A 135,691-nucleotide genomic window follows, 5' to 3' on the forward strand; every position below is an offset into this window, starting at 1 on the left:
AGCTCCTGACTGTGTGGTTTTGCAACTCGTTCCCTAATGGCCCAGCTCACCAGGGTTTTCCATGGCAGACTCCAGTCTCCAGAAGTCATCACCAGAGCCAGCAGCACGGGGGTGTGCGGGGAGCTGAAGCAGGGAGGGGATGAAACAGGAGGGCAGCTTGGAGGAGGCGGCCAGGGTGTGACATGTGTGAGACAGGAGGCTGGGAGGCAGATACAGGAGAGGGATTGGCCTCTGGAGGGCCAGGAGGGCCTGGGCAGGTGAGGTCCTGCCTCTCTAGGGGCGTGAGAACCAAGCCACTGGCCTCAGGATTTCCAGCAGATTCTCAGTGTGGTTTGGGGCTGGGAAACGAGGCCAACGTGGAGAACGGCCAGGGGGGATGCGGGGGAAGAAGGCAGGACAGGGAGAAAGAGTCATCTCAGAGCAATGGCTCCCCTCCTGGGCAGACAAACCTCCTATGGTGATGTGTGAACGTGTGTGCAGATGTGCGTGTGAGTGTGTGGGTGAGGGTGTGTGCTGGGAAGGTGTCAGGGGATGTACTTGTGCCTGTGGCTATATGTGTGGGGACGTAACTGTGGGGGTGACGGTGACTGCACTCATGTTTGGGGTCCATGTGCAGGGGCAGGATGGGGCTAGGATGACACCATCCTCCACCCTCTTCATCTTTTCATCCCCAAGCAGCTGGCACCCCTTCTCCAGCCCCTGAGGGTCCTGGCCACCCCCACACGACTGGCTTCTGAATCTGGATGACCCGTCAGCTGAGAGCTCGTGACCCACTACCTGGTAGCAGGAGACACTCCAGGAGCCTCGCCAAGGACGTCCTCAGGAGGCAGTGGGAGTGAGACTCTCAGGTTATGGGTCATGGTCCCAACCCCCATGCAGCACACACCCCTTTCCTCCCAGATGGCCCAAGCGGAGCCTAAAACTGGCAGGAGCCTGCCTGCGGAGACAGACTCGCCCAAGGCAAAGAGACGGGTCCCGTGGCAGGGCAACGGTGGGCACAGATGGGGGCACAGGTGAGGTCAGGCCATGGTTAGGGAGGAGGGTGCCATCCTTTGTCACCTGGGGAGTGGGGCACTGCAGCCCAGGTCTTCAGTGGCCTTTGAAGTGGGTCAGGTGGGATCTGAAGGTCGCCTGCTCCCCCGACCCCAATGCCACTGTTTTCTTGGTTATTTTCTGTTGTCCCCACCCAGAGGCTCAGGGGATGGAAGATGCCCTGTGAAGCCTCCACCCCTTGTCCTCTCTGTACTTTCCTTCCCTTTCTTCCCAGCTCTCTCCCCCTTTCCCCCAGACCTCGGGTTTCTTTCTGGCCTGAGGGCTGGCTGCATGTTCCCTTACCTCGGCGTCAGGATCATTGCAGGGTGTCAGCGCCAGAAGGAACCCAAGTCCCACACCTGGAAGTGTGGCTGAATGTGAGGGTGCCTCTGTGCCTGTCACTCCTGCCCCTTCCCTCCCAAACATTCCCTGAGCGCTGCTGTTCACCAGGCGCCAGCCCCTGTCCGAGCAACCAGGGCTCAGAGAAGGGTCCTCAGGGGGCCCCCCTGCTGCTTGGGGAACTGACAGTCGGCAGGGAGGGACAGACTAGGGGAGCGCCCAGCTAGGGGAAGGTGACCTTGACCTGAGTCGTGTGCATGGGGAACTGGCCAGCCAGGGTGTGTGTATGTGTGTTGTGGGGGAGAGGCCAGAACGTGCTGATAAAGAGGGGACTGGGCCCCAGCTCTCCCGCGTGGTTTGGCCAGAGGAGCTCCGGTGGAAATCGTGCAGATTTTGGGTTAGACCCAGGTGGGTTGAGTCTTGGCTCCGATGCTTTCTAGCCCTGTCACCTTGGGGAAGCGCATGAACGGCTCTGAGCCTCAGTTTCCTCGTGTATGAAAGGGGGTAATGGATTCTGTCCCCAGGGGGCAATGGGAAAACGACAGTCTCCCTTCTCCCAGCTCTTCCATGGGAAGAACTTTCCCACCCTAATGGTCTAGCAGCTGCCTCTGACTTTTGTATTGTGCACCCTTCTCAGTAAAACCGTGGGGCACAGAGTCCCAACGTACGTCCCATGCAGGTCTTCCTCACGGTCAGGATCAGCGTGGCTCCTGAGTTTGCGCGGCAAGAATCAAAGCCGGGGTTTACCACTGAGGCCACTATTAAAGGTGCTTGCTCCCTGCACTGGGCGCGGTGAAGGACATAAGGGTTTCCCAGGTCTAGTCAGTTCCTGAGTCAGATTCGAGGCACATGTTTGTTTATTTATTTACAAATGACACACATGTGCTGCTATATTAAATACATACTGGTAGAAGTTTAAAAATAACGAGAGTAAAAATAAAAGTGGAGAGAAAGCTAGCATTTCCTTTCTGCACCCACTGGGTCATTTTGTTTCCTTTGGGGTGCCCGCCCCCCTCAGAAGGTTCCTGGGCTGCATGGGGTGCTGAGGGGGAAGAGTGCACCCAGCGGTCATTCCAGAGGACTGAGGGAACCCAGGCCTAGAAGCCACTGTCATTGGCGCACTGCACCGTGTGTCTGTCCCGTCCCCCTGAGCCGGGCCTGGGGCTCCCAGGAGGAGACAGGCCATCGGTCAGAGGGAGTCCGTGAGGTCTGTCTGTCTGTCTCTTATTATTCACAGCAGGCTACACAGAAAGAAACCACTTCCTTAAAATCTGATAAGAACTTCCGTGAAACACTGTGTTTGGTGCCTTTTCCCCCAGTGGTAAACTAGACGTAACATAAAATTTACTATTTTAACCATGGTTAGCGAGCGTACGGTTGATGCCACTAAGGATATTCTCATTTCACAGCCATCACTGCCACCCATCTCCAGAGCTTTTCCGTCTTCCCGAACCGAAACTGTCCCGTTACAGGCTCGCTCTCCGTTCTCTTCTCGCCCGTCCATTCTGTCGCCGTGGATTTGACTCCTTGAGGCGCCTGTGAGTGGAGTCGTCCACTGTCTTCCTTTTGCGACTGGTTCTTTCACTGAGCGTGTCTCCAGGATCGCCTGGAGCGTGTGTCGGAGTCCCTTCCTCAAGACTGGCTGACACTCCTCTGTAGGACGCACATTTTGCTTTTCCGGTCACCGTCCATGTCACTTGGGTGTTTCTGCCTCTGGGCTGCTGTGAACGCTGGTGGGCAGACGCCTGCCTGAGTCCCTGCTCTGTTCCTGCTGACTTTTAGAGAGAATTATTTGACAAGTTTTCCGATAGTTTTGGGCCCAGCGAGCAGAGTTTTGTAAACTACAGCACAGCATGAGGACTGTCGTCGGTGAATGTGGGAGCACAGGACAGCACCATGGGGGGCAGGAAGGCAGGGGAAGGGCAGGTGGGGGAGGCCAGCACCTGGTGCTGAGCCCAGACTCCCCAGGCAGACTCGGTGGGAGGCACCTGCCGAGGTTGGAAGGAAGTGGGGTGTCTGAGAAGGGGATGGGACCTGGCTGGAGAGCAGGGTGCGGAGAGGGGCCGGGAGAGTGGGGTGGGGACCGGCAGGGAGAGTGTGGTTGATCCTGCTGCGGAATCTAGGGGAGGGGGAAGCCACTGGTGCCACCTTGAACCAGAGGAGGCTGGGTGGAGATGAGGCTTCCACCCCCCGCAGGTTTCTCCCTCTTTCTTGGTGTCTCCAAGGGGCCTGATGTCCTTTCTGGCCCCACCTTGAGAGGCCATTCTCCAGGCCACTTGGCCCCTTTGAACATTCGACATTTCAAGACTTAATTCAATCACCTTTCCCAAGAAGCGGTCCATACTCAATCCCGTCACCCAGACACACAGGCTCGCGCGCATACGTGCTCACATGTTCACCTACTCATATGCATTCACACATGCGCGCATGTACGCACGCATGCATCCACACACACACATGCACACACGCATGCATTCACACACTCACACGTGCACTTGCACACAACCACAACACACGCTCATACACTCGTATACAACTCAATCTACTCATGCATGCACATACAACGCCTAATCACTCATATACACACACATGCACACAATCACACACACGCACAGTCTCCCCTCCCCCATTTTCTCCCATCTCTCTCATTTCCAGACTTTGCTGGGAGACCAGAACTAACATTTACTAAACCTATGGGGTGACAGCTAATGGGTTTGGATCTTTCATGCCTTCTCCTGTCTTTCTGAGTAGATATTATCAGCCCATTGTACAGATGTACAAATTGAGCCTGGGGAGCTGATGGTCTCATAGGAGCTGGTGGGGCCAGGACCTAAACACAGGGTGTCGGGGCCCTAACTCTGCACCCTCCTTTTGGCACCTTTCATGGCCAGGTCAGTGTTGCTTCTACGTCAGAAACTCGCTTCTTCAAGTTGGCAGGACCCCTGGGTCAGGATCACACTTGCTCCGTCTCTGTCTCTTACATCAGTTGGAACTCTGAAGATGCTCAATGAATTCTCTTAAATCAATGACTCTGAATTCCAATGTCAACGGGGTGATCTCAGAAGCCTTGGTTGTGTCCTTGTGCTGTTCCTTCTGCCTGGAATGTCCCCCCAACCCACTCTGAGACTCACCCTTCAGGAGCCCCTCGGACAGCCTGTCCTCTGTGTTTGCGACCCTCTGTTTGGACCTCACCTCTCTGTGCGCACTTTCATGATCATTGTTTGTTTCCTCATTTGTCTTCCTTGGGATGAGGCACTCCTTGGGAACAGGGCTGTCTCTCATTCACCTTTGGGAGCCCAGAGGTGCTCCTGGACCCACAGAGCAGGCTCCTGGCAAATGCGAAAGGAAACAGCATGGAGAACCCTGACTCTTCTCCACACGTGATTTGGTTCAATTTCCCGACTAGGGGGCTGTCCCGCCTGCTCCCCCCCCACATGCTGGCCTTCAGGTGCACCAGGTTGGGGAGCAGGTGAGGCTTGGTGCCTTTGTCCCTCCTCCTGGGCTCTGACACCCTGAGTGGGCAGCTAATGAGCAGAGCCACCCAGCTTCCTTCTGTCACATTTGTGCCCAGGGCAGCTGGTTTGGTTGACCTTGGGAACCAGGGTCCCTTCTCTTCCAGCATGGACAAGGCAGTGGGCACAGAAGAAAGAGTCCAGGAGACCGAGACCAGCCCTTTCTCTGCTGCCAGCCAGCACCCAGTCTGCCCTAGTCACGCCACCTCTCTGGGCCTCAGTTTCTCTCTCTGTTACCCCGAGTCATTGGTCTCCCTGACCCCAGAGCCCTCCCCAGCAGTGCCCTTCTGTGACTGGGAGGTTCTGAGAGCAGAGGCGGGAAGACGAGATGGCCCCTTTCCCCACCGCCTCTCCCTGTCCCCCAGGGTCACCCCAAAGCCACCCCCTCCCCGGCTCCCTGGAACTTCCCTGCAGCTGCAGGCCTGGGGAGACAATTGGGTGTTTTAGAGAAATACATTTTTGGGCTAATTGGCCATGCTAAGTGTTTCTCCTACCCTTAAAGGCAAGGAACAAAGAGGCCTTTCTGCACCCGGGCAGGCTGCTGGGGAGGGGACCGCAGCTGTACCGGCCGACGACCCTCCTCCCTCTCTCATCCCTGCTGTCGCCCCACCACACCACCCACCGCCCCCCAGGAGAGATGGCCTGGACTTTCCCAGCCTCCCCCAGCCCCCTGCCCACTGCTGCCTCAGAGGCCCCCCTGGCCTTGCCCCGCCCCAGCCCCCACCCTCCCACCAGCTGCCCCAGGCACAGGGAAAGTGTGCGTGGGTGGGAGGGTGGCTGGGGAGGGGGCAGGCAGGGAGAGAAAGCAGCTTTCCACGTGGTGGTGGCCTGGCTGGGTGTGTGTCAGGCAGAGTTCCTGTGGGCCGGGCAGTGTGGTCACGGGTGCGGGATGGTGTCAGTCACCGGGCGAATCACCAGTGTCCAGGGTGGAGGAAGCAGTCACCCCATCCATTCATTCACTCCTTCAACTAGCCTGTACCGAGTTCCCACCGCGTGCCGGCCTCGGGGAGCTCCTATCCTGGTGGGACGAGAGGCACCGAGGATTACAGTAAAGCACCCCCCGTTCAAATACTTCTTAGAGTTGGGGACCCATGGACACCTATGAGGGGGGCTTCGTGAGCAAAGGTGCAGAGGCAGGAGAAGCAGGCGCGTGGTCCTGCGTGAGGATGGGGACTCGTGCGTAATGAGGGCGACAGGGTGGGGATGCCGAGAGCAGCGTCCCTCGCTGGTAGCGATGGCCCCTGGCCACAGTTCGCCACCTGCACCGCCGCTGAGGCCTACCTTCCTTCTGCCTGGGCCGCTCTCCTCTTACTCTTTGCTGTCCTGAGGCCACACCTCCCCTCTTTGGGGGCCTTTCCTAGCTCCCCACCCTCCTCCATCAGGGCTTGGTCCCTCACTGCCCCTCGCCTGTCTCCCCTGGCACACCCAGAGACAGATGCTTGTGCGCATGGACACACGACACACGGAGGGTCCCAGTCTGTACCCTCCCCCCACCTCCAGGAGCCCATTGAGGGCAGGGACCCTGGTGTCTGTCCAGCACCCAGCACAGGGTGAGTGCACAGCCCTCCGCGCCCAGGAAGAGATGAAGGGGAGCTGGGCACCCTTCTCTTACTTACAGCAGCACTGGCTAGTGTCTGCCGAGCACTGCCGCCTGCCAGGCGCTGCGGGCACCTGCTAACTCGCTCAGGGCGCAGAGCCCTGTAAGGGGCGCTGTTACCTGCCGCTGTTCTGGTGGGGAGGCTGAGATACGGAGAGGTTAGGATTTCGCTAAAGATCATCCAGCTTCCAGGGGAGGAGGCCCCAGGGTCAGGCTCTAAACCACTGTGTCTGCATCGGCCCAGAGTCCCCTGCCCCCTGGAGCCTTCTGGGGTGGACAGGCCCCCACTGGATTCCTCTTCTGTCCTTCAGTTTGCTCTGTTCCTTCCACCCCTGGGCCCCGACTCTCCTCTGTGCCCATGTGAGAGGCGATGAGCCACTGAGGTTAAGGCGCAGGAGGTCACCCCATGAGAGCCACGAGGACTCGGGGACTGAGACAGAGGCGCAGGGCCAAGGTGGGGGCCACAGTGGCTTCTTTCCTGCACGACGCTGCCTTAGGGTGGAGGACAGCCTTTGGTCCCCAGATTTCAGGACCCACACGGGCTTCAGAGCCCCTTCTCACCATCCCGCATGGTCCCCTGCGGTCAGCATACCCAAAGGCGTGACTGACACCTCCCTGTGCTCCGAGTGTCAGCGCAAGGTGGCTGATGTGGGGTTTCAGGGCCCTCCGTGTGCCACGTGTGGCGTCCTGTGCATGTGTGCCTGGGAGATGGGAGAGAAGGCAGAGACTGAGGGAGGACAGTGGCCCCACAGTCACCTGCATCCTCTGTGTGTAACTGGCAGGAAGGAGCAGCGCTACCCCTGTGCCCCTCGCACAGACACACCCTTTGAGGGCTGGGATGAGACAGGCAGAGACCTGGATGTGGCTGTTTGCCCTGGGGGCCTGTGGGGGAGCCCCTGCTCTGATGGGCAGGCAGCTCTGGGCCTGTCTGAACCGGCACTGGCCAACGGCCCTGCAAGCCCCGGTGGCTCCATCACAGCCCCTTGATGGGCACTAATGGGTGGTGACTGTGTGTCTGGCTTGTGGGCAGGGGCAGGGGTGGATGGGCAAGGCCTCTGCCCTTTCAGAGGAACCTATAATCTGAGAGAAAAGGGTACCCGGAAAAATGGAGTTTGGGGATCTGAGCACTAGCGGTATGCTCGGCTGTGTGTGTGTGTGTGGTTTGGGGGGTGGGGTTGGTGGTGAAGGCAGCTGAGGAAGGGGTGCCACCCACTGGAAGGCTGGGAGGTTAGAGAAGGGGTCTTGAAGGTAGAGATTGATGGGGGAGAGGGAGGGGTATATATTCACAGAATCCTAGAATGTGAGAGGTTGAGGGTCTTGGGAGACTACCTAGTTCAAGTCTAGTTTATACAGAAGGGGAAACTGAGGCCTAGAGAGAGAGGATGACTTGCCCAAGACAGTGATGGAGTCAAATCAAGTCAATTCAACCAGCAGTTCCTTAGCCTGTGGGGCACCAGGCTGGGGACTCAGCCTTAAATAAGGGGCTTCCTTGCCCCATTGGCCATGGTCTTGTGCGGCAATGGACACACAGACAGACAGACACTACCCTACCATGCGTATGACCATCAATGCATGTACAAGGCAGCGGGGTAAGGGGGTTATGGAAAACTATTAACTGGGCAAGGCCTGTTGTCAGACGTAGCATCTGGATTGGGCTTTGAAGGATGAAGAGGAGTTCAAAGGCTGAACAGGGAATGAAGGGATTGGTTTCCAAGTAACCTGGGAGGTTTGAGTTGGTACCTGTTTTTGCCATCCCTGGGGGCAGCCACCAGTCTGCCCTCCATTAATACTCAATGGAGAGTAAGCAGGCTGGGGATGGCAGGACGAGTTTCGGATCTTTCTGTCCTGAGTCGGGGGATAGATTCAGGGTTTCCCAGGTCCCTAGCCTTGGCCAAGACCCCAGCTCAGTCCTGGTTGCAGGGCCTTGATTCACCCCTTTCCATTCAGTCAAAGAACATTTATTGGGCACCAATTATGAATCAACCTTGCAGGGTGGGGAGGATTTCAAGAGGTGGAGATGAGGGAAGGGCATTCAGGGGAAAGGAACAGCATGAGCAAAGGTGTGACTGCTGGAAAGCAAGGGCCTATTCAATAGGTATCATCTATTTTTGTGCGGCTGGAGGGCCGGCACGAAGGGAGTAGTTCAAGGTGCAGTTGGAAAGATGGCTGAGGCTGGGGCTGGACAGCCCCAGGGAAAAGTTTGGGCTTTAATCCGCAGTAAGCAGGAGAAATGCTAATGGATTTTGAGCAAGAGCAACTTCCCCAAGAGTCCAGGACTGGAACCCAGAAGCCTCCGAGGGAGCCGGGAGATGGGACAGTGGTGTGCTGGCAGATGCTTAACAACCAGCTCTGTTGGGGGAGGGGGAGGCCATAGAGAGATGGATTGCCAATTTTTACAATGTAAAAACTCCTACCAGGGCCAATTCCAAGCTTCCAAGGTGACTTCAACAGGCTTGGAAAATTCCAGAGAATTTAACAATTGGCTTTGCGAGCTGGTCTGAGCTGACTCCAGGACTGTGGGTTACAAGTTGTAGTTCCCAGTGCTCAACCCTCCTTCTCTCCTGGTTCACTCTCAAGGTAACCTAAAAATGGGAGCCCAAGGATGGAGAAGTACCCTGGAGGGCCCACTCTGTGGTTTGTCCAAGCTCGTAGGTTCTGCCATGGTCCGAGACCCCAGGCCCTGTGGGTTTGAGCCTTGGCCTAGCTGCTCATGGTCTGGGTGACTCAGGCCAACCCCTCACTCCTCTGGGCTAATTCCCCTTGCGGGATCACATCTGGGATGAGAAGATGACACAGTGGAGAAGACAGGGGCGGGGACAGGGTTGGCTGGGAAGGCCTGGGGGAGCCTGTGCAACAGTTCCCTGGGGATAGAGGACAGGCCCCCACTCTTCCCCCACACCCAGCTCATTGGCCTGAAAATCCATCAGCTCACCAATAGGGAGTGGAGCAGGCAGGGGTCCTGTGAAGTGAGGGGCTTGGGGATGGGGGGTGCAGGGGGGGCAGGGAAAGCCACATGAGAGGCCCTGGGCTACAGACCACCAGCACCTCAAACCCTGCCAATGGTGGATTTCTGGGCCTTGCCACATGTTGGTCCCTCTGCCTGGTGCCGCCCCCTCCCTCCCTGTCACTTGAAAAACTCCTAGCCACTCATCAGGCCTCGTCTCCAGCACACGTCTTCCAAGAAGTGGGGTTAAGAGCATGAGTTTGGGCTCATCAGAGCTGCAAGGCCCTGGACAATCCGCTTGGTCTTTCTCAACCTCATCTGTAAAATGGGGACAATGGTTGCGAGGGTTACATGCGATGCACGTGGCACAGACAGCCCCACTTCTGATAAGTGGGATATTACTTTCCCTCAGTTATTCCTCCTGTCTCCTGCAGATAGGCGTGGCCCTCTGAGTCCTCACCAGGCCTTGTGAGAACCCCTTGATCAGACTGTAATTATCGCCAATGTCTGTCTCTGCCACAGGACAGTGCACCCCTGAGGGTGGGGATTGCGTCTGATTTGCCTCTGGGGCCCCAGTGCCCAGCCCAACACAGGCCTCACACCGTGTTTTAGGTGAGGGACTGACTTTGGCCTGGACCCCAATCTCAGCCCTGACACTGACCCATGTGGCATCCCGGCCAAGTGGCCGCTCCTCATGGAGCCTCTGTTTCCTCACGTGTGACCTGGATGATCTCTGAGCTTCCTTGTAGCTGAAAATGCTGTGAGTCTATGTCCCAAACTCAAGTCACCATCCTGTCCCCAGAGCAGCCCCCATTGGCCTCTCTGCCCCATCAATGGTCCCACTGTTCCCTCTCGGCCCAGGCGTGAAACCTCGGAGTCATTTTGACTCATCCGCCCCTTAATCTCCCCGTGGCTAATCATCCTCGGCCCAGACAGTTTTTCCTTTAGAACGTTGCTCACATCCGCTGTCCCCTCCCTGGGATTCTAGTCCCCTCTGTCTGCAGTCTGGATCTTTGTCCCCTATCTAACTGGCTGTGACCCCTCCCCTCCATCCCGCCATCTCTCCAGCAGCGCTACTGAAATCCACGGTGGTGTTCCTCCTGGGAACGCACAGCTGCTACCTGGCAGGGACTTGGCTGCCCTTGACCTTGTTATCGAGGAGCCGAGCTGCTGCCTCAGGCTGAGTGGGCCCAGGAGAGACGGGGTGTCGGGCTTGAGGGAGGAAGGGGCCTTGAGTGGAGTATGGGGAGCACCACCATAAACTTTGACCCTGCCCATGTCGCTGCGGGCCATCTCCCAAGCTCACGCGTGCTCGCGTTCCCTCCTGATCCACGCACGCGCCTCTGCTCGAGCACACCAGTGGAGCCCTGCTTTTCATGAGACCCCGGCTGAGCACGTGCCGGGGCTCCGGGCTGATCACGACCCGGGCGCTGCTCTCGCGCTTGCTGGGAACACTGCAGTGGGCGGTGGCGCACGCCTGTCACATCCATGTTGCAGAACGTGCGTGGTGGCGGGCGCTGTTCATCCTCCCGAACCAGGAAGAGACAAAGCAGCCTGTCTGCGAGCTGGCAGAGGGGCCGGGAGGTGTTTGGGGTGGCTGGTGCTGGGAAGGCTGGGGAGAGGCGGCTGCCGGTCAGAGGCGAGCAATCTTAGGGATCCCTTATTGCCATCTGTAATTCATGTCCCCGGAATAGACCCGACGGCCCCAACCTGGGAGGCAAGTCCTCTGTAAAAAGCACAGTGACCGTCTGTGAGCCCAGCACTGCCAGTGGACCCAGTGTCTTTACCAGCCCTGTGAGGTGGAAATGGGCAGGGCCTGTAGCTCCCATTTTACAGATGAGGAAGCTGAGACCCACAGAGGGGAAAAGTGAGCTCTTGTATTTGGCAGAGCCAGGCCTGGAATTCCCCTGGCCCCGGACCCCAGCGTCTAGAGGTTGCAGGGGAGGGGAGGGAGGGGATCAAGCTCTGGCTCCCCAAGTCTCCTTGGGGAGGCACTGGCTCTGTGGGGCCGGATGGGGTGACAGGCCTGGTTGCTGGGAGCCTGGGACCCACGATCATGCCCACTGGAAAGGTCCTTGGGGGTTGCCAAGGCCAACCATGCTGGACTGGCACGCCTCTGTGGCTGAGCCCCTCCTGGGTACACTAGGGTGGGGGTCTGCCCTGAGGGAGCGGGAGAGGCTGGGTGGCGGATTTGTGTTTCCACTTGATTTCCTCAGTTGTTTTCCAAGAGCTGGGGCAGGATCTTGGGGGTGGGGCGGAGGCGGGGAGGCCACCGGAAGGCGCTGTGGCCTGGCTGCCCGCCCTCCATGTGACTCCCCTGCCTGACAACAGTGTCTCGTGGAAGGGCCTCGAGGCTTCCGTCCTACGCTCACCCAGCGGGTGTGTGACGTGGACCAGGGCACAGGGCCCACACTGGGTGACTGCCCACGTGACCCGCACTGTCCTCAGTGCACTTTCCACTGGGGCCCAACACCTGTGACTGCCGCCTGACCTCCACTTTCAGCACGATCCCGGGGGGCAGCACCAGGGTTCCCTGAAACCCTGGGACCTCAGTTCTCTCAATTCCCCGCCGACCCCTCTAGCTGTCCCTTCTCAGCTCCGTGGCCAGTTCCCTTCCCTCTCCTCCATTTCGGGCCTGCTGCCTTTCCACCCACAGGCCATCCGTCCCCCGACTTCCCCAGGCCTGTCCCCACTGGTTATCTTTCCTGCCTTCTAGGGCACTGGGCCTCAGGCCTGGCCTCTGTCCTTTCACTCACCTCCATTCCCAGGCTCGTTTGTGCCTTCTCAGACCAGGAGTGCATCAGTCACTCCCGGTTTCCAAATCTGCTCAGACCCTCCCGGCTGTGTGGTGGCAGGAGAGTCCCAGCCTTCTCTGGGCTACAGCTTCCCCCTCTGAGAAGAGAAGAGGGGGTGACAGTAATGGAATCAGCGACATCCCAACGCTGGATCTAAGGAGACGCGTCTGGCACGGGGCGGGGTGGGGTGGGGGAGGTAATGGAAGAGCTCGAAGCAGCCAGGCCTCTCTCTGAGTTAGGATCTCAGCTCTGGCACCAGCTGTGCGACTGGACGATGCTGGCACTTCTCTGAGCCTCAGTTTCTCCTCTATAAATAATAATAGTGCCTCCTCTTGGGACAGAATGAGCTACTCCTGGGGAAAGGACTCTCAGCCAGTCTGGGGTTCAGAGAAGGCTTTCTAGAGGGGTCGTTGGCATAGCTCAGACAGAATCAGCCAGCAAAGACACTGGGGGACTGCTCCAGGGGGAGGGCAGGGCCTGGGCAGAGGCTGGACGTGGAAACCAGGAGCTTTAAGCCTGAGGCTGGGGCGGAGGAGGTGGGACTTGGGGCTCTGGCCCAGGAGGAGCTGGGGCTTTCCAGGATCCCACTCCAGTCTCCCCTGCCACCTCCCCAGCCAGGGGCTGACGTCACCTTTCCTCCTCTCCAAGCTGGTTCCCTCCTCTGTGCCTTTCCTTGTGTTGGTTCTTCTGCCTACAAGCCCTCCTGCACCCGTTGGCCTCTGCCAACCCTACCCATCCCCCATAGTACATACCCTACAACTGTTTCCTCCAGGAAGCCTTCCCTGCCCAGGCCATGCCATCTCTCTCCCCACTTCCCCCCACCTCTCTCCTCTCTCTCCTGCTCTCGTTTTCTCTCCTCCTTTGCAGCGCTGTCTGTTGCACAAACCCGCTGTGTTGGATCATGTTATAAACGGCGCACAGGCCTGGAACCCAGCAGGAGCCCAGTAACTGCACACTAACCATTGCCAGCAGCAGCCCCCCTGCAGGCTGCACACCCACCCCAGTGCCCGCACACCTTTCCCCTTGCCTGGTCCTCACCACCATCCTGTGGAGCTAGAAGGGATGGGGCCCATTTGACAGATGCGGCTGCAGAGGCCCGAGAGGCCAGGGGCTGCCCAAGGGCCCACAGCAAGTCAGTGGGGAGCAGACAGGAACACAGGGGCCTCTGTCTCACTTGCCCCAAGGTGCTTGCCCAGGACTGGGGCCTAGTAGGGGCGCGTTTCCTTTCTGTTCAGTTGGAATCCCTAAGTCTGTCCTGCTTGTGTCCCTCTGGGCCACACGGCCTCCCTCTCCTGCCCACCGGCCAGTAGGCCACCTGAAGCTCCCCTGGTTCCGTCACTACCTCTGTAGCACCTGTCCTGCCCCAGCCCACTGCTCCAGGCCCTTGGCGGGGCTGAGCTGAGGCCCCAGGGACATTGGGAGCACAGAGAGGGCACAGGGCAGCCTTGGCAGGAGGGTGGGAGACACTGCCCTGTCCCTCTGGTGATCGTGAGCCACCACTCACCGCTCTGAGCCTCTGTTTCTGCTCCAAAAAGTGAGTTGCCTTCTTTTTACACACCCACCAAACCGAGGTGCGGGCAGAGCTGAGGCTCTGGGGGCCACGGGCCTGCCAGAGGTGGAGGCCGGCCGCTGAGCCCCGCTTTTCTGGACAACTTGCAATGTCACAGCACGGTGGGGCTGGGGCGGGGGCAGGGATGTCCTGAGAGCCCTTTGTGAATCTTTAAAAACTGCTGAAGAAGGGGCTTCATCCTTCAGCCAGGCGTCCACAGCAGGGCTTGCCTCCAGTGGTCCCGCCTCATGTGCTGGGAACCCACGGTCATGTACCCCCCAGTGGCGACCTTATTCTCCTAGGAACCTGCCTGTCCTAAAGGAACAGGGCCCCATTCCAAGCACACAGTAGAGGTGCAGTCAACGCTATTCAAAGAAGGGCTGGACTGTATTGGAAGGGGGGCAGCCTGGGGGTGTGGCCTCGAGGGATGGGCATGTGTAGTGTTTGGAGGGCCAGGGTGGAGGTCCCGTAGGTCCCCAGCTCTCACCCTTGACCTCCTCCAGTTCATTCCCACACAGAGCCAGAGTCCTTATTGAAATGGGACTCACACCACACCATCCCCTGCTCCAAACTCCTACAGGCCCCACACCCCTGGGCTCCTCTGGCATTCCCAGTGACCTGACCCCCTTCCCTTTGCTCCCCCCAGCCCCCCACCCCCCTCTGCTGAAGCCACTCTGGCTTCCTGGCTGTTGCCAGGCACATTCCCTCTCAGGGCCTTTGCACGTGCTGCTCCCACTGTCTGGAACATTCTTGCGGCAGATAGTCTTTCTCTCTTCATTCAGACCTTTGTCAAATGTCAGGCCCTCCTGGGGGGCCTTTCCTGACTGCTGTCTCTAATGTAACACCCCCCTGCCCGTCATTCTCTCCTATTGCCCTGCTTTGTCATCGCGGAGCTTGTGGCCACCCGCCGTTAGCTTGTGCATTTGCTTGTCCATCTCCCTGATGAGAACACCCGCTCCCTGAGCAGGAGTCCACTGCTGCAGCCCCAGCGGCGGGGCAGGGCCGGGCTCCTGGCCACCAACCCGAATCTGTGGCAGGAAGGAAGGAGGGAGGAAGGGAGAGAGCGGCAGGGCCTCTTTCGCACGCTGAGCGCAACCTGCTGGGTTCGGGCGCGGAGCGCCCCCGCCCGTGGCCCTGCGTGAGGTGACCGAACGGCCGGCCTCGGTCCAGCGGAGCCAGGCTGGCCCCAGGGGGAGGGCACGAAGGGACTGTGCCTGAGGTGCCCAGAGCGCCGTGGCTTTAGTATCATTCGCCTTATTGTCAGATGTGGTCTCCAGGAGCCTGAGAATCAGGGCTGCTGGGCAGAAGGGGGGGGGGGGGGGAAGCTGCGGGGGTGGGAATGAAAGAGATTTAATATCGCTTCAGGAAAATCTTTCTAACAGACAAAACTGTACAAAGACGGAAGGGCCTTCCTCAGGAGGAAATGCACTTCCTGTCGGCAAAAGGAGGCAAGTGCGGGCTGGGTGGCCTGTCACCGGGACCCAAGGCCCCGAGGCCAGAGATGGAGGGGCCCAGGGAGGCCGCCCTGAGGCCGGGTGGGCCAGGCCCCCGAGCCTGGAGCAAGCGGGGCTCACGCGTCTGACCAGGCCCAGGTGGGAGAAGCCACGGCTCCCGGCCCAGGTCCACAGGCTGCTGGGACTTGGCCATTCGGCCGCGTTGGGCCTCCGGTCCCATCCACGAAGACCCGCCTGGGACACAGGAAGTCACCCGGCTCCACACCCAGCTCGGGGCCAGGCCCCGGGTCGCCCTCGCTCCTTCCCCGGCTCCCCGGGGCCTGGGCCCCGCGCCCGCCCGCGCCCATGGGGTTAAATCTCTCCTCTCTCTGCTCCAAGTTGTTTTCCAAGCCAGGCGGAGAATGGCTCTCTTGTTACCAACATGGCTCCTGGGCATTGGGTAATGCGCTCTCTTCCCCGCGCTCCACAAAGGGCCCTTTTGTTCCCCTCCCTGCCCCTCGCTCCGCTCTTCCCGGTCCCCCACCCACCCGGCTCCCTCCCCCCGCGCCTCCTGCCCGCTGCACCCCTGGGCTGCGAGGAGTGACCGTGGCCTGGCCGTGGCGCCTTCCTCTCGCAGGCGCCTGGGAGCCAAGGGGCCTTGTGGCCGTGGTGGCCATCTTGAGGGCGACTGTCCGCAGCTCCGGCCTCGGCGGGGACATGGTGGGGTGGCTGGGGCTCAACACGACGCCATGTGTCGCACCTCCTGTCCTCGGGGAGGGGCCCTCCCTGCCTCCAGCCCCCACCCAGGCCACCTCCCTGCACTGAGGCCAGACAGACACCTTGCCACCCGCCGTGTCCCTAGGTCTGCACGGCAGGCTCGGCTCGGGGTCCGGCTGCTCCCCTGGCTCGGCGAGCGGGGCTGCACCTCACCGAACCCTGTGCTTCTCCCCCAAACCTCCCCAAGAGACAAGCCCTCGGAATACGCTCAGACCACTGGGAAAGGCCGAGATGGGCCTGAGTCTCCAGCAGAAGCCCCAAACCAAATTTATTGGAAGTTTTTGAAAATGAAACAGAATGGCCCTGTCTGGTGTGGCTCAGGTAGCCGGGCATCGTCCAGGGCACCGAAAGGTCTCGGGTTCCTTCCCAGGTCAGGCCACATACCCAGCTTGCAGACTAGATCCCGGGGGTGGGGGGGAGGTGGGGGTGGTGGTGCAGGAGGCAGTTGATCAACGTTTTGCTCTCTCATTGATGTTTCTCTCTCTTCCTCTCCCTTCCTCTCGCTCTAAAAATCAATACAAATATTTGGCGGGAAAAGGAAAGAAAAGAAAATGAAACAGAATGTGTCTGAGATGGGAGTAGTAGGAAGCCAGCGAGATATTGACATGTCTGCTCACTGGGAAGACAGTCTCTGTCCACTGTCCCCTCACAACAGACCTGCAAGGACTGCCAATGACGACGCCGTTTTTCAGATGAGGAAACTGAGGCACAGAGAGGATACACAGCCGGGACTTGGGGCTTACCCAACTGACTCTGGCCCTGGCCATTTCTTTCCAGGGCCCCAGGCCTGCGTGCTGGAGCAGAGGGGAGCCGGTGGGTGGAGGGAGAAGCAGTGTGGGCTGAGAGGGCGGGGAGAGGGCTGCGGAGGGCCTAGCGCGAGCTGATAAGGTTCATATACTGGATCCTGCTGACAGTGAGGTGTCACTGGCTTTCAGAGGGTCAGATCTGTGTTCTCGAATGATCATATGGGTGGGCTCTATGCCAGTCTGGTTTATTACTGTTTCCCCAGCACCCAGCTCAGTGCCTGGCACACAAGTAGGGAATTAATAAATGTTTTCAACCAATGCGAACAGTGTATCCTGCAGCAGTGGTGAACTCCAGCTATGGGGCCTCCGGCCTCAGTTTCCTTCCTTGTAAAACAAGGGTCACAGCACCTGCTTTGTGGGAGTGTCGTGATGTCGAAGGGACGTACATGGGGGGCTTCACTCGGGATCTAGCACGAGGTCACACTCCATCACGGGTACCTATATGGAAGCCTGGGGGAGAATTGGGGGGACACAGTCCAGGCTGATGAGGGTGGGTGGAGGAGTCCCAGCCGCCGGAGATGGTGTCAAATAATAATGACAGCAGGAGTCACATTGCATTTACTCTGTGCCAGACACTATCCTAAGGCCTTGTGTTAAGGTATTTGAATCCTCCCAGCAAACCCCATGAGGGCCCACCATTGCCATCCCCATTCTATAGACGGGGAAACTCAGGCAGGAGAAGCTAAGCCTGGAATAGGTCCATCCATAGAGACGGAGAGGAGATTAGTGGTTGCCTAGGATGGGGGTGGGGTGGGGCGGGGTGGGGGAGATGGAGGGGTGATGGCTGAAGGGTTCAGGGTTTCTCTTGTGTGGTGATAAAGATGTTCTAAAATGACTGTGGTGATAGTTGTACAACTCTGTGAATACACTAAAAAACATTGAATTGTGAGCTTTACATGTGCGAACTGTACGGTGTGTGAATCACATCTCGATGAAGCTGTTACTGGAGGGAGGGCAGGGCCTGGCCCCCTGGAGCTCTGACTTGCTCCTTGGGTGGGAAGGGGGCCTGGGGTGTAGGAGGCCTGGGGTGCAGGAGGCCCGGGGTGCAGGAGGCCTGGGCGCGGACAGAGGCAGTTTGTGCCACAGGGGGGCTGCTGCCTGGTGAGACCTGGACGTTCCTTGGGGTTTGTCCGTTCAGGTCCAGGGAAATAGTTGTTAAAACTTAATTTGTGAAGGGGGTCAATCTTATGTTAAGTATTCTCATTGCTAAACAAACACAAACCAGAGTTGCTACGTTGGCCTGTTGCTGACATTTGCAGCCGACTTTCGAGGGAGGACACGGGCCAGTACATGACCACAGGACACCTCTGGGCACCGCGCGGTGGCATCTTATCAAAGGACCCCTGGGCCTCTCCTGTCCTGGGACAGGACAGGACACAGCCACTAAAAAGGGTGCTTAGGATGCACTTCAATGGCATAGGAAATGTTTTTGGTATAATCTTAAGTGAAAAACGAGGACATAAAGTGCTATATGCACATGTATAACTTTAATAAAAAGCAAAAACTACCCACCGTGAGCCCCACGTCATCTAAAAGTCATGGAGAAAAAGAAGGAAACACAGAAATGCTAACCTTAGTTATATCTGGGCGGTGGCACTTTGGGAGATTTTTAAATTTGTAGAGCTTTGTATTGTGTGGTATTTCCAAATTTCTGCAGGAAAGACTTTCACGTTGCGAAGTTATTGGAAATGAAGGCATGGGGAGGGTCGTGTTTTTAAGCAAGTCCCACTTCTCCGGAAAACCTTCTCATGTGGACATTTAGGATCTCCATGTGCTTTTATGTAGTTTCAGCTTGAGGTAAGGAGCTTGCATCAGGGATGCATTTGGCTACAAATAACCGAAAATCCAACTAGAGGGCATCCCTTTTCCCTGTAGCAGGAAGTCCCCGTCAGGCCACTCAGGGCCGTGTGGCCGCTGCTCCTGTCGGAAGTCACCTCCTGTTATTCACCCTGAAACCATCTCTCTCAAGCACTGTCCCCTGCGTCATTTTCAACATTCTGGGACTCAGAACAGCATATGCACACCCTGCCCTGCCCCAGCCAGGTGACAGGAAAATGGCAGAGAGCCCCAGGTGGGGCTGTCCCTGTGCACCCAGCCCCGCCTTCCAGGCTCCACTTGGGGGCTGGGACCCGCAGCCCAGCACAGGGCCTGCTCGTGGGGAAGTGACCTGCCCAGGGATCACTAAAAATGAATGCCTGGATGGATGGAGGCAGGATTAGAACCTGGCTCTCAGCTCTTTTCTTGGCCCGAGACAAACTGTGAAGGTGAAACGTCTCACATGGCGTATGAGACCCTGGAAAGCCCGGCCCTGCCAACCTGCGTGGCCTCGCTTCCCACCCTGAACTGCTGCGGCTCACACATACCACGCCGGTTTTACTCTGCGCCTTTGCTTATGCTGTTCTCTCTTCCAGGAATGCCTTTCCTTGCTTTGGTCTAACTGCTCACTTTTTTAGGATAAGCCCCAGCATCACCTCCCTCTGGAAGCCCCCCTAGCCTGCTGGAGGTCTAGGGGCCCCTCTTCTGACACCCCCAGTACTCAGGGCTTACTGAATGTACTGCGCTTAGTTATACTTTTCTGTTCACAGCCCATGAACATCTCGAGGGAGGACGGCATCTGATTCCCTTCAGCATGGAACTGGCCTCAGTGAGGACACATTTGAGCAGGAAGCACAGGACCTGGCTGTCCCCGGCTCCTACTTCTGAGGAAAGCCATGCCCAAGCCATACCCTGTTTCCCGTCCAAAATACAGGTGAGTTGGGCTTAACCAGGTGGCCTCTGAGGACCTCGTGGTCCACAGAGGGGCAGGGCTGGCGTGGGGCAGCCTGAGCTGGCTGCCTAGCTCTGCAAGCACCTTCACTGTGGCACCTGGGGGGGAGAATGGGGGGGCTGGAGCAGAGGAGGTAGGGGCTGGGCCTCAGCAGCCTGGGCCTCAGCAGGCCAGACCCCACCAGAGGCTGGTCTGGCGTCCCCACAGCAGGGAGGGTGGCCCCAGCAGCCATCAAAGGCCAGCGGGGCCCCCACCCTCAGATGATGACTGGGAGGGGGAGGGGCTCTCCCCGGGGCAGCGAATGCTCTGCCTCTGCCACTGACAAGCTGGGCCATCCGTCAGCCCTGAGCACAATGGGGTCATTAACCCCTGCCCCTGCCCCTTTTTAGCCACTTCCTTTGGAGGGCTACCCCCGCCTCCAGAAGGAGGAGGGAGGGAAGATTTCTATTAAGTCTCCCTCTTCAATGAGGGGCCCAGAAGCCATGTCACAGCTCTGCGGGCCCTTCCAAAGCTCAGGGTCCCGGTTCTCTGGCTCCCATCCTCTGCAGCTGCCTCGGGGCCTGGTGGTGCCTCCCAGCCTCTGCCACCCACAGGAGCACCCCTGGAGCCAGAGCAGTGTGAATGGGAGGGTGAGAGAAGGACCCTGAGAGAGGGACCCTGAGAGAGAGGCATTCAAGGACAGTCCTTTCCATTCACACAGTATATTCAAAGGGACACCATTTGTGAAATTCGATGCAAGAACCCCAAATAAAATATTAATGAAACAGACCCAGCAATGACTAAAAAGGATACAGACATCATGACAAAATTGGGTTTATCCTAGGGATGTATTTTTACATTTGAAAATCTGGTAATGCCATTTGTCAGGTTAATAAGTTAAGGGAGAAAAGTCATATGATCATCTTGGCACTGGCAATAAATTTCAACATCTATTTATGATAAAAATGTTTGAGCAAGCTTGGAATAGAAAGAAACTTCCTTAAACTGATAAAGATTATCTGCAAAAACCAGTACAAACATAGTTCTTAAAGGGGCAACGGGAACACTCCTTAAAATCGGGGACAAGAGGAGTTTACTCTCGTCCATGCGTCTCTCTGACATTGTACCTGGGGCCCAAGCTGGGCCAGTAAGACATGAAAAATGACAACAAGGCCTAAGGATTGGAAAAGAAGGAGCGAAACTGGCATGATTTGCAGATGATACGATTGTCTACATAGAAAACCCCAAATCTACAGACAAATGATTGGAACTATGAAAAATTTAACAGAGTTAGATATAGGATATTCCCATATCAAATCAATATCAAAAACTAATTGCAGCTACATGTCAATGAACATTGAAAATACTATACGAAAGAAGTCAGACACAAAAGACCACATACATGCGATTCCATTCAGAGGAAATACCTAGAACGGGCAAATCCCTAGAGATGGAAAGTGAATTAACAATTGCCAGGGGCTGTTGGGAGGTGTGATGAGAATGTTTTGGAATTAGTTGTGGTGATGGTTGTACAACCTTGTGAATGTGCTAAAAGCCACTGACTTGTATACACTTTAACATGAAGAATTTTATGGTGTGTAAATTATATCTCAATAAAAATTGCATTTATATGCCCTGGTTGGGTGGCTCAGTTGGTTGGAGTGTCGTCCTGTACACCACAAAGATTGCAGGTTTGATCCCTGGTCAGGGCAAGTGGGGAGGCAACTGATTAATGTTTCTCTCTCACATTGATGTTTCTCTCTCTACCCCCTCTAAAAAAAAAAACCCAACCCAAACCAAACCAAACAAACAAACAAAACCCCCATATATCCTCGGGTGAAGATTTTTTAAAAATCGCATTTATAAACATCAGAGCAACAAAGTATAATTTTTAAAAATCCTCCTTTACAATAATAACAAAAATTAAATCTAACAAAATAGTTACAGAGAAAAGCATAAACGTTCCTGAGGTACAGACACTCTGGAAAATAGTTTGGCAGTTTCTTAGAAAATGAAACCTCCACTTACCCTATGACCCAGCAACCACACTTCTGGGCATTTAGTACAGAAGAAACAATTCGTATTCACAGGAAACACATGGTTGTGCGTGGCAGCTTGATTTTGCAGTAGTTAAAAACTGGAAACGACCTAGATACCCTTCAGTGAGTGACTGGTTAAAAAATTAGCGCATCCAGACCACCGAAGACGACTCAGCAATGAAAGGGATCCAACTGCTGGTCCACGCAGCAACCTGGACAGAGCTCGAGGAGATTATGTGAATGAAAAGGCCTGTCTCCAAAGGTTACACGTTGTGTGGTTTGTCAGTGTTCCCAAAATGACAAAAGTCTAGAGATGGAGCCTGGCCGGCGTGGCTCAGCCCTGAGCATGGACCTATGAAGCAGGAGATGGCGGTTCCATTCCCGGTCAGGGCACAGGCCCGGGCTGCGGGCTCGATCCCCAGCAGGGGGCGCCCAGGAGGCCGCCGATCAAAGACTCTCATCATTGATGTTTCTCTCTCTCTCCCTCTCCCTTCCTCTCTCTGAAATCAATAAAATATATTTTTGAAAAAGAAAAGGAAAAAAGTCTAGAGATGGAGGAGGTTGGTTGGCGGAGGGTTGCGGAGGAGAGAGGGAAAGGAGACGGGTGTTGCCATCAGCACGTAGCACCAGGGGTGTTCGTGGCGGGGGCAGTTCTGTGTCTTGATTGTGGGGAATCCACACGGGTAATGACATTGCATGGAACACACACACACACACACACACACGCACGAATGAATGCATGTAAGACCAGTGACGCCTGAACCAGGCCTGCGGACGTGCCAATGTCAACTTCCTGCTTTTGGTAAAGCGCTATGGTGACGGGAGATGTCACCACTCAAGGGTCTATTGTTGCAGCTTCCTGTCAACCTATAATTATTTGAAAACAAAAAGACAAGATACATTATTGGAAGACATTAAAGAAGACCCCGAAGACTTGCTTGGAAATAACGGGCCGTGGGACGGGAGGAGGGGCGGCGACAGGCAGGGCTGCGGCTGAACGTGGAGCGCGTGGGGTCACTGGTAAGACTTGGTGTTGGGTTGAAAGGGCCAATTACCCTCTCCTCTCCAATTTTGCACATACGAAAATTTCCTTAATAAATCGTAAAAGAGGCAATAAATGCAGAGGGACATCCGTTAACGTGCACAGGGAGATTCAATCTCATAAGGATGTCAGTTCTCCCCAAATGAATGTTTAGATGCAACTCGGTCCCGATCAACCCCCCACCCCCACAGGCCTTTGGTGGCGCTTGTCAAGAAGATTCTAAAAGCAGTAAGAAAGGGCAAAGCTGAGTTAGCTGAGCTCCCGAGGAAACCAGGGAGGGGCACCGCCCCCCGAACCTCAGGGCTGGTCACAAGGCTCTAGTCAGCAGGCCGCTGCCGGAGCTGCGGGTCCCCGACGGGCAGCCAGCCGCTGGGGCCAAGCGGAGAGCCTGGCGGATGGGTGCTGAAGGTGGGGGAGGCCGATCAGAGGAAAACGCGGGCGGACACGGTCACTTGTGCATCACATGTCATTTCCCTAGGGCTGGCGAGGCTCCACTCCACGCCGCGTGGTCAGGGGGTGCCCCATGTCTGCCAGCTCTGGTCCTAGGCTCTCTCCAATGCGGGGGCCCGCCAGCCTTCCCAGCCCCATGTCTGATGCCTAATTTCTGGGGGTACCCCGGCATCTGCATGGGCTCCGCTTGAGTTGGAGAACCCCTGAGGCAGACAAAGAGAAAGCGGGAGGGAATGAGAGCAGAAAAGGGAGAGGAAGGAGAGAGCAGTCGGTCACTCCCCAGCCGGCGTGGGGAACTGCCAGGCGAACAATCAGGCACTGTCCCTGCGCGCCACCCCCAGGCTCCCACCGCTTTCATCACTGACCTAACCCGGGGGGCAGAGCACCAGGCGAGGGGGAGGGGAGGTCAGGGGTCAGCCCATACATGCCAAGCGAGCCAGGAATAGAGCTGCTCTAGGGGTAGTGGGGGGACTCGGGGCCCCACGAAAGCCCGCATCCCACCTCTGGCCAGAGGCGGCCCAGAGGCAGCTGAGAAGAGAGGGGAGAGCTGCCCTGTACTCCAAGGGCAATGGGTCCACGGCTCCATCAAAGCTGGGGTGGCTTCTGGAAGGAGGCCAATGCCTCTGAGCAACACCAGTACACCCCCCCTCGGCCCCTGCTGTCCTACTTGTGGGAGAACCTTTTTTGTCCCTAGGGAATCTGGCCCCACAGACCCAGCGTCCCCAGGGCTGGCTCACCCAGCCAGGGCTCCCTCCTGCCTCCCCAGTCCAGCTTCCCAGTCACACAACCCTTATCCCTACTCCCCCACCCTGCTTCAGACTCAGGGAGGAGACAATGCCCCCCCTAACCTGCCTGGTGGCTTCAGCCAACACCCGGATCTGCCTGCCTGGCCCTCCTCTGCCAGTCTCCTGGGCTCCCAGTGCCAGGCGGAGCCTTGGGTCCTGACTCTGGAATGGGGGTTGCCCTGACCTCTACTGCCTGGTGTCTGGGCTCCTGCTCTCAGTGACAGTCACTCATTCATTCATAGGAATGCATTGCCTGTCCCTGTACGCCGGGTGCCAAGTAGTATGGCCCCGACAGGACCCTGCCCTCAGGACTTGCAGTTCGAAGGGGAGACAGACAAGAAGCAGATCCCAAACTGTGCTGGGAGCCGGGGGATGATCGGGTGTTGAGACAGAGACCGGCCGAGCTGGGCCAGAGCTGGGTGCCCAGGGAGGGCTTCCCTGAGGAGGCAACATGTGAGTAGAAGGGAGGAAAAGTGAGGGAGGGAGCAGACCTGGGGGAAGGACACTGTGGGCAGAGGAAGCTGCCAGAGGAAAGGCCCGGCGGTGGAAACAACCCAGCATGTTCCAGGAACGGCAGGAGTCCGAGGCCTGGGACAGAATGTGCACAGGGAGGAAGGGTGGGCCGGGTGCTGGAGGAGCAGCCAGGCCCGGGTCTCTGGGTAAGGACCCTGGGTTTATTCTGTGTGTGTCATGGTCTGACTTACATTGAAACCAACATTCCGTCTCTTACAATAGCCATGTTCCCAGTAGGCCAGGGCTCACAGAGGTCAAATGACATTTCCACTGAGTCCAACCCACCGGGAGCTTCCACGAGTCCACAATCTCACCCCTTCCCACGGGGCTCCCCTTTAGACCCGGGGCTTCACCTGATGCTCTGAAGTGGGAGGTGTCATCTATGTCCATCACCTGCCTCCCCAGTCATGCCAGGGCCAGAGCTTGTTTTTCCTGTTCTCTGATGTGTCCTCGTGGCCTGGGCCTAGTAGGTGCTTGACACTATTTATGGAATGAATGAATGAATGAATGAATGAATGCATGAATGACCAGCTCTGCCTCTAAGGGCTGTGGTGAGCTTCACAGGAGACAATGAATGGAAGCACCTAGCTTAGGGGCCTGGCACATAGCAAATGCCCAGTAAGTGTTGGCTGCTGGTATTTACTGCCATTATCTGTTTGATTTTAAAACTTATGCTCTAGCTATCTGTGCCAAATTCCACCCACCAACCCCTGGTTTCTTGACCTTTACAGAGGCTGCGAAACCAGGGGTGAGTCAGGCCTTGAGTTGGGGCCACGGCTGCACTGAAGGGCAGGCGGGTCAGCGCAGAACTGCACGCGTATATCCAGCCTCGTCCATCGCCTACAGACTATAAAGACTCCTGGTCTCCAGCGAGCCTTGAGCTGGGCGGGGTGGCAATGACAGGGGTGGGAAGGTGGGGTGGTGGGGACAGGACCACAGCTCTTGCGCAGCTCTGGTGCCCCAGGGGTGTTCCTCCCAATGGCCACTGGGTGGCAGCACGTCCCCAGGAATGTGGGTTGAGGGGCAAGCTTTTCCCATTGAATCTGAGGTCCAGGAACTGATGGAGGAATCATGGAGGAACCCAGGCCCAGAGAGGGGTTGGGACTTGCTCAGGGTCACACAGCTTTCAGTGGCAGGGCCGGGCCAGGTGAGTGGTCACCTGCCTGCCTGGATAGACTCAGGAGCAGAGCAGGGGAAGAGGGGGAAGAGCGAGCTTGGAGAGTGAGGGTCTGAGGACCAGGCCTGGCTCAGCCTCCCAAAAGTGGGTGGATGTTCTCACCCCAATTTCAATGTCTAGAATCCTACCCATTTTGAAGAAGGTGCTCAAACCTCCCCTCTGAGGCCCTTGTTCACCCCTCTCACCTGTGACTCCGGTAAAGGTGGCAATTCTCCCCATGCTCCCACTAGGACTTGGATGGTGACCTCATCACCCCTCTCACTGCTCCCACTATCTGTCTTCACCCCCTCCCCCGCCACAGTGATTTCCTGAGGACAGGGACTTGTACCCCCCTCTGCCTGTACTACCTGTGCCCTCTCCCTGTGTCACCCTGCCCCTCTTCATGGCCTGGGTACCACCAGCACCTCCTTCAGAACTCAGCTGAAATGCCACTTCCTCCAGGAAGCCTTCCCGGCCTTTGGCTCCTGCGGATGGTGAGGCCTCTGGGGCAGGGCTTGTTGGTGGACCGAAGGGACCCACCCGAGTGTGCACAGACACTGTGCGTCCTGTGCCTCTGACGCAGTGTCCATCATAGTCCACACTGAAGCTGCCCATGAAGCTTTGTGAAAATACAGCCTTCAAGATCCCCTTTCCCCTCAGACTCTATCCAATAGGTCTGCGACAGAGCCCAGGACTCTGCGCAGAGGACACTTCCCTGGTGAGTCTGATGCAGGGGCCTGAGCATCTGGAGGCCCTTTAAGTGTGCCATTGGCCCCGCCCTCTGAAGCAGTTGGGCAAAAAGATTATAATCAGGAGTGACAATAAAAACCTCTGACATCTGTGCCAAGTGAGTTGCTCACGAAGCACTTTCACACCCACTTCCTTTAACCTTCATCTTCATAACTTGTATCTTGGGAGGGATCACCACCCCCATTTTACAGATACCCAAGGCTCAGGAGCAAAGGGCAATTTGCTCAAATCCCCCAACTACAAACTAGCAGGGCTGGGATCTGGTCTGGGGTCATCCTGGGGTGGCAGAGCTGCAGGCCTGTGCTAAAGCTCCTAGGTTTAGAAATTGCTGTTTGCTGAAAACTGGAATTCCCAAACTTAGGACCTATACTTGGTTTGGTTTCCCAGGGATCTGGTGATCCCTGTGGAGGAAGCTCAGGCTGCTGCTACTGTCCAGGTTCAGGCCTCATCATCTCGGTCCCTCTCTGCCCATCCAAGTTGTCTCCTCCAGGACGCAGAGTACGTTCCATTCCATATAAAGCCACAGCTATTTCTATGTACTTCCTCCTCAGCCAGATATTCTGCCAAGTTCTGTGGGTGATACAAAGAACAAGACCTGCCGCCAGGGGCTTCCTGTCCAGTTGAAGAGACAAGAAATGCTTACTTTGGTGATGAAACAAGTTACTTGACTTTATTTCCCCTCAAATAAATTCATGGTCCCAACCTCACCCTCTTAATTGGCTGGAACAGGTTCCATGCTATGTGGGCTGACCCAGGAGACCCTCTCCACTGACAAATATAAAGAGGGTCATAATATTTTCAGTCTAACAGTCATTAAAAAGCAATCTAATTTTCTTTTTCTTGTTTGTCACAGTGACACCTGTTGACGGATTCCTAAGGTCCTATGGAAGGGATTATAAAGCCAGTACAGAAGAAGAGGGGAGACAGGGTCATGGTGAACTTTAAAATCCTGTGAAAGTGACTGGAACGGCAGAGCAGTGGGTATGTGGGAAGGCCGTTGCTACTGTGGCATTCTGCACATCTGCTGTGACTCAGATTAGCCCCCTAAGGAGGGGTGGGGCTCCCATCAAGCCGCAGATGTTCACATAATCATCTCTCGGGATCTCTCCTGCCGCCTGAACCCCTGAGGGCAGCTAGGGAAGGAAGCTGGGCAGGCCTGGGCCCACGCGTCCTGGGTGAGGTGGGTGCCAGGGCTGTGGCTCTGGGAGCACCAGCTCCTCCGGGGAACAGTGGCTGGTGGGGAGACGATTGAGACTCCTTGGCTGGGAAACACTAACAGCATTTCCTGCCCCTCAGTGGGACTCCAGGGGAGCTGTTCCTCAGGACTAACAAAGGAGATGGGGTGCGAGGCCTCTTTCACCAAATACCACAGAAAGCATCTGCTTCGGTGCTCAGTTTGCATGTGGGGAAAGGCGGCACCTAACGGGAAGGGAACTTGTCCAATTTGTCCATAGCAGACCCACTGAATACAGGTGTGCGGGTGTTAAAAGGGCACCGGGAGCGGCGGCAGTCTCAAAGTCAGGATCTGAATCTTATACCAGATCTTGGATGGCGGCTCTGGACCCAAATCCCCTCCGCTCGCTGGCACCTAGTTTCCTGGTTCGCAAAACCGGGGTTAGGCTGCCTCGCACACTGTCATTGTCGTGGAGGAGTCACACGCCCTGCGACGGGGTGCTGAAAACTGAAGGGGTCTGCAGGTCACTGGACTTCGCGGGAAGTCCCCACCCCAGGATGCTTCTGTTGCCACGGCAACCGGCCGGCCGGCGTTGCGCCGGCGTCGCGCTGAGGAAGCTGGGAAGAACCCTGCCCTCACCAAGATGGCGGCGGCCACAGGGCAGGGGGCGGGGCTGAGCGCCGCCGGCCGGCCCTGTCCTCGTCTCTGTTTCCGCTTTCTCCCGCCTCAGTCAATACTGTTCTCACTCCGGGCTCTGCGAGCCCCGGGAGCCGGGGAGGGAAGGGTTGCCTGCCGGGATTGGGGCAAATACCCGAGGGGGAGGCATGACTTCCGCGTCCCGCCGGAAGTGACGCGACAGTCGCGGCGGCCGACAGGTGGAACGGCAGGTGGGTTCAGGTGCCAGCCTGGCCCGGGCCCGACTGTGGACCGACGCTTCCGGTGAGCGACAGAGGCAGGTCCCCAGGGCCTGGAGACCCGTGGGGCGGGCTCTGGGGTGTGAGCGCCCGCCCTGGCCTGGAGACCTCCCCTGTACCTCGTAAGAATCCCCTCCCCACCCCCGGGACCCGCCGCCGTCCCGAGGCGAGGGGAGGCCGGGATCGCCAGGGTTGGGGTTGGCGTCTAGGCACCGGTTCCCTGAGCCCTACGCTCCTTTCTCTCCCAGACCCAGTTCTCTGTTACCCTGCCGAGCTGGCCAGTAAACCGGCCCACCTCAGCCCTCAGAACCATGTTTGCAGACTTGGATTATGAAATCGAAGAGGATAAGCTGTGAGTATTTTGTTCCCCCAAGTACCGAAAGTGCAGGCGCGCCAGGTCCCCCAGGTCCCCCAGATCCCCCAGATCCCCTCACTTCCCAGTTCCACCGACCCTTGCTTCTCAGCGATGGGTAAGACCTTGTACTGTAGCAGAATGGCCTCTTCCCTTCCCGGAGCTCAGCTCCTGTAGGGGGCGGCGGGCTCATTAGCAGGTCGTTACAGGTCATTACAGTTCAGGGCCACATGGGCCCTGATGGAGACTGACCTGGCTGCAGGGAGAGCAGAGCGGGTGGAGCAGGGGTGTTCAGGGAAGGCTTCACAGAGGAGATGGCAACTGAGCCAGGTTTGGAAGGATGAGTAGGAATATCATAAATGCACTGCCCACCCCAATGTAGACAATTAGTGGGACAGGTTTTCAAATATTAAGTTCATCTCCTTATTAGACTCTGTCCTCCCTCAGATCAAGGACTGGTGCAGTGCCTTTTTGTGTCCTCAGCACTTTGCAAGGTGTTCCACGTCAGTAGTTGTTAGCAAATATTTGTTGATTGAATAAATGAGAATATTTACAAGCACAAATAAACATTAATAAGTGCCAATTTATAGTGAAAACTGAGAGGTAATTGAATAGAGCAATTGAGAGACGGGTGATGGATAGTTTAACAGAAGTCTTCCCAGAGGAGGCGACCACCATGTTCCATATGTACCTGAGAAGGTGACAGGTCCAGCTCAAACCTCAGAGGCAGAATGAAGCAAAGGGAAGGGGAACCTATTTTTATGCAGTGCTTGCTGTGGGCTGGGTTGGTGTTAAATGCTTTCTGTGCACTTTCTTACAAGAACTTTGGTAATGTAGCCATTTTATTCATACTAGTTTATGGATGAGGAAACTGAGAGGCAGAGAAGCAGGAAAGTGACCCAAGTCCATAGCTGATTCATGGCAGTGCTGGGAGGTGATTCCCGCATCCACATGACTCTAAGAGCTGTGCACATTCCAGCACAAAAGGCTGTCCCTTTGGCCAGATGTGAAAGAAAAGGCTATGCAGCATTTGGAGCCTCTTGGGTTTTAGAAGGTCTGTCCCCTCCCTGTCCCTTCTAGTCATCTTTCCTCCGGGAGACTCAGCCTCATGTGTTTCTCTTTCTAGCGGAATCCCTACTGTGCCTGGGAAGGTCACCCTGCAGAAGGATGCTCAGAACCTGATTGGGATCAGCATTGGAGGAGGGGCCCAGTACTGTCCCTGCCTCTATATTGTCCAGGTACTGGATGCTTTGGAGGTGGGGGTGGGGTCCTGGAGGGGGCGGGCCACCTCCCTACTTTGGCATGACAAAGGCAGTTTCTCTGCTCTGCAGAGCTGGCTCCTCCCATCCTTGAGGCCTGAGGTGCCTCTCGGGAGGCCCACCTGGTTTTCTTCTGTTTGGTTCTCTTCCTTCTCAGCACTTCCTGCCTTCCCTCTGTCATCAGGGGTTGCTCTTCAGCTCTGTATCTAGCTGCTTTCCAACAGGACCCTGTACTGGGAGGGCAGGGTCCCAGGTTGCTTTTCACCAGTCAGCACCTAGTATAACCTGGCATAGAGAGGACCCTCCATAAAAATGTAATTAATGAGTCAATAAGATCATCAGTCTTTGGTGCTAGCACAAGTGAAGTGTAGTGGACAGACTAAAAGGCTATGAAATAACTGGCCTGAGTTCAAAAATGCAAGCTTCCCTATTTATTAGCAAGTTAGTTAACCTCCCTGGGCCTCAGTTTCCTCACCTGGGAAGTAAGGATATAAATATGTAAAGATGAGCATCTTTGGGGTATTGTGAAGATTAAATAAAATGGCATAACACAATGCCTGGTATGCAATAAGTACTCACTACGTAGTAGCTGCTGCTATTTTTACTTTTTTAAAAAAACATGTTTTTATTGATTTTAGAGAGAGAGGAGAAGGGAGAGGGAAAGAGAGAGAAACATCGATGTGAGAGAGAAACATTGATCAGGGACTGAATCCGCAGCCTGGGCATGTGCCCTGACCAGGAATCGGATCTGCGACCTTTTGGCGCCCAGGATGATGCTCAACCAACTGAGCCGCACTGGCCAGGGCGTAGCTGCTGCTATTCTTACGGCAGTGGCTCCCTCTGCCAGTGGTAATGAGCAGTCCTTGTAGAGGAGGCTGCCTGGTAATATTCTGTCAGCAGGAACTCAGGAGTGGGGCCAGGCAGTAAGCCTGCCACCTCGGGCATAAACTTGATCAGGATTCCACCCTGTTCTAACCTGTTCTGACAGCTAAGTAGCCGTTGGTGGCAGTTGGGAAAGTATAGTCTCTGAGGATCTTGCAAAGGAGTCACTTCTAGGCCTTGAAGATGGAGATTCCTGGGACCTAGTCTTGCCCACTCAGGGTGTTGCCTTCACAAGGGATTTGGCCTCTTCTGGGCCAGGAGGTATTAGGGATGCGCCCCCCGGGCCTGGCCCCCTTGCCATGTGCCTGCTTAGCCTCTTTCTTCCTACACCACTCTGCTTCCTTTCACCCTGTCTTCACAACATAGTTATTTTGTAATTTTTGGCCAAATCAGTGTCAGTCAGCTCGGAGCAGCATTGTTAGAAAAACCTAAAGAAATGACTTTGGAGGAGCAAACGCTCAGGTGGCTGTGTAAGGTTTGGTGTATTTGATATTAGAAAGACAGGTCTCATCAGTTTGAATTTATCTTTTGCCCCCCCCGCCCCAAGAATGTAGAGTCTTGCACTTCTGTCTGGTCAGACACCTGTACCCTGCCCTTCTCTAGCACCACTAGAGGCGGGAGGATAGAAGCCGGGATGGAGCTGGAGACTGGTTGGGGTAAAGGGAATGACTGCCTCCTGCCAGGTCTTCTCAGTTCTCTCCTTTCTCCCTGCCTTCCTTACGTGTCCCCAGGTATTTGACAACACGCCGGCAGCCCTGGATGGCACTGTGGCAGCTGGCGATGAGATCACCGGTGTCAATGGCAGGTCAATCAAAGGGAAGACCAAGGTGGAGGTAGCAAAGATGATTCAGGAAGTAAAGGTAGGGTTGCTGCAGGAGTGGGGCCCCGGCAGGCCTGGAAGGGAGATCGGCCCTGTCACTTCTCCCCTCCTCACAGCATCGGGGTCTGGCTCACATTCCGGCCTCCCTTGGGCTGTTAACTCGTTCAATTAATACTAACTCTGCTCTAGGGCTTGGACTGGGCCTTGGGAAGAGAGTGAGCACCAAGAGCTGAAGGTCCCTGTCCTCGAGCTCCCAGGGGAGCTGTGAGACTCAGAACCAAGCTTCAGGGTGAGCCAGCGTGTCCCCACTCAGGGCTGGAGCTGAAGCTAGAAGTCCAGGGTGAACTTACCTGGGCCACACACCCAGTAGGTGTCAGCAGAGCCATGGTGGGCCCAGGAGGGGCAGAGGGAAAGAGGAGTCTCCCTTGTTCTTCCTATAGGAGCTTTCATTCCAGTGGGTCCTCCTGGGCTCACAGACCCCAGGGGCCCTTCTTGGCTCTGGGGCAACTCACTGTCCAGCTGCTGGTCTTCTGTTCCTCAGACCACAGTCCTGTTGCTTGTCCCGCTCCACCTCCATCCTCCCGCCCCTCCCGCCAGCTGCTCCCGGCCAGCGCCCCTCTCGAAGCAAGGGTGCAGCCCTTTTGCCACTGCCCAGAGATTTGCAGCTGGTGACTCTTGGGAAACCAACAGAGTGAAGGCATTGCAAAGCCATGGGATGGTTTCAAAGTCTTGAAAGTCAAGTGTTCCACCTGTAAATTGAACTCCCTCGGCCCCTCCATCCCGACCTCTCCTCACCCCTCTCCATCATCCATGTCTTAAGGACCTGGTACCAGGGTCCCTTCCAGTCCCTCTTTCTTGCCTTAGTCCAGGGCCAGCTCCTTTCCCCCTTTATTCTGTTCTCTCCCACCACTCTCATTTCTCCTGCCTTTAGGACAAGAGTCCCATCCTGTCCTTTCTTACTCCAGCCCTTTTAGCCAAGGGATAGATGGGGGCTGGGGCTGGGACTCAGGGCTCTGTTGTACAAAAGGAAGTGATGAGGCTCACTCAGAGCCCAGGCGGCTTTGCCTGGTCTGGATTTTACTGGCCTGGGCATTACCTGTTGGGCCAAGGAGCTCATCATGGAAAGTGGTGAGCAGTGTTTCATTCTGGTTCAGAACACAGGTGTTGTGTGCCCTTCTGGGTCCTTCCCTTACCCCCTCACCATTGCTCCTCACCAGGACCCTCCTTGTCCTGCCCCTCAAGCCAGCCCCTTGCATTTCCCGTGGGGACAGGAGCTCGTGTGTGTGCATGGCCTTGACATTAGCACAGGGATCTCCCAGCTCTTATGTGGGTGCCCATAAGGATGAAGGAGTTTGCTTGTGGTCACTCTGCTGGAACAGCACCCAGTGCTGACCCCCTCTGCAGTGCTTCTTCCCTTACCTCAGCGGCCATCTGTGGTGGCCCCTGCACACTGGGCTGCACTCTGAGGGAGCCTGTCGCACCCACCTTTGATTCTGACCACAGTAGGTCAGTGTGGTTTCCCTTTACTCAATTTTGAAATCCCGTGTTGTATTTCGAATGGATTCCATCCCAAGTTGAAGGATCTTAGGGATTGCAAGGACGAGAGTGACTGTGGTGGCCTCATGTGGTCAGGGAAGGCTTCTTGGGAGAAGTTGGCACCTCTCTTCCAGTCACTAGAACTGGACTGTGTAACTCCCTCATTTATGTCAGCCTCCCCCGCTGGCCTGGGCCCTGGGGCTACGGCCCCTGCACCCTGGCATAGCAGCACCAGGCACGGAGAGAGTGCTCTGACACTTTGGTTGAGTGAATGGGGGGACCAAGAGGGTGGGGAGGATTTGGAGCACAGGAGAAGAAATTCTATGCAGGAGAAATGACATAGAAAAGTTTGGAGTGTGGCGTCAGGGAGGACATGGCACCTGATGTGGCTGGAGCACAGGACATCAGAGACTCTCAGGCTGTGAGCTCTGTGACATCAGGGACCATGCCTGTCCCGTCCCTGCTGATTCTCCAGGGCCTCGCACAGAGAGGGAGGGACCTGGGAGTAGACTAGTCACAGAGCAGGGTCTGTCACAGCCCCGGGCCTGGCAGGGCTGAATTCAAGATTCTCTCATGACCACAGATTGCGGGCACACAGGCCTCCCTGGAGAAGGGGCTTGCAACCCAGGAGACTCCTTCTCAACTCTGCCTGTCTTGCTCTTCCAGGGGGAGGTGACCATCCACTACAACAAGCTGCAGGCGGACCCCAAGCAGGGCATGTCCCTGGACATCGGTAAGCTGGGCCAGGGCAGTGCCGTCCAGCGACCCCATAGGCCCCCAGCCCCTGGTCTTCGTCTTAATGACAATGTGCCAATAGTTACGTGGTCATGCTCGCTAAGTCTCCTGACCAAGCCAATCCACAGGGCTGAGGAGGCCACTTCCTCTGGGACCTTTATAGGCCAACCCCCCAGCTTACCACAGCCCAGGTACTCACCCCACCCCAGGCCTGGTACCTCAGGCCCACCTGCACCCCACTTAACCTGAGCCTCTTCTCCCACCCAGCTTCTCCCAGGAAGGCTCAGGTCTGAACCAAGTCTCAGACTGGCTCCTCTGACTAGCATGCCCCAGGGCAAGGTGCCTTCTGCTGTAGGGGCTGGGCCTGTAGAAACTTCAAGACTCAAGAGCGAGACAGAGTAGAGGTCCTCTGGGCCAGCCACTCCATTACAGACAGACCTAAGACCCCTGGAGGGCTCTGTGTCCCCTGGGTGAATGCACAGCCAGGTCTCTAGGCTCCAGTCCGGTGCCTTTTCCTGTACCCCAGGGCCAGAGCTACCTCCTGGGTTTTAAGGAAAGGCTGAGGATATTGAGTCTTTCCTGGATTCTTCTGTTAAAATCCTTTGCTCCCACCCTGGTCACCTCCCAAGGACAGTGTGCAACCATGTGTACAATAACAGTCTGGCATCCAAAGTCTGCTGTCACTGATGGTGCCTCTGCTCCCCTTGGGACACCTCAGGCCTGGATGTGGGAGAGGAGGGCAGAGGCATTCCCTGGTTTACCTGCCATTGGTGTCAAGCCTGTGGCATCGGGGCTCAGTGATGGCCAGCAGCCGCTTGGAGTGCCAGGTCCGTGGCAAAGCACTTGACATAGTTACCTCCTCCAGGCTCCCCTGGCTCCCTGAAGTAGAGAGTAAATAGGGCAGGGCCTAGTACCCCCCACTGGGGCCCTCCCCGCTTCATAATCACCCCACACCAGACCCCCACTTTAGCCCCTTTGCCCCAGTGAGTCATGATGAGATGAGGCGGGGGCTTGGAGTCCCTGCCGCAGACTCCACCTCACTGAGCCCTTCTCTTACCTGGTCCAGTGTTGAAGAAGGTAAAGCATCGGCTGGTGGAGAATATGAGTTCAGGCACTGCAGATGCCCTGGGCCTGAGCCGGGCCATCCTGTGCAATGGTGAGTCCCTTCCTCCCACCCAGCCCTAGCCCGGGTCTCAGGCCCAGGCTTCAGGGGGAGGGGCATTGTGGCTGCCTACCGAGCCACTGTGGGTCCCTCTGGCCTGGCCCTGGCCTCTACCCATGGGGCTGATAGTCACCGTCTCTGTATCCCCGGAGGCCTCTCCAGCTCCCAAAGAGCATCCACAGTGGTCAGCTGAGCCATCTTACAGCCAGTGTCCCCCACCTCCAGGCAAGGATTCACAGGCATGGGTCACAGACGAGGAGACAGACCTTGTGGGGAGGTTCCTCCTTCCAGTTCCTCAAGCTTGTGCCTTTGCCACTGCCTCAGCTGCTGTCACATAACCAGGCCTCAGCCGCTGCCCAGTGCCACCATGTGCCTCAACTCACCCACATGCTCCTGCACTGCCCATCTCCACCCTGCCTTTCTCCAGGAGGTGGCGCTGCTGCCCTTTTTTTAGCTGGTCCTGCCTAGGGCTGGAGGTGGCTGCTGGGGGGAGAGGGCCGCATGCGTGCACATTCACACCCACATGCACGTGTGCACACATGCTCTCCGCCAGGGTGGCCGGTGAAGCATTTGGACCTGCTCCTACCGTCCTCAGCCTGAGTTTATAAACAGCAGCAGCTCTGCTGTACGTGGGTAGATATAAATACCTATATAAATTGTGGCCTCAGCCGGGCACGCTGGGCTTCATTGGCTGGGATGTGGGGGTGGGGTCTGAGCCTGTTCCAAATGGTGTTCAGAAGTGGAGGCTGCTATTTTCGGCCTCTCGGTGTCTATAAATCGCTGTTACTGTAGTTACCATGCGTTGAGATGAAATTAGAACTGGTTGTTGTGTTTTTCCCCCCAAACCTTGCAATTTCCCCAGCCTTAAATAGGGTTTCTAAAACTGAAGCTGTCACGATGTCCCATGACCCAGCCAAAAACAACAGCACGCGCTTACGTGGCTTCTTCCCTGCCAGGCTGGCCAGGTGCCAAGGCTCTGGAGAGCTGGGGCCTGGAGGCCAGTGGGTGGCCAAAGCCTCATGAAGACCTCCAAGGTGCCCCCTCCTTCCCCCTGAACCCAGCTGTCCTCCCTTTACAGCCCATTAACGCAGCAACCTTCCCTGTCCAGAGACAGGCCCAGACTCGGCCTCTGCTACTGCTCTCCTCTCTCCACCCAAGTCAACGCAGGAGACTGGGGGGCAGAGCACACCCCAGCTCGGACAGCCCCCAGTTGTGTGCCTTTGGTCAAGTTGCCTTACCTTTCCGTCCTGTTTGTTTGTTTTTTATAAAATGAGGGAAGTATTATTTTAAAAAAGAGGAAAGTAGGCCCTGCCCCAAAGGCTCACCTGGAAGGAGGTGTGGAGGGAAGTGTGGAAGGATCCCTGAGTGGTCCTGGCTCACAGTAGAATCACTCAGGAAGGCCAGCCCTGCCTTGGGGGCAGCTGGGCAAAGAAGCCACCGCTGGGCCCCAGGCCTGCAGTTGCTGCTGGCTCCCAGTGGGGAGGTGGGTGCGCACCTCACCCCCATCGGAGTGGAGGGGGTGGCCCTCACTGCTGCAGGAAGCCCCACTTGGCACCACTGCTCACTACCCTGCCCTAGCTTGTCTGGTAGCTCCCTGCCCAACCCACTAATCTGCAGGGCCTGCCTCAGCCCTGGCAGTCCACTTGCCCCCATTTTCAGGCCCTGAGGTGAGGCAGCTGCCCCCACCACCTTATAGCCCTGTCACTGCCCTCATCGCCTGGCTACTGCCTGGCTCCCCTGCTGGGTTGTAAGCCTTGAGGGCATGACTTGGATCTTAATCACCAGGTCATCCCCAGGCCTGATGTAGTGTCTGCACATAGTAGGTGCTCAGCAAGCATCCGTTAAGCAAATGAAGAGAAGCACCAGGGCCCTGTCTAATGTGAGCTCTTCCCCAAAACCCTTCCGGGATTTATCCCTCTGTGCTGGGAGCCACATGGAGCCCAGTTACACTGATTGTCAGTTTGCCTGTCTTTTCCCTCCCCCTTGTCCCTGAGTGCCTTCCCTCTTGGCTGTGGGCAGGGCTGCCAGAGCGGCCCTGGGGAGCCATCCGCAGGTTCGGCCTTGGGGAGGGTCTGACTGTTTTTCACATGTGACTTTTGGAAATTCCTGTATTATCATCACCCATCTGCCCCTTCGATGTGCCCCAGCCTTCTGGGGTGGGAGCTTGTCTTAGGAGTGTTTGGGGGGCCAGCCCTGCCTCTCATCTGGGCATCCTGAGGTGTTTTGTAAACAGCGGACCCTGAGGTGCCAAATCCTCCATGGACCCCGTTCTGTGCCGATCTTGCTTGTCCTCTGGGGTCCGCCTCTGCCCCCTCAAGCCTGGCTCAGGTGCCCTTCTCTCACCCTTGGCTAGCTGAGACCCACTGACCTCCCCCTCTCATCCCCACAGATGGGCTTGTCAAGAGACTTGAGGAGCTGGAGCGGACTGCTGAGCTCTATAAAGGTGGGCCGCACTCCTCCGCCTGGTAGTCCTTGGTGGGCCAGCACTGGCTCTGCCTGGGGGGGACCATTAGAGGCCTGCTCTAAAGGTGGTGGCAGTAGGGCCGGAGTGCCAGCCTATAAAATTCTAGGACCCTGGCCATTAAGAATTCTTTTAAAGAAGTCATAAGACATATTTTTTCTGATTGTAAAAGTAATACATACCCATAAAAATGCAAATAAGAGCATGTGTAAATGTAGTGAAGGTCCCCAGGACAGCACGTGCTCCAGAAATAAACCCACAGGAGGCCTGTCCACTTCCTGCCCCTGCGGAGTTTTGCTCCTTTGTCTCACGGGGGCTCCTCAGGGTGGGACTGGGGCTGGGCCCAGTGGGCCTGTGGGAAGTCAGTGAACTCGGGAACAGTGCAGGCCTCACTTGGGGTGGAGGTGTGGAGGCCGTGTCCTGGGCCAGTGTGGTCTCTGCCACATGCCTCTTCCCCCTTGTGTGGTTTCTCCTACAGGGATGACAGAGCACACCAAGAACCTCCTACGGGCCTTTTATGAGCTGTCGCAGACACACCGGGGTAAGGGCGCCCCCAGACTTTCTGCGTGACCCCAGGCAAACCCCTGCCCCTCTCTTCGCTCCCTCATATAGCGAGGGTGTGGCTGAGCTGCTCCCGGGGTCCTCATACCAGTGCTCACGCAGACACTACAACATCTGGCCTGAGCCAGCTCTGGGCTGTGCATGTCTAGGTGTGAAAAGGTAGCAACACAGGGCCAGCAGGGAGCATCTTGACCAGTGGTCTTTTGTGGGCACAGTCACTCGTCCGAGCCCATCCCGTTTATCTGCACTGCGGCTTAGTGTATGCGGCCCTACCTCATTTGTGGTCTCATATCCTCCAGGTCCTTCAGCTGGACAGGGCAGCTACAGTTAACCCCATTTTGCAGTTGGGAAAGTGAAGCCCAGGCAGAGGAAATGGTCACACAGCTCCTAAGGTGCAGAGCTGGCCTTAGGACCCAGGTGTCCAACTCCCAGACTGGTGCTCTGCCCCTAGACACCACCACTACCTCCAGGCCCGGCTCAGCCTTCTCCCATGGTCTGGTCACTTGGGGGAATGAGAGCAAGCTCCCTTAGGGTGTAGACCAAGCTTCCTTGGCAGTGTAGACCAGCTCCCTTGGGGGTGTAGACACATCTCTCTTGGGTTGTAGACCCTGTGCAGACTTTGGCCTCCAGCCTGCCATGCCCCCTGCCTGCTTCTCCCCCACAAATCCCTGGCTTCTCCATTAAGGGCCAGGTAAGGGCAGCCTTCAGGGCAAACTTGTCATGCAGCCTTTGGGGACGTGTTCTCCGTGATTGGAGTGCGGGAGCCCCAGCCAGCTGCGAGCGAGGCTTTTGTGAAGTTTGCTGACGCCCACCGCAGCATTGAGAAGTTTGGCATCCGGCTGCTGAAAACCATCAAGCCGGTAGGTCACGCGGAGTGCCTGTGTGTCAGCGTGTGAGGGTAGAGAGGGGACAGTGTGTCATGCAGAGAGGTCCTGTGCTGGAGTGAGAACACCTTGGCCTTGGCGTTGACCTCCAGGTGGTTTGCCGCCCTTTCTCCCCCTGAGTCTCAGATTGCCCTGGGCCTGGCCTCTCTTCTCATCTTTGAAATGGACAAGACCATCAGGGAGCGCCCATTGGCTCTGACATTCTGAGTCCACTAGAAAACAGACTCATCGGTGCCATTCTCTGTCATCCTGGTCTTACCCTTGCCTGTGGGGCCCTAAGCACCTGCCCACTCTCCCTTCCAGATGCTGACGGATCTGAACACGTACCTCAACAAAGCCATCCCAGACACCCGCCTCACCATCAAGAAGTACCTGGATGTGAAGTTCGAGTACCTAGTGAGTAATCTGCAGCCTCTGGGAAGGGGTGGGGCTGGCCTGCTGGGTGGGAGCCTACCTGGTAGGCTCTGCTTCTATCTGCCACATGGAAGCAGAGCAGGGCTGGGACCTGTCACATCTGATCGAGGATGTGGAACCAGGGCCCAGGGAGGTGCTGGGGGATTGGGCAGCAGCTTAGGCCCTGCCCTAACTGTTCAGAGCCTTAGGGAGGCTGGGAGCCTGGGTTGGGCAGAGTGCTCACTCTGGAGCTCTGACCCCTTGGGATTTTTTGGTCACTTTCAATAATGCTTTAGACTAGGTTAGTGGTTATAAAGTGGGTACCCAAGGATGTTAATGAGTTTTATGTTTAAATAATTCTGTGGTCCAGAGGAGTCGAAGGAAAATGCTGCATTAAGTAAGCCAGGGTTCCTCTCTGTAGGAGTCTCTGATAGGCCCATTTGTGGTGTGAGCCTGCCAGGTCTCCCCCAGCTCCTTAACCATGGAACCCTTTTCCCCAGAGCATCCTTTGGGACTTGAGTTTGGTAAATGATGGGCTGCTCAGGCCCTTCCCACCCTCCCAGATGAGTGTCCTCCCCTGTCTGCTGCTACCAGGGGCCACCTCAAGCAAGGGCCAGCCTGCTTGAGGGTCTCCACCCTTGTGCTGCCAGCTTCCCTGGTGTGTCAGACTCCAGTCAGGAGTCTGCGGGGCCCAGGACTGGCACAGCTGTTCCACTGGGTGGTCTAGGGGCAGTGTGGCGTGTGGGGAGCTGGGAGCAGGGTGGGCATCTGGGAGGTGCAGCCTCTCTGACAGCCTGGCCTCTCCTGTCCTAAACAGTCGTATTGCCTGAAGGTGAAGGAGATGGACGATGAAGAATACAGCTGCATTGTGAGTGTCATGGGTGAGGGGGACAGCCCTGGGGTCGGAAAGGCTGAGGGTGTACACCTCCTCCTGCCTGCCTCACAGAGCCCCAGAAGGTCCTGCTGGGGCCCCAGGAGGGTCAGGCCAACCCAGGAGAGGCCTGGGGGCTTGGCCGGGCTCTTGTTCATGGAGATTTGGGGCCATCTATCCCACCCCTGGCCTGCTGGACAGCTTGCTGTGGAATTGCCCCATGCCCACTTCTGGAAAAGCTGCCCCCCTGACTTTGTGAGGCTCCTGCAGGGAAAAATGGACTTTCCTCACTCCTGAGAGGACTTTATTTTTTTAATTTATAATATTTTTAATACCAGGACTCATTTGTGATATAAATGTTCACTTAATGTGGCAAGGGTTTGGTTTGTTTTTTCACAAAACTATAAGTGCTTCTCACAATCCCTGGCATCTCAGAAGTAAGGAACCCTGGTAGCTTTGAAAAGTGCCATGTGGTGCAGGGGTGAGCCTCCCTGACCCCTGACCCATCTGTCCCAGAGCAGACCCCCACCCCACCCAGAGTCCCTGATGTGCTCCTCCCTGCCTCAGGCCCTAGGGGAGCCCTTGTACCGAGTGAGCACAGGCAACTACGAGTACCGCCTGATATTGCGCTGCCGCCAGGAGGCCCGTGCCCGCTTCTCCCAGATGCGCAAGGACGTGCTGGAGAAGATGGAGCTGCTGGATCAGAAGCATGGTGAGGGGCCCGAGGGTCACGCCCTACCTCAGTCAGTCCATGTGCCATCTTTAGTATGGGGGGCCGGATACCATCTCCCCATTTCAGAGCTGGGAGAACTGAGGCCCAGAAGGGAAAAGTGCTTACCTGAGGTCCCAGGACTATGTCATGCCATGCAGTGCTTTGAGTCAGACCCAAGGCAGAGAACCCTGGCGGGAGCACACCCACCTCTCCAGAACCTGGACTGGGTGGGACCGGACTCCCTGGGGTGCAGTCCACAACCCATCCACCCTGGCAGGGCTCCTGTTCCCTCAGCTGGGAGCTGGAGACCTGGGTTTGGTGTAGGACTGGGCAGCCTCTGCTTGGCCCCCTCCCAGGGCTCAAGGGCCCCGGGAGGTGCGCGATGGGAAGCCCTGCACAGGGAGGCGGGCCAGGCGGCTGGAAGGGGCCCCTCCGCAAGGCTGGAAGCCGCGGCCACGGTCCCTCTCCGCCCGCCCGCCCCAGTCCAGGACATCGTGTTCCAGCTGCAGCGCTTCGTGTCCACCATGTCCAAGTACTACAACGACTGCTACGCGGTGCTGCGAGACGCCGACGTCTTCCCCATCGAGGTGGACCTGGCACACACCACGCTGGCCTACGGCCCCGGCCAGGACGAGTTCACGGACGGCGAGGACGACGACGGCGACGGGGACGAGGAGGACGCGGCGCCCAGGGACGCGCGAGGGGCCGCTGGGCCCCCCGACAAGGGTGGAAGCTGGTGTGACTCCTGAGCGCCCCGCCGTGGGGCGCGGATCTGGGGGGCAGGGTGACTGGAAGGACGGCGGCTCGGGAGCGGGGCGGGGCGCCCGCAGCGGAGCGGGCGCGTGAAGCCCGGGGCTCGGGCGCCCGCCTCCCTGCTCCTCCGTCCTAGCTCAGGAGCCTGCTCCCCGGGAAAGGCGTGGCCTCGGACGCTCTGGCCCCTCCCCCTTCCTCCCCCGCCTCCCAGCCAGGAGAGCTGGGTCTCTGGACCTGCCCTAGGAGGGAGGGGGCAGAAAGGAGGAGGGGCTGGCCGCGGCAGAAGTCCAGGACCCATTCCTCGTGGGCACCTCCGCTGAGTGGGGGCCAGGCTGGGGCAGTGCCTCTCGTACACCCGCGCCTCGCCCAGGCTGCCCACCCCGTTCACGCACCTCGGCGGCCTTTATTTATTTTACCCCCTGGCTCAGCACTTCCCGGGGAAGGGCTGGCGCTGGGCCTGTGTCGAATAAACGGACCAGATGGAGCTGGGCTCTGAGTGGCCTCGGACCTGCCTCCTTTCTGCCTCCCTGACCTCGGGTGGGCGGGCGACACGGTCTTGCGGGCCTCTAAACACGCATCAGTGCCTCATCCCCTCAGCCGCTCTGCCGCTAGCGCTGCTGTCCCGGCTCACCGGGGGACGCTGAGGCTCGGGGAAGCCTTTTGCTCAAGATCACACTGTGTTCAGAGACTGGGATTAGAACACGGATCTCTCGGGTCCGAAGGACGACTTCCCCTGCCTCCCAGGCCTTCTGCTTTGGGAGGCCTTTACATCTGCCTTCATCTCGGTCCTTCCGGGCTTCCGGTCATGAACTAAACCTTTATTTGGGGACGGGCAGGACGGACCCTGGGCCAGGAGGACCTGAGACCCCTAAGCAGAAGAGTGTTAACGGTCACTGCAGCTGCACCCTTCTGGTGGCGCTGAGGGAGGAGCCTAGGGGAGAATGCCACCTAGTACCCTGTGTCTGCAGAGTGGTAGACAGGGCGACCATGTGCCCTGCCTCACCTGCATGCTGGTTGGCTCCTGTGGGCCCAGTGTAGTTACTAATAGCGGCCCTGTTCACCCCCAAAGTGCCCTGTTGAACAGTGGGCTCCATGCACGGAAACCTACGTGGATTGTCAGGCGGGATTGGGAGCATGGAGGGAGAGACGGGCTGTCACCGGGGGCCTGCATGGGTCCCTTAGAGCTGTCAGGCCCCACCTCCCCTTTTTTTTAATCCTCACCGAGGGTATTTTTTCCACTGCTTTTCAGAGAGAGTGGAAAGGGGGAGAGAGAAACATCAACATGAGACACATCGATTGGTTGCCTCCCGCACGAGCTCCAACCTGGGCCGGGAACCGAGCCTGCAGCCTAGGTATGTGCCCTTGACTGGAATCAAACCCGGGGCCCTTCAGTCTGAGGTCCGAGGCTCTAACCACTGAGCCAGACTGGCCAGGGCCAGACCCCACCACCTTTGAAGGGGCAGCCAGCATGGAGGCCAAGGGCACAGACAAACTGGCAGCCTGGGTTCCACAGCCTCGCTGACCCTGGACTACTCACTAACTTCCCCGTGCCTCAGTTTCCCTATCTTGAGTATGGCTAGTAACTACCTACCTCATTGGATTGTTAGGATTAGATGAGTTACCATTTGTAAAGGGTTTAGCACAGGGCCGGGCACAGAGTCAGCGCTCTGTTTGTTGTAGCCACTGCTGTAGTGGCTGGCGGGGGGGGGGGGGCAGCCGATGCAGGTAAGTCAGCCAGGCACCTGCAGGGGCTCCCACACCTTCCTGGGGCCCAGCTGGAAAATAAGGGCGGCCAGCAGGGAGGGGTCCCGGGTGGGATGAGCTCTGCTGAGGGGCAGGGCTGGGCAGAGTGGGGTCTGTGGTGGGAAGACTGCTTTCTCCACACTCAGGATTTGGAGGGAGGGAAGCAAACGGTGTCATTTGTGGGAAGAGGCTAAGCACAGAGAGGGACTAGGTTCCCGAGTCTTCCCAGGAGGTTGAGACCTGGAGCTCCCTTGATCCTCTTGCACTGGATCAAGTGCAAGTGGTCAAAAGTCAAAGTGCAAGCGAGGAGATACCCCCAGAACTCCCCACAAGGGGAAGCAAGTTCCAGGGGCAACTCAGAGCCACCTTGGTATCCACAGGGACATGTGTCCAAAGCAAAGGCCTCAGGACACTGGAGTTTGTATCCTAGAAAGAGGACACTCGGAGCACAACTGGGAGAGGGTCTCTCAGGAAGGTGAGGGGACAGACACACCTTGCAGAAGGCAGCAGGGCAGGTGCCAGCCCCACGCTCAGGATACCACAGGATGGAGCCATTTACTGTCAGCCTCCGGGGTGCAAGAGGAGCCCGAGGCTCAGGGCCAGCGTTCAGCCTGTCCTTGACTTGGCGCTCTTTTTCTCAGATGGTTCTGGGTCCCTCCCTGCAAGCAGCCCCCACTCCCCAGCAGCAGGTGCTGGGGCTGATTGGAGCCCAGGGCCAGGCCCACCCAGCTCTGGGGCCTCAGTCTGGAACCCCTTCCCAAGTCTCTGCCACTTCCTCCCCCAGCACCTGCCAGGTCAGAGGGCCCTGGGAGAGCCTCTCACACTCCCTCCTACCGGCCCCCCACCCCCGCCCCAGGTTGAAGCCAGAGCCACAGTGGAGGCGCAGGAACAGAACCTCTTTCAGCTGAGCTTTATGAACTTGAGTTTCATGGTGCTCAGACCCTGGCCAGGCACAGCAGCTTCACTGAGTGGGGACAGGGCCCGGCCATAGTCCATTGGGCAGATGAGGGAGGAAGCTTCCCACCGGGACCCCAGGGGTGACCGCCCCTGAGCAGCCTCCAGAGGCCAGACCCTCTTGGGGCAGCGGGGGCCCTGAGAGGGGCAGCTCTATGTCTGAAGTCACCAGCCACCCCACCTGTGCCTTTGCACTACACAGACTCTGGGTCCAGCCCCGGATCTGACTCTGCCTCCACTTTGGGCTCCAGAGGCCCAGCCCCAGGGCTAGGCACCTCCAGGGCCTCAAGGCTGCCAGGCGGCTGGGTGGGCAGGGGCTCGAAGTCCCCTTCAGCCTCAGGGTCCTCCGTGTCGCTGGCCCCACCCTCGGCGCCTGGGCTGGGCCGGGCGTCCTGAGAGCTGCGCAGGCAACAGTGGGTGGCAACAGCCATGAAGACCCCAGCCAGGACCACCTCAGAGCCTGCCAGGTAGAAGATGATCTCATAGTTCTTCAGCGCGTCCACCAGGTAGCCTGGGGTGAGGAAACGGGGAGGTAAGGACAAGCGGGGGACCCCACCCTTCGCCCCCACCCTGAATCCTCAGATAAAGGACAGTGCCCTCGATTTGGTGGGGCTCTGGGGTCCCAGTCTTTATTCCCATTTACAGATATAAACCCCCACACAAGCTCTGCCATTTGAGACCTTAAAAATGTCCCATCACTTCCCTGGACCTCAGTTTCTGAAGTGACATGGGGCCTTCGGTGAGGGACCACTTTATAGTTCCCAAGTCGCCCCCTCCACCCTCAGGTTCAGACTTCCATGTGTCCTGTGAGTTACGCAGTTGGGGATATCCAGGGTGGGCATGGGGAAGGAAGGGGCTCTGGACTCGGCCCCTCCCCTGGGGGCCTCCAACTCTTGCTCTTTCCACCTAATCTTAGGCCTGCCTCAGCTCTCCCACTGCCTCCACCTCTAGGCTCCCTCTGCCCCTCCAGGAGGCCCCGGGACCCCACACTGAGCTCGTTAGCACAGCGGGGACAAGATGTGTGGGTTGGTCACTCCTATTTCCTTCTCCGTATTTTCCAAGTTTCTATCACAGGCACACTTACCATCATTCTCAGGAAAATCTTTTAATTGCAAATACTTTCCCCTAAAGTGTGGTTCCTCCATGGGCTCCTCCCTCTCTCGGGGGCATTCTTGTGGCTGTCACACCGACTGTGACCCCTTGGTCTGCCCCCTGAGCCCCTCTGAGCAGTATTCCACCAAACTCATCTTCCTGGTCCCTGTCCCACCCATACACAGCCCATGTGCCTTCTCTGCATATTAGATCCACTCCAGGGTCACACAAGAAAAGGAAAGCTGGCTCCCCGATCCTCTGGGGTGGGGTGGGTGGGTGGGTGCTGATTTCGTGGCCTCTGGTCGTGAGCTTAGGGGCCTCTTACACCATGGGCTCCAGCAAAGGTGACCTGTCCCTGCCATTGCTCCACCGTGCAGCTGACCTCAGCTCCCTCCTGCTCACAGGCAGGCTTCCTGCTGTTTCAGGGATCACCCAACAACCCAGGAAGACGCTGATGTCCCCCACCCCACCTTTCCAGTCCCACCTCCTGCCTTGTGTAGGGATACTGTCCCCTAAATATACTCTGTGCCCTCTCTTGGGGGACTGCCCTGCTCTGGGGGGCCGCCTTCATGCCAGCGCCTGCAGGAAGCCCTCCCAGACCACCTTCATCTGGATATTTCCTAAAAGGGGATGGGCATGCCCAGCAGGCATTATGAACAGGGGGAAAACCCAGCACCCCTCCTTCTCCACTTGAGCACGCTGAGCACCCCCACTCTGTTCCTGGCTCCAGGGCTGGTTCCCCAAAGACACTGTCCGCATTCCAGTCACAAGCATCTGTGCTTTGTGCCAGCCCCTGAGATGGCCCAGTGGGCCAGCAGCTATCAGTGTTGGGCTCTTCCTGGCACTTTTCCTGTCTTTTCCATCCCCACCCCGAGCGGGCGGGACAGGTGCAGGAGGGGCTCGTTGGCCCTGTGGAGGGGAGTCCACCCCACCCCCTGCCTCCCCAGGGGTCATCCCTGGAAGCTCCCTTTGACAGCAAAGGGGCTGCGCTGGGCGCGGGGGCCCGGCGGCGCCCTCCCCCGTCCCGCGGGCGCACCGGCGGAGGGCGGTCCGACGAGCACAGCCACCGCCTCGACGAGCAGCACCAGGCCCAGCGCGCTGGGGAAGCGCCGCGCGCCCACGGCCGCCATGAGCACCTCGAACTGCAGCGCCCCCACCATGCCGTAGGAGAGGCCGAACGCCACGCAGAAGGCGACCAGCGCGCCGGGGGAGCGCGCCCGCGCGCCGCTCAGGTCCGCCAGCCCGTTGGCCAGCAGCGCCAGGCTGAAGAGGTCGGCGACGCGCGGGCGCAGCCGCGCCAGGCCGGCGAGGGCGCCGCACGCGGGCCGCGCCACGATGTCCACGAAGCCCACGACGGACAGCAGGAAGGCGGCGTCCGCGTCGGCCACGCCCGCGTCCTTGGCGTAGTTCACCAGCAGGATGGCGGGCACGAAGAGCCCCAGCGCCATCAGGAACTTGGTGGCGGCGTAGACGGCGAAGGCGCGGTCGGCGCACACGGTCACGTCCAGCAGGCGGCGGCGGGCCGGGCGGCGGGCGCGCGCCCCGCTCAGGCCCGGCCCCGCGGGCTCCGCCCCCGCCGCCCCGGGAGCGTCGCCCGCGCGGCCCCCGCGAGGCCGGGGAAGGGGCCCGGGCGGGCGCATGGCGGCGCCGCAGGCGCAGCAGTGCAGCAGGAGGCCGCCCAGCAGCAGGAAGCCGCCGCGCCAGCCGAAGCGCTCGAGCAGCTGCTGGCCGAGCGGCGACAGCGCCGCCAGGAACACGGGGCTGCCCGCCGCCGCCAGCCCGTTGGCCAGAGGCCGCCGCCGGTCGAAGTACAGCCCCAGCATGACGAGCGACGGCTGGAAGTTGAGGGCCAGGCCCAGGCCTGCGGGCGAGGGGGCGCTGTGCCAGGCTCCCGGCCCCCACCCCACAGGGGAGGGGCGCGAGGCCCCCCGGGCGGCCCGATCCCCAGGGCACTGAGCAGAGGGATTTGGAGGACAGCTCCTTGGGGGGAAACTGAGGACAGGGGTTCTTGCAGCAGGGACGCCCAGGCCCCCTGCAGCCCCGCAGGGGAGAGCAGCGGGCGCCCTCACCGGTCAGCACCCCGGCCGTCAGGTACAGCTCCAGGAGGCGCGTGGCGAAGGATGCTAGGACCATGCCCGCCGAGGCCAGCAGCCCACCCACCAGCATCACCGGGCGGCAGCCAAAGCGGGCCACGAGGATGCTGGACACCGGGCCTGCGGGCAGGGCAGAGTCACCACCCGGGCTGGTCCAGTCTCCTCTCTGGGGGCCACTCTCCAGGCTCTTGCACCTCCCAGCCCTGGGAGGCGGCTCAAAGGGGTAAGTTCACCCCTGGCTCAGGGCCCAGAGAGGGCAGTGTCCAGCTAAGGTCACACAGCTTGGCTGGGACAAACTGAGGAGACAGTGTCTGTGGATACTCAGGGGGAGGGACCTGTCCCGGCCCAGAGCCCCCCATCCGCACGCCTTCTGAGAACAAGGAGCCCAAAGCAGAAGGTTGCAGACCCCACTCCCTTTTATCTTCGCAGCCTGGAACCCCGGCCTGGGCTGCCGGGCTCCCGGGCTCCCCCACCCCCACTCTGCTTGGCCAGGATAACTCCAACTCCGCTCCCATCTCTGCAGGTGGTTGGGGTTTGGGGAGCTGGAATCTCACTTAGATCCCAGTTTCCTCACCTTCACCATAGGCAGGTGTTTGGGGCAGGAATGGTGGGGCCCAGGCTGGCGAGGACGGTCACCTGGGTGCCGGCTCCGCTGCCCGTTTCCTGTCCTCTCCTCCCCTCTCCCTGGTGCCAGCGTTTCCTCGGGAAGGAAGGGCTTCCCTGCCTGTCCCCAGAGGCCCCGCGGATGCTCAGGGCATCGGGCATCTCCTGGTCCCTAATCCCACCCCAGCCCCGGGCGGGCCGCTGACCGGTGCCGTAGAGCATGGCGAGCATGATGGAGGACACCCAGGCTGTGTCGCTGTAGCCCGCCCCGAAGTCCCGCATGAGCGCCCGGAAGAAGACGCTCATGGCCTTGGGGAAGCCGTAGGCGAAGCCGGTGACCACGAAGCAGGCTCCCAGCACTGCCCAGCCCCAGCCGCCGTCTGGGGGGTCCTCGCCCCGCCGGGGGCCACCAGCGCCCATGGCCACCGCCTCTGCTGGAGGGAAAGGAGACAGGAGGGGGTAGCAAGGGTCTAACCCAGACAGGGAAGGGGGTGGGGACCCAGCGTGGAGAGACTGAGGCACAGGCCTATCCACGTGAGCCCTGCGCAGGGAATGAAGCCAGGGGGGGAAGAGTGGTGAGAACCTCACCCCATGTTCCCCCTGCTCCAAGGGGCACGTGAGGATGAGGGGAGGGTAAGAGAGTCCTTCCCACCTGAGTCCACCGCAGGGAGCTTCCTCTGGAGGGGACCCCTTGCTCTTCAGGACCTAGTGGTGCAGGAGAGGGGGTGCTGGTGAGCAGGATAGCCTGGCAACCAGTGTGTGACCCCACGTGCGGGTGGGGACCACCAGTGTCCCCAGTGTGCATGTCTGAGGGTCCCTGGACAAAGGAACAAACGTGGGGGAGGGAGGAGACAGGCACCAGCAGCAAGATGGGTGGTTTATTTCTCTCCTTGGCCTTGTGGTATGTTACTAAGTTTTCTCAGTGATCAGGAGTGACTGTTGTCATTAGAATATTATGGGTTGGGGGGACAAGAATGCCTTTATAACAGAACATTAGCCTTGTCTCAGAAGCCAAAGGAGCTGAGCTCCAGTTCATCCCAGCTCAGCCATGGATTTGCTCTGTGACTTGGACAGGTCCCTTCCCCTCACTGAGCCTCAGTTTCCCAACCTGTAAGGTGATTGATCACTCCAGGCCAGCAGGGGATCTTGGGGTGAGGATTGGAGCTCTGGCTCACTGGACAGGTGGGGACCTTTGAGGGGCACCAGGAGAGAGACCTACCGCCCTCTAAACCCCTAACAGCCTCTCCAACCCCTACACATGCAGAAGGGAGCTCAGCCCAGGGGTTCACACAGCAGCTGCGTACGCCCCCAGAATAGGTGAGGGGGGTGGGCCTCAGAGGCAGGATGGACCAGCCTTCAGCTGGGCAGGAGCCTCCCTCCCTCCTGCAGCCCCTCCTCGCCCGGGTCTCCCTCCTGGCATTGGGCAATGCCGAGGGACCTGTGGGTGTCTGGGCCTCTACCCCTTCCCCACCAGGACCAGGTCTGGCTTTTCCTGCCTGTAGTCCTCTCATCATGAGACAAGAGGGTGGTACCTGGCCCTCGCCCCACACTCACCAGAGCCGCCCTGTGGGTTTGGGTGTCCAGCTTCACATCTGAGGCCCGCAGGGAGGGGCAGCCCCATCAGATCCCCCTGGTCTGATGGGGGTGGGGAGGTGCAGCTGACTCCCAGGCTTGACTGCAGATCAGCCACTGGCCTGGCTCTCACCCCAACAGCTCTTCCCCAGGCCTGGGGCTTAGAGTGTTCCCCACCCCCACCCCTCTAAGAGGCTTTTGCCTGGGAGGGGAGAAGCTACAGGGCAAAGACCAACCTTGGGGCCCCAGGCCTGCCCAGGGAGAGCTAGACAGATAAGGAGACCCTTCTGTGTTCTGGAGCCTCAGGTGGACACACAGAGCCCTGTGCTGGGGGTCCTCGTGGAGCTGGGGGCGCAGCCCTGCCCTGTAGACACCCCATCAGGCCCCAATCACCTCAATTCCTTGCCTGCCCTCCACCCCCAGGCCAAATGCCAGGAAGGGCTCTGTTTTCCCTTGGATAAGGCTAATCCAGGAGAGCCTGGGACTGAGGGGGTCAGGGGTGCGAAACAAAGGGTGCTGTGTCCCAGGCCACTGGAGGGTGACCTGCTGATGGTTCGGGACCTTGGCCACTGCCACCCCTTCTCCTCTGAAGAGGCAACTACTTCCTGAGGGCTGCAGATGGGGAGTAGAGGGGAGGGCTTTAGGGTGGTCCTAGAGACTTGCTGAAACGAGGGAGGTGAGGGGCTGGGGTGAGTGAAGCCTCCCAGGTACCTGCCAGTGACCCCATTCTCCAGTGGGAGGTCTCCATCCTGACCCCGCCCAGCCCCCAGGTTAGAGTCCACCAGTCCTGCAAACCCACCCAGCCCCCAGATGAGACCACCAGTCCTGCTGCGTGTCCGCTTGCTTTATTTCTCATTGTTTACAAAAGTTAACCGGGGACATGTGGATTGGGGGAGGGGGTGTGTCAGGGACTCCTCCCCACTAGGGTGAAGGGGGAAAAAGGTTGGGGGCGTGAGATAGGCCCCCAGGGAGAGTCCTGGAGCCCCTGGAGGGGAAGAAACGGTTCTGTCCCCCATTCTGCCTGCTTTATTTGGAAGGTCCCAGACCCCATGCCAGGGCCCTTGGGGCTGCTCAGGCTGGGGGCTTGGTTAGGGGAAGGGCACCCCCCAGTATCAGGGCCCCAGCTTCTCGGATCCACTGCTGCTGCTTCTGCTCCTGCCAGCTCTGGGCAGCCTCTGGGCAGGTGGCGGGGCGACCTCAGACCCCTGGTGGAGGAAGGTGCCTCAGCGGATGAGGGGCGCTGAGCGGTCATTGGTGACAGTGGGACGCAGCTTTACGGTGGCAAAGGGATTTGTGCCCCTGTTGAGGGAGAGGTCAAAGAGGGGGGACCAGGACTCTAGTTGGCTGTGGGTCCAGGGAAGGCAGCTGGACACCTGAGCCAGGTGTCCACCCCTGCCTCCTGTCCCCATCAAGTCATCTCCACTCACCCCCCACCGTGTCTCCTTCCACTGAGCCCAGTCCCCTCTGGCCCAGTCCTGCTCCAGAACTCACCGAGGGAAGAGCTCAGGGGGGTTCTGCTCCCAGGACATGAGTTTCTGCAGTGGGGATGGAGGAAGGGCCAAGTTTGGGGTGGGAAGGGGCAAGCAAGCTCCTGCCGTCCTCCTAGGAGGACTGGACTGGAGGCCCGGGCAGTGCCAGGCCTCTGGAAAATGCAGCCCTGGCCTTCTGAAGCCCAGAGTTCTGTGGGGTTCAGACTCAAGAAACCTCTAGGCTAGAGCACCATCTCCAGGGATAACCCCCCCAGAACAAGACTGGGGTGACCCCATGGGGAGGTGTTCCCTGTGCCCTCTACCCCGCCCCAGCCTGCCCCAGCCCAGGTCTGACCCAGGACCCTGGTTTGGCCTCCTTGGGGAGGCAGGGAGGACAGGCCTATTCCAGTGCTCCCAGCAGGGCACCTGGGGCTCTAGTCCCAGTGATAAATACTCCCCCCACCAGGAGTCAGAAGCCCACCCCACCCCTCCCTGCACAGATGGGCAGATTGAGGCCGGGTGAGAGGGTCCCCTGCCAGACACAGTGGCAAAGCAGAGAGGGTTACCTGGTCTCCAGTCTCCCTGCCCACTGGACGACCCCAGGGTTGAGGACAGCCTGGGGGAGAGGGCTCACCTTGACGTCACTGGCCACCCCCATGCTGCCCATGCTGCTTCGGCGGCTGCCAGGCAAGGGTGTAGGTGCAGGGCTGGGGGCACGGCTCGGGACCCGGCTTGGAGTTCGGGAGCGGGACTGGCCGTCCCAGTACTCTAAGGACGCTGCGGAGTTGCCTGGCCGGTCCAGGAGGTCATCTAGGCTGTGGCTGCCCCGGAGCGGGTAGGACCTGAGTCCAGAGAAAGGAGGGGAGGGAAGGGGGTCAGGGGTCAGGCCCCATCTGCTGGGCCCCTGAGCACCCTCCGGCCTCCTCCCCTGCGCCTGGGTGAGAGGAGGCAGAGGGACAGACACAATGGCCTTCAGTTAGAGAGATGGGGTGCCTTTCTCCAGAGGCTAAAGGGGGCTGGGCCCACTCAGGACTGCAACTCACAGAGGCCCCCCTGATGGATGGGACCACACCCCACTGGAGTCCCCAACCCTGCCCTGACTCTGACCACCCAGGTACCTGGATGGTAGCTCATTCATAGGGCTCATGGGGTTCATGGAGGTCACAGGGTTCAAGGCGTTCATGGGGTTCACAGAGGTCACGGGGTTCAAGGAGTTCATGGGGTTCATAGGCACCTCCTCCAATGGCTTCACATAGGCCTCGGGAAACCAGCCGCTCCTGCAGGGCGGAAGCAGAGGGTCCCTTAAGCAAAAGGCCTAACAACAGCGGTCCAACCCCACTTCTAAGAGGAGCACACAACCACTGGGCACTGCTGGGGCCGGCTTGCTCCAGGGGCTTTGCAGAGAGTGATTCATTTAATCCCTTGAAGGAGGTCTTTCTCGGCATTTAAGGCCACCAGACCAACCTCATGTTCCACCAAAGGCTGGGGCACCTTAAAAGAAGGAACTGGAAGCCAGAGAAGGAAAGCAATGCGTCCAAGGACATAGGATCACCACTTCATTCCCTGCTCACTAATCCCCCACCATGTGAGGGCCCAGAAAGCCAGGCACAGTCCTGCTCCCCAGAGGTTCCTAGCCTGGCAGGGAGATGCACCCGCAAACAGACTGCAAGGGTGATGGCAAAGGGCAGGGGTCCACGGCAACTGCAGGAGTCCAGAGGAAGGGGCGCCCAAGCCCAGGATGCCTGACTCCTAAGCCAGTGCTCTTTCCTTCTCAGCCCAGCTGTTGCCCTCCGGTTCTAGTGACCCTGGGCACCCTGCTTTTGGACTTTGTGAGGCTGGAGGCTCATTACTGCACCTTCAAAGCAGCCGGTGTTGAGGGAGAGGCGCTATGATCGATGTTCCTTAGCTTTTATTTATTTACTTTTTATTTCAAAGAGAGAGGAAGGGAAATCTCAGTCGGAGCTGGAGTCCAGGCGTCCCGGGCCCTCCTCATCACCCACCCCGCACCCTGCGCCTCCAGGCTCCCACTCACGTGGATGACCCCTCCAGCTTGCCATAGAGCCAGCCGTTCTGGGCCTCGGGTACTAGCACCTCCACGACGTCTCCGGCAGAGAAGCGCAGCAGCGTGTGGTTGGCGCCCTCCGAGTGGGAGACGAGGGCGCGGACTCTCCGGGCGCCCCCGCTACCGCCGCCCCCGCCTCCCGCAACGCCGGGGCGCTCGCCGAAGGAGTTGGAGCGCGAGCGCTGGGCGCTGCTGGTGTAGAGCGAGGCTGCGGAAGCGGGGACGCGGCATGTGGGTGGGAAGTTCTCCCTCGCGTCTGCCCTCGTTCCCTCCTGCTGCAGCCGCCCTCCGCCCCTGGTGGGGCGCAGCCAGTGCCCCCCCCCCGCCCCGCCCCGGGCGCTCACAGGCAGACGGCGTCCGCGGCAGGGACCGGCGGTCTGGCTCCAGCTGCGACGCGGACCTTGCCTCGGCGGGCTCGGGGCCGTAGGAGCCGGAGCCGTGCCGGCTGCGGGGGGAGCTGAACTCGCCCAGAGGCCGCTGGGGCTGCGGGGAGACGGGCAGGGCGGGTGGGGCGGGGAGGGGCGGGCCGCGGCGCCCTAGTCCAGCCCCCACCCCCAGTCCCAGTAGTCGGCGTAGGGGTTCACGGGCCTGCGGCCCAGCCACCAGGGGGGCGCCGAGGCCGCGCCGGGGCGGAAAGGCCAGCTGGGCGGCGCCGCGTAGAGTGGGACCCTGGGCGGGAGGAGGCTCCGGGCCGAGGGCCTCCGGCCCCAGGGCCCCACGGAGACTGCCGCGGACGGCGAGGGTGCCAGTAGTGGTGGGGACGCTAACGGTGGCACGTATAGCGGCGGGGGCATTAATGGTGGCGCGAATAGCGGCGGGGGCACTAATGGTGGCGCGAATAGCGGCGGGGGCACTAATGGTGGCGCGAATAGCGGCGGGGGCACTAATGGTGGCGCGAATAGCGGCGGGGGGCGCCCAAGGCCTCACCATGTCCAGGCGGGTGGGCGTCAGGCGGCCCGAGGGGTAGGGCGGCCCCAGCAGCGGGCCCAGCAGGCCTGGGGAGTGGGCACGCGACGGGTTGCGGCTGGCCTCCGACTGCTCCTTCCACAGCAGCACGCGGTTCTGGAGCGTCCCCCGGGCCTAGTGGGGTGAGAACGTAGGGTCACCCAGGTCTGAGCGGCCCTCAGTCCTGGAGACTCAGAAGTGGCACCCTAGACCTGGGACTTGGGCCCCCAAGCTGAGGAAGGAACAGGTTTTCTAGCTGTTAGGAGCTGAAGATCATGGTGGTGTCGCTTTGGACTTGCCCACTGTCCAAGTCAAAGGCCCCTCAGTTCTTGAGGAGCTTCGCCTGCCCCCTCTGTGTAGACTGGGCAGTTCTCCCGCTGCCCCATACAGGAGCAGGGGTACAGCCCAGGCTGGTCACTCAGGTTGCTCCATCCTCCTGGCTACAGTGATGGGCTCAGGGATGGCACTTACCCAAAACCTGTGACCAAAGAATTCAATCCCAGTACTCACCCTGGAATAACCTGGAAAAATATATCCTTTCACCTCATGGGGTTAGCTAACTAAACAGAGTGAAGCCAACACAGGAAACTACAACTAAGCCACAGACAATGGCAAATTTCCAATGACATCTTGTGTGCTGCTGGATCCAGCTACACCTGAAGCCCTTGTACTTCCCAGTAACTAAAGTAGTAAGTACCTTTTCTGTTTAAGCCAGTTTGAGCAGTGCTCTAAAGAGACCTTCCAAATACATTTTTCCCAGTGCATCCCTGTAGTCTACAGGAGCATCCCTTTTCTAGTGTCCCCAATATGTGGGCATCCAACTCTGCTTGAACATTTTCAAGGACACAAACTCAGCAGCTGACCATAACAACCTGGGATGGGAGGGCTTTAAATGTTAGACTTGTGGTGTATATTAATCATGTTTTAAATTTTTGGTATTTTATGATTCTTTGACATCCCTGGGTCTTGCTATTCCTGGAGAGACTGCCCCTCCCAGGGTTTAGATAATTCCTAGGGGTAGTAAACAACTTGCCCCTGAACATGCCTTTTATATGTAGATCTACCAATCCAAACCTATATCCCAACCACTTCCTTTGACTCACACATTAAGCCTCTATTTCCTTTGCCCTAAATCGCCCCAGAGTCAGGTACCAGACAAGTACACACCACCCCTATAGCACGGAGCCCAATGAAATTACTCAAACTTGCCAATTCTAACCTGCTTAAACTTACCTCTCCTGGTTTGCCCATTCCTTCCATGGGAAACATAATGAATGTCTGGGCCATGATTTCCCCTCCTCTTCCTCCCTCTTGACCAAGCCCTGGTGCTTCCCCATGTGGCCCTGCATGGCATGGCACGACCTTTCCTTTTGGAAACTGATATGTAATAAAACTGTTTTCAATGGTTTTAATCTGTCTGTGTTGTCACTCAGTCACCTCTATAAATTAAATCCCAGGTACAGTCAGAACACTGTTCTGCAGTTATAAAGGTTCTTTCCTTTTTTTCTATTCAAACATTCTGTCCCCTAAGGCCAAGCTCAAGACTGTCACCTTTGGAATAATAAAAGCTTCCCTTTGTTGAACATTTACCCTGTGCCAGGCCTAGTGTTAAAGGCTTTGCCTGCATGATCTTATTTGATTCTCACAATAGCCTTGGGAGGTATGTGCCATTATATCTCCATTCGGCAGAAAAAGATGCTGAGGGTCAGAGTAGTTAACAACTGGCTCAAGGTCTCGCATCCAGTCAGCAGTGAAATGGCCTGCACTAGCCCATCTTGGGGAGGCTTCCTCTCACTGCCCCTTCAATGGTTACTCCCTTCTCCCTGGCCCAGCTGCTGAAAACCTCATAGTGATCTCAGGCAGCAAAAAAGGCTCAGAGCCTCGTGTCATAGGAGCAACTAGTCCAGTTGGACATGAGGGACACTCTCTGTTGCCTTGCATAAGTGATCAGCAAAATACTACCCAACAAGGGTCTTTGTGAGCTAGCTTCAGAGGAAGTAAGCAAGTGAGACCATTAGGACCTACATACATATTTTAAAAAGGCTTTTTGTCTAGTTGGAGACTGTTCAGTGAGCGCACCAGCCAGGGTGCTGGGGGCTCTGGGAGTGATGGCCACAGGAGGAGTCCCAGCCTGGCCAGAATTCAACTTCACTGGCTTCCCCCAGCCCTGCCTCCAGGCAGCTTAGCCCCTGGCTGGGAAAGAAGACCCGACAGGCCTTCACAGCCACAGAGGATATCATGGGAGAATTTTAAAAACACTTATGGAAGGAAAAGCCATTCTAATGATGATACAAACCCCATAAACTATAAAAGAAAAGACTGATAAATTTGACTAAATAAAAATAATTTTTAAAAGTATGGCTAAACCTACAATAAGCAAAGTCAAATGATAAACGACAAACTGGGAAAATATTTGCAACTCATTACCAAGAAAAGGCTAATTTCAGTAGCCTATAAAGAGCTCCTACAAATTAATATGAAAAATGGAGGGGAAGGTACTGATGCGTCACGGGAAGGAGAGCAAATGGCTCTGAAACGTGACTAGATGGCAGCCTCACCGATGAGACAAGTATCAGGAGAAACTGCACTGAGCTGCCATGTCACCTTTCTGGTTAAGAAAGACTGGAAAGTTTGCCCACTGCTGTCGAGGAAACGGGGCTCTCATACATTGCTTGCGGATGTGTGAATTAGTACAGCCTATGCCTGTGTCCTTGGACTCAAATTCCATTTCTAGGAATCTATCCTGGAGACGCACTTGCATAGGGAAGCTGAGGGTGAGGCAGAAAGGCATGTGATTGACTAGACTCGGACAAAGCAAGGGCCGACTGTTGCAGACGGTGGGAAGGATGCCTCGCTGTGCCAGGAGTGTAGTTCTTTAAATCTTGTTCTAACCTCGTGCATTCTGCTGTAGTAACAGGTCAGTGCTGATGGTTAACTGGCTTAGGAGTTAGATCTTGTGAACAAGCCCAGCTGGGTCAGACGGCATGCTACCTATTCCCCACGCCTGGGGGAAGCCAGGCTTTCAATCCACGGCCCCTCCTGGGAGGAGGTCACCTGGCAGGACGCAGCCATGGAGGGGTCAGCTTTCCTCTTAAAGTTGGAGGTTAACTGTTAGGACACAGGCAGAAAGGAGTTTCCTTCCAAAGAAGATATATGGCTGGCCAATGAACACGTGGAAAGATGTTCAGCATCACTAGTCACCAGGGAAATGCAAATCAAAACCAGCACTTCCCACTCACTAGGGTGACTATAATTTAAAAAAGAGACAGCCCTGGCTGGTGTGGCTCAGTTGGCTGGGGCGTCGTCTGAAGGGTTGCAGGTTCAATGCCTGGTCAGGGTGCCTGCAGGAGGCAACCAATCTCTGTTTCTCTCTCTCCCTCTCTCTCTCTCTTTTACTTCCTCTCTCAAACAAAAACAAAAACATATCCTCAGGTGAGGATTTAAAAAAATTAAATAGAAGGGCCATACTGCAAAGAAGTAACAGTAAGGGTCTAGAACTAAAAGTCCTGAAGTTTCCTGGCAAAACCAAGAAGTGGGGGTCAGGGAGGATGATGGGAGGAGTGCAAACTTTCCAAAGGCCTCATCTCAGAGTACCAGGGAGGGCAGGAAAACCCTTCTCAAGGTGTCATCTTATGAGGCAGGAGGCAACGGACCAAGCAGTGGTGAGGAGGGTTTGTACTTTTTGGAAAAGCTAATAGGTAAAAATATATGTGATTGTGAGGGTCACAAAGTGAGGTCATCACAAGTAGAGATGAAAAGACCAGTAGAATTTACAAATTAGCAAAGGTGGAAGGGGAATGTATAGTAACTCAACCGAACTGACATAAACAAGAATGGGAGAAAAAGAAGAAATGACAGCAAATACAGTTAAACTGAGTTACCCAAAAAGAATAGAACAGGTATATCAGTTGTCAGGTTAAATGAAATAGACTGAATTCCTCTATTAGAAGACAGATGTCAGACTGGTCAAACAGAAAAAGTGAGCTATATGTTAGAAACAGAAAACACACTTAAAACAAACAGATGAGAGAAGAGAGAAGAGGAAGGGCAATATTAATTCCAGACAAAGGCGAATGAAAAGTATTAGACTGCTTTATGAGAGACACCAAGTACCTAAATGGTACCATTTACCGGGACGTATAATACTCATAAACCCAACAGCACTAAACAACAGGCAAGCTAAACACAGAAAGCAAAACCCGTCAGAAGTACAATGAGAAATGAAACAATCTGGTGCAGCCAATAGAAAAAGCAGGATTTAGGTTACAGGATAAAATTAATAGACAACAATTGAATAAACCTGCGAATCCAGGAATTCGTGGGTGGTAAGTACATGCGAGCAGGAATGAAAAGCACCTGGCTCACGCGCAGATGAAGCAGTGAGTGGACGTGAGGCTAAACCTCATGAATGAATGAAAACCTGACACAGAAGTGAATAAGCAGAGGTAGGCGGAGAGAGCGAATAAAGCGCCTGCGAGGAAGGAAGAAGGAAAGGGAAGGGAGGGAAAGCCCGTGCGCGGCAGCTCACTGAGGGCACGGCCCAGCTCACCCGACCGAAAAACTGCAGGAAGGTGCTGGAGAGCAGCAGGTGCTTCTCGGCCAGGAACCGGTAGCGCCGCTTCTCTTCCAGCTCAGCCGCCCGCTGACTCTCGGACATGAAGGTCTGCATCTGCGCGTGCAGCCGGTTCACGCTCTCCTGGGGAAAACGGGATCCTGGCTGGAGGCAGGGGGTGGGTGCCCCATCCCACCCACCTAGAGAGCCAGCTGTCTGCAGCCTCCCTGTCCTCCCTGACCCAGCCGCCTCCTCCTGGAGGCCTCCCCTGAACACCCAGCCCACCCTAGCTCCCAGGCCTGCCCTCTCGTGGGCAGCTTCATCCTGGGCTCTGGTCCCTATAGGCAGGGCTGGTGTCTGAGCCATCCCTCTGTCCACAGCACCCAGCTCAGGGCCCAGCACAGAGGTGGGGCTCAGGGAGGTTGGTTTAATGAAAGTGCAAATAAGTTGATTAATAACCCCCTACTTGGGGGGAAGATTTTGAAAAGAGATGTGATTTCATAAAGGAGCAGAAGAGGAGACAGGAAGGGAGATGGAGGTCTTGGAGACAGAGGCCATGGCTGGGGAGGAGGGGCTCAGGAGGAGGGCTGGCCTTAGCCAGGGGCAGGATAGCACTGCCGGGCAGGGGGGAGGGGAAGGATGGTGGGTTACACCTTCGCTACCATGTTCAGGTTTGCTCAGTGAGAAGCAGGAGAGGTGCCGGGGTTTCGGAGGGGCCTGGGACACGTGGGGAGGGCCAGGAAGTGATGGGGCAGGGAGCAGTGCTGAGGGTGTCCCTGAGACCAGTGGTTTCCACCCCACCAGGAGCTGGCTGACCTCACCAGAGGCGGGGCAAACCACACTCCTGGGGTTGGTCTGGTGCTGGCTGGGTGAGCTCAGAAGGGTGTCAGAGGGTCCCCCCAGAGACCGGTCATGTCCCCAGCCCTTGCACCTTCATCTCCCGCACATTCTTGTCCCTCTTGCGCTCCATGCGCCACAGCTCGGACATGCACTTCTCCAGGTTGGCAGCTCGGTGGCGGTACTCGATCTCATAGTGCTGGCGGCTGTCCTTGGGTGGGGTGGAGAGAGGAGAGAGACTCCCATGTCAAAAGCTCTAGATGTCCGGCCCATGGGTCAGAGCACTGGACAGGGACAGGCGGCTCGGCTGGGAACGTGTATAACCTGAGGTCCGTCAATGTCCAGTGCTGACCTCAATGTGCCCATCTGTGAAATGGGAAGAGGTGGTCCCGCCTGCGACGGGCAGGGGCCGAGGCGGGGCGGGCAGACTCACTTGGATGAACTGCATGTCCAGCTTGGTGTTCTTCTCCATGTGCTGCAGCAGGTCTCCATGGAGCGTCTGCACCTGTGTGGAGTGCAGGGCGGGGTGAGCAGGGCGGCCCTGCCCCCTCGGGCCTCAGCATCCCTCGCACTGTCCACTCAGGTCCATTGCCCACCACGTGCTAACACAGCAGGCACCTGCCCAATCATCACAGAAATGGGCCTACTAAGAGCGCCTGCTTGGAGGAAGGATTAAACGGTTAATCACGTGAAACACTTAGAGCAGAGCCTCGCTCAAAACCCCCTCGATAAATGCGCCAACGGCCTCTGATTCTTCCTCTTGGTCTTAGTCTGTGCTTTGATGATGCCACTCCCAGGGCCTGGAATCCCACCAGTCTTCAGATCCCTGCCCCGACTCCCCCAGGCAGGATCCAGTGCTCAATCATCCTATTCCTGGAGTGTGTATATGTCTGTTCACCACTCGTTCCTCCAGCCAGAGGACAGCATTTGTGCTGGGCCCTGCTTAGCCCTTTCGTATGAGGAGTGAGCACCATGGGCATGAGCCTAGTCTGACCCATCTCTGTGTCCTTGGCACCGTGGGCAGGGCTGCACCCACAAAAGTGCTCTGAACTGTTGAGGCCTTAGCTGTGGGGGTGGGAGGTTCCCCCACCACCTGTGTGACCAGGAAGCCAGGGAAGGTTACTGGGCTCAGTCTCAGAAGAGCTAGGTCCTAGTTCTGGTTGTGTCTCCAATTTGCTTTGTGATTTTGGACAAGTTGCTGCCCCTCTCTGGGCCTCAGTTTCCCCATCTGTAATAGTAAAGTTTGGGCCAGATGCTAAGGTCCAGCCCTATAAACCCGATGAGCTTTGATTCTGTGAGCCTTGGCGATCACCTGGCACATTCCCCTTGTGTCCCCATCAGCATTCCCTGGGTCACTGCATCGTGGGGGCATCGGACCTTAAATCCTTCCAGCTGCCCTCTTTGCCCTTGAGTTCAGGTTGCACAACGAGCAAAGAGGAGCATCTCTCGCCTCACTGCCATCTCTTACTCTGGGGACCCTCCACCTCTGCTTGGACCCCACCTCCTGCCACAGGGTGCCCATGCTGTGTTGTGGGAGCTCCATCCCTCAGGGTAGGGCATCGCCCAGAAAAGAAATGCTGGCAATTTCCTCCCAGGATGCAGGAAACCCCAGTAAATAGGAAAGTTCTGAATTGTAAGTTTTTCTCCCACAGTTGTTTCTGAAGCCTCGGTAACTGCTGGTCTATAAGGAGCGTGAGTGTGTTTTCCCCAGGACTGGCCACACCCTAAGCGCCTGAGCCGTGGCTGCCAGTGTGCGTGCGTGTGTCGGGGTGGGGCGTGTCAGTGTTGTGAGCTGCGCTGAGTACACACTTCTGCCCCGTGGGGGCCCTTTTCTGCTGGGTCCACTAGGAAGTGCGGCTTCCCAACCTGCACCTGCGAGGCCTCCCAGCGAGGAGGCGCCTCACCTCCTCCCGGCCCTGCCTCCCACCCAAGAGGCAGTTCAAAATCTCTGCTTGAACACAGAACGCGTGCTCCTGAAAATCCCCACATCCTGCTAAATTGCCCAATAGAAACACGGCTTATGGGAGATGCGGGGCTGGGGCAGACCTTCAAAATCCAGACAAATTTGCAACCAGAGCACTACTAAAAAGGGTGACTGGTACCTGGAGAGATGAACTTGAACCACACTGCAGGCCACAGAAAATATTTAAAATGCACAAAATCAACAGAATGGACATGCAGACGCCTTAACTACTGCAGAGATGATGGAGGAGGAAGTGGGGCTGTGACGAAGGTGGGCCTGGGCGGCAGAGGTGACACCCGACCCCTCAGGGAGGCAGGGTGCAGAGATCCTTTCCAAATGTCCTTAAAATACTGACAGCAGACAAGTTGGGGGCTTTCTCCCTCCTCTTAGTCTTGTTTCCTTCATCCCTCTCCTGCCTGGGAACTGCTACTGAACAAGCCACCTTCCACAGTAGGATGTCACTCCTGCTTCCTGTCACATATGAACTGAGTCACACCACGGAAATGTGCATCACAGTGGGACAGAGGGATTGCAGTGCTTCCCATTGCCTCGGCCTGGCTGTGATCTCAGATGGGGAACAGGACGCAGACCTAGGATGCCCCCATCAGAAGGGGCCCAGGCACCACTGGGCTGATGGAAAGTCCTCGGCAAGCTCCTAAAGAAACGGATCTATTAAGAAAATGATACTTGGTGCAGACTTTGACCTCTAGCTGTGGAGGAAGCAGTGTCAATAATTAGCAGGTGGCTTCTGGAACAAGGAAGTCACCTTCCCCAGCGGGCTGAGGGACTCCCCGCAGGTCAGGGCCGGGGCTGCCCTCCCTGCCTCCCGCTCCGCACACTCTGAGCACAGCCTGGAAGTTCCTCGGTGCAGCCTCGCAGGGCGGCCCTGCGGCTGAAAACATGCACTGCACGGGAACAGCGCCTTGAAAAACTGTCTCTGTGGGCTGACCCCAACTCCTCTCCTCTCACCTGTTCTTGTGCCCCCACTCTCAGGCTGTGCCCCACCACGCCCGCAGAGTGCTCCTGTCGAAGACTCGGAGACTCCACGTCGCTAAGCCAGGTCTCAGGACTCATGCGCTCAGCCTGTCATCATCATTGGACACAGTTGACCACTCCCTCCTCCTAAACGCCTTCCCTCTGCCTCAGCCCAGCACCCTCTCCTGGTTTTCTCCCCCCCCCCCCCACCTGTCCTTTGCCGATTCCCCCTCATGTCCCTCTGCTTTTAACGCTGGGCTGGCCCTTCCATTCGAAAGGCTCCACATTCGGTCTTTCCGCCTCGGCTAATGGCAACTCCACCTGTCCAGTCGGCCAGGTTAAAACCATGGAGTCACCTAGACTTTCCTCTTCCTTTTGCAACAGGCATCCAACCCATCAGGAAATCTTACTGGTTCTACATTGAATCTGGTCTCTTCTCAACACCACCACTGCGGGACCTTTCCCGAGAGCGGCACCGCTCCCCTGGGTTACGCAGTAGCCGGCTGACTGGTCTTCCCGCTTCTGCTTTTGCCTTCTACTGCTATTTTATTCTCAATACAGGAGCCAGAGCGATCCTACTAAAATATGTCAAACGATGAGCAAGTGGAAAATGGGGTATTAAAATGCCATTTACAAATGGTTTCAAAAACATCAAATACCTAGAAATAAATCTATCAAAAGACGTGCAAGACTGCTACACTGAAAATGACAAAACATTCCTATGAGAAGTAAATACATAGAGAGGTATACCATGTTCACTGATCAAAAGGCCTGATATTATTAAGATGACTACTATTTATAGATTAATGAAATCCCTATCAAAATCCCAGCAGGCTTTCTTAGAGAAATTGACAAGCTGATTCTCTAACTTATACGGAAACGCAAAGGATCTTGAACAGACTAGGTAATTTTGAAAAAGAACAAGATTCTTAGACTATCTGACTTCAAGACTTACCATAAAGTTACAGTGATTAATACAGCATGGTACTGGTATAAGGATAGACAGAGATACCGATGGATCGGAGCAGAGCAGTGATTTTCAACCTTTTCCACCTCATGGCACATAAACTAATTACTAAAATTCTGCTGCACGCCAAAAATATATTTTTTGCCGATCTGACAAAAAATAGGTATAATATTTATTCATTCACACTAAATGGCTATTGTTGTGTTGGCTGTTGTCATTTTTTATTTATTTTTATTTTTTTATTTTATTTTATTTTTTTAAATATATCTTTATTGATTTCAGAGAGAGGAAGGGAGAGGGAGAGAGAGAGAGATAGGAACATCAATGATGAGAGAGTCATTGATCGGCTGCCTCCTGCACGCCCCTGACTGGGGATCGAGCCCGCAACCCAGGCATGTGCCCTGACTGGGGCTTAAACCCTGACTGCCTGGATCCTAGGTCGATGCTCAACCGCTGAGCCACGCCGGCTGGGCAGCTGTTGTCATTTTTTAAATTTGATCAATGACTCTCTCATCACTGATGTTTCTATCTCTCTCTCTCCCTCTCCCTTCCTCTCTCTGAAATTAATAAAGATATATTTTAAAATAAATAAGTAAATAAATAAATAAATAAATTTGACAACCTAAGGGAAAAGAGGTCAGTGCCCCCAAAATAGCCAGGTGCTGCATGTTTTAACAATTCTTGTGGTGCACCAGTTGAAAATCGCTGGAGTAGAGAGGTCAGAAATAGACCTACACATATAGGACAAATCAATTCTTGACCAAGATACCAAGTCAATTGAATAGGGAAAGGGAAGTCTTTTTAAAATGATTCTGGAACAAGCAAATATCTGTCCCTGACTCCCTCTCACTTCATACACAAAAATACATTTGAGATGGATCACAGAAATAAGTGGAAAGCCCAGAACATAGAGCTTCTACGAGAAAACTTAGGAGACTATCTTTGTGATGGGGGCAGGTGAAGGTTTCTTGGGCAGGACACAAGCACAACCCATTTTTTAAAACTGCCAAATTGGGCTTTATAAAAATTTTAAACTTCTGGTCATCAAAGACACCATTAAGAAAAATGAACAGACAAGCTACAGACTGGGAAAAACATTCACCGGGCATATATCTGACAAAGGACCCACGTCTTGACTGTATTAAAAAAACTCCTAAAAGTTACCAATAATGGCAACCCCCCCAAAAAATCATCAAAGGACTAAACAAACACCTCAGGAGGGAAGATTTGCAAATGTGCAATAAGCCCATTACAAGTCATTAGTCATCAGGACACAGAAAATACAACCCCAGCGAGGTGCGCCACTCCACGCCCACGAGAACGGCTAGCACCCAGGGGGCTGACGGGGACGCAGGCAAGGACGCAGCCACAGCCGCTCGCCGACGCGCCGGCCGGAGTGCGGAACAGCCCGAGCCCTGGAGGGCTCTCGGGCAGTTCCTTATGAAGCTACGCTTATATCAACACTGCCCATAACTTCCACTCCCGGGTATTTACCCAAGAGAAATGAAAGCATGTGTCCCCAGAAAGACTCGTACAAGGATGGTCACAGCAGCCCTATTCCTAACCGCCCTCCAATGACTGTCAACAGGAGAAGAGAAGCGGAAATCGTGTCTCTGTGCAGTGGAGCACGCAGCAACAAACACAGCAAAGCACCCACCCTGCGGGAGCAAGAGTGACGCTCACAGACCTCAGCTGAGCGAACGGAGCAGGACGCGAAGAAACGCGCTGCGCGGCTCACATGCGCCCCCACCCACCCGTCTCGGGTGTGGTCGGGCCCCACCCTTGGACAGGGCAGCATTTTGCCTGCTGGACCCCCAGTGCCTACACCGGTGCTGGGCACGAGGCAGTAAACAGTTGTCCAGTGCATGAGCCAGCGGTGGAGACGGCCTCTGGTGTGTCCTGCCCAGTACGGTTCTGGCCGAGGGCCCTGCCCTGTTGTCACAGCCAAGACACCAGTGCCCAGAGATGGCAGCTCTTTTTACAGAGTGGGCCTGGGTGACACTTGTCCCTGTCCAGCCCAGGGGTGCCACAAGTGACATGGAGAGCCGGCAAACACAAGGACAGGAGGTCCCAGCTGCCAGTGGGAGCCGGGCTCCATAACCCCGCCCAAGCCCCAGGAGGAGGCCCATGCTTATTGCTCCATCCACCTCAGAGTGTTGGGGAGCCGGGCCCAAGGGGTGCTTTGATCGTGTGTAGGAAGACACACAGTTTCCACTGGTAAACCTGTTCCCCATTTCACCGCAGTAACCAAACTGATGAGTATTTAATGGTGTCCCCCAAAGAGCACCCTGAGGGTTAGGGTTTCCCCCACACACGCCTGAGAACCATGGACTGTCATAATTAGTGGAAATTTCCTTCAGAGCCTTCCGAGGGCCCTCAACACTTCCCCCTCTCCCCTTTGCCCCAGCTCCGATCTCTGCCTCACATCTGCCCAATGGATGCCACACTCATGCCCATGCTCGGCCACTGCAACCTCCCGGGATACCCTCCCTTCTCTCCCTCTGGCCAAGCCCCATGTCAGGGGCTCTTCAAAGCTCATTCTTTCCTCCCAGTCAGAGAAGCTCTGCTCAGTGCCAGTCCCCATGCCAGGCCCTGGAGCTATAGAGAAGACCATGTCCCAGCAGAGCCCCAGTCTTCGCAGGGACAGAGGCAGGGCAGTAAATTTCCCTTCTATACATCACAGCTCAGATCCACGAAGGGCCCGGGGCCAGGGCGAGGGGTGTGTGCGTGCTCATCCCACTGAATCCTCATAAGAACCCTACATGGGTTACTGTGATTGTCTCCATTTCCCAGACAGGTAAACTGAGGCACAGAGAGGTTACGTAGCTCACCCAAGGTCACAAAGCCAGTAACTGGTGAAGCGGGGCTTTAAACGCAGCTGCTCTGGCTGCAGAGTTCACTTTCTTAAGTGCCATGTGCTAAAAGCAGATGGGAGTATCTGTTGGAGTCCAGAGGGCAGAGGGACTGAACTGCCCAGAAGTCAGGGGGAATTCATGGAGGAGGGGCCAACTGCTGGATGGCAGGGGTGGGGGCTTCTGGCTGAGAAGACAGCACGGCAGCAGCCCAGCAGGGGAAGGCTAGGCTGTGGGGGGTGCACTTCAGGGTGGCTGGGCTGTGACTGGGGGTGCCACCAGGGTGCTGCCAGGCCAGCAGGGCCTGCACACCCTCCCTGAGAAGCCCAGGTTCAGTTCTGTGGGCGGCAGGGTGTGGGAGGGTTTTTCTCATGGGTGGGACAAGGTCAAACCACTCACTGCCTGCTCCCCGGAGAGCAAAGGGCAGGACTGGAGTGTGGGGGGGGGCACCCCGGCAACTGCCCTCTCTCTCCTGGCTCCCCCACTCACGCTGTAATCTTGGGAGAGTGGCTACATCTCTGAGACTCAGTTTTCTCCTCTGCAAAGTAGACACAGAAATGGCACCTGCCTCCCAGGTGGCTGGACGCTCAAACAAGACATTGCAGGTCAGTGCGCCCGCCAGAGCCTGGTCTGGCTGGTGTGACGCTAGGGCCGCAGGAAGTCCTCCCTGAGAAGGGATGTAGGAGGCTGAACCCCCCGGCCAATACTCACCACCACCTCCAGGTCAGAGTTCAGGTGTCGCTGGGTGTCTGACATCTGCACTAAGATCTCACCTAGGGGCCCAAAGAACAATGGTTTCCGTGAGGGGACCCTCCCCCCCCAACTTCTGCCCACCAGAAGCTTCCATAGGGGCCTGCCTGAGGCTGGATTTCAGGACCAAAGTCCTGGATTTCCCACGTGGCTCTGGGACTGGGCAGCACCTGCCCAGCCCTGTAACAGCCCTGCAGGGAGTGGTGGGGAGGGGCTCGGGCTCCAGAAGGAGAGTCTGGGCTCTGGGCCCTGGGCTGCAAGACCTTTGTTGTTGGGAGACTTCCTGGAAGGGCAAGACTATAAAAGGAGGCCCCTCTGGGATGGGGAATGAGGGGCAAGGCAGGCACTGGGCCTGAGTGGAGGCACCGGAAGCAGGCAGAGTGCCTGGAGCCTGAACAGCAGGAGGAGGCAGAGGCGGCTAGAAGGAGTGCCCCCCAGGCCCCAAAGAAGTGTGTGTGGAAGGAGGAGCGCCTTACCCAGAATCTGGGAGGTGGAGCTCTGCAGGGCCTGTTCCCCGATCTTCTGGATGGCGCTGAAGTACACCTCGGCCGCCTCCGACAGGGCTGTGTGGAAGGAGTGGGTCAGCTCAGCCCCCTCCTCCAGCCACCCCCACCTTCTGGAGACCCCTCCTTCCATCAGAGAGAGCATGTGCAGGGGACAATGTGGGATCTTGCATAGCTGCCTGAGAGGGAGGGGGTGTCCTGAGGGCATGTGTGATGTGGCACAGGCCAGAGGTAAGGGGGTATCATGGGGTGGGTTGTCCCTATGGGCAGGGCCTGGTGCTGTTCAGGACCTTGGTGTGGCCTGTCGGGTAGGGTATCTGCGTGTGTCCGTAAGGAGTGGCAGGCACAGGCATAGGGGCATGGGGTGGGGCGGTGAGGGGTGGGCTCAGGTCGCTGGAGTTGAGGAAACACACTTTGATTCTGAAGAACTAAAAGGCAGGGAAGGGTTGGGTGGCACTTGGTTCCAGGTGTGTCCCTGGCCTATCCATCCTATAGGTGACTTGTAACCATCTGTTGACAGCCCTGGTGGAGGGGTGTTGCTGAAAAACGGTGCATGGCTGCCTGGTGTGGGGTGCGGAGAACCTGGGCAGGGTGCAGGTGTCTGTGGCATGAACGGGGGCAGCGTGGCTGGCACTCACCATGGAAGGCCCGCAGGTAGTTGTTTCCCAGGTACACCAGGTTCTCCAGGGCCGGGTTAAACTGCTCCAGGATGCTCTGGACCCCAAGGGAGAGGAAGAAGGAATGATGGGCAGAGGCATCACTGGGCCTCAGAAGCGGGGCACCTCTGGCCCCAATGAGAATCCCCCAAAATCTGGGGGTGCCACCTAGAAACCTGGGGTCACCTAGAATCCTGCATGGGCCTCAGAGGACATTTCTTGTGGCACTGTTCAAGGTCAGGGACCCCTCGGCCAGCTCCTGCTCGCACACCTACCCTGGTGGGACCTTCCTCCCAAGATAATGCACCTGGAGGGTCCTCCTCTTCCTCCCACTGGGTTGAAGCCAGCCGGTCTGTCATAGTCCCCAGCTGGCACAGTTCAACCCAGGCCTGAGTCCAGGCCTTGTTGGACTGGACAAAGAGACTGCCCACAGTTACCTCAGAGACAAGGGCAGATCTTGCCCCCCCTCAAAGAAGAGCCCTCTGGGAGCAAGGCCACCCCAAGCCATGGCCAGTGGGAGAGCACTCTAGGAGCAAGGCCAGGAGATGACTCTGGGCTTGGACTTGGACTTGGGTCTTGGTTCAAATCCCTGCAGCCCCTCTGCTTTCCCTGGTGACCTTGAACAAGCTGTTTAACCTCTCCGGCCTCAGTTTTCTCATCTATCAAATGGTGTGATTATTTTTTACCCCACAGGTGGGACGTGGTGAGCCTTACATGTGAAAGGGTCCTGCACACACAGGAGGTGCTCAATCAATGTCTTTGGAGACTGCAGCAACCCCTCTGCAGTGAAGTAGGAAGTTTGAGCGAGGGGCTCAGGAATGAGAGTGAGACAGAGAGAAACTCCCCACTCCCAGGCTCAGTGGCTCTTTGGGCCGTTGCTCCCAGCTGCAGCGGCGCTGGGCCCTGTCCTGCCTTGCCCGGTGTTTGGGAGCTGGAGGCTGCTGCTGAGAGTACCGTCTCAGCAGGCCTGTCGCTCACGGGGTGGCTGTGGACAAATCTCTCCCTGGGAGCCTCCAGTTGGGGCTGGGGTGACTGACTTCCCCCAGAGACCCTCACCCCCATGCCCACAGCTCAGCCCGGCCTGGCCCCACACCGTCCTTGCCAGAACATGCCGCAGCCTTGCTCACCCCCTCCTCCAGAGCTGCCCAACCTTTGCGCCCTAGGACGTGTGCTCGGGCCTGGGCCTGGCTGCACGCGCGCGCTCACCTTGTAGATGGCCATGGTGGACCTGTAGAACTGGTCCATCTCGGGGGCCATGGGGCGGCTACACCCAGGTGCTGAGCAGAGGCTGGTGTGCTTGCGGGGTTGGGGGCACTGGGGTCGGTGGTGCCCACTGCTCAGCGGGTGGTGAAGGAGACTGAAGAGTAGGACCTGCAGATGGAGGGCCCGCCAAGGAGGAGGTGGCAGCTTAATTATTCACCAGCCGGGGATGTCAGAATGCGATCTGGGGCGTAACCAGACCCGGCGGGGACGGCATCCTGTGACGCGGGCGGGTTCGTGTGACCTGCCCTTCAATTATTTACCCGAGCCGCGGCCGGTGGGCACGCGTGGATGAGCCACTCTCCTAGGTCACCTCCACCTCGAGGATAAGGCTTCACCAGGCCAGCCGGGGTCCCTGGCTTTGGGTGGGCCCCAGCCTTCCATCTGCCTACACTGGGCACTTCCCACCCGACTGGGCTTGCACTGCTCACTGCCTGCCTCCAGGACCCTCCCTGACGACTCCCTGGAGGCGGAACACACCCGGGGGTCGGGGGTCAGGGGTCATCACTTTTGTCAGGGTTTCTGTTCCACCCTGAGCCTGTCACACCTGCACCTCGAGGGCCCAGGCCCCATACGCGCTGCTGGCCGTACAGCTCCTCCCCATGCTGGAAAGGGGACAGCACCAATTCTGATGTCACACAGACCTACCTGGGGGTAAACCTTGGCCCTGTTCACTCTCCGTGTCCAGCCCGAGCCCCCTGCCCTCTCTGGATCTCATTCCCTCCCCCGGAAAATGGATCTCTCCCCGGCCTCCCACCATGGGGCAGACGGACTAGCTGCCACCTCTGAACCCCTCACCAGCCTCATTTGGGGAGGCCTGGAGGAAAGAAGAGGTGCCCCCGCCCCAGGGAGCTGGGAGACAGAGCAGCCGTGTGAATGGGCGCAGGATGAATGGCTAGGCTGAAGGCCAAGCCTGGGGGGAGCTGATGGGGGACAGGGTGCACTCACACCACAGTGCACACAACGCAGGGCAACTGGAATTGAACCGTTTATTTCACAGTTTGGGGCAGCCCCACCCACTCATAAATCACTTTCTGTCGGTAGAAGTCAGAGGACAGATCGTTGGGAGCTGGGACAGCCTCAGGGTGCAGCAGTTCTGAGGGGTGCAGGTGGCTGGGCGTGTATCGAGGTACAAAGTTGAATGGAACAGCCTACTCTTGAGCGTGGGCTTCCCTTGCCAACCGGGTGGGTGACGGCCAGTTTCTGTAGCTTCTCTAGCCCCACGCCCAGGGGAGAGGGCAGAGGGCAGACGGGGCAGCTGCACCCCCAGGGGACTTGACGGAGCCTGGGGTTGGGGCACAGCTGGGTGCCCTTAGTGTGTGAACCAACAGGGTGAGGGGCCTGAGAGTCAGTCGTCCTTAGGATCAGGGAGAGGGCCACAGTGAGGCTCTAGGCTTTCTAAGCCTGGGTGACAAAAAGTGCCAGAAGGCAGGGACAGGGGGAGAGAGGCCTTCAGGACCAGGCTCAGGTTAGAAGCCCAACACCCTCTGAAGCCCACTCTGTGGAAAGATCAGCCTTGGCCCAGCTCTGCTCGGTCGTACAATGCTTGGGCCTCAGCTGCCTCCCCAGCAGGGTTGGGGGTTGGGGTGGGTAGTGATAGCTGAGGGCCTGGGGGCCCTACTGTGACAGCAGCAGCTGGACGAGCTTCTGGAACTGCTCCCGGTGCTCGTAAATGTAGACCTCAGTCTCCCAGAGGGCATTGACCAGCACTGTGTCGCTGACTTCATCCAGCATGATGTCTGTCCCCAGCTGGGGGTTCAATCTGCCCAAGGCAAGGAGGAGGGGTCACCCTACAACTCTTGGCCTGGGTGGGGGACAAGAGCTAGGACTTGGGAAAGGGAAAGTCCCTGCCAAGAACTGGGTTAGGGAAGGTCGCCAGGTCTGGCCAGGCCAGGGAATGGGGCTGGGGGCCGAGGCCAGGGCCGGCCGAGCCCTCACCTGAAGTACTGGATGCCGACCATCTCACACCAGGCCCGGGCCCGGTCCACGGCTCGCCCATCTGGATCCGTGCACTGGTGAGAAGTAGCCTCTGTGAGCACCCAGCACAACCACACTCACAGTCCCTGCCCAGGAACCCCAGGTTCCAGTCTGGCCTAGCCACCTGTCAGCAGGGTGACTCTGGGCAAGTCCCTCCCCGGGGCTGCAGTGACTGCCCCAGCTGTGCAATCAGAGGGGCGCAGTCTGTGGTTTTCACAGGTGGCTCAGCAGCACCCATTCAGGGTCAGTGAGGGTGATGGGGGCGGGCAGGGCTGAGTGGACAGGCCTCCGCGTCCTGCCCCGGTAGCTTATGTCCATCTGATATTCTGGGCTTCCACACAGGGCTGTTTGAAGGGAGGGATCCACAGCTAAAAGATACTTGAAAACCCCCTGTAGGTGGTCCCTGAGGGTCCCCGCCAGCACTGAGACTCTGAATCAGGGACACTCCTTCGCCTGAACCGGTTGAGGAGGGTCAACAGAGCCTCCCTGACACCCAGGGTACCACAGAAAAGGGTGGGGGCATCATCCTGGGGCTGAGGCCCCGAAGGAAGTGGGCCTGGGGTGGGGCCCATACTCACACAGTCCACCACCATTTTGCCCAGCTCCTTGGCCCCAAAAACAGTCTTAGCCAGTTCCCAGGGGTTGCTGGGGCGGAAGACGTCCACACAGGTCACAGGTACCTGTGGGGACTTCCCTGTCCCCAGAGAGACGACGACGGAGAGTTTCTTCACCTTGCTGCCCTGACCCTGTTGGGGACAGGATGGGGGTAATCAGAGGAGACCTTCCCCCCATGGACATTTGGCAGGGGTGTGAGAGGTGGGGGGGCCCTGAGGGAGCGTGAGGAGGTAGACGGGCGCCTGCGGCAGGAGCACAGCCCGCACTGCCTGTTTCTTTGCTTCAGAACAAGCCCTGCTGCCCACCTGCTGGGGACCTTGGCGTCACTCCACAATAGGAGGGGCTTGGACGGAGGATGGCGGAAGACCCTTCCTGGCCCCACAGCCTCCTCCCTCCAGGAAGCCCGCCCTGCTGGATCCGGCCGCTAGAGGGCGCTCACCTCTCTGAAGGCAGAGCCCCTGCCCTTCCGCCCAGGGGCTGCACCAGAGCTTAGTGAGCACCACGGCCACAAGGATATGGCACACTCGGGGTCAGGCACTGCGCTGAACACTTTACAGACAGGGGCACATGGAAACCTGACAATCTCCAGCAGGCACTGTTAGCCACCCCATTCAGTGGCTGAAGTGAAGGGCAGGCAGAGCCAGGACCCAAGCCCAGAGGCCACTGCACCACTTAGTCCAGACTGGGCCTCAGAACCTGTCTCAGCACAGTGCTTCAGGCAGACACCACCGATCAAGCAGGTTCAAGGGCGAGACAAAACTGCTGCTGAGAGCACAAATCAGCGATCACATGAGTAAAACCCATTTGCTCTCCTAGGAGTCAATCCTTCAGACTTGCTGAACTGGGGGGACTGCCATGGACAGGCGTGTCTGAGCCCCCCCCCACCTGAGATGGCTCTCACCTTGTGGATCATGTCCTGGTTGTACTCATGGATCTCGGTCATGGCGTCCAGCGTGGGGTTGTTGGCCAGCAGCCCACCATCCAGGAAGCGCCCATCAGGCCGGAAGTAGGTGGGGGCTGCCCCACTGCTCCGGGCTGCCCGCCACACCAGCTGCTCTGGGGGTAGGGGAGGAGGGTGGCCCAGTGGGACAAAGGACTGGAATAAAACCTGAGCTCTTCAGATCTCGGTGTGTGTGTGTGCGGGGCTGCAGGGAAAGGGAGAGGCTGGACTCTTCAGGAACAGGCCCAACAATGCCGTGCTGACTGGCCTGCCACCCTGGTGGAAGATGGGGTGCAGCTGAGGGCCTCCGGGGGCCCCCTCTAGCCTGCCCAAGGCCTGACAGCTCCCCAGCTCTGCCTGTCCTTAGCCGATAAAGACAGTTGGAAAGGGTGCCCAGCGACAAGCCTGTGACTCCCACCCACTGCCTCGCAGCCTCACGGGCCAATCACTTCCCACAGATGCATCAGACATGGTTTTAACCTGAGGGTTGAGTTAGAGGCTTCAGGTTCATATTCTGGCTGAAACGAGGCTCCCGTACACACTCCGGGGCCTCGTAATTCCGGAAGAGATGGAGTTCCGCCGGCTGCCGGTCACACAGAGTCCCTGTCAGCATCACTCTGGAGAGAGACAAGGACCGGGACAGCTGAAGTCACTGACCCACCCACCCCTGGCAATCCACCCCTGGGGACTCATCCTAAGATGCCCTCACACGTGTGGAGATGGGCACACATGGGACTATTAAGAGCAGCATCATTTGTTAAAGCACAAGACTGGCAATAACTGGACTGTCCATCTGTGAGCCAGTTCACTGCCCATGGATCCCCCACCCAGTGGAGTCTGTCGCTGCAGAAGGACCAAGAAGCACTTTATGTGCTGCTAGGCACTGAGCACCAAGATTTATGGTCAGGTAGAAAATCAAGGCTCAGTGTGTGAAATATGCCACCATTTCTATAAAAACAAAACCTGTGTACCTATTTGCTTGGTCAGAGAGTAACTCTGAAGGGGCCCATGAGCGGTACCTGGGGCAGGGGACTGCTTGGTGGCTGCAGCTCCAGGAGGAGACCTCACCATGTCCCCTTTGATACCTCTCCGATGTTCTATCTACCATGTGAGTCTGTAACCTAGGAAAGAAGACTCCTACTTGTCTTGAGAGACTCAGATGTCTTTAAATTCTGCGGGATGTATGGAGTGGCACAGGCCCCTTGGAAATGAGTATGTATGAAGGCTTTTATCCATGTCCCGGCTCTCTGATCTGGGAGTTCCATTTTAGGAAATCCATCCTAAAGGAATAACCTCAGTCACAGGGAAGGCTTCTGGTGTAAGGCCCTTCGTCTCAGTGTAATTTATTATAATGAAAAAGGAACCAATCCAAACAGGGACAGAAGCGCGTGAGTGCCCAATGAAGTCCTCCCAGACTTCAGAGCTGTGCTGGCAAGGAGTTCAGAGTAACACAGAAATGTATTTGTTATACTGTAAAGACAGATATAAAGGAAAGGGAACAAAAAACTCTGCACAGGAAAAAATATTAGTTTTCCATTTCTGGGACTACTGTGGAAAGATAATTTGAACAATCTTTCCACTGAACAAAAAGTTAAAAGCTGGAAAAAATAATTAAAAAAAAAATCTACTTAAAAGCATAGGTCTGACAAAATAGAAAAGGAATGAATGCCAGGGTAAATTCTGAGAAAAAGCAAGAACCCAGAGGTAGGTGGAGCACAGACCCAGCTTTGACCTGAAGGCAGAAACCAAACTCAGTACATTTAAACATCAGTATTGATGCCCTCATGGGGCCAGAGGGACAGAGACGTAGCCCCAGGGCCCACCAAGGGTTAGGGGGCTAATGAGAGACCCTCCCTATATTAGGTTGGGACCCCACAAGACTATGCTCTTGGAAAAGGTAAACCAGAAATAAACCTGCCCTTTTCCCACTCCTGCAGGTTATGAGGAAAGTTGCCCTGGCGCTGGACGAAGGAGGGAGAAAAAAAGCCCTGAAAAGTAATAACCACAAACTAAGCCTCCTTCAGATTTGTCAAATTGTTGGTGGCTTGAAATCGGCCATGGTGGGAGTATTTATGCCACGAGAATTGCCAAAGACTATAAGTCAGAGCTTCCCCCCAACCCAGAGCTCTGGTTTACCAGTACAATGCTAGATAAAATCTAAATCAACTGCAAAAACCAACAATAATGTCTCATAAGACTTAAAAAACAAGATAGATTTAAACTATGGAAAGTCAATTATAGATAGGATAAGGAAAGGTATATGGAATTAATGAAACCAAGCTCACTCATGAACATGGATGCAAAATCCTAAGCAAAAGATTAGCGAATGGAACCAGTCAGAATTCTCTGTAAGAGGCACTGGGAACTGAAAGCAGGAACTTGAACTCAAACAGGTACTTGTACACACCCATGTACACAGCAGTTGCTCACAACAGTCAATAGGTGGGAATGACCCAAGCGTCCACCAACAGATGAATGGATAAAAAATGTGGTATATATGCCTTAAAAATGGAAGGAAATTCTGCTACACGGTACAACATGGGTGAACCTCGAGGACACTCTGCTCAGGACCCTGTGAACGGAGCCAGTCCCAAAGAGACAAACACGGTGTGATTCCACTTACACTCAATTAAAAATTTTAAAATAAATGGTATTTATAAATACAAGCTACAGTTAGAAAATGAAATGCTTTAAAATGTATCATTTACAATAGCACAAAACATATGCAGTACCTAAGAATAAAAAGAAGACATGTAAGGTGTCTCTAGATAAAATTATAAGACTGTACTGAGAAACCCGACACAAATGGAATGTCTCACTATGCTCTCTAATTGGAAGACTCGGTGTTTTCAGTGTCAGTTCTCCCCCAAGTAAGCTCACAGACTCACTGTTGGATCTCCCTGAAACAAATCTCAACCAAAATCCCGCCAGCACTTGATTTCCTATAGAATTTGGCAATCCGATCCTACCATTTATAAGGACGCACAAGTAGCAACAACTAACCTTCACATAGCCTTTATATGCCAAGAGTTTTATAAATATTAACTTTTTCACTCCTCATGAAAACCCCAGGAGGCAGGTGGTATATGACCCCCTTTTTCTAGAAGAGGAAACTACCGGGTGCATGCTCTTACCCACTGTCTACAGCGCCCCCCAGGACAGCCACGATACTCTGGAAGGGAAGGTCAGTGTGGGGGGTCCTGCTGCCCTGGACGTCAGGACTTAGTGTAACACTGTAGAGTTAGGGTTCAATAGTCTGTGCACAGGCACGGACACCCAGTCAATGGAGCAGGACACAGCCAGAAACAGACCTGAGCAAAGACCCCCGCCTCACTGCCAAGAAGACAGACTTCTGGACAGACAAGGCTGGGGAAATGGTTATTCACGTGGGAAACGTGAAGTTGGATCTCCTCAGCACACAAATCAATTCCAGGTTCATAAAAAACCCAAACACGAAAGGCAGATCTAAGAGCTCTCTGACCTAACACAGGAGACTAGGTTCCTCCCTGAGGGTAAGGAAGGTTCTTAAATGAGACATAAAAAGCACAAACTATACACAGGAACACATTTACAAATTCTACCACATTAAGAACACCTGTCCACCAACAAAACACCTTAAAGAGAGTGAAAAGACAAGCCATGGAATGGGAGAAAAGGTTTTGAATCCATAAATCCATCAAAGGATATAAAAATATAAAAAAGATCATTAAGAAGCCTCCAAACCCCAAAATCACACAACCCAATTTTGCCCAAAATAGGCAAAACTCTTGAACAAGGAACTTTTTGAAAGAAGAAATCCAGACAGCCTTTAAACCTATGAGAAGTTGTTTCAACCTCTCTAGTCATCAGGGAAATGAAAATTCAAAACACACAGAGATGCCAATAGGCAAACGTCAGCAAAAATGCAAAGCAACAGGAACTCTCAAAAGCGGTGAATGGAGTGAAAACAGAGAGCAGAACTTTGGAAAATAGTTGGGCAGGACTTGAGAGGTGAGGTCAGGCATCCTGAGACTCGGCAGCTGCACTCCCAGGCATGTGCTCCAGGGAAACCTGTACACATGTGGGTGAGAAAACAAGTCCCCAAATGTTCATGGCAGCACTCTGCACAAGAGCTCCAATCCAGAAGCAACACAAGGGCCCACTGAAGGCACTTGGAGAAATAACCACGGGGCGTCATCTCATGAGCAAGAAGAATGAATGAAGTACAGCTTCACCCAACATCAGGGACCACACGGACAAACACAGCAGTGATGGAAAGGAGATAATACACAAAAGGATCCCGTCCAAGCTCAAAGACAGGCGAGACCCTCACCATGCTGTTCAAGGCTGCATCCAGACAGTGAAACTACACAGAAAAGCCAGGAAATCCCACTGCGCACCAGTTAGGAGAGCAGCCACCCAGCAGGAGGGCAGGAGCTGTGATGGGGGTGGGCACGTATTCAAGGGGCTTTTGGACCTGGCGGGTGGTCATGTGAGTGTCTGCTTTATAATTATTCACTGAACTGGTTTATGTACTTCTCTAAATGTAAGTTCTATTTTAAGTGGAAAAAGGTCTAGGATAAAATACACAAAAATGTTTTTAAAACATTGTACTTTGATTAATAAATCATGGGTGGTATTTTTCTGTTTTCCAAATCTCCTTAAAAGACTGCATTATTCTTCAATGAAAAAAAAAAAGCTTTATTATGAAAAGAAATCCTCCCAAACACTCTAGCCCTTGCTCACACTTCATTTCCTCCAGGAAGCCCTCCCTGACCACCTGACCCTCAGCCCACTTTCCCTCTTGCTCCCACAGTCAGTTGATGAACACTTTTCAATGGCCCGTCTGGGGCTACAGAAAAAGCAGGGCAGTCATGTCCCTACGTCAGGGAGCTCACTGTCTGGCAGGCAAGTCACACATTACACAGACAATAAAGTAATTCTGGGGTGGGGAGTACTACAAAGGAGCGGTGCTGCAGGCTCTCCTGGAACCTCTCAAACTAGCACACACTGCCTTGCACGGCTGCCATTTTTTCAGATCACTTACCTCCCAACCACACTGCAAGCCCTTCCACCTGATGGCTGCATCCCTTCTCTCTCCTCCCATCACACGCGCGCACACACACACACACACGCACACAGAGCCTGGGACACAGCCGTGCTCAGCACAGGAGTCCTGGATGTGTGCCAGACAAGAACCGAGCCCCTCTGAACCTAGGACGTGCTATTTGGGTGGAAAAACATCAGATATGGGTGGAAGGTGTTTTCCGTCGTGTTCTCCAGAAGCCCCTCGTTTCCATGGGAAGAAGCTGCTCCCTGCCCCCCTCAACTTTAATCAGACCAGGACAGGAGGCCTCTGTCCCAGTGCCCTGCTGAGCAGGCTTACTTGGGCTTCTTGACGTCTGTCATTTTGGTGTGCTCCCCAAACTCCCGCTTCAGGAACTCCTCCAGGGGCCCTGACTCGTAGGGCCGCGAGCCATGGAAGACCTCGTCCTTCATGCGAAAGTACACGCCACGCATGTAGACCATGGACTTGCCTAGGAACAAGCAGTCGGAGGTAGGAAGAGGCATGGCCTGAGCACAGGCTGGGGGGGAAGCCAGCAGTGGCTGGAAGTGGCAGGTGAGGGGCAGCTCTGCCCAGGCACTGACCAAGTCAGGGCTCCTGGCACCTCCCCAACCAGGCAGATGTCCCCTTCAGCAGCCCAAGCCTCCGTACTTGACTTATTGTATTCATAATTTTGTATTATTTTCCCTAAACAATGGCTCTGAAAGTGTCTGAGCTTGTAAATCTGGATCTACTGTTTGTCACAGATTAGAAGTACCAGCCCTGTCCTCTGAGCCTCCAAAAACAGGGTCAAAGGGGCAGGTTGCACCTCGCAGGATATTGAAAGTGCCCAGCGCGTCTCACCGGACGGAAGGCAGGAACTGGAGAGCACAGGGGACATGGGAGCTGGAGCCAGGGCAGACGGCAGGCGTGCCGATGGAGACCCAGGCCTGGCTCTGCCTGACTCACTGGGTAACCCTCTCTGGTCCTCGGTTTCCCCAGTTGTAACCTCACAAGGCTGTGGTGACAATCATGAAAACAATGTGAAATACTAGGCCATAAACTGTTGGGATGGCAAAACCCAGCAACTTGCCAATTGATGATCCTCCTCTCCCCAGAGCCCCAGGGATGCCACTCTCAGCTGCCTCCTGTGCCCACGTCCCCGCACACCCTGAACTGCTGGGCCGTGGCCTCCTCCCTCGGTTAACACCCAGATGCCTTGCCACCCCCATCAGACTGGGGCTCCCTGGGCGGGGCATGTGTCTGACTCAGCCCCGTGTCCCTAGCACCTTGCACAGGCCTGGCCCGGATGCCCCGGGTGCGGAAGGGTTCTCTCCTGGTGCCTTCAGACCTGGAGGGTGCTTGGAGAGTATGGAATGTGACGGGGTCACAGGCAGGGATGCCGAGCCGAGGCCAGTTCCTGCCTGGGTGGGGCCAGAGGCTGCTCTGGGAGGCCCCCGCAGCCCACACAGGCCCGTGAAGGGGCTGTCAGCTGAGTCAAGACGAAGCCTACCCAGAAGTTTGCAGGTGTTGACCCCCACCCACCCTGCTCCTGCCATCCAGGAAGCTGCCCTCACCGTGCAGAATGGCCAGGGCCAGGATGCCTCCCGTGCTGGTGCCAGCCACCCAGTCAAAGAGGTCCTTGGTGGCGACGCCCGAGGCCTTCTCTATGGCTATGAGGAGCTGGATGATGACCAGGCCTTTCACACCCCCTCCGTCCAGGCAGAGCAGGTTGTCATGGCTGTGGTGGGGACAACAGTGCAAGGGAAGAGGGCCCATTACAGCCTGGCACTATACACCCCACACTCAAGCCCATGTCCCTGGGCATCGGTGCCACGGCCGCCACGAGCACGTGAGACCAGGCCCGGCCGAGCTCTGTGCTATTGGAGCTTGGGGGGGCGGGGGGGTTAGTCATAAAGGAATAAATGTGTATTTCAGGAGGTGAAGAGTGCAATAGAGAAACGTAAGGAAGGTAAGGGCAGCTGGGGGCAGGCAACTGGCCAGGCGCCGCCTAAGTAGACACCTGGGTCTGTCCCCCACTCGGAGCTCTGTGAGGACAGCCACTTGGTTTTTGTCAGGTCTAGATTCTCACTCTCAGGTGCCTGATAAAGTCTGTTTGAATTAAATAAGGATGGGGGAGGGCTGATATCCTACAGCTGGGCAGCAATGGGTGGCAGAGGGTTAGGACCCTCTGCTTAGGTGGGAGCAGCAGGGGAGGAAGGGCAGGGAGAGAGGACTGTCTCCGGGCCAGGAGCTGTGAGGGGCTTTTGCCAGCACGAATTCACATAAATGTCCCTCATCCCTTTCGAGGTAGACACTCCGTTACCCCTGTGCATGACTGAAGGAATGAAGGAAAGAAGCTCAGAGGTTACGTGACCGCCAGTCACACGGGTGGTTAATGATGCCGGCTCAGTCTGGACCCAGGCCTGCTGACTCCCGAGTGTGTGCTCTCCTGCACGCCCTGACGCATCTCTCCCAGTCCTGCTGTGCCTGGCCCCCAGCCCCAGGGCGAGGCCTCCATCTGTGCGCAAACCTGGAACCTTCCTCTGGTCTCATCTCTCCATCTCACTTTAAATGTCACTGTGGTGCCCTAGCCGGTTCGGTGGTTAGGGCGTCAGCCCATGGACTGAAGGGTCCTGGGTTCAGTTCTGGCCAAGGGCACATACCTCTGTTGCAAGCTTGATCTCAGCCCTGTCGGTGTGCATGCGGGAGGCAATCAATCGATGTGTCTCTCTCACACTGATGTTTCTCTCTCTCTCTCCCCTCCACTCTCTCTGAAAAGCAGTGGAAAAAGTATCCTTGGGGGAAGATTTAAAATGTTGTTTTTTTAAATATATCTTTATTGATTTCAGAGAGAGGAAAGGAGAGGGAGAGAGAGGGCTAGAAACATCAATGATGAGAGAGTCATTGATTGGCTGCAGCCCGCAACCCGGGCATGTACCCTGACCGGGAATCGAACCCTGATCGCCTGGATCCTAGGTCGACGCTTTAACCACTGAGCCATGCCCGGCCGGGCATCTTGGGGGAAGATTTAAAAAAAAAGTCACTGCGGAGAGAGCCTGCCGCGATGCCATCAGGACCCTCCAGTCCAGCCTGCCCCTGCTCCACCCACTTCCTCGGTGTTGAGCACGTCTCCCCTCCATCAGCGTCACTTTTTGTTCACTTGTTCACTGTCTTTCTCCCTGCCCAATGCCCCTCGCCCCCCCACCCTGCCCAGACTGGAAGCTTCTGAGGGCAGGGCCAGCTCTGCCCTGTGCAGTGCTGTGGGTACAGTGCACACAGGAAGCATTTATAATAGACAGCTGGTAAATGAAGGTCTATGCAGCAGGCCTGCTGGGTCCCACATCCTTTCCTGGACAAGCTCCCAGCCCTGAGCCAAGCCCAGTGAGTGGCAGGGGAAGCCATGCTGTTGCTGGAGGACTACAGGGCCTGACCAGGGGAGCAAATATTCAAGAGACCCTGCTGAAGATGCGGGGCTGGCAATGGAGGGATGGAGATAGATGGAGCAGGGCTGAGCTGTAGCTCACAGACCTGCCTGGGAAAGTCCCCACAGGGTGCTCTCCCTGCACCCTGCCCATGCTGGTGCCAGGGCATGGCCAGCAGAGAGCCTGCAGTGGCAAAAAGCACATGGACTCAGAAGACCTGGCCTGTCTCCGCTCTGACACTCACTCCACGTGACCTTGACACAGTCACTTAACCTCTCAGAGACTCAGGTTCTGCAGTTACTAATATGTCCCTAGGAAGGCTGCTAGGATAGTAATAGACAGGCAAAGAGAGCAGCTGCTGGGAACCACATCTGTCCTAGTAGCCCGATATGCTGTAGGCACTGATACTGGGCCCCAAGGACTGTTGTCCAGGACATGGCAGGGGCTTCTTCTCTCTGTGCCCATCACCCAGGCCCGCCTTCTGCAATGGGCCTGGGTACACAGCAGGTGCTCAGACAAGCAGCCTAGGCCACCAGCTCTGTGGAGGCCGGAAGGGTAAGGAGTGGGGTGGAATCCGAGGGAAGCAGGCCCTGGGCTCTCCCGAGGGGATCTGGGCCATCTGCCCCCACAACCATGACAGGGTTTCAGGGGAAGAACAGGACTGCAGTCAGCTCCATCACGTGACCCAGAGCCTGCACGGCCACTGGCGAAGGGGCAGACCCAGGCTCTCTAAAGACTCAGTCTCCTGGCTGTGAACTACAGAGGACTCAAGCCGCCTCACAGGACTGTGGGAGGACTAGACAAAAGCCTCGAGCCCTCTGTGGGCACCTGGCAGAGGCCCCTCACGTGGCCCCCCTTCCCTCCTCACTTACGTCCGCTTCTCATCCCGCAGGGAGCTCAAGATGAAGGCTGGCTTCCGGGCCCGGGAGATGTGAACCAGGTCCTGCAGCTCTGCGGGGCACAGGGCTGGGTGGGCAGAGGCCAGGCAGATCCCAGGTCCCCCCCATGGGTCCTGGAGCAAATCTGAAGCTGTGCCTTCACCCCACTGTCCCTAGCAGGAGCATCTACTTGCTGCCCCCAGGAAGGGCTCTTTGTCCCAGGAAACAGCTGAGCCAGAGCCCACAGGCTCCTGGGAGAAACCCCAACCACTCTTCAGACAACTCTGATCTCTCAGGAAACTTGCTCAGTGGCCTTTTCACTCGGATGCACTCATCCGCTCCATTCACATTTCCCTTGTGCCCACCCAGTGCATGAGCTGCCCTCCTGATGAGCAGACGGGCCGGGTGCCTGGCCCAGCAGGGCCATGTCACCGGACCTGCAGGCCCTCACACCACCATGCAGGGAGTCTAAAAGCAGCAAAGCAGGAAGGCAGGCAGCAAGGCGGGAGGACCCCTCTCACCAGGGCAGGCAGCCAGAGAGTGGGCAAGATGAGTGGGGGACGGCCAGGAGAGGCAGCGGACAGAGTGCCAGGTATAGGGAGGTAAGCAAGGGTGCATGTGCCGGCATGCAGCTGAGAAAAAGGAGAGGAGGGAACCCGGCTACAGCTAACTGAGGGTGAGGCAGGCTCTGTGGCACCTCTAGGCCCTGGGCATTACCCATCTGATGCTGTGCCCCCGGCCCACCGTCCAGCCTGGCTTGGGTGACTGACTGCCTGTAAAACTGAGAGATAAAGATGGGGGACAGGTTCTGAATGGAGATGGGCTGAGGGAGGACAGAGGCGGAGCCAGAAGGACTACTGGCTGCTGGCTCTGCCTCTCCTGAACTCTAGGTTTGGCTGGGCTACCCAGGCTGGAGGTGCTGGTTCGCTCCCCAACAGCAAAGAAGAAAAAAAAAAAAGAGACGAACTTGCCAAGGATGGGTTTCCGACTGCCCTGTTCAGGGGACCCCACTCCCAAACAATCTAGGGCCCTGGGGGGCTAGCTCACAGGAGACCCAGTGTCTCCCCAGGGCATCTCCATGGGCACCAAGGATGCCTGGGGGCAGATGCTGGTTGCCTTTCATGATCAAAGCCTATAGATCACTGAAAGGGCCAGTGGGGAACACACAGGCCTAAGGCCTGACAGAGATTCAGCAGAAACACTCCTTGCTGAAGCCAGAGTGCCAGTGGCTCTGGACCCCCAACAGCACTCCTCACTACCCACTCTGAGCTCCCAAGGGACACAAAGAGGCCATGAAAACACCCACCTCATGGGTGCCAGGACCTGCCCAGATCTGAGCCCTGTGCCCAGGACATCCTCACAGAAAAAATGGACCGTGGGATGTTAGCCAGGGACCCAATGGCCTCTGGGCTCTATGGGGCTGCTGGCTGCCTCCAGAGGCTAATATGCCGTGTCCGTCCCCCCTCCCTGCTCATCTCAAAGGCTTCCACACTGGGCCCCCGTTTCCTTCAGGAGCTCTGTTCTGAGGGTCTGGGAACCAGCTGAAGAGGAGGGAACACAGTGTGTGTGTGAAGGGGGGGGATAGGGGCCTACCTAGGTTGTTTAAGCTGATCGTTGGGGGCTGAGATCTTTCCGGGCAGAAGAAATGTTGTGCTGCTGGGGAGCACGGCTCCGCTGGGGCCTCTGGGAGGAGTGGGAGGTGGTGGTCGGCCCCTATGGCTCTCAGCAGAGTTAAGACTGTCTTCCTGGTGACAACTGATGACAGTGTGGGGAGGGGGAGATCGCGCAGGATCAGAACTGATGTTTCATGCAAGTGAGAGGCCCCTCCTTTCCATGCATGGCTCCCTCTTCCATCTTCCAGGCTGCCCAGGTATGTGGGAGAGCCCGAGGTGCCCCGACACCACCTAGCCAGGGCATGTGGACTCTAGTATGCCACATCCAAAGCAACTTCCTGGGGCCAGGGAAGGTGCTGAGGTGGCCTGCGGAAAGTGTTGCCCGCCTGAGTATTCTGGGAACTCCCTCTTTCCTTTTGACTCGTCAAGAAGGCAGGACTCCCAGCTCCATATTCAGCAATTCTCAAAACTGCTGGAGGGAGAGTCTCCCTCAGAGCTTGAAAGGGCATTTATGCCCATCTAACAAACGGGCTGACTGAAAAGGATGCCCTGAGAAGTAGTATGCACACGTATACACACATGCTTGCACACACTGGTGGGTACACACCCACAGCAACCTCCACAGCTCCTGGAAGCCCTCCAGACGGGGCTCCAGGCTTCTGGTGAGGAGGGTCTGCTTTTTCCAGCCCTGAAGCCAAGGCTCACCAAGGGAGCATGCAGGCCATGCAGAGTGCCTGAGCACAGGGCCTGCACGCACACTTGTGCAGTGTGATGCGTGCAGCGTGCCTGTGAGCATGGGGCACGCATGCACAATTGTGCAGCGTGATGTGTGCATCGTGCCTGTGAGCACGGGGCATGCATGCACAGTTGTGTAGTGCTTACATCAGCGAATCCCCCAAGATTGAGGAAGAGGGCTGCTGCTGCCACCCATCCCACCCCCCTGCCTCCTGGCACCCTAAGGTGGGACAGGGCCTCACAGGAGAGGACACTGGCTTGGCAAGCCCTTGGTGGGCTCCATCTACTGGTCAGGGCCCCAGGTTCTGGAAACAGAAGCTTCCCGTCTCAGCCTCCCAGGTCCTCCTAGAAACCCTGTGCAGGGAGCAACTGGGTGGGTACAAACAGGATGCTGGTACCCGAGAGCTGTGGCTTCCCTCCTCTCCTGCCCTGGCACCCCACCTACCCCAGCCCAACCCTGGACCCAGAGTGATGAGCACATACGTTTGCCGATCTTGGAGGCTATGTGAGCAGGAGTCTCCCCACAGTCATTTGGGGTGTCCACCTCTGCCCCAAACACAATGAGGGCCTTGATCATCTCCACGTTGCCTCTCTGGTAGGGATGGAGTGGGAGGAAAATAGTCAACAGCTCAGGGAAACAGAGTGAAAAGGGACCCCAGCTTCTTCCACTCTACCCATCAACTCGGTGGGCCTCTCCTCAGCACCGAGGCTCTGGGACCTTTGATCTCCCACCGCATCAACCCGATATTCCAAAGTCTACAGTCTGAAGGCTGCTGCCCTGACAGGCAGGCTCAGCATCCCCAGGTGAGGGCTTCAAAACCCAGGTAGAAACTGGAGGTGACTCACCAACCTGCAGCCCCACCAGCTCCTGCTCACAGGAAGCAAAACATCTCTGACCCCTGACCCAGGAGCCACAGGGACACTGAAGGGTCGGCTGCTGATTGCTTTCTGGAGTAGCAGGAGAGGGTGAGCAAGGAAAGGGAAGACTGTCTTGCACATCCTGTCTAGGGTGCCAGTTCTGAGGGAGTGACCAAGCACATGTCCTCCCTGCACACAGCGCTGTGCAGTTAACATCTATCTGGAGGCTGCGCGGGGTGAGGCATGGCTTGGTCTCCCAGGACAGGCCCGAAGACTGGCTGCCAGGAGGCCAGAGCTCTGGTCCTATTACCTGCCTCTTTTCGGGGCCTGATTTCCTTGCCTAGAGAGTAAAGAGGTGTGTCTAGAATGCAGTTGTCCCAACAGTTGTTCATGTACCATTAGGATTTGTATGGGCACAGGTAAATGTGTGCTTTAAACATTAGTTATATAGTTCTTTTTTTGTTACCTTTTGTTTGACCACTTATGGCAGTGATACAACATTTCCTTCAACGTAACTTTAAGTAAGTTTAAAAGCAAGCCAGCTCAAAGAAATGATCCAGCATGTCACTGTAAAAGTGGTCCATGAATGGGCCCAAAACCATGAAGATGGTATTGCAACGGACCGTAGTCTGGGACACAATGAAGTCCGTCAGCAGTTCTCAAAGTAAGAACTATGGGCCCCATGAATACGTGAGGCCCTTTTAGAAGGCTTGGAAGGCTAAAACTGTTTTCATGAAAATACCAAGATATTTGCCTTTGCACCGATGGTGTAAAAACAATGGTGAGTAAAACTACTGGTACCTTGCCATGACTTTTTTTCTCTGCCTCACACTCACAGTAAGAATAAATAAACTCATTAACAAGCCTGTTTCTCCTAAGAATGCCCTTGATGACGCAGTAAGAACTATTAATTCGGTTAAATTCTACACTTATGGATGCTGTCATACAATGGAGTGTGGAGAAGACATTTCTGTGGCACAACAAAGTGTGTGTCTCAAGGAAAAGCCCCTGTACAGCTGTCGGAGCTGAGAGCAGAACTGGCAGCTTGTTTTCATGGAACAGAGTTTTCACTCGAGAAGAAAGACTGACTGCCAGGCAAACAACTGATCAGCCTGGGTACTGACGAGACATTTTCTCGAAAATGAAAGCAGGGAGCCTGTCGCTTCCAGAAAAACAACTGGCGGTATTTTGTGCCAATGATAAAATTTAAGCTTTCAAACAAATACTAGAATTCCAGAAAACCTGTGTACACCACGATGGGCTTGACAGCTTCCCCAAATTTAAAGGCTTTTCTGATGAGATGATGGTGATGTTTACAAATGTGGGTTTTTCATAATGAAGTGGGTGAACATCTTTAGAAGCTGTTCATACTCAATGACCGATATTTTCCAGGGATGACACAAAGTCATGCGTGGGTGGAAGATCCACCCAAAGGTGGCGGTGCTGGTGGCCATTAATGTGTGAAAAGTGTGTGGATGTGGCAGAGCCCACCACAACCAACTTGTCAGAATCCGCCCCATGGAGCTATGGAACAATACTGGGAAGGTCACAGTTATCTGGAAAGGGGTAACTATGTATCTTTCCAGCAACACATCTCTGTGAAGGTAGGTTTTCTTCACATTCGACGTATCCGACAACAGACCGCAACAGGATAAACTGAGCAGACAAGAGAGTCACGTCTTCTCTGGAGCCGAGCAGTAAAAAGATTCAAAAAATGTAAAACAATGCCACCTCTTCTCATTCAGTTCTTTTTTTGTTTTAGGAAAAAAAGTTGTTTTTCATGAAAATATCATTTATGTTAGTATGTAATTGGTAAATTATGGCTATTTCTGAATGAATTAATGAGTATTTTGAAAATTTCTCATTTTTAATTTCTAATATGGTGACTATATTCAGATAAAATTCATATAAAAAAAAGTCTTTGGGATCCTCAATAATTTTTAAGAGTATAAAGGGACCAACTAAACTAAGACATTTGAGAGCTGCTAAGCCAGATAATTCTAAGGGCCCATTCAGTGCTAAAAATGTCCATGGCTTTATTTATAATTTCAGCCTCTTAAGCAACACTGCTCTATGACCATGACCTTTGGTATAAAATAGATGTCTTTGAATTTGTCCTAAATCGACTTCTTTTTAGAGTCCCAGGGGTCTCTCTCATTCTCTCATGCAGAGGCTGATTACACAGACTTCTGCGCATGTGGTATTGCTGTAGTCACTCACACACACACGCACGCACGCATGCACACGCACGCACGTCTGTAACAGCAGCACTCCCTCCCCTGCATGCACTATGCTCTTACTGTAGCTGTCTCAGGCTGCGGGGCCTTCGGGGGCAGGAACTACGCTCTTTAAACCAACAGGCGTGACCAGCACCAGCCTCGGCGCCCAGGTGAGGAAGCGGCCCTGCCTCCTGGAGCGTGGAGCCCACCAGGGAGAAGAGAACAGCACGAGCTGGCTGCTCCCTGTAAGGCCGGGAGGGGACTAACGCCTGGGGCCAGTCACTCTGCGCCAGGCCCTGCGTGTGTCACTCACACAGTCTTCATAGCTACCAAGTGTCCACCATTTACTCTTCTCGACAACTCCGCCAGGTGGGCACCGACACCTCACTTCCCAGATGGGACACCAAGGCTGGCAGAGGTGACATGAACTGCACTTGCCCTTCTCGTCCGACACGTCAAGGGGGGCATGGGAGGAGGGGTGCGAGGCGCAGGGGAAGGCCAAGCTCACCGACATGGCCAGGTGCAGCGGCGTGTTGCCGTGCTCGCCACGGGCGCTGCTGTTGGCCCCGTAGGTCAGCAACACTATGACGCAGTCAAAGCGGTTGCGCATCACGGCCACATGCAGAGCTGTGTTGCCCGCGGAGCTGGTGCTGTTCACATCGCAGCCTCGTTTCAGCAGCATGCGAGCCATCTGTGGGAGAGAGGGCCCAGGCCCGAGTCAGCGAGGCACTCGAAGGCGCTGTGGCCTGTGGCACCTGGGCACTGTCACTTCCTCCCTCAGAGGCCTTCAGGGATTGGGCCTCTGGAAAGCTCCAGCAACAGAAGAGCCCAGGTGGCAGGCCTAGTTCTGGGGGTGGCTCTAGACCTTGGCTTCCACACCACAGTATCCCAAGAGCTAGGGGACAAAAAGCTGAAGATGTGTGGACTGTTCTAACAGATGTCAGAGTCCTTCCCTGGAGCTCAGAGGACCTGTGCCCCTGCAAAAGTTCTTCGGACCCTGGCTGGTGTGGCTCAGTTGGTTGAGCGTCATCTGGTGCACCAAAAGGTTGCCAGTTCGATTCCTGGTCAGGGCACATGCCCGGGTTGTGGGCTTGATCCCCAGTAGGAGGCGTGCAAGAGGCAGCCGATCAATGTTTCACTTTCACATCGATGTTTCTCTCTCTCTCTCTCTCTCCCTCTCCCTTCCTCTCTCTGTAAAAATCAATAAAAAATCTTTTTTAAAAAAGTTATTCCGGGTTCTGTCCCAGAATGGCTCCACTCCCTGTCACCTTCCCTGGGTCCTTGCCAAGGTAGAATCCTTCCTTGGGACTTGGCAACACACACCCCTGCTCGCCCAGCAGCCCTAAGGAGCCTGGGACCATGGAGAGGAGCCTGGACTTCAAAGCTCAACAGGCTTGAGTAGCCCCACGTCATCCTTGTCTGAGCTTGGATAAGTCACTGTACCCCCCTGCACCTCAGCTTTCTCTGCTGTAAAATGGGAATGCAAGTCCCTACCTCACAGTGTGGTGACAATGAATGACAAAACATACATAAAAGGGCCTGACTTGGTGCTAGTGCCTGGCATGAATACGGTACCCTGCAAAGGTTGGCATCTCCTCCTGGTCCATCACAGTTATGAGCAGGCCGTGATCTTTGGGGCCCTCCAGTGCACTGCTGAACTGTGCTTCCTGGAGATGAGAGACCAGAGGCCCCCATACTCCCAGGAGAATGGAGCGTGGTATAGGGAGAGGCCTCAGAGGGGACACTGCTAGAGCCAGCAGCAGCACCTCCATCAACCACCACCTTCTGTTTATGAGGGACTTGACAAGTTATAAAGCATTTTCTCCCGCACTACCTTACTGACCTCACACTCCCAGAGGAAGGACATCTGACCCTCAATACATACAGGAGAAAACAGAAGGGTCACTGCCACCTTGCCAGTGAGCACTAGAGCAATGCCAGGATGTCACCTCTCCTTGGCCTTCTCTGCCTGGGGGTCCACTGTGACATCAACTGCCCAAGTGCCATTCTAGAGTCCCCTTAGGAACCTCCTTCCTCAGGAAACTGAGGACCAAAGGGCTCAGGGGCCTGCCCCTGCCCACCATTCCCCCGGACTCCACCTACCTCTGCGTTCTTGGCCCAGTGGAGGGGGCTGGCTCCATAGCGTGGGTCTTTGCTGTGGACCTGGCTGCTGTCCATGCCAACAATCATTTCGGCACACCTGGGAAGAGAGGAGCCGGGGATAGTGAGGAAGGCCTGGAGGAGCCTGGTGCTGGAAGAGGTCTTGGGGGCTTCATCTACTGGTTAGGAAGAGTTTCTGCAAATAAGGTTGCAACAAAAGCAACCGGCGTGAATACCATGGTATATCTATGGTAACATGAGCCCCTCAAGGCAAATCTCAAGCCCCTTCCTCCAGGAAGCCTTCCCTAATAACTCCAGTCAGCAATGATCACTCTCACTGGTGCTGGCTTTAGAGTCAGACAGGTTTGAGGTCAAGCCCCAGCTTCCTCACTGGTGACTTCTGGAAAGTCACTTAGTCTACCTGCAACATGGAGACAGTCCTAACAGTCCTCCATCCCCTCACCCCCCATCTTGGTTCCATGCAGTGACTGCATCCTGCAGGAAGAAGTAGGAGGGGTGGTTAAGAGTACAGCTGCTCTCCACCCCAGGTATAAAACCAAAGGAACTGAAAGAAGGGGCACAAGCACTATGTTTACTGCAGCACTATTCACAACAGCCAAAATGTAGTACCAACCCAAGTGTCCACCGACAGATGAACAGAAAAGCAAACTGTGGCACATCCAAGGGAGTACTATTCTGCCTTGAAATGGAAGGAAATTCTGATTCATGCTACAACACTACAGAGCCTTGAAGACATCTCAGTAAGTGAAACTAGAGTCCCTGGAAGGTGAATAAACAGCAGAGGGGTTCCTGGATTGGAGCTGGGACAGAACCTCTCTCAGCAACACTAACGCCTGCGATTCTTCGAGCACAGCTCTGTTGGCTACTGTGCTGCGGCAGAGGGATGCCCCCACTGGGGCCCTGAGGAACAGGGCTGTGTGCAGTGACAGGGCACACCCAAGGCAGGAGACGACCTGCGTCATCATGCAGGCAATGATCCTCTTTGATCTGAGCAGGCCCTGCAGGGAGCCTGGGTGGGGCAGGGAGGGGATGTGGCCGAGGGTATCTGAGGAGGCAGCAACCTGGACACCACCAGGGTTCTGGACGTAACATGGACAGAGCAGGTGACTGGAACCTGTAGGGTGGCTGAAGCCAAGCAGGAGCAGGGCCACTGTGCCAGCCTTCAGGTATAAGAGAGCATGACCATTGCTGTGTCCATTCGGGTCGCAACCTGCAACTAGGGAACCTGATTCCTGGGGGTGAGAGCAGTGGTTCTGTCTCTAACCACCCGGTCAAGTCCTTCTTAAATTTCTAGCTCATCTTGTCTGTGCTGAAAAGATAAAGGAAAGGATGGTTTGTCCAAGCTTGGTCCAGACATTCAAGGGGATAGCAATGCTCCAGGGACCAGCCAGGGCCCCGGCGGAAGGAAAAATCTGACGGAGGGTGAGAGTGCCTGCTCCCCCACCTGAGGAGGGTGGCCCCTCCTGTGCCCTTTTCCTGCTGCCTGTCCGGCACTCAGCACTGGAAGATCTTAGGTGACTTCTGTCTCCTGTTCTAGAGCTGTTCTCTTATCCATCTCTGTAGGGCTTAGCACAGTGCCTAGCACAGTGCCTGGGACTGAGGGGCTGACTCACTTATTCACTCGTCCACTCATTCATTCTAGATATTGCACCCGCTAGGCAACATTTTGGGATAGTCATCTCTTTTATCCACTCCCCCCACACTCGCCACACACACACATGAAGAATTTAGACCAGGGTTTCCAGGGTCTGGGAGAAGGGAGGAAATGAGAAAGTGTTACAGAGCTCCCTAAGACATGCGCCTGGGACCTGTGTCCCCACAGTGTCACCAACCAGGAAAGACCAATGCATCTAGGCAGGTGGGGCCCTGGACCACCCTGACAACCATTCCTGAGCTTCGCTTAGGCCGCAGCGTGACAGGGTGCAGATCAGGCTGGTGGGTTTGGGAGGAAGAGGCCCCAGGTCAGTGGGACCCTCCGCGCCTCGGGGTTGCATGAGATCCTAGCATTGGACTACCACCTGGAAAAGCTGGAGAGGGGGGACCCCAGGGAAGATTAAGATTATCTCTCCAGTTTGATAGAGGTAGGTTCATGATCAGAAATGAAGGTGCATTGTGGGCAATTTTATGTTTTATTCTTTACACAGCGGAGTTTGTGGGCTGAGAGTCACACCCTACACATTTATTCGTGCAGGCCGGCCCTTGGAGCCAGAATCTGATGCGCATCCAACGAGCCTGTGGTGGTCACTGCTCAGGACAGGCGTGAGAGCTGAGACGTGGCACCTGCGGGGCGGGGCGGGAAGCGAGGGCTTACCCCTTCTGGGAGAACTTCATGGCCGTGTGGATGGGGTATCCGCGGGGCCCCATCACGTTGCAGCGGGCACTGCACAGCAGCAGCACGTGGACCATCTCCTGCTTCCCCATCTGGCAGGCCAGGTGCAGCGGGGTCAGCCCCTGGTTGTTCACCTGGTTCAGGCCGGCCGACGAGTTCTTCCCCAGGAGCTGCCGGCACAACAGCAGCATGGGCTGCAGCCCAGCGCGGGGAGCCCCCGCATGCCCCTCCCCGGCACCCGCCCTGGCAGGTCTCCCTGGGGACAGAGGGGTGGGAAGCCGGACTTCACCAGAACACGCCTAAGAACTTAGAGAAGCCACAGAGGAGTGGGGCCTTGGAGGGAGGACGGGGGCTGACTGAGCCAGTGCTGGCTGCGGTGTGGGCCGGGAGTGACTGGCACGTGTGGCAATTTCTAAATAAACAAACTGAAAATGGGGTTGTATCTTGGGATGGGCACTGGGGGTCTGGGAGGGAGGGGCAGTGTTTCCTGCTTTTCACTGTATATCCTTCTGTTCTCGAATTTTTATTTTTTTTTTGCTATATGCAGATATTATCTTTTCAATTTAAAAAATGCCAGTATTAAAAAGCAAGCTGGGAGGCTTTTATTTCCTCACTTGTGACTGAATGCTGTCTCCTGGAGGTTAATTACGATCCCTGGGTACCCGCATGACCAGCTGGGCATGTCAGCAGCCTGGGGACGCAACTGGGTGGCCCAACTCAAGGGCCAGTCCCACCACTCCCAGCCCTGTGGCCCTCCCTGGGCAAACTTCTTAACGTCATTGGACCTGTTTCTTTAGCAAGGAGAGGAGGATGACCCCCACCCACAGAAGGTATTCTGAGAATTAACTAGAACACACATAACAGTACAGGGCCAGGCAAGAGACAAACACGCTCTAAAGGACAGGCACAGCTGTCCCCGATCGTTGATAAGAGCGTGCACGCCCTCTCCTCGAGGCAGGATGTGTGTGGCCCTGTGCTGGGTTCTCCTGGTTCCCAGCGAGGGTGGAGGTCAGCAGTGGTGTGAATTCCCTTCCCTAAGACCACTAATCATTAGGCATGAATCCATACATTTTGGAGTAATGTTGATCCATCCCAATGCCAAGGCAGAAACAGGATATAACCTTTACAGGAATCTTGTAATTCTAGGCAATAAAATATTGTCCAGTAGTCTGTCTTTTCTATCTAATATTTAAAGTAGCCTTTCAATAACATCTCTGGATCTACTCACTCAGAGTTTTTATTTTTATTTTTCTGCCCAGCTCATTGAAAATTTAACAGGAATGCCTCTGGTGCAAATGCCTAAAGGAGTCAGACAGAATTTTGTTGTTTGAGTTCCTGTAAAAAGTTAAGCTTGGGTCCCACAGGACCACGAGTGCCTCCGCTCAGGGGTCTGACTCTCAGGAGGTGCTCGGGAAATGCTGAACTAAACCCACTGGCTGGACTGAGCCTGGTTGTCTGCTGGGTTGGAGGACTTTCCCAGGGTTGTCAGAACAAAGCGGAGAAGACTGTGTATCCTTGGCAAGTGAGGGAGGGAGGAGAGGGGGGGTGAACTCTCCACAAAGGAGCTTGGGCTTTATGGACCAAGGAGGACAGTGAGAGGTCCAGAGTTACATCTGAGTCCAAGGCACAAGGACCCAGACAGCTGTGGACACAGGGAGATGTCTCTGGTCCTGGCTGCCCTGCCCCCACCCCTGCTCACCTGCAGCACCTGGGAATTGTCACCCTGGACAGCGTAATGGAAGGCAGTCTCTCCATTGTTGTCGGTGACGTCCATCTGGGCCTGGCAGTACTGCACCAGCTCCAGCAGGATCTCCGCATCACCCTTGCGGCAGGCCAGGTGCAGGGGTGTGCAGCCCTCCTTACTCTCTGTGCTGTTGGCACAGCTGTGGGGTTGGGCACAGAGGTGAGTGGACATGGCACAGGTGGGCAGGGCACTGAGTAACCCAAGTGGAGAAGAGGGAAGTGGGCTAGGAGCTTAAGAACACACATGCCAGGCTCCAGCGGGCTGGTTCAAACTTAGGCTGAGTCACGATTTATTTGTTTCTCATGGGATTTGTATCTGTTTTTAGTTCCAATTGTAAACCTGTATGGGAGATGTGCCCCAGGGCAACATTAGCCTGCAGTGGGCAGTGGGGTGGCATAGAAAGGGTTTCATGCCCTGGCTGGGTGGCTCAGTTGGCTGGAGCATTGTCTCATACACCAAAAGGTTGCCAGTTTGCCCTGGCCAGTCTGGCTCAGTGGTTAGAGCATCAGCCCTTGGACTGAAGGGTCCCAGGTTCGATTCCGGCCAAGGGCATGTGCCTCGGTTGCAGGCTTGATCCCCGGCCCTGGTGCAGGAGGCAACCAGTTGACGTGTCTCTCTTACATCAATGTTTCTCTCTCTCCCCCTTCCACTCTCTCTGAAAAGCAGTGGAAAACGTATCCTCGGGTGAGGAATGAAAAAACAAAGGAACACAAAAGGTTTTGGGTTTGATCCCTGGTCAGGGTGTGTACGGGAGGTAACTGATCGATGTTTCTCTTTCTCTCTCTCTCTTCCCCTCTCTCTAAAATCAATAAACATATCCTCAGGTGAAGATTTTTTTACAAAGGCAGAAATCTCACTAACATTGGGCAATTCACTTAACCTTTCTGGGCTTCAATATCTCTATTTACAAAAAAATAGAAACCACCCTGCCATTCCTGCCCTAGGAAATGGACAGCCTGCTGTGAGGTTAAACACCACGATGCTCAAGAACAGGCATGTCAACTGGAAAGGGCGGCCAGGAGTTTTTAGCTTTGGGTCTGGGAGGACCAAAGGAGGTGCGGCCACGTCAGGACAGGGCTGTGACCAGCATGGTCCCTTCACATGCTGCCCGTGGATGTCTGAGGACGTGTTCCAGTCCTGGAGGGGAGGCAGCCAGGCCTTTGGAAGGAGACACCGGGGATCTGAAGCCTCCTCCGTCCCCTCCAGTGGGATGACCTTGCACAGGTCACATAACCTCTCATTGGGGTGACACTTCATGGGGGTGCTGGGAAAATTCAAGTTCATGATATGGGTATAAAATAGCTACCATGGTCCTGGCTCCTGAAAGGTACTCCAGAAATGTTGTTTTTCCTTCTGACTGTAGCCAACATTCCTGTGCTCTAATCCAGAGGCATCACCTGGGCAACTTTTGAGTTTACAGAAGGGAACTGAGGCAGGATGGAGAGATTCCCTAAGGCCCCACCCTGCCACACACACTGTCCCAAAGGTCCAGTCCTCCAGCCCCACCCGCAAGCCATGCCCACCTGATGATGCGGCTGTGATGGAAGCACTCCCGGATGCCCAGCTCCACCGCCAGGTGGGCCACCGACCAGCTGGGGTGGCTGCGGATGAGGTCGGTGAGCTGCTGCAGGACCTCGACCTGCAGGATGCGGGCGGAGCTCTCGTAGAAGGGCGGCAGCATGGAGGAATACTGCTGGAAGGTGGCTAGGGCTTCCCCCTCCGTCTCCAGCTGGAAGAGCCTGAGGAGGGAGACACAGAAATGAGCCAGGAGGACCCTCGACCCACACCCCTGCTGGAATCAGGAGCCTCGGGTCCCCACAAACAGGACACCGCCTGCCTTCAGCTGTGCACTGACCCACTGCAGCCGGGCTCCCCTCCCGCACCACACACCCCTAAATGGAGTTGGGACTTTCTTTTTATTTGAAAAGATTTTCCTCTCTCTCTTTTTTAAAAATATCACCATGTGGTGCGTTAGACCTTATTTTACCCAAACCCTGTCATATCCACTTTCTAATTTGGCTGTCATGTCTGAAAGCCCCAGCCTCAAGTCCCCAGCCCCTCGCACATAGTGGGAAGTAAATGTGTTGTTTAACCTAAATGTCCAGCGATAGAATAGTAAATAAATTGTGGTACATTTATGTGGTGAAGCATTATGCAGCTATAAAAATGAGATATTTAAAGAACAGGGAAAAGTCATTTTATCATGTTACATTTACAAGCAGGATACAAATTTTGTATGATACATGATCTAAACTGTATTTAAGAGACTGAAAGGAAACACGTCAAAATGTGTATGGCAGCGTAATAACTTAAATGTTCTTTATCCATTTCTGTAGTTTCTAAATTTTCCACGAGTTCATATTATTTTTATAATCAGAAGAAAAGTTCTTGTTTATTATCAGAGCAGTGTTTGAGTCCGAGGTCTGCTGTTACAGCTGCAGTGTGGTCCCGGAACAGGTCCCTTCCTCTCGGAGGCGGCTCTGAAACAAGAGGCTACTGCAGCAGTCCCATCCACCCCACAGAGGTGCTGTGAGGGCTGACTAGATAGCAACGCAAAAGCCCTTTAGAGACTGAAATAATTACTCGTCGGTGATGGTCACCTGAAGTTCTGGCCAGGGCTCAGCACGCCAGGTGTTTTCCCACACAACACGCCTGTACAAGCTCCGCAGCCAGCCAGGGCCCAGTGGAGGTGGTGCCCAGAGTGTGGCTGGACAGCACCAGCCTTTTCTTTCCCAGGGAGAGCAAATACTTAACAAACATCTGCTGACAGCCTGACCTGCACCTGACACTGTTCTAAGTGGAGGGTAAATGAATGAACAAATCCAACAATGTGCCCTGCCCTCCTGGAGCCCCTGTTCTCATGGGGGAGAGCAACGAAATGAGTTAGGTAGAAATCAAAATAAGGAAGCACATGAAACAGACTATCCGGTAAAAAGTGCTGTAGAAAAAACAAAATAGGATATGGAAGGGCCGTTCCTCAGGCTCCGTGGCTGGCTTTTGTTTCATCTCAACAACCTCTCAAAGCCGGAGTGCTCCACTGGTGTCAGATATGACAGCTGGAATTGGTCACTGGATTTGGCATCACTGAGGCATGAGTGACCTTGACAGGGGTACTTTTGGTAGAATGTGGGAACCAAAGCCTGATTAGCATGGGTTTAACAAAAAGCGGGATATGAGAAACTGGAGACAGCAAATATAGACAATGCGGAGTTTTCTGCAAAGGGGCAAATAAAGGCCTCTAATGGGGAAAGCGTAACCCAGCTTTTGATGCTGATGGGAATGACCCAAAAGAACATGGGTCTCTCTGAGGTCTTCCACTTCCATTCATAACAGACCAGGTAACGTGAACCAGAACACAGGCTGGGACAACCAGAAATACTGGACAAATTAGAAAACATATCTGCGCGCAGCGCTGGATACCTAGACAGACAGTGAAGAACTGCTGGGCTAGAAGGGACGATGGAAACCCAGGGAGTGAGCCTGGTGTTTAGGCTGCTGTTACTCAAAGGCTGGAGGGACACGCAGGAACACCAACAACCTCACAGGCTCCAGGGGCAGGGACTGGAGGCCAGGGTCTATAAGGAGAGAGCCCTGGTGACCACCTCTTATTGTGGGTTGAGGTCCTGAAAGTCTTCACCCTAGGGTGGGCCATGAGGAAACACACCCCACAAGGACTGTAGCTCAGCCTCAAATAACTTCAGTTCCAGAAACTGGACTCAGGTTGTCCTAAGTGAGCGTGCTCCCAGGTATCTGGGAGAAGCAAACATAAAGGAAACATCGAACTAGGCTTCAAATGATTTCTACAAGCATTGTTGCAAATCCAAAGTCCAGCACAGTCAAAACTCACCAGGCACATGAGGAGATAGACAATATAAAAGAAAACCAACAGAAACGGATCTATAAGGGAAGGGCTGCAAATATTAAAGTTATCTGACACAGACTTTAAAATAACTGTGACAATATTCAAGAGGATAAAATAGAAGGTTTGCAATTCTGGGAAAGAACTTTAAACTATAAAAAAAAACAAGTGGAAAGTGCAGAATTTAAAAATACAATTGTCAAATGAAGAAAATGGCTAGGTAAAGTAGCAAATTAAACAATGTTGAAGATAAAACTAGTGAATAGGAAATAGGTCAGAAAAGAGCGAACAGAATAAAGCACGAAGAGACAAAAAATGGGAAAATACAGGGAGATAAAAGACATAGAACATATAGTGAAAGATCTAACATACATATAAGTAGAGCCACCAAAACAGGATTAAAAAAGAATTGAGCAGAAGCCATATGTGAAGAGTTAATAACTGTGAACTTTCCAACACTGATGAAAAACATGGATTTAAAAAACCTCTGAGCCCTTGTCGACCAAAAAGGAGGAGGGGGGGAAGGGCAGGAGGGAAGAAATCCACACTTAGGGGCCTCGTAGGGGTTAGAACATGGCTCCAAATTATTTGACACCCCTCTCACCGGGAGGGAATTTCTGTCCCTTTGCTCTTTAATCTGGCTCTGCAACTGCTTTGCCAATAGAATGTGGCAGAAGTGATGCTGCCCTAGTTCCTGGACCATGGCCTTAAGGGACTGGTGGAAGCTTCTACCTCTTTTCTCTTGGGTCCAGCCATCATGCCCCGGGGAAGCTGAAGCACCATGGAGATGACAATCGGTCCTGGACCCTCGGCCTCCGATGAGCTCCCAGCCAACAGCCCGTACCAGCTTGCCAGCTGAGTGAGGCATTTTGAGTGGACCTTGCACTCAAGCCACCCCAGCTGATGCCGTGTAGAACAGAATTAAGCCTTTCTCACTGAGTTCCACTCAAATTACAGATTTGTGAGCTAAATAACTGATACCATTTTCAACCACTAAGTTTTGGGGTAGTTTGTTACACAGCAATACCAGAGAATGCCACAAATTGGTGAGCACACACTATAACATAGAGGTAACTCACACATGTGCCCTATTACAACTGCTGAAAACAAAACGCAAAGAGGAGAAATTTAAAATAGCAGAGGAAAAAGGTTACCTTCAAAGGACAACCATTACACCGATAGCTGGCTTCCCAACAGTGGAAGCCAGAGATAATGAAATGACATCCTTAAAGAGCTAAAACAAAATAAATACCAAAGAGAATTCTATACCCAGCAAAAACAAAACAAAAAAACCCTGCAAGTATGAAGCTGAAATTAAAACATTTCACTAGTCAAAGAAAAGGACCTAGCCGGTTCGCTCAATGGTTAGAGCATTGGCCCAAGGACTGAAGGGTCCTGGGTTCGATTCCGGCCAAGGGCACGTACCTCAGTTGCAGGCATGGCCCCTGTTGGTGCGTGCACAGGAGGCAACCAATTGGTGTGTCTTTCTTACAAAGATGTTTCTCTCTTTCTTTCTCTCTCTCCCTCCTTCCATTCCACTCTCTCTAAACAGCAATGGAAAAAATACCCTCAGGTGAGAATTAAAAAATAAGGGAGAGCCCGCCTGTCATTAGCAGACCTAAACAAAAGGAAATACAAAAGTATTTTCATCAAGTAGAAGAAACCTAATCCCAGATGATCAAAGATAAAGATGCAGGGAAAAAATGAAGCACCATGACAATGGTAGATATGTGGGCAAATCTAAGTGGATACTGACAGCATAATGTTTCACTGTGTTTAAAATAAAAGTATTAACTTAAAAAAATAGTACATGCCATAGAAGCCTGGAGGGGAATAAATGCAGTGAAAGAGCTCTAAGGCCCGTTAATTGATCTGGAAGATTCTAGAGTACCAATTATACTTCAGGAAGGCCAAGGATGTGTGTTACAATCTCTAGGGTTCTATCAAGAACTGTGAGGGGTTTCAGATTTTGCCCTAGTTGCAAACTAACAAGTTAGTCTGACACAGTTTCATGGATGCTGGCAGGAGACACAAGATTCCTGGATCAAAGACAAAGGGCAATTTATTACTCACAGCAATAGCAGTCGCCAGAGTATCAGCATTTGTGCCAATTCCCTGGGATCCAGTTCCCACAGGGTGACATGAAGAGGGTCAGGTGATACCTGCTCGTGTTGCATCAGAGGAGAGAAACCCTGAGTGCAGGGAACTTGAATCTTTTGTAATTGTCAATAAGCAAATCTGTTTAAGCTTTGTCTGGAGAAAGATACTGGCTTTATTATATAGAAGAGTAAGCAAACCTCCCCTCTGCTCTAGAGAGAGACCCTATCTCTGTCTTCCAAGGCTGGTCACTATACAAACATTCTTGTACAGAGAGCTGGGAGCAAAGGTCACATCTCTGCTCACAAGATATACAGAAACACGAGGGGCCCACAGAGAACTGTCTCCCAACTGTTACCACTAAAAGATAATAATAGAGTATATAACTCCCAAGCTAATAGAGAGGGAAAATGGAATGATTAGAAAACAATCATGATTCGCAAAAGCATTATGGTAAGTGGAAAAAAAAGTCAGACTCCTACGACTTCATGCTGCATAATCACAGGTAAAACTACAGTGACATAAAGAAGATTAATGTTTGTCAGGGACTGTGGTGATGGGAAGTGCAGAGGACTTACTGTAAAGGAGCATAAAAGAAATTTTGGGGTAACAGAAATGTTCTGTATCTTGATTGTGGTGATGGTTACATGAGTGTGCACCTTTATCAAAATTCATTGAATGGTACACTTAAAATCCATCAGGTTTTTTTGGTAAATTGCATCTTAATAAAGTCAACTAAAACAAACAAAAAAATAAATGAAAATACTAAAAAGAGAGGAATAAAGAAAATTTTAAAAAATAGGTGGAACTCAAAAAAGAAAGCAAACAGTAAGATAGATTTAAACCCAAATACATCATACTTACACTAAGTATAAATAGACCAAATGTCCCAAATAAGTATAAGGAATAACAGACAGGGTAATAAAAAAGACAACTAAATATTCTTTACAAGATTAAAAACAAAAGGAAATATATTATATAAATACTAACCAGAAGGAAGCTGGTGGAACTACATTAGACAAAGTAGAGTTCAAGGTAAAAAGCATTACTGGAAACAAAGAGAGACAGTTCATAATGATAACTGTTTAAATTCACTAGGAAAATATGACAATTATAAATTAATATGTACCTAATAATAAAACTCCAAAATAAAGTTCAACTTGACAGAATTAAGAGAACTAGATAAATTCACAATCACACTGAGATAGTTTAGTATCTTTTACTACTTAATTAAACAGCAGACAAAAATAACCCTACTGGATGTAGAACAATTAGTAAACTTGACCTACAGATACATAAAAAACACTATTCCCACCAAGTACAGAAAACACATTCTTTGCAAGCACACTCATACAAAAATTACAAATATTGGACCTACACTGGGCCATAAAGCAAATCTGAACAAATTTCTAAGATCTGAAAATATTTAAACTATGTTTTCCAACCACAAGCAATTAAGTGAGAAATCAGTAACAAAAAGATAACTAAAAATGTCCTATATGTTTGAAAATTAAGCAACATACATATAAACTATCTATGGTTCAAATAAGAAATCATAGTGAAATTTAGAAAAGATCTTGACTCAAAGATAATGTAAATATAACATATCAAACTTGTGTGATGGACTGCCACCCTGGCTATGACAGAGGAACTCGTACCAGACTAGCCTCCTGGCTGAGAACAAATATAAAGGCAGGATTAAATTCAAACAACAATTTGAAGGCACTGGAGAAAACCCAAGGTGGGCAGGCATACTGGGCCAAGATTGTAAAGAAAAGGAAAGCACACTGAGGTAGCCCCACATTTTTACTCAGGGCACTTTGGAGTCTGGGGTGCAGCATATAAAAGCCAAGAATAAAACTGCAGCCTAGTGCCGCTGGCACTCTTACGAGGCTGGGCAGAGACAGGCCAACATTCAGTTTCCAAGATGCCCAGAACTTGAAAGAGTCACAAAGAAGTGAGCCCAAAATTGTGCATGCAATTTTCTCCCATAAGCTATGCAGAACCAGATGTCAAGAAACCAAATAGAAAACATCAGCAGGGAGAATACAGTAAAACTAAAAAAAAAAAAAAAAAGTAAAAGAGAACATGTTAAAAGCAGACCAAGGTTAACAGAGCCTGAATGCAGTTTTAACTAAATCTTTTGAAGGAGGATAATGCCCAGCCATAACCTCTATAATTTTTATATACAATATCCAGCATGCACACAAAAATTACCGGCAAGACAAAACCAGGACCAAATGACCAAAGAGGTTCAAGAGGGAAAATCAACAATAGAAACAGAAACCACAGATGACCCAGATACTAGTTATCAAACAGGAACTTTTAAAAAATTTGATTGGTGTATACAAGAAAATAAAAGATAAAATATATATTAAAAAATCAATTTGACATTTTTATAACTGGAAAATACAATAACTAAAATTAAGAATTCAACAGATTGGTCTAATAGCAGACTAGACAGAGCAGAAAATATTAGTAAAATAATTGGCAAAATATATCCCAACTGAAGGAAAAAGAGAAAAAAGATGGATAATACATTTTAAAAGATTAAGAGACATAGAGGAAATGGTATAAAAGTTTACATAGCTATCTTTGAAAGAGGGAATAGATAGAACAGAATAGAAACAATAAAAATATTGATGAATAATATTCCAAAACTGATGAAAGATTCAAGATACAGATTAATGAAGTTCCACAAACCTCAAGGAGGACAAATACAAAGACAACAACCACCTGGGCATATAATAGTAAAACTAAAAACTAAAAAAATAAAAAAAGACAAAGAGAACATGTTAAAAGCAGCCTACACACATATATATAAATATATATATATATATATATTTTATAATAAGACTGACAATTGACTGCTGACAGAAGCAATGGAAGTGAGAAGACAATTAAACAACATCTTTATAAAGATAAAAGAAAATAACTGTCAGCCTAAAATTCTATTTAATAAAGTTATATTTCAAAAATAAAGGTGAAACACAGTCATTTTTCAAACAAAAACTGAAAGGATTCATTATCTGCAGGCTTCTACTAAGAGAATTACTAAAGGGAGTTCTTTAGGCAGAAAGAAAACTATCCAAGACAGAAGCAAGATAAAGCAGGAAGAAATAAAGAACAATGGAAAGGGTAAATATGTGGGCAAATCTAAATTAGCTGTTTATAACAACAACAGTAATGTTTGGGGGGTAGAGAGACACAGATATAAATATTTACATATACGTTTAAGTAAAATACGTCACACTAATATCACAAAAGGCTGATGAGATAGATAAATGGAACTGACGTGTTTGAAGGTTTCTGCATTGCAAGGTAAGCGTCAAAGTACCAACTTAAGGTAGGCTGTAATAAGTCATATTGCAATCTATATGATAACTACTACAACATTAAGAAACTGATTGGAATATTTCTTAAAAAGAAAATTATAGGACAATATGTCTCATAAATATGTACAGGCAGCACCTGAGGGAAAAGTAGAGTCGAGAAGGATATTTTTTTAAAAACATTAATATAGCGATGGGAAATATCCAGTAAAGAGGGGGAGTTATGCAGGAGAGAGAAGAAGGAACTGCGTGAGGAGGAGGAGCCGGAGGTGGAGGAGGCAGGACAGGCATGCGTGCCAGGAGAGCCTGACACGGATGACCCAGGGAAATGCAGGGCTGCCAAAAGGATGACAGGCCACTTGAAGCTGACATCATGATCGAGGTGAGACCAGTGGGCGCGGAGGGGTGTCCTTTCAGCCACAGTGGTTTCAACTCCTGTTGGGGTTCTGCCCAGCAAACATGATGGAGAGAGAGCAACAGGAAAGGATGTAAGGATGGCCACGGCACTGCAGTGGGAAGAAGTCAAGTCCATGAAAAGGCTGGGACGAGGCTTCCTAACGAGCAGCTTCACAGCAAGGCCCGGGCACAGAAGTGCAGAGGGCCTCAAAAGTCAGCCCCTCCTGAGAAGCGAAGGTCACATGTCACACATGCTTTGAAGTGAGAGGCCCTGCTTCTGCTGGGCTGGCAGGATTCATCAAATAACATATGTCACACTCAATGTCAGCAGTCAATGATTAATTCGTACCAGGAACACGAGCATGGACCTTATCACAATGTACACAGCAATGCTACAAGCGGCCGCCCTGGGGCCGCGCCCAGGATGGGCCCAGAAGAGCTGAGCTGAATGAGTATTTCACACTCACCTCACACACTTGTGCCAGGCACCCTGCCGTGTCTGGGGAGTCACACCAGGATGAACAAAACAGACCCAGCCCCTCCCCTCGCAGGGTCTGTGTTCACCAGGCAGGCAGTCCACTGAGTGCAGGGATCGGGTGCTGTGGGGACACACAGCGGCAGCACCTATGCTAGCCTGCAGGGAAGGAGAAGTGAGGCCAGCAAATAGGGCAAGTGTTCTAGGCAGAGGTAAGAGTTTGGGCAAAGGCCTGGAGCACAAGGAGGCCAGAGATGAGACCAGAAGGACAGGCAAGGCCCTAGGAGGGGCCCTTTCAAGCCATGCTAATCAGCTGATATGTTAAGGAAATGAAAGCCCTTGAAGAGTTAATTAGGGGAGTGAGTGACAGATTTGCCCTCTAAGATCATTCTGATAGCAGCCTGGAGAGGATGGAAGGAGAGCAAGACTGCAGACAGAACAACATCCAGAAGGCAGGGAGCAGCAGGAGTCCACATCATAACCACCATGGCCTGAAAAGAGAGCCAGCAGCAAAGCAGAAAGTAACAGCACCCCTGATTTCGGATTAGACTGTGGCTGGAACACAGCCTCCCCTGAAGTTACCTGCAATTAATTCCTGGCCAAAGGCATTTAGGTGGAAAGCATGTGATCAACTTTCCACGAAGTGTTCCTTAAAGAGGAGAGTGCCCTTCACCTTTCTGTTGGCTGGAAAGGTGGCTGTGATGGCTGGATCTATCGTGGCCATCTGGGACCATGTGGTGATCTAGAGAACGGAGACCACACATGGTGGAACAAGACAGAGGAGCTGCCCTGGCCAGTGTGGCACAGTGTTAGAGTGTCGGCCCACGCGCCGAAGGGTCGTGGTTCAATTCCTGGTCAAGGGCATGTGCCTGGGTTGCAGGTTCGATCTTTGGCCCCAGTCAGGGTATGTGCAGGAGACAACCAATCTATGTGTCTCTCTCACATCAATGTTTCTCTCTCTCTCTCACTCCTTCCCTTCCACTCTCTCTAAAAAAAATCAATGGAAAAATATCCTCAGGTGAGGATTAACAAAAAAAAGACAGAAGGAGCCTGGGCCCCTGTGGACTTTGAGGAGCAGGGCAGCCACACCAGCCTTTTCTGCCATGGCTGTCACTTAGGAGAAAATTTAAATTCTATCCTGTTTCCCCACTATCATGCTGGGCTTCCTATCACTCAAGTCGGACCTAAGTGTAACTGACAGGCAAGGAGCAGACTTAGGATATACTTGACTCAGGATATACTTGGGAGGAAGCCGACAGAACTTGGTAAGGACCCAGATCTGGGCTGACGGAGGCGGAGGAATCAGGATCATTCCTGGATTGCACAACCACGGAGATGGATGGTGATGCCATTTGCTGACACAGAAATCCTTGGGTGGGAGGAGGTTAGAGAGAAGAGCAAAGAGACTCCAGAGCCAAGTGAGGAATGTGAGGAATTCCAAGAAGAGATATGAGCTTGGCTTGAAACCCCACCCAATAATGCTCCTTATCCTGTCTAAACACATGGAAACAGTTGTGCAGAAAGAGAAATGGATTAGGAACCAGATGACACAAAGATTCTGCTTCTTCACGGCTTCCTGCGCAACCCTGGAGGATCACCTCTCATCCCTGAGCCTCGGTTTTCTCATCTCTACAAGGAGGTACTGCCTTCCTTGCTTCCCTCAACAGGTCGCTGGAGGACGTGCTAATGCACCCCGTGAAAGTACTGTCAGCTGTAAGGTGCACCCCATCGAGGGCAGCAATAGTACAGGTGGAGTTAATGAACTGTTGGTAAGGGTTTAACCCCCAAGATGGAAGTCTGCTCACAGGGGGGCTTCCCGAGGCAAAGCTGCAATCCTGTCAATGGATATTTATAACTCATAGGACTTGGTGATGATTTGCATGTGGAGGGTGTAGAGCCCCAGGGCAGGGGACCTCAAAAGTAAGGATGGCCCTGGTTGGGTGGCTCAGTTGCTTGGAGCGTCGTCCCATACACCAAAAGGTTGTGGGTTCGATTCCCAGTCAGAGCGCATACTGGAGGCAACAGATCAATGTTTCTCTCACATTAATGTTTCCCTCTCTCTCTCTCTCCCCCCCTCCCTCTCTTTCTAAAATCAATAAAAACATACCATGGGGTGAGGATTTTTTAAAAAAGTAAGGATGAGCAGTGCTCCAAGGAGTGGACCCACTGCCCTGGCCAGCTGTGCATTCAACAGAAGCCCTCAGATGCAGGCCTGTGGGATGGTTCTGGAGCTGTAGCCAGAGCTTGGACTAGTCCTGCTTTGTGAAACTGTATCTGGACTGGCCACTGAACTGTGTTCTTGACCAACTGCCCACTAGGGTGCCTCTCTGTTTCCCCGTGGAGCCAGGCCCTGAATTCTCACCTGATTGGCTGGGGCCCTGAAACCCTGCCTTGCTCTTCTCCTGGTGGCTGGACCTTGACCCCCAGCTGCCACTTTCTTAGACACTTGCTGCCATGCCTCCTTACTCAGAATGATCCCAAGGCTCCCTCAGCCTCACTTCTCACCAAAGCCCTGGATGCACCTGGGATCCAACCAGAGCCATCTGCCTGCAGCCCTCTCCCCCGCCCCCCCAGGTCTGGAACAACCGACCCACTTTTTTCTGCCAGACACGCTCTGGCTCACTCTTCCACGCACAGGGGAGCACCCGGAAGTGGCACCTCCTTGTATCTCCACTGCTCCACAGGCTCCACCTGTCACAGCACTCCTCACATGGTATTGCCTGGCTTTCAGGTGGCCTCCCCAAGGACTACACGCTCCATAAAAGCACAGAGCATGTTTTGTCAGGTCACAGCAGCAGCTGGGCCCAGCCCAGGGCCCAGGACGGACACTGGCGGTGCTCGGTGCATGCTGACTGGAGGGATGGACAACAAGATGGCCAGATGGATGAATACATGGAAAAGGGGCTATCGGCACAAGCCCACGTCAATGCCAGCCTGCATGAACGCAGGCTCCTCTGGGCCCTGCATTCTGGGTCCTTGGCCAGTCTTTTCCCCTTTTCCCAACAGCTCTGCAGCTGGCTTCTGACCCCCTCCTTCTGGACCATGGCCGACCCAGTATGCCCTGAGAAGTGACAGCTACCTACCCCTTCTACATTCTCCTGAACAAAACTTGGCCAGCCCCGAAAGACGGCCATGCCTTTAAAGATCCAGGGCTGCAGGTGATCCCTGGGGCTTACTTGACTGACCCTTCTCGGCTTTCCCATCCTTCCTCCTCTGTCTGCACGGGTCAAGCCCCGCAGCAACAAACAGCCCAGGGTTCTATCCCCATGCCCCTGTTCCTGGGACCCTGATGGGCCAGAAGGAGTGGAGTCTAGGAAGCCCCTCCCTCCACTAAAGAGAAGTTCCCTCTCCCACTCCTCTCCTGACCCCTCAGATGGTGGTAGAGCCAAAGCCAGGGACCTCCAGTCCAGTACTGGAGGAAGTCACAGGAAAGACATGTGTGTCACAGCATATCACTCACCGGAATCCATTCTGCAAGTCCCTGGGGTTGACCAGGATGCAGTCCCAGGTGCGGCTGGAAGAGTTATGGGACAGGATCAGCTGCCCTTCCTCCCGAACCCGGTCGCTCGAGGTGTAGTCGGCCACAGACACCTCCTTCACCCGGAACGGATTAGAGAACAAGCTGGTGACGCTGCTGAGGGTGTTAACCAGGCGCCCAAAGAACTGCATCTTCTGCAGGGCCGGTGGGGAGGTCCTGCTGCCTTCCCCTTCAGTCTGCAAGAAAAAAGAGCTGTCTTGTCAGCTGGGCCCAATCTCCGATGCCCACCTCACCAAGCACAGTGGTTTCTTGCCCAGGCACCCAGGTGGCTCCCCACCAGCATGCTTCCCCTGGTTCTGAGCCTGGAGGGGCCTGAAGAGGAGGGGAAGAGAAACAGCACAGAGTGGGAGGTAAGAAGGCCTAATGGGAATTACAGAGCTCCCACTGGCACAGGCAACCAGACTGTCCTGCTCCCGGACCCAATTTCCCAGCACAGACTCAGTTTCCTCATCTGTAGTGTGGAGCTGTACTGATCAAAGGAATGTACACACAGGGGATCCTGCCCTGTGCCAATGGAGGGGTTCTCCCTACGTATGTAGGTGTACAGTCAACTTTTTGGTACTCGAAGAGCTTGGCAGGGTCATTTCAGTTCCATAAACCAAACCAGTGTCCTCTCTCTACTAGAAACAACAGGGGACCAGGGTCATCTCACATTCCACCAGGGCAGAGAACTGTAAGCACTTGTCTAAACTTTTAATAGGTGCTACCCTGGCTTCCCAAGGAGCTCAGGGGGACACCAAACCAAGCTCCTCAGAAATGAGTACGAACGAAAAGACTTAGAAGTGAACATGTGTTTGGGTGGAAATTTTACGTTTCATGTTCCTAGGGTCACAGTCTCTGCTATGGAAATTATCCCATTTGGATGACAGAATTAGATGTCTTGTTATTTCCTGGGTTCCCAGAAAACATGCTGCCTTCCTAAGTCAATGTCACCAAAGTCAGGTGACAATCTGCTAGAGGCTGCCCTCTGCCTCTGTGCCAGAACACACTAGCCAAAAGAGAGCGTTGGACACTGAGGACAGACCATGGAAGTGTGGGCGCCCCAGGGGAAAGTGGACCTCTCAGTGGACACTAGTCACACCCTGGCCACGTGTTGAGAAGAAAGTCAGCTTTAGGAATAAAAGGAACAAGAGGCCTCATTTAATCATCTAAACAGGGAATACGCGTCGATAATGACAATCATATCAGAGGCATTTATTGAGCACTCACTAGGTAGCAAGCCCTGAGCCAAGCACATCATGCCACTGTCTCATTTAATTCTCACAAAACCACGAGGCAGGTGCATTAAGCCCACAGTACAGCTCTGGAGCAAAACTGCGTTCAAATCCCAGCCTCACCACTTACCAGCTGTGTGACCTTGGGCAAGTTACTTAACCTCTCTGTGGTGTGAGTAGACTGTGAGCCTCAGTTCTCCTTTAAAATGAGAACAGTGCTCACCTCTCATGGGCTGTATGGATGAAACGAAGACATTTGTGAGAATGCTTAGACCTGTGTCAAGTTCCTTCTTCCTTCTGCTTCGGGAACGGCAGGGACAGAGGAGCTAGGGTACCTGCACCCCTCCTCACGGCCAGGGGAGAGGAGAGGGATCCCAAGGAAAAGTGTGGGACTCGGTCTCAGAAAAAGAACCCCAGAAGTGGAAGACGGGCACGCACATCAATGTGCAAGATAATGATTTCTGTTTTGACACAGAAATGGAAGCAACTTCGATACCACACATTAGGGCAACTGTAAACGATAAAACATTCACCCTAGAGACACTGCGCGGGCATTAAAACCTGCGGTTGTGGAGGTTATAACAACTCAGGAAAAGCACGTGGTGCCCGTCACAGGCTCAGTGGCATGGAGTCCATGACATGCTGTTCCCGGGCTACAAGCAGGGCCTGCGGAGCCCCCGCCTCCCCGTGCAGCCCCTTCCCCTCAGCCCCGCCCTCTCAGCTCCTAACCGGGCTGGATTCCAGAAAGCAGCGCTTCACACCTCCTGCCAGGTGGCACAGTTCCCACCGCTGCGCACACCAAACACTCACGGGCCTCGCCTGTTCTGTGCTCTGGGCCTGTTCCAAGAGTTTATATCAGCTAGTCACTTCATCCACACCACCGCCCCATAGGATTGCTACCATTGTTATCCTCACGAGAAAACCAAGGAACAGAGAGGTAAAGTAAAGGGCCCAAGGTCACACAGCTAGAGGGTGGAGGAGCGAGGACTAGAGCCCAGATGGGCTGGCTCTGGAATCTGAGCTCCTTAAAGGCGGGTGCTGTCCCTCTGCACTCTCACCCCTAGCACTAGGCTTGGCCCACAGGAAGTTTGTTAAAGCGTAATTTACATAATTTAACTGAGGAAAAATTATGCACAGCAAAAAAGAGAGAGACAGGCTGATAGAAAACATACCAAAATACTAAGTAGATAAGGATATTGGGTTTAAGGGCAATTTTTTTCTTTTCCCTATTTCCCAAATGGTATGGAAAATGATAATATTTTTTAAAGAAAACAGGTGTGGTGGTAGCCAGAGGGAAACGGGGGTGGGGGCAGGTGGAGGTGGGCAAAGTGGGAGTAAGTGGGGACAGAAAGAGACTTTGCTTTGGGCGATGGGCACATGATGCTGTGTGCAGATGTTTTGTTGAGTTGTACACTTGAAACCTGTATGATTGTAAATCAATGTCACCCCAATAAATTCAATAAAAAAAGAAAGTAGGAATATAGGGGAGATGGGGGCTCATGGGGGTCAGGCCTGGCTTACAAAGGAGGCTTCCCCAAGGGCAGGCTGGCTGCCCTGAGGATGGTGCTCACAGGAAGCGGGGAAGCCAAGAGCATCAGCACCACTCTGGTTAAGAAGCAGAGAGTCACTGTGGGGATCCAGCTGGATGGAAGGGAGATACCGGACTCCAGAGGAGACACACCCTCCTCTGGGCCCTGGGCAGGCACCAGGGCTGCCTCCCCCACACCGACAGCAGCCTGACCACTGAAAGGACACACCTGGCTCTCCTCCCACCTTCCAGGCTGGGCAAGGGGATGAAATGACACAATGTAGGGAAAGTGTCCAGGACACTCTGGGCATACAAACAGTGGCCGTTGTTATCACGAGGTGGAAGAAAGGAAATTAAAACCACCGGGCCACATCCTAGAACAATCATAACAGGCCACCCTGGAAAGCGGCAAGTATGAAGTAGATGGCACATGCCTGTGCTCCCTGCTCGTTCCTGTTGTCTTCCTCCCGTCCTGTCCCCACTGCCTCTGACCTCAGACCCCAGGGGTTTTTCCAGAACAGCTGCAGGGGGAGGACGCTGAGCTGCGGAGCCGGCTGCCATCCCAAACCTGCAAGGTCCCTTCCAGCCAACTCCTCCCCATTTCAGAGATAAAGAAACTGAGGCCCAGAGAGGCCTTAAATTGTGGGTGTTCAAAGAACGGTTTAAAAAGGACATGTAGATGTCCACCAAAGCAAACAAACAAAAAACCCTTACTGGGATCAGAGGATGATTGGAACCAATAGGTAGAATCTTGGGTGAAGTCCCTGAAGGTGGGTTCATAAAACGAGTAGTCACAGGGGGACCAAGCCCCCTATGTCTCAAAAAGTACACAGTCCCTTTTGGGGAAAGTGTGAGGGAAGAATGTCTAGAGGAGGTGACTCTTGAGCTGTACCCTGAAGTTGGGGATGGGGAAGAGGTCTTCCCAACAGACGGAGACCACAAGAATGTGTGGGAAAGCATGGGGACAGGAGCCTGTGGGACCCATCTGGGAACGAGCATTTTCACTGGGTCCAGGTGGTACAGAGGAGGGGCTACGGTTACTGCTGCTGTCAACATGAACATTGGTCACCACGGAGCCATTTGCCCAGCACCTGCCATGCCTGCCTTGATCACAGCCACCCAGTGAAATGGGTTCTCTATCCCCGGTTTATAGACAAGGAGACAAGCTTCATAAGTGTAGCAGAGAATGGCGGAGTACGTGGTGAGACCAGCACTCCCAGAGTGAGAGGGGACACGTCCTGGCCTGTCCCACCTTAAATGCCCTCCCCCATCCTGCCAGAGCCTCTGTTCCTCCTTCAGGCCCAGCTGCCCCCTGTGAACCCTCAGCTCAGTAGATCTGCCCCTCCTGCAACGCTCCCAGTCACACTATAGCCCTTTCTGTACACAGGCACCACAAAGGCAGGTCCACCCACCCATCTTACACCCCCTTTGTGCAAATCAGTGGCCCCCCATCACCTTCCAGAGAAAGGATGTGAGTGTCCATGTAGACTGGCCCAGCGACCCCTCAGCCACCCCCTGCACTGCTACTCCAGCCCCGCTAGGGCACGGAGACCTCCTGGAGCATGCTACACTCGGGCCTCAGTGTCCCTCACGCCCACACTCTCCCCCCTTCTGCCCCCCCCGCCTGTCCTCCCGATCTCAGAGGATGCTCTCAAATGAACAAATGAATAACTCCTCCTTGCCCTTCAAACCTCAGTTCATGTGCCACCTCCTTTAAGAACCATACCCTGCGTCTCCCCTGCTCTCAGCCCCCAGTGTCCACGCTCCTTCCTCTCTACCCTCACTGTCCAGCACACACCCCACTGCAGCCCTTATCCTGGGATGATGAGGGTGTACCTGTGGGTTTGGGCTGCCCGTCTGCCCCCCTTTTATTTGTTTATCTAAACACCTAGCAAGTAGTGGCTATTTAACAAATGTCTGGTGGATGAATGAGTGAGAACTAGTGAATGAACCAACTGGAAGCCCACAGGCAGCACCTTTGAGGCACCCCTCTCTCCTCTCTAATTCCCTTGCAGGCGGTAACAGGCCACATACCCTATTCCCTACCAGGGAAACCTTCACGGGGCTCCTACTGGGCACCAGGAAGAGTACTGAGCTTTGGTCTGGAACGTTCAGCCTTATATACCACCAGCTGAGCTCATTCACACTCCAAGTGGGGAAAACTCTTACTGCCTCTGTTTCCTACTTGAAGAAGCCTGGCCAGAAGGGCAGGATGGCTGCTGGGAGGTGCGTAACAGGATCCACCGGCGGCCAGGCCAGGAAGCTGATCTCACGGGACTGGCCACGTGGGGATTCTGGGAGCACACACAGAGCTGCTCCAACTGGAAACCAGGCTGCCCGAGTCCAGCTGCTTACGACAGGATGTCCCATGATCGGAACAAAAGGCACAGGACAGCATCACCCTCCTGTGCAGCCGATGTCTCCCCCAGTCCACTGCCCTGGCAGGACGGGATGAGAGCACGGGGTCTGATCAGAGTACCGAGGCTGTGCTGGTCACTGCAGACTTCCTTCCTGCACCTCAGCATGTGAGCACCTCTCCCCAGAGGGCACCATGCTTTACAGCTGGCAGGGGATTCTCACATCTGTCAGCTGCCTTGAAGCTCACAAATGCCCAGCAAAGAGGGAAAGTGCAATTGTGGGGAATACGGGGAAACAGAGGCCCAGAGAGAGGAGATGGGAGGAGTCGCCTGGCGGCTGGAGTCGTGCCTTATACCTCAAACTCCTGAACAGCACTCGGCAGAGGGCCTGCACATAGTAGGCGCTCGGTTAGTGCGTGAGGAAAGACTGGGTGAAAGTAGGAATCAAGTCAAAAGTCACCTCCACCTCCCATCTGAGCTTCTGGAACTCCAAGGCTGCCTCCAAAACAAAATGTTCCTCCATATGTTCACCCTGACCCCAGCTTGTCCCTAACTCTTTCCTAAGCGAGTGACGAGTGGGGAAGAGCTTGCTCCCGTCACCTTATGCCCCAACAGCACTGCTGCATTCACCGGCACCCACTAAGCACCAGGTGCTTCACCAAGCTTTTTCAGTAATTATCACATTTATTCCTCAAGACACTCATAAAAGAAGGTGTACTTCTGCCATATTACACCCAGGAGACTGAGGCATAGATTATGTAACTTGCCAGATCTGAACTGAATTAGCTGGAATCCGGAGCTCTAGCTCATAATCCTCAGACTGCCTTCAGGAGCAAGCCTGACTGGAAAACGGCTGAGTCAGGCTTGATTTTCAGGCTCTTGTACTCCAACAGCTAAGGCCCTCATCTGACAAACGCAGAGTGCCTTTCACATGAGCCAGAGCAAAATGCTCTTTCAAAAAAGGAAAAGGATCTTTTCCATTTACTCCGCTCGGCTGAGCCTCGGCCGGAAGCACACTGGCCTGGAAGTGCTGTTGCTTGAGCTCCCAAGGACAGGGGACACCAGCAACTGTAAGGAATCTTTGGGCGGATGGCATGACCCATTTTATGACTCATTCTACAAATATTTATTGAAGACCTTTTATATGGCATTGTTTTAACTGCTGAGAATACACAAATGAACAAAACAGGCAAAATCCTGCCTTCCTAGAACTTATATTTTAGAGGGCTATAAATAATAAAGAAGATAAACAGGCAAAATATAGACAAAGGTTTAGATGCTGATTAAGTGCTGAGGAGACAAATAAACCAGAGAAGGGAGAGAGAACGTGTCCAGATCAAGACTAAATTTTTAGATAAGGTGAACAGGGAAGTCCTCACTAGAAACTTGACCTTGAATGAAGACAAAGGAAATGAAGGCAAAAGTCATATAGATATCTAGATGAAGAGTTTTCCAGGCAGAAGTGAGAGCAAGTGCAAAGGCCCTGGGGCTGCAGCATACCTGCTACGTTCCAGGAACAGCAAGGAAGACTGTGAGGTCAGAAAGATAATGGGGGCCAGGCATGTACAGTGAGAGAAGCCACTGCAGGGCTTGGAGCAAAGGGAGTGATTTTTTTTTTTTTAATATATCTTTATTGATTTCAGAGAGAGGAAAGGAGAGGGAGAGAGAGAGAAAGAAACATCAATGATGAGAGAGTCATTGATCAGCTGCCTCCTGTAGGCCGCCGACTGGGGATCGAGCCTGCAACCCGGGAATGTGCCCTGACAGGGAATCGAACCCCGAGAGCCTGGATCCTAGGTCGACACTCAACTGCTGAGCCACGCCCAGCCAGGCAGGAGTGACATTTTAACGGATCACTCTGGCTGGATGCGGAGTGTACAGCCATCAGAGATAACTTTGCAGCTTTGGCCTGAGCAACTGAAAGAATACTGCCAAGTATTAAAGATGGGAAACTGAGGGGGAGGGACAGGTTTTGGATGAGGGTGGGGAAGGGACCAAGAGGTGAATATCAGGGGCTTAATTCTAAACACTTTAAGTTTGAAATGTGTAAGTGTCAGGCGTTAGGTGGGCAACTAGCTATGTGAGTCTATCATTCAGGGGAAAGGTCTGGACTGGACTGGACTGGACTGGAGATATAAATTCGGGAGTTGTCAGAGTAGAGATGGTACTTAAAAGCTACCAGACTGGATGAGATCACCAAAAGAATGAGGGTGGACAAAAAGAGAAGAGGCATTTAAGGCATGGACCTATTAAAATGTTCTCCCAGGGAGCCACTCTACAAAGTGAAGCTTGTAACACAAGGCATCTCCACCACAGCAATGTTCGCACACACACGCATTTAAATTCTTCTATTGCTGATGTCATTCTGCTGAGTGAAAAGGAAATTCCCTTTGGGGGATACTGTCATCTAACAAGCAAGTAACCCATGGGAGGAGAAAAAGTGCCCTGGGCACTGAGACAACAGTAGTGACCCTTACACAGCAGGGCAATCATACTGGCTCTGGTGTTACAAAGTACTGTGTTCAGATTCCTGCTCCAACCTGGATCAACTGGTGTGATCTCAGGCAACTCACCTGCCCTCTCTTCCTTGTGTTAAATGGAAATAACATTGGCTACATCAAGGGTAGTCTAGAACATAGGAAATAGTTTATTAATATCTGTTAAATAAATAAGGAAGGAACAAATGAATGAACAAATGAACGAAGATTACAAAGAAGAGCGCCTCGCCCATACCGAATGATCAATACATACTGCCAAATACTATATAAAAGACAATGTACCTTCTACCTGTCTTTCCCTCCTGGGTTTTTTCCATTCTCTCCCTCTCCCTTTCCTGTCTATGACAAAATAGAGAAACCATGCATTTGTACAGGACCGTACTGATTACAAAGCTTTGCCTTCCACATTATCTCAAAGTGTGAACCTTATGAGGGCAGGAAAAACAATCCCCCTCCCCCTCCCCCCAGATGAGGAAACTGAGACCTGGACGAAAATAGCCTCCAGTAACATTTTGAGGCAAAGACAGTAACAAAAACACTGCTTTCAGCCCAAGGGTGGAGCATATGTGATGCCAAACCAAACCTGCCTAACATCCTCTTGGGCGGGTAAGAGGCAGGTGAGGGAAAGATCCCGAAGCTTAGAGGAAGGGAAGGTATTTGTTTGATAGCCCATTAAAAAAAAAAAAAAAAAATCTCACAGATCCCTGAGCCCGGTGCCCTCCTCCCTCTCCCACACCCACGGGCTTGCCTGTCCCAGTCACATGGTCACATGGGTCACATGCGCCGTGTCACCAGCTCCCAGGTCATCTGTAGGAGCAGGAGGTGGACCGAAAGTTAGGGGGTTGGGAGACTTTGGGGTGAGAAAGCTATGGGGAAGGAGGGTGCGTGGTGGGGGGAGCAGGCATAGATGAAAACTGGAGGTTTGGGAGACAATAAGCAGGTAATTAGAAATAGGGAACAGCAAAGTGGAGAACAGGGGAGACAAATGGAGGTGAAATGGGGATCAAATGGGAATACAGAGAGGCAGGAAAATCGGGAGAGGTTAGGACGGCACAGGGGGAAAGCTGGGGGTGATCAGTGGGGCCAGAGTGAAAGCTGGGGCCACCGAGAGGCACTGGGAGGTGGGGAAGGGAGGACGGGTTGAGTCACGAAGTGAGGGACCGAGGGACGACACACAGGGCAGACTGAGGTACTGATGGGGCCCAGGGCCGAAGCTGGGGGTTGCTGGGGAACTAGAGAGGTCACGGGATGGGAGTTGGGGACGCTGGCGCGTCACAGGGAGGAACCTGGGGGTCCTCAGGATTCACACAAGGGTTAATGGAGAACATGCCTCAGAATCAGGGGACACGGGGAAGGTGCGAAGGAAGGGCCGCGAAGTCCGGGGCGCAGAGGAGGTTTGGGAGGCCCCCCAGGCCCCGCCTCCCGGCCCCGTCACTCACCTCCGCTCACTCAGCACCGGTACGTCCCCCTACTTCCGCAAACAAGCCCCGGGCCGCAGCCACCGCTCTCCGCCAATCACCGGGGGCCGTGCCTCCCCAGCCTCCGCCGCGGCCCCGCCCCCGCGCCGCGCGAGCTGCGCGCGACGGAGGCGGGAACCGGCGCCGCCATCTTTTATAACTGCCCAATGGAAGAGGCTCCCGTGGCCGAGGGAGGCCGGGCTGCGGGCTGCGGCCAATCCTCGCCCGTGGCGCGCCGCCAAGGCTGTGCCGGGCGGAAGGCGCTAGCGGCGGCGGGGCCGCGGACACGTCGGTGAGCCGCCGGAGTCTCAGCCCGCCCCACCCTCCGCTTCCTGAAAAGGTCAGAGGCCTCAAGTCGGAGCCTACAGGCTCCTGAAGAGAAAACTAAAACCAACAGACTTAGGGCGTAACCCGGAGCAACCCGCTTTGATTTTGCCGGGTTTGGCAAAAGCTGTGGTTGCCAGATTTAGCAAATAAAAACGCGGGATGCGCAGTTAAATTCTGCCCGGTTAAATGTGAGTTTCAGCTCAGCGACCAATAATTTGAAATAATAGTTATGCTAAAAAAGTACTCGTGATCGGGCAGCCCTACCCCAAGCCAGGCTCAGGAAGGCTCTTAGCACTTTTAGGACAAACTTGAGCCCATGAGCTTGTCTGAGAAGTGAGCACAGCAGCAGTTCCTCGCAGGGTGGTTGTGATGGCTGGAGGTGAATGTGTCCCCGGGCCTACACCTAGTGGGATTTCAATAAATGGGGTCAGGACTGTAACGCTGAGAAGGAGGAATGCGGGAAAGAAAGAAGGCGACTGGGCTTTCGTCCCCGATCTGCTCGTCCCCTCCCCAGCCCACCAGGCTTGATTGGACAGCTTTTTGTCCCCTCACGGACTCCCCAACCCTACCCCTGGATGAATTCTCCAAACTGCTCTCTGTCCACGTGGGAAATGGAGTTGCTGTTGTCATTCCCGTGAAAAGAAGGGGGGGTCTGGTTCTCAGTCTGTCCAAAGGCATTCGTGCCCAGACTGAGGGCAGCCAATGCAGCTGGAGCAAGGGTTAGTTAAAAATCTAGACAGGTGTAAACGAACCGTGGTAACTGATGTTGGTACAGAGCTTTACCAGTCACAAAGTAACTGGACTTCACATCCATCCTTGGTAGATTGAGTTACTCTTGGCATTTTTTTACAGACGTCAAGGTAAGAAATATCCAAACTTTATGAGTCAAACCGAAGACATATGCTGGGGAGCAAGGTCCCAAACGCTACGTAGTTTTGCAATTTCTTATATGCATTTGAAATTAAGGAAGATTAGAGAAAGCAAGGCCGGGGATGAACTACAGGAGAGTTAACAAAACCATGTGTTCTCCTGAGGGTTAATATCGCCTTTGAGGGTTATTACTGCTGGTATGTCAGAGGTGTGTTAACTTAGATGCACAAGAACAGCGAACAGGGCCAGCTTAAAACCTTTCACTAAAGACCACATGCCTGGGGCATGACTACCCACCATGACCTGCCCAGTTAGGAATTTATGATCATATCACCCTGTGAGGTTATCTTCCATAGAACCCTTTCATTTCCATCCATACAGATAAGGAAACTGTTCCCTTAAACTAATTAAAATTTTGCTCAAGAGTTTCATCTTCGAGTGGAGAGAATGGGATGAAGACTCAGAATTCTCAATGACAGTATCTTGCCCTACACACCCGTAACAGGTGAAGTTAGGGCGATGGTTATCGGGGAGCTTGCAAAAGACCACGCATTCCACCCACTACCGAGCAACAGACCAGAAAAATCGTGTAGGTTCGACGGAATGGGTCCCATTCTTCAGCGAACATCCACCTTTTGTGTTCAGGGTGGGTCTGCAAGGCAAGTTTGTCAACACAGACACACAACTTAATCTGAAATGCAGAAAAAGGTGAAGGGAGGCTGGATCACTCTTTAGACACACTCAAAGATCCATGAGAGAAATTATCCAAATAGAAGCTCAGGACCTTATGAAGTAGAGAGCCCCCCTCCCCCCCAGGCATATCTGATGAAAACTGTTAAATGAGTAGATAAAACAAGAGCTGGAGTATAGTGGTTATTAGGTAGCATTGAATGAACAATCAATGGAAAGAGAAAGGCAAGTAAGCACAAGGGTTTCTTGTTAGGTTTCTGTTGGCTTCTACTGGATTTTCCATTGGAGCAGTTCAAGTCAAAGAGCTTCTCTTGAGGGGCTGTGTTAGGCCCTGCAGCTACAAACATCCCGGAGCAAGGCATCTGCCTTCTAGGCGCCCAGCATCCAGAGGGTCAGACTAGACCAAGTCCCCTCCCTCAAGGAGTTAGATGGAAATTTAACTGAGATGCTAACAGTGCAATTTTACACTCTTCCCTTGTTTGATCCTCACAACAACCCTGAGAAGTTGTACCATTACCTCGCTTTATAGATGAGGAAACCAAGGTTCTACGAGGGGAAATGATCCCCAGAATCATGTCAATCAGGGGCAGAATCAGGACCTGTCTTGTCTTTTCTTTCCCTGAACTATAGAAGTTTGGCAGTGTTCTTGCTGCTGATGAAACCACAGTGAACAAAACAGATGAAAGTCTCCACCATTGCGGCGCTCAGTCTAGTGGGGAAAGAAAGATGATAAGGCAGAGGCGCCAGACAGAGTGTGTTTTGATGAAGTCTGCAGATGGAATGTCATTATGTTAGCACCTTCTTTTCAAAAAACCGTGAGCTTGAACTTTTTTTTGGAAAAACAAGCAAGAATTTATTGATGGCAGCAAAAACATAGTTAAGACAGTGAACGAGGAAGGACATAGAAGCAACAGGGGAGCCTGGGCTGGGCCGCTTTGGCTCATCGGGAAGTCAGAGAAAAGGGGGCCTTAGAGACAGGCTCAGGGAATTAGCCTAGGACAGGATGAGCTGCCGCTGCCCATTTTTCCCCCGGTTGCAAATCTGTGGGATCCCTTGGAGTTTAGGAGATACAGGGAAGGAGAGGGGGAAGGGAATGGCACGGGCATGCTCCCTGGAGGGACAGCAAGCCTGAACATTTTTATAATTAAAATGTGGGAAAATATAGTGGCTAGATGCATGCTATAGAGTAAAAGCAGGGAGGAAAGATGGGAGAGTTGCAGTTTTAATCAGAGTGGCCAGGGAAGGCCAGAGAAGGGAAACATTTAAACAAAGAGCTGAGGTTGATGAGGGAGTGAACCACGTGAAAACCCAAGAAGGAGTATTCCAGATGGAGGGAACAGCAAGAGCAAAGGCCCTGAGGCAGGAGTTTATCTTGCTTGTTTCAGGAAAAACAAGGAGGCTAGTGTTCCTGGAGCAGAGTGAGAGAGCAGAAGCATAACAGGCAATGAGGCCAAAGGGCTATCAGGGCCTGTAGGACAGTGGGGACCTACAGGACATTTTAAAATTTTTTCTTTCACTCTGAGGGAAATGGGGAGCCATGGATATTTTTGAACAGAGGAGTGACCTGATCTGAATTATATTTTAGCAGTTCTGTTATGGAATAGACTATAAGGGCAAGGCAGAGGCTGGGAGATTAGAGAGGAGGCTAATGCAGAAATCCAAGTGAGGACAATGGTATGATTATCCTGTCACTTAATCATCACAACTGTAGAGACATTACAGACTGGCTTTGTGTTATGACAAAATGTGTAAGCTACAGAGGGCATTGTGAGAAGGCATTGCTGAACTTGTCCCGTAGGAATCTTTCTGAGATGACTCTTGAGCAGGGGTGGGCAAACTGTCTCGCCTGCCACCTGTTCTGTCAACAGAGTTTTATTGGAACACAGCCACACCATTGGTTTACATATGTCTGTACTTTCTCCAATGGCAGAGTTGAGTCATCAGGACAGAAACCATATGGTCCACAAAGCCTGAGTTCAGGCCTTCTATCTAGCCCTTTACAGAAAAAAATTTAGCTACCCCTACTCCAGTTCTTAAGTTGGGTTTCAAAGGTTGAATAGGAGTTTGCCAACTGGATTCAGAAAGTAAGAACATTCCAAGTGGAAAAAACGATATGGACAAAGGTCAACACCATGAGGTTGTGTAGATTTTTTGGGGAACTGCAAGAGGTTGGGCACTCCTGGAAACTGGTATGTGAGCAGGTGATCAGGCAGGTGAGCCACAGAGGCCAAGCATGAAGGGTCTCCAGTGCTAGGCTGAGGCTGAGGACCTAGCCCTGAAGGCAGTGGAAGCCCCAGAAGGGTTACAAGCAGGAAAGTGACATGGAAAAAAAATCCCTCTGCTGCTGTGAGAAAGGTAGCTGAAGCGCACAGAGGTCATGAGGCAGCTGTGTAACAATTACACTAATTATGTGACTTCTGGCTCTATGAGGGGGCCACTGGGTCTTGTGCCCTCCTCAGGAAGGAAATGAGTGCAGGTGACCTTGAGCTGTGAGGCAGCAGCCACATGTTCCCATCCCAAGGGGGAAAGTCAGTCCTGACCAGCAAAAGCAGGATTTCCCCAGCTCAGGGGCTCTCAGGACAGACTGTGGCCTGAGGAGAGGCTGGTTCTCAGGGCCAGGAGCCAGGGTAGTTTTGCCAGAAGCTGGCCTGAACCTGGGTCTTGAAGGATGGTGAGGGTTTGGAGAGGCTGAGTGGAGGGCATTTCAGGGACATGTGCCAGCAGCGATCATGCAGAGTCTGGCCTCTCAGGATGGGAGACAATGTGGGGCTGTTGGGGGTCAGAGTGTGCAAGACCTTCATCCCTCCCTTTCTTCTCTCTCCTGGGCTTCTCATCCTCACTTCAGTTTCTTGAACCAGTAATTGTGAAGCACCCACTATGTGCATGGCCTCCCTCTTGAAGGGTGCGGGGACGTGAAAGATACCTCTATTCCTGTCCTTAGAGGTTGACTACACCTAACTTCAAGGGAGATGGGAAGTGCAGTCCTACCACGTGGCAAGAAGGAGAGGAGCCAGAATAGTTGTGGATATCCCAAAAGACTTCTACATTGATTGATGAGGCAACAAGATTCTCTTTTGTTTTTGAAAACAGGCACCTCCATGCTTAATCAACTACAAATCTTATTCCCAGGCAAAGGTTTCTAAAAATGTATATAGATTAATTTAATATGGCAACACAACCATATTCTTAGAGATTCCCAGAAAAAGGAACTGAGTAAGAGGACCAGGGCTCTATGGGATCAAGAAGAAAGAGATTTTAGTGAGTCAAGACTCTCTTGATTGAGACAGAAACCCAACTCGCATTAACGTACACAACTGGAGAGTGATCAGAGTCTCCCAGAATCCGAGGAAGAGATGACTAGCTAACCCTGGAGGAGCCTCAGGGTGAATCAGGCCCTCCATGGCCTCTGTCCTTCAGCACACCCATCTCATCTCTTCTGCTGAGTAGTGAGGAATGCAGCCCCATGCCGCCCACTTCTTTTACCATAGGAAATGGACTGACCTTCTTTCTGGAAAGGACTCTAAATGAGACAACTTGGGTTGTGTGCCCCCACCCCCAAGCCAGTCAGCTCGGGCCAGGAGTTGGGAGCTATGATTGACCCCTGCCACAATCAGCCATGGCAGCTTCCACTCTAGTTGGGCGTGGCAGAGTTACCACAAGGGAGAGAGCATGGCCCTTGAATCAGACCGTCCTGAGTTTAAGTCCTCCTCTGCCAGGGACGAGCTGTGTGATATTGGGCAAGTTCCTCACCTCTCAGAGCCCCAGTTTCCTCCCCTGCAACATGGCGATGATAATATCTAACTCCTAAAACGGTGGGAGAGGATTAAGGGCCACCCGGCACACCACACCCAGTAATTGGAGGCGCTCCCTGAACCCATACATAAACCAGTTCATTTCCTCAGTTCTACAATGGGGCTGATCATATGTGCACCACTGCTCAGTGGGGAGGGCTTTGTGAGACGGAAAAGTTGGGTTTTAAAGACATTGAAATGTGATAAAAGAACAAATCACTTTTTTGGGTGGTTGGTTTATTTAGCAGTGGGAGAAAAGAACCAGGAAAACATATGCCATACAAACAAGTCTTAGGCTCTTAGCACAGTGACTGGCACACAGGAAGCATCCAATAAACACAGCCATAGTAATAAGTATATAGTATATAGTAATAAGCAGTAATAAGAAACTGGTAGGAGAAACTGATGGGTGGAATCACCCAGAACAAGGTTAAGTTACCAAAAGGTGCTGAAAGAGATCCCTTTGACATCACTGCCACCCAGCAGAGGGAATATCGGGAAATGTAGGACGTGGCCCAGCTGGTAGCAGGTTGTCCTGTCGAGGGGGGCCAGGGAAGACCTGTGGGCCCGGGGACAGGAACTCACAGGGGCCAAGAAACCAAGTCTCAGGGCAGGAAGGGCCTCCAGAGAATATCCAATGGGGAAATCTTAAAGCCAGCCCTGGTCTCCTCTGCCAAAGCCCAACTTCTAGCTGCCTCACAATGTGGGACACACTGCAGAATAAACTTTCATTTGGAGACAGTTTACTGTGGTTTGAGGTTGTTTAAAAACTAATGACCTAATCCTATGCACCATCTACAGTTGGGGAAGCTAAAGCTGGGGTGAGGAAAGCCCCACACTAGGGTTAGCTGGAGGTACAATCTTATAACTGAAACCAAGTTTCAGCTGCCTGCCAACACGAAAGCCAAACTCATGAGACAGGTGCTGATGAAAAAGGAAAGAGGTTTATTCAAGTGCCAGTCATCTGAGAAGATGGAGGACTCTTGTCACAAAGCATATCATCCCATTGCAGTGCAGGGAGAGGTTATTATAAGGAGGGAGAGGGAAAGCAGAACAAAGAGATCAAGGGGAGGGGGTTGAAAAGTTCTCTACGTGCAGACCAGCACAGTCCATTCTGATAAGGATCTCAAAACTGGTCCAGTGATAATCTGGTGTGTCATCCTGGTCTTCAGCATCCAGATTCTACGTCATCCTTGTTCTACGGTTGAAGGTCAGCAAATCTCCCAGGACTGAGATGACTGAAGGTCGGAGTCTGTATCTTTTGAAGTTAGTTCCTAGGATTCTTATACAAACATGCTGTTTATCTCCAAGCTACATATTAGTCAGCGTTTACAAAAACAATATCAAAAGAACGGTGGGGTGGGTTATTATTCCCATTGTTACAATCTGAGCTGCAGATCCTGGCTTGGGTCAAGCCCTTCACTATTACTGAGCACTACTAGTGGGCAAAGCACCTACTGTGGGCCAGGGTCCTGCAGGGAGGTGCTTGGGTGCTATCTGGTGTTTTGGACTCCTGGACTGGCAAACAGGGACACACCAGCTGGACCAGTTAGAGTTCTGCTGGACTGTGCTGGCAGAGGGCCACTGTCCCCCAGAAACTGGTAACAAGGTCCCTCCATGTGGCAGGAGGTGGGGGCTCTGTGCAGGGTGAAGTCATCACTGGCTTTGTGTCATTCACCAGGGAAGAAGCAGATTTCTCAGAGGAAGTGTTCTAGGGGACTCCAGTGGACTCATCTCTGTCCCTCTGACCCAATATTTATTGATTATTTATTCCATACTAGGCACTGTGCCAAATGCTTATAAGTGTGAACACATTAAATTGTTTCACAATCCATGAAACAGGCACTGTTAGTAAGTCTGGTTTACAAAGGAGGAGACTGAGGCAGGGAGACATTAGTATACACAGCTGGTGAGGGGTAAAGCCAGGATTTGAGCCTACAGGCTAGCTTGAGAGCCCATACTTTGGAGGGCGGGGGGCAACTTTTTTATTAAAACAAAAATTGCAAGAATAATAGAGAATATATGTTCTTCTCTCAGATTCCCAAATTGTTAATATTTTATCATATTTTAATAACTATCTGTCATCTATCTACCTTTGTTCTAAACCATTTGAGAGTGAATTGAAGACACGATACCCCCTTACTCAGAAATACTCTGGTGTGTATTGCCTGAAATGAAGGACATTGTCTTACATACAGGGCAAGGGTCAAAGTCAGGAAATTAACACTGATACGATACTATAATCTACAGACCTTATTCAGATTTTACCAGTTATCTTAATAACGTCCTTATAGCAAAACAAATCCTGGCTCACACGTTGCAGTTAGTTGTCTCCTTAACCCTTTTAGTCTGGAACAGTTCCCCAGTCGTTCTTTGTCATAATGTTGCCATTTTTAAAAGAATACAGTCCAGTAATTCTGTAGAACTCTCAATTTAAATTTGTCACATGTTTCTTCACAATTAGATTCATTGTATGAATTTTTGGCAGGAATGCCAACAGAAGTGATGCTGTGTCCTTCTCAGGGCATCACTTAGGAGAAAGATGTGTCAATTCATCCCATTACTGTTTACCTTAACTTTGTTTACTTAGTTAAAGATGGTATCTGCCAGGTTTCTCCACTACAGAGTTACTATCTTTCCATTTGTAACTAATAACTGCCTGTGGGGCAATACTTTGAAACTATGTAAATATCATGTTTCTCATCAGAATTTTCCTGTCCATTAATGATCCTCATTAGAATCCATAATTACTATGGTGGTTGCCTAATGGTCATTTTCTAGCTCCATCATTCCTTCTACTGGAAGGAGGAGCTTTCCCTTCTCCTATTCATTCATTTATATCAGCATTTATTCATGGTTTCTTCTCTTATTCAATAGGTTATGATCTATCATTACTGTAATTTCTTTTGATGCTCAAATTGTCCCAGATTTGGCCAGTTAAAACCCCCTTCAAGCCAGAAAGCTCCCACTTTCAAATATGACATTGTACCCGTGTTCCTTGACCTTAACCCAAAAGGGAGCCACGCCCATGGGGAACAGTTCCTGCTGGGTGGAACTAAAGTGCTGACAACCTAATTCTGCCAGGTTAGGGATGGGAGCAACAGATTTAGGCAGCATGATGTCCAGGGGTGTTGTATGGCCCACTGGAGATGGTGCACTAGTTGAGCATCTACTATGGCCTTGGCCCTTGAGAAGCTCATAAAATATGGGGGGGGTAGAGGAGACTAACAACCACAATTGTACAATTTCTAAAATTGAGAACTTTTGTATCCCAAGAGGTAACATGACTGGTTATCATAGATATGTAAATATAGGGCAAGTGGGCAGTTTTGGGGGAGTGTGGAGGGGTTATTTGAGTGCCAGATAAAGCTGCCTCACCATTTGGTCACTTGGGAAGCTAGTGAGCCAGTTTGTACATGAAACCCAAGGCCTTTGGGAGGCAGGGGTAGATGTCACAATCCCAGGTAGACCAAGGCTCAGAGGCAGGAAAGCATAACAAGGGCTCTGAAATCAAATTACATTATATCAAGGGAAGGGGAAGACCCACTGGTCACCAGGGCTCCACACAAAGACCTCTTAGTTGTGGAGGTCCTATGTCCTGGGCAGTAAAATAAGATAGGTGCTCTGACATTAGCTGCACAGAAGAGATGGCTCTTGGAGTGATGGCAAGCACTTCAGGCAATGGAAACAGCAAAGGAAAGGGGGAATAAATGGCAATACTCCCCCATTTTGCCCCTGAAGCTGCCTCTTCTGGGTCTGTCCAGGTGCTGAACACATCCCTCAATTTAAGCTGGGTCCCACATAGTTGAGCGTAAGACCAAAAATCTAGACCAGGAGTCAGATCTGGATTCAAATTCCAGTTCTTGCACTTTCTAGCTGTGTGATGTTGACAAGTCACTTTACCTGTCTGAGCCTCCACTCATTTATTTCTTCAACATTATTTCCTCAACTGAGAGTTTACTCGGTAATAAGCACTGTTCTGGGCACAGGACATGCAGTGGTGAACAAGACAGACAAGGCTCTACCCTCATAAACTTACATCTGGTTGGGGAAGACAGACACTGCATAGTAAGCAAACAGGCAAACAAAATAATACCCTATGGAGTTATTAAGGTTAAATAAAGCCCAGCCAGAGTGGCTCAGTTGGTCGAGCATCGTCCTGTGCGCCGAAAGGTTGCCAGTTTGATTCTGGTCAGGGCACATACCTGGCTTGTGGGTTCGATCCCTGGTCTCCCTCTCTCTCTTTCTCTCCTCTCTCCCTTCCTCTCTTAAGCATGTTCTCGGGTGAGGATTTAACAAAAAAGACAAGGAAGGAAAAAAAGTTTATATGAAAACAAATTTTACAGGCGGGGGCTCCTTTACCCAGGAAAATCAGGAAAATTCTCTCTGAGATAGTGACACCTGAGCTGACCTGAAAGAAGAGAAAGAGCCGTCAATAAGGAGAAGAGGAAACAGCAAGTGCAAAGGACCTGTAGCAGGAATGAGTTTTGCCTGTTTAAGGAACAGCAAGAAGGGCTGTGTGGCTAAGGAGTAGTAGGTGAGGGCAGAGGGGCAGGAGGTGAGGCAGGAGAGCTGGCAAAAGGCCAGATGGCTTATAGCCCTGTAGGCCAAAGGGAGGCGTATAGTTTATAGTCTAAATGCACGGGAGGCTCGAGAGAGGGTGAGAGTGTACGCAACAATCTGATCTTTGCTTTGAGAAAAACATTGGTGTGTGAAGAAAACTTTTAGGAACAAAGTGGGGAGGCTATCAGGAAGCTGCTTGCATTGCCCAGGTAAGATGGTGGTGCCTGGACCACGGGGTAGGACTGGGGTGGGAAGAAGCTTCAGATGCAGAAGGGCGTGGGGTGCAGAGCCAGGCTGATTCGCCGCGTGGGGAGGAGGGGAGGAAGGGGAGGGCCAAGGCTCCCGGGAGTGGGCTTGAACGGGGGAGCCTGGGGTGTGGGTTGCTGGGGTAGGGCTGGCGACCAGGAGGGGCTCTGGCTGTGCAGTGTCTGCAGCCCCCGTCTGGCACCACGCGAAGGCACTGGGTGAACACTGGGGCACGCGTCTGGAACGGGGGGAAGCTGTCTCGCTCTAGAAATACGCACTTGGAGCTCAGGGCCACGGAGACCGCGTTTTAAATCACGGGACTGGATGAGGTCACCGTGCAGGGGAGCAGGTCCAAAGGAGCAGAGGCCCAGGACTGCCGACGGCGAAGCGAGCCAGGCGACGCCTCCCCCGGGCGGTGCCAGCGAGGCGTCACGTGAACGCGCCCCGCCCAATAGGGATTGAGAGGCCCCGGGCGGGCCCGGTGTGGGCGGGGCCTGAGCGGGGGCTGGGCAGGGGCGGGGCCGAGGAGTCCGGAGGCCGCTCTGGGGGCCCAGGGGGGCGGCCGGGAGGTGACGTCACCGCGTGACTGGGTTTTTATGAATGAAAGGAATCCTGTGAGTGAGTAATTCCGGGAAGCTCGCCTTACAACTTCGCGCGGCCCCCTGAGCCGCCTGCCCCACAACAAAACTCGGCGCGTCGCTCTCGGGAGCCGGGCTCGGAGCAGCCGGCGGAGGGACCGGAGGGGAGGCCGCACCGGGGCGCGAGCCGGGACAGCAGCCCGCGCGCGCCGGGGCGCCAGGGGAGCGGCCGAGAGGCAGGGTGAGGAACGCGGGCCCGGGACGGGGACGGGGACGGGGCGTGGGGCACCGAGGCGGCAGGGTTTCGGCGCCCCGGGAGCGTGCCCGGGGCCGGCTCCGTAGGTGCCGCGGAATCCACCGCCCAGATGGCTGGCGGGGGGGGGGCTCCGGGGACCGAGTTGGGGCGAAGCAAGGTTGGCAGGGTGCCGGGGTGGTGGGCCCCTTCTGGGGGCGCCAGCCCGAGCCGTGAGGCCCGGCAGGAAGGGCGCCGCGGCCGGCCAGCGTCAGCGGCCACCCGGGGCCCGGGGGCGGTGTGTGCACGTACGTGACTCGGTGAGAACATTCCCTGGACCGGTGCCCGCCAGCCGGGCGTGCGCGGTTTGTTTACGTCCGAGGGCGGGCGGCGGTGCGTGTGTGCTCCCCGCCTGCGCGCGGGTCCCGCCTGGTGCGTGCGCGCGGTGTCCCGTGGGAGACAGGCAGGCCGACAGACAGACGAGACCGCCGGCGCTCCCGGGGGTGAGGACCCTGGGGCCTGCGTACCAGCGGTGCGTACCTTGGGAAGTGCGCCCCGGGAGCAAGTGTGCGGTGGGGACCGGAGCGGGGGTGCGCCCCGTCCGCGGCCACACGGGGTCGGGAATTCTCGCCGCGCGTCCCCTTTCCACCGGCCGGGATGGCGGGGCTCCTGCTCTACCCCGGAGTTTCCCAGGGCCGGGGCCATGTGATCTCCGTGTTTGTCCCCCGCCCTGAGCTGGCGGCTGCAGCCGCAGGGTGGGGCAAAGTATGAAAGACCCCACCCGGCAGGGCTGCGGGTGAGATGAGGGGCCACCCCTCCCCCCAGCACCCTGGTGGGCTGGCACCACTCAAGTCCTTGTCCCCCAGTTTTCCTGCAACTTGGGGAATGGGTCCCTCCGGCTCTCCTTCATCCCCAGCCATCCCTTCAGCCTCGGGAGGAAGTGCAAGGGCTGGAGCACCCACAGCCAAGTGGGGAGGTGGGAGGAATCCCCGGCTTCCTCGGTGTGGTGGCTACTCCCGGCCTGGGTTCTGGAGCTTGTGCCTGCTGGGTCTGGGAGGGTGAGACTGGAGGATGGGGTGGAGTTGGTTTCTGCCCTCCTGGTGGTTTCAGTTACATGTGGGACTAGTCAGACCTACCTGTTGATGGCCGGACCTGAGGAGCTAGTTGAGGGCCTGGGCCAGCCCGAGTTCCCAGAGTCCTCACCCTGGGGAGGCAAGGTCAACAGGTAGTGGAGCAGGGTGGTCTCCGTGCACAAAGGGTTAATGTGTGAGGGGTGGGGGCCCAGCCTAGCCCTGACCCCCTTTATCAGCCCTGCAGAAAGCTTCCACTTGCCCAGTAGCCCGTGAGATGGGCTGGGGGCTAGGGATTCCTTGGTCCTAGTCTGCTCTCCCCTTCTTCCACCCAAGGGGCTACAGAATGATGGGGGGTGGTCAGCTGAGCTTGCTGGGATGAGGAACCAGATGATCTTTTCACTTGGAATCTTTGAGCCCTGGTGAGCTGTGCTACCACAGTGGGGAACCGCGGGATCCCCATCTGCAGCAGGAACTAGGCAACATCCAGGTGGCAGGATGGGAGTAAGATAGGGGAGGTATGGCAGCCTCTTCACATAGCCCATTTTCCAGGGTAACTGTGGGAGTGCAGGCAGAGCCAACAGCCCCAGGCCAAGGCCTGGGGTATCCAGGAACATGTGGGGTTCCCAGTCAGGCCAAAGCTGGGCAGGAAACATCCCTAAATAGGGGTGGGGGTCTGGGGATGAGGGGAAGTGGCTGGCTGGCTCTGTCGCTGGTAGAAAGCTAGCATGAAAGGTTTAACCTTCCATGGGATCACCCCTGGGCCTTCACTAGTGCCTGGGACCCCACATGGGCTCCCTTGACCCCTGTGCTCCCTCAGTCCTGACGCTTTGAACCTACATTGCCATGGAGCCTGTCATGGGCCACATGCTGGGGATGAGACCATGCCCAAAGCAGATCAAGAGCCTGGCTTCTGGGAGCTTATGGTTGACAAGAGGAAACAAAGTTAAAGGGGGAGCCACCAAACAAAACACAAAACCACCGGGGAGCTGGGTGGTATGAAGGGGAAGTCACTGTGGTTTGCAAGGAAACTGTACAGGCATACCTCGGTTTATTGCGCTTCACTTTATTGCGCTGTGCAGATACTGTGTTTTTCACAAATTGAAGGTTTGTGGCAACCCTATGTCAAGCAGGTCTATCAGCTCCATTTTTCCAGCAGGTTCAGGTGATGGTTAGCATTTTTTAGCAACAAAGTATTTTTTTTTTAACACGTTTTTATTGATTTCTGAGAGAGGGAGAGAGAGATAAAAACATCGATGAGAGAGAAACACCATCAATCGGCTGTCTCCAGCAAGCTCCCTACCGGGGATCAAGCCAGCAACCCAGGCATGTGCCCTGACTGGGAATTGAACCATGACCTCCTGGTTCATAGGTTGACACTGAACCGCTGAGCCATCCTGGCTGGGCACAGCAAAGTAATTTTTAATTAAGATATATAAATTGCTTTTTTAGACATAATACGATTGCCCACTTAACAGACTACAGAATAATGTAAACATAGCTTTTACATGCACTAGGATACCAAAAAATTCCTGTGACTTGTTTAATTGCAATATTTGCTTTATTGTGGTGGTCTGGAACTAGACCCATAATATCTCCAAGGTATGCCAACAAAAGGGCTCCAACTTACCCAGGACAATCAAGGAAGGCTTCCCTGAGGAGGTGATCAGTGACCCAGGTTGTCAGGTGGAGTGATGATTGTCTGTGGAGCCCTTGAGGACAGGGTTTGTGATTCATCCTTGGTCCTTCAGGGCCTGGCACAGAGTAGGTGCTTTTTGGTGTTGGCTGACTGACTGAATGAATGAATGAGCACTGGGTCCAAGGGGATCCTGGGAGATAGTGAAAAAAGACCATGGTGGGGGCCTGAAGGCCCCACTTTGTGTGCCAGAGGGGAGGCTGGCATCACAGGGTTTTGAAATGAGCCGAAAACAGGTTTGTAGGCTTGTGTCAGTAATGATCCTTCTGACAACCCTTGGGGGAGGACAGGTGGTGGGGTCAAAGTGGAGGCTGCCAAGACTAGAATCCAGTGAGGAGGCGGCTATGGTCATGGTTCAGCTGAAAGAGTAAGTGGTCTCTGGCTGGGCAGGTTGAACAGAGGGATTGGCAAAGCTAATAGTCTCTGAGTTTGTATTCTCATGCCCCTGCCTCCAGGAAGACTTCACTGATTTCTTTTCTCGTCCTCTAGGACCTCCACTCTGCTAGTGGTCCTGGAACTCCATTCCAGGCCAAAATCTGATGTTCTAAGATTGTCAGGCTAGAAGGTACCTTAGGCTTGGTGGAGGTTTGGCATGTTGGGGAACTGAGGCCCAGAGAGAGGGAACAGCATAGCTGAAGTCACACAGTGAGTGTGAGTGGGTGGCAGAACTGGAACTGGATCCCTGGGCTCCTGCTTCCCTGAGGTGCTGGGCTCTCCCAGCTCTGCTCCCCTTTCCAGCAGGGAGGAGGCTCCACCAGTGTCAGCTGCCAAGGCCCCGGGAAAACACATTTTTTCCCTCTGTCCTCACAGAGGAAGCAAAGTGGCTCAGCAGCCAGAGGGGAGCCCATGCCAGGGGGTAGGCCGTCTGCAGGATGTCCCTGGAGCGGAGGGGGGAGCAGGGAGGGGACTATAGGAGGGCTTGTGGCTGCAGATTGGGCAGGGCAGCTGTCAATCCCCCAAGAGTAAGCTCATTCTCCTTGCCTCCAAAAAAATGTTAGGAACCTGCAGCCCCTGGAGGTTGCGCTCTGGCCTCAAAGGGAAGAAGGGGGGGGGGGGGCATTGAAGAAAGAGGCCTGAACTAGGGGTCAGGAACTCCTGGGTTCCAGTCCACCGATGCCACCAAACAGCTGCTCAGTTGTCTCAGTGAAAGAACAAGGGGGTTGAATCAGCTACTGTCTGAGGCCCATATTGGCCAAGGCAGCCCAGTGGAGGGCCCAGCCCCATGGCTTATAGCCCAGCAGGCCCTGGCTTGGGGCTGAAGGCTGAAAGCCTGAGGTTATCAGCAAGTTCCCCCTTCTTAGGACTTTCTCTGTGATTGCCTGACTTTGCTGAGCTAGGGAAATTCCTGGGCACACATGAGTGCCTCAGCTGACATCCAGGGTGTGGGTGAGGGGGCTGAGGCTGGAACAGGAGGAGGAAAGGGGAGAACAGGTTCAAAGCCTCCCTAGGGCCTGAAAGTACTCAGAATCGCAGCCAGCCAGTGGGTGGGACCTTCAGCCATTATATAGAATAGGGGCCGGCCAACCATTTCCACCTCTTGGGCTTCCTTTAGAGGGCTGTGCTCAGAAGGATCAGAGGTTGTGTGAATCTCAGTGGAAAGCAGTGCTGTGGTTGATTAGTGATGTCTGTGTTGACAGTGGAGGGAGGGGTGATGGTGAGATAAGTCAACCATTTGACACTTCTGATCTTTTACACATTAATGTTATTATAATCGCTCTACTTTACAAGTGAGGCAACCAAGGCCCAGAGAGGAAAAATGACTTGTCTGAGGGGCCAGGCCTCCAAGGTTCTGCATCAGCCATAGCACCCAATGCCCAGCACCCAGCACCCTACAGACTCTCTGTTAACCTGTGTAGGGAGAGGCTCACCCTCTCCCATCAGGTCTCTCTGTGGAGCTCAGACTGCAGGTGTCACCTACCATCCAATTCCCCCAACAGCTGGCAAAAGGCCTGGCTATCTGCATTCATTTGCATATCCCTAGACCAATACCAATCCTGGCACATCAGAGCAGGCTGGCCTTGGAGACTGGTAAGTCCAGCTTCCTCTCCAAGGAGAGGGTGCCCTGTGAGGGCCATACTGGGAGGAGGCATGTGGCTGGGCATGACCTCAGTCCTAAGTGCCACCCTCTTTTAGCTGTGTGACCCTGGACTGCTCTGTTGACCTCTGGGCATATCTCACAGGGTGTTGGGAGGATGGGGTGATGACGGTGTGAAAGGGACCAGGATTCAATGTTCAGAATCCCTCCTAATTTGGGGGGAAAGGGAAGCAGCCGCTCACCTGCTGTGTAACTTCAGGCAAGAGATGTCTTCTCTGGGTCTCCCCTCCCCTTGGGTAAAGTGAGGAGGTGGGGCATTTTCTGTGTGACCCCAGCTAGTGGGGAGATGCTGAGTGGAAGCTAGGTCCCAGTGATTGCTACAGGCCTGACCCCTCCTGGACAGACTCAGCTATTCTCATAACTTCCCACTCTGCCATTGGCTCCACCAAAGCTCTGAGAGCAGGTATTGTTCTTACAGATGAGAAAGTGGAGACCAGAGAGGTGGAGTTACTTGCACAAGGTCACACAGCCTAGAAAAAGAGACGGGACTCAAACCCGGGCTTGATTTTTAATCCAGTGCTCCTTTCCTTGTTTCCCATGCCCTACCTGGGGGCCAGGCATCATGAGGACAGAACCTCTTCTGCTCCTTTCCCCTCCTGGCATCTGTGGACCAGCCCAGCCATGTAGAAGCCAGGAGGCAAGTGAAAAAAAGGAATTGGAGATGGGGCCAGAAGGTTTCTCTCAGTGATACTCAACTGGGCTTGGGCTTGGCACTTGGTTCAGACCCTGACAAACTAGGTGACGGATGGTGTCAGAGCCCGCACCCATCCAAACCTCACCGGTGCCTGCTCCCTCCCTGCCAGGCCCCATGCTGGCAACATCAGCACCCAGAGCTGCCTCGGCCTGGTTCCTGCCTGTGAGCTCCCTGTCTGGTGGGCAGACAAGGAAACAGGCCCTAATAAGGAAAGGGAGAAGTGCTGGGTGGGCAGTGCCTAACAAGTCCTAGGGGTCGGGGAGGGCTTCCTGGAAGAGGTGTCTACACCCAGAGCAGAAAGATGAGTGGGAGTCTGCCAGATGAAGTGAGGGGAGAAGTGTCACATGGTGTGGGGTGGCCAGAGGCAAGAAAGCGTGGGGTGAGAGGAAGTAAAAGATTCCACGTGGCTGGAATGCAGACGGAGGTGGACAGTGGAGGGAAATGAGCCCGGGGGCCATGCGGGTGAGCCTGCACCCTGTCCCCAGGATAGTAGGGAGCCATGGACGGTCTGCATCTGGGAGATGACCTGGTCAGGTTCACGCGGTGGAAAGACCCTCTGGTTGCTGAGTGGAGGGTGAGTGGACACCTCCCTAGCAGTGTGTGTGTCGGGGGAAGGTGGCCATTTAAGAGGCCTGTATTGAAGGGTAGGGTTGGTGGAGTGGTGTATGTCAGTGACAGGCTAGGGTCCTGACTTGGGACTTTCTGGGCCTCAGTTTCCCCCAGCTATACCACAAGAAGCCTGGGTGGCTCTGAAGACCCTCCTTGCCTAGGGCCAGGGTGGCTGCCTCTGTCAGGGGATCTCGAAGTGCCAACTTCCCCTTCCTGTCCCACTCCTCACTTCCCTCTGGGGTGTCAGAGCCCCTGGCTGTGTGGGCCGGGAGGGCTGGGGATTTCTAAAGCCCTGGATTGTCCCCACCTCGGCCTGAGTCACACTGAGAATTCAGCAGCCTTTACTTGAGCTTCTGCTCTGTGCCAAGCACAGCTCTAAGCACTGGGGACACGGCAGTGGACGGGAAGATCTGTGCTGTCTGAGCTGGCATTCTAATGGGGAGGCAGAGCCTGAACGAATAGGTAAAATACGCGTGGGTAGTAATGATGTACAGTGAGTGCCACAGAGAAGCAGGAGGAAGGGAGGGGAGACAGGGAGGGGGTGTGTGTGCGCGCGTGTGTGTGCGTGCGTGCGTGTGCCAGGGCTTGGGAATTCTAAACCGAGTGAGAACATGAGGTCTGAGGAGCGACCTGCAGGAAGCGGGGAAGCAAACTCCGCGGCTGTTTCGGGAAGAGCAGGCCTGGGGGCAGCGTGCGCCGGCTGCAGGCGCAGAGGGCGGGGCAGCGGGAGCGCGAGGCCGGCAGGCCTTGGCCCACGCCACACCGTGCAGGGCCTGGTGAGCCGCTGTGGTGATTTTGGCTATAATGGGAGTGAGGTGGGAGCCACCGGAGGGTCCTGAGAGAGGAGTAACGTGATCTGACTTAATACACAGCCATTGTGTCACCCAGGGGAAACTGAGGCACAGAGAGGTTAACTGATGGGCCAGAACCCTATGGCTGGAACAGCCTCTGAAAGGCCCCCGTGTGTCTCATGCCAAAGTCCGTGCATTGTCATTTCTCCAGTGTCTCTGAGAGACACCGGGCCTGCCAGAACGGGTGAGAGGCCGGCCCACAGACAGCTCAGGGAACCCCCGCTCCACTCTGTCACACTGGGTCTCGCTAGTGAGAACTGACAGGATGCTGCGTCCCCGATCACCCTCCTGCCCTGTTCTCCGGTGCTCCTCACCCCGTCACATTCTCATGGGGATTGTCAGAGGAGGAAACCAGCTAAGACTGAATGGAGAAGAGCAGAGTGGCTGTGGCTGCAGGATTGCTGCTTTAAAGGGAACTTTGGGACACAGTCCCTTTCCTAGCCCAGAGCAATGACCATTGGCCTGTCAAGTGTGAAATGTCATTGACTAGTACACGTGTTCTGTGTACTTTTCTGTATGTAGTTTGCACTTTAATGAAAATGTTTCTTTTTTAATGAAACAAAATACAC

The 135,691-nt window shown here is 54.4% G+C and overlaps 4 protein-coding genes across 4 annotated transcripts; 1 reads left to right on the forward strand and 3 right to left on the reverse strand.

The window, feature by feature from the left end:
* Positions 1 to 28,295: 28,295 nt before the first annotated feature.
* PICK1 (protein interacting with PRKCA 1) lies at positions 28,296 to 41,991 on the forward strand. The gene is made up of 13 exons (XM_016222485.2): positions 28,296 to 28,378; positions 28,602 to 28,705; positions 29,832 to 29,943; positions 31,578 to 31,706; positions 33,869 to 33,935; positions 35,004 to 35,093; positions 37,489 to 37,542; positions 38,039 to 38,101; positions 38,848 to 38,981; positions 39,309 to 39,401; positions 40,216 to 40,266; positions 40,837 to 40,981; positions 41,465 to 41,991. Exons 2-13 carry the CDS (start codon positions 28,665 to 28,667, stop codon positions 41,728 to 41,730), a joined length of 1,245 nt encoding a protein of 414 aa, XP_016077971.1. The 5' UTR covers positions 28,296 to 28,378; positions 28,602 to 28,664; the 3' UTR covers positions 41,731 to 41,991.
* Positions 41,992 to 44,330: 2,339 nt separating this feature from the next.
* On the reverse strand, positions 44,331 to 48,639 carry SLC16A8 (solute carrier family 16 member 8). The gene is made up of 4 exons (XM_087813994.1): positions 48,426 to 48,639; positions 47,593 to 47,736; positions 46,560 to 47,384; positions 44,331 to 44,942 (listed from the first exon to the last, which is right to left on the reverse strand). Exons 1-4 carry the CDS (start codon positions 48,637 to 48,639, stop codon positions 44,626 to 44,628), a joined length of 1,500 nt encoding a protein of 499 aa, XP_087670120.1. The 3' UTR covers positions 44,331 to 44,625.
* Positions 48,640 to 51,014: 2,375 nt separating this feature from the next.
* BAIAP2L2 (BAR/IMD domain containing adaptor protein 2 like 2) lies at positions 51,015 to 69,597 on the reverse strand. Its single transcript, XM_087813995.1, has 14 exons — positions 69,529 to 69,597; positions 68,305 to 68,380; positions 67,640 to 67,726; positions 67,125 to 67,186; positions 60,090 to 60,161; positions 59,751 to 59,867; positions 58,817 to 58,963; positions 54,250 to 54,402; positions 53,667 to 53,805; positions 53,293 to 53,530; positions 52,379 to 52,537; positions 51,895 to 52,102; positions 51,283 to 51,326; positions 51,015 to 51,090 (listed from the first exon to the last, which is right to left on the reverse strand). Exons 1-14 carry the CDS (start codon positions 69,577 to 69,579, stop codon positions 51,015 to 51,017), a joined length of 1,629 nt encoding a protein of 542 aa, XP_087670121.1. The 5' UTR covers positions 69,580 to 69,597.
* A 711-nt stretch (positions 69,598 to 70,308) lies between these two features.
* On the reverse strand, positions 70,309 to 107,929 carry PLA2G6 (phospholipase A2 group VI). Its single transcript, XM_087813996.1, has 15 exons — positions 107,679 to 107,929; positions 95,583 to 95,798; positions 94,015 to 94,198; positions 92,298 to 92,485; positions 89,969 to 90,065; positions 88,374 to 88,556; positions 85,272 to 85,380; positions 82,435 to 82,513; positions 79,715 to 79,878; positions 78,480 to 78,630; positions 73,595 to 73,731; positions 73,076 to 73,230; positions 72,138 to 72,305; positions 71,521 to 71,594; positions 70,309 to 71,344 (listed from the first exon to the last, which is right to left on the reverse strand). The coding sequence occupies exons 1-15, from the start codon at positions 107,885 to 107,887 to the stop codon at positions 71,200 to 71,202; spliced, it is 2,259 nt and encodes a 752-aa protein (XP_087670122.1). The 5' UTR covers positions 107,888 to 107,929; the 3' UTR covers positions 70,309 to 71,199.
* Positions 107,930 to 135,691: the final 27,762 nt, after the last annotated feature.

This window comes from Miniopterus natalensis, chromosome 2 (genome assembly GCF_054644295.1).
Source record: "Miniopterus natalensis isolate mMinNat1 chromosome 2, mMinNat1.hap1, whole genome shotgun sequence".
NCBI classification, from domain to species: domain Eukaryota; kingdom Metazoa; phylum Chordata; class Mammalia; order Chiroptera; family Miniopteridae; genus Miniopterus; species Miniopterus natalensis.

Coding starts and splice junctions, on each gene's coding strand:
- BAIAP2L2 (XM_087813995.1), bottom strand. CDS start 69,579: ATGGCCCCCGAGATGGACCAGTTCTACAGGTCCACCATGGCCATCTAC. Junction 53,531..53,666: donor GCCGCGGACGCCGTCTGCCT/GTGAGCGCCCGG, acceptor CCGCTTCCGCAG/CCTCGCTCTACACCAGCAGC. Junction 52,538..53,292: donor AAGCTGGAGGGGTCATCCAC/GTGAGTGGGAGC, acceptor TCCGCCCTGCAG/GAGCGGCTGGTTTCCCGAGG.
- SLC16A8 (XM_087813994.1), bottom strand. CDS start 48,639: ATGGGCGCTGGTGGCCCCCGGCGGGGCGAGGACCCCCCAGACGGCGGC. Junction 47,737..48,425: donor CGCCATGCTCTACGGCACCG/GTCAGCGGCCCG, acceptor CCCTGCCCGCAG/GCCCGGTGTCCAGCATCCTC. Junction 47,385..47,592: donor GACGGCCGGGGTGCTGACCG/GTGAGGGCGCCC, acceptor CCTCGCCCGCAG/GCCTGGGCCTGGCCCTCAAC.
- PLA2G6 (XM_087813996.1), bottom strand. CDS start 107,887: ATGCAGTTCTTTGGGCGCCTGGTTAACACCCTCAGCAGCGTCACCAGC. Junction 73,732..78,479: donor ACAGACGTCAAGAAGCCCAA/GTAAGCCTGCTC, acceptor GTCTCTCTCCAG/AGTGATGCTGACAGGGACTC. Junction 72,306..73,075: donor ACCAGGACATGATCCACAAG/GTGAGAGCCATC, acceptor TGTCCCCAACAG/GGTCAGGGCAGCAAGGTGAA.
- PICK1 (XM_016222485.2), top strand. CDS start 28,665: ATGTTTGCAGACTTGGATTATGAAATCGAAGAGGATAAGCT. Junction 33,936..35,003: donor GGGCATGTCCCTGGACATCG/GTAAGCTGGGCC, acceptor TACCTGGTCCAG/TGTTGAAGAAGGTAAAGCAT. Junction 40,982..41,464: donor GCTGCTGGATCAGAAGCATG/GTGAGGGGCCCG, acceptor CGCCCGCCCCAG/TCCAGGACATCGTGTTCCAG.